At 38.7% G+C, this 134,402-nt stretch overlaps 10 protein-coding genes and 1 long non-coding RNA gene across 19 annotated transcripts in view; 4 read left to right on the forward strand and 7 right to left on the reverse strand.

The window, feature by feature from the left end:
• LOC103718137 (pyruvate decarboxylase 1-like) overlaps positions 1 to 4,085 on the forward strand; it is a 5,178-nt gene extending 1,093 nt beyond the window's left edge. Inside the window, exons 3-6 of the mRNA XM_039132421.1 lie at positions 2,034 to 2,684; positions 2,783 to 2,900; positions 2,999 to 3,187; positions 3,305 to 4,085. Of these exons, the coding sequence (XP_038988349.1) occupies positions 2,034 to 2,684; positions 2,783 to 2,900; positions 2,999 to 3,187; positions 3,305 to 3,475 (1,129 nt within the window). The 3' untranslated portion in view covers positions 3,476 to 4,085. The remainder of the gene's footprint in view (positions 1 to 2,033; positions 2,685 to 2,782; positions 2,901 to 2,998; positions 3,188 to 3,304) is intronic.
• A 3,418-nt stretch (positions 4,086 to 7,503) lies between these two features.
• On the reverse strand, positions 7,504 to 11,653 carry LOC103718111 (transcription factor bHLH51-like). The gene is made up of 2 exons (XM_039132423.1): positions 10,858 to 11,653; positions 7,504 to 8,181 (listed from the first exon to the last, which is right to left on the reverse strand). Exons 1-2 carry the CDS (start codon positions 11,122 to 11,124, stop codon positions 7,705 to 7,707), a joined length of 744 nt encoding a protein of 247 aa, XP_038988351.1. The 5' UTR covers positions 11,125 to 11,653; the 3' UTR covers positions 7,504 to 7,704.
• A 4,465-nt stretch (positions 11,654 to 16,118) lies between these two features.
• Positions 16,119 to 24,427, reverse strand: LOC103718110 (ERBB-3 BINDING PROTEIN 1). 3 transcript variants are annotated; one of them, XM_039132424.1, is made up of 10 exons: positions 24,235 to 24,427; positions 24,045 to 24,139; positions 23,803 to 23,887; positions 23,533 to 23,682; positions 23,292 to 23,445; positions 17,807 to 18,022; positions 17,532 to 17,668; positions 17,331 to 17,422; positions 16,874 to 17,065; positions 16,119 to 16,511 (listed from the first exon to the last, which is right to left on the reverse strand). In XM_039132424.1, the coding sequence occupies exons 2-10, from the start codon at positions 24,133 to 24,135 to the stop codon at positions 16,429 to 16,431; spliced, it is 1,200 nt and encodes a 399-aa protein (XP_038988352.1). In that variant the 5' UTR covers positions 24,136 to 24,139; positions 24,235 to 24,427; the 3' UTR covers positions 16,119 to 16,428. The 3 variants fall into 3 exon arrangements, with proteins under 3 accessions (XP_038988352.1, XP_026664656.1, XP_008805004.1); XM_026808855.2 differs by having other exon boundaries at positions 24,045 to 24,154; XM_008806782.3 differs by having other exon boundaries at positions 16,883 to 17,065; positions 24,045 to 24,154; positions 24,235 to 24,426.
• Positions 24,428 to 24,545: 118 nt separating this feature from the next.
• On the reverse strand, positions 24,546 to 37,168 carry LOC120112725. 2 transcript variants are annotated; one of them, XR_005514371.1, is made up of 3 exons: positions 36,619 to 36,967; positions 36,364 to 36,506; positions 24,546 to 27,463 (listed from the first exon to the last, which is right to left on the reverse strand). It is a non-coding gene; the product is annotated as an uncharacterized LOC120112725 (long non-coding RNA). The 2 variants fall into 2 exon arrangements; XR_005514372.1 differs by lacking the exon at positions 24,546 to 27,463 and adding an exon at positions 37,093 to 37,168 and having other exon boundaries at positions 36,312 to 36,506; positions 36,619 to 36,733.
• Positions 37,169 to 39,977: 2,809 nt separating this feature from the next.
• Positions 39,978 to 57,987, reverse strand: LOC103718112 (clathrin heavy chain 1-like). The gene is made up of 30 exons (XM_008806786.4): positions 57,692 to 57,987; positions 57,109 to 57,313; positions 54,073 to 54,161; positions 53,886 to 53,964; positions 53,635 to 53,762; positions 50,387 to 50,485; positions 50,172 to 50,280; positions 49,650 to 49,729; positions 49,337 to 49,564; positions 49,185 to 49,250; positions 48,145 to 48,261; positions 47,626 to 47,823; positions 47,371 to 47,487; positions 47,150 to 47,209; positions 46,876 to 46,962; positions 46,578 to 46,661; positions 46,358 to 46,492; positions 46,209 to 46,271; positions 46,030 to 46,134; positions 45,840 to 45,952; positions 45,482 to 45,734; positions 45,184 to 45,320; positions 44,816 to 45,094; positions 43,697 to 44,699; positions 43,086 to 43,571; positions 42,768 to 42,938; positions 42,504 to 42,689; positions 40,894 to 41,016; positions 40,673 to 40,783; positions 39,978 to 40,586 (listed from the first exon to the last, which is right to left on the reverse strand). The coding sequence occupies exons 1-30, from the start codon at positions 57,734 to 57,736 to the stop codon at positions 40,422 to 40,424; spliced, it is 5,121 nt and encodes a 1,706-aa protein (XP_008805008.2). The 5' UTR covers positions 57,737 to 57,987; the 3' UTR covers positions 39,978 to 40,421.
• A 17,972-nt stretch (positions 57,988 to 75,959) lies between these two features.
• Positions 75,960 to 81,971, forward strand: LOC103718138 (asparagine synthetase [glutamine-hydrolyzing]-like). The gene is made up of 14 exons (XM_008806816.4): positions 75,960 to 76,064; positions 76,169 to 76,250; positions 77,240 to 77,378; positions 78,499 to 78,594; positions 78,864 to 79,005; positions 79,132 to 79,322; positions 79,692 to 79,853; positions 79,936 to 80,016; positions 80,133 to 80,354; positions 80,505 to 80,639; positions 80,727 to 80,807; positions 81,010 to 81,096; positions 81,186 to 81,293; positions 81,397 to 81,971. The coding sequence occupies exons 1-14, from the start codon at positions 75,974 to 75,976 to the stop codon at positions 81,643 to 81,645; spliced, it is 1,866 nt and encodes a 621-aa protein (XP_008805038.3). The 5' UTR covers positions 75,960 to 75,973; the 3' UTR covers positions 81,646 to 81,971.
• Positions 81,972 to 83,196: 1,225 nt separating this feature from the next.
• Positions 83,197 to 88,861, reverse strand: LOC103718115. 3 transcript variants are annotated; one of them, XM_008806788.4, is made up of 3 exons: positions 87,343 to 88,855; positions 84,114 to 84,184; positions 83,197 to 83,598 (listed from the first exon to the last, which is right to left on the reverse strand). In XM_008806788.4, the coding sequence occupies exon 1, from the start codon at positions 88,471 to 88,473 to the stop codon at positions 87,409 to 87,411; it is 1,065 nt and encodes a 354-aa protein (XP_008805010.3). In that variant the 5' UTR covers positions 88,474 to 88,855; the 3' UTR covers positions 83,197 to 83,598; positions 84,114 to 84,184; positions 87,343 to 87,408. The 3 variants fall into 3 exon arrangements, with proteins under 3 accessions (XP_008805010.3, XP_026664657.2, XP_017700949.2); XM_026808856.2 differs by lacking the exon at positions 83,197 to 83,598 and adding an exon at positions 85,574 to 85,798 and having other exon boundaries at positions 84,137 to 84,184; positions 87,343 to 88,861; XM_017845460.3 differs by lacking the exon at positions 83,197 to 83,598 and adding an exon at positions 85,574 to 85,678 and having other exon boundaries at positions 84,137 to 84,184; positions 87,343 to 88,846.
• A 596-nt stretch (positions 88,862 to 89,457) lies between these two features.
• LOC103718113 (metal tolerance protein 1-like) lies at positions 89,458 to 95,682 on the reverse strand. Of its 3 annotated transcripts, XM_039132425.1 has the most exons (3): positions 95,499 to 95,682; positions 91,656 to 91,843; positions 89,458 to 91,357 (listed from the first exon to the last, which is right to left on the reverse strand). In XM_039132425.1, exons 2-3 carry the CDS (start codon positions 91,677 to 91,679, stop codon positions 90,125 to 90,127), a joined length of 1,257 nt encoding a protein of 418 aa, XP_038988353.1. In that variant the 5' UTR covers positions 91,680 to 91,843; positions 95,499 to 95,682; the 3' UTR covers positions 89,458 to 90,124. The 3 variants fall into 3 exon arrangements, with proteins under 3 accessions (XP_038988353.1, XP_017700948.2, XP_038988354.1); XM_017845459.3 differs by lacking the exon at positions 91,656 to 91,843; XM_039132426.1 differs by lacking the exons at positions 91,656 to 91,843; positions 95,499 to 95,682 and adding an exon at positions 95,114 to 95,427.
• A 3,592-nt stretch (positions 95,683 to 99,274) lies between these two features.
• On the forward strand, positions 99,275 to 104,274 carry LOC103718116 (UPF0051 protein in atpA 3'region-like). The gene is made up of 2 exons (XM_008806790.4): positions 99,275 to 100,867; positions 103,742 to 104,274. The coding sequence occupies exons 1-2, from the start codon at positions 99,422 to 99,424 to the stop codon at positions 103,958 to 103,960; spliced, it is 1,665 nt and encodes a 554-aa protein (XP_008805012.2). The 5' UTR covers positions 99,275 to 99,421; the 3' UTR covers positions 103,961 to 104,274.
• A 2,299-nt stretch (positions 104,275 to 106,573) lies between these two features.
• Positions 106,574 to 112,167, reverse strand: LOC103718117 (selT-like protein). The gene is made up of 4 exons (XM_026808866.2): positions 111,907 to 112,167; positions 111,740 to 111,810; positions 110,909 to 111,224; positions 106,574 to 106,921 (listed from the first exon to the last, which is right to left on the reverse strand). The coding sequence occupies exons 1-4, from the start codon at positions 112,081 to 112,083 to the stop codon at positions 106,844 to 106,846; spliced, it is 642 nt and encodes a 213-aa protein (XP_026664667.2). The 5' UTR covers positions 112,084 to 112,167; the 3' UTR covers positions 106,574 to 106,843.
• A 4,637-nt stretch (positions 112,168 to 116,804) lies between these two features.
• Positions 116,805 to 129,300, forward strand: LOC103718118 (calcium-dependent protein kinase 3-like). 2 transcript variants are annotated; one of them, XM_008806792.4, is made up of 7 exons: positions 116,805 to 118,031; positions 120,436 to 120,579; positions 120,792 to 120,944; positions 124,913 to 125,028; positions 125,144 to 125,317; positions 128,507 to 128,743; positions 128,822 to 129,300. In XM_008806792.4, exons 1-7 carry the CDS (start codon positions 117,353 to 117,355, stop codon positions 128,969 to 128,971), a joined length of 1,653 nt encoding a protein of 550 aa, XP_008805014.1. In that variant the 5' UTR covers positions 116,805 to 117,352; the 3' UTR covers positions 128,972 to 129,300. The 2 variants fall into 2 exon arrangements, with proteins under 2 accessions (XP_008805014.1, XP_008805015.1); XM_008806793.3 differs by having other exon boundaries at positions 117,353 to 118,031; positions 125,144 to 125,311.
• Positions 129,301 to 134,402: the final 5,102 nt, after the last annotated feature.

The raw sequence follows: 134,402 nt of genomic DNA on the forward strand, positions 1-134,402 counted from the left end.
CGAAAGAGGCGACCCAGTCTGCTGCTCTGTTCGCCTCCCGAAATACATGTGCTGCCTGCAGACCACCCATCTCCTGAACCAGCCTGCGAGAGTCTCTGATGAGAGGATGGCCATCACCATACCTGTCCACGCCTTGGACCCAGTCAATCACCACCGCAGAGTCCCCCTCGAGATACACCCTCTCAGCTCCGAGGGACCTCCTCGCATATAACAACCCCTCCCATGCAGCCCGAAGCTCTGCTCCTACAACAGTAATCCCCTGCGTGCGCCGACCCCCGGCTGCTACCAGCCTACCAGAAGAATCTCTGATCACGAATCCAACACCACCAGATGCACCATCCATCGACATACTACCATCGAAGTTCACTTTGAGATGACCAAGGGGTGGGGGTACCCAAGAAACATAGGCGAACCTGGGCGCTACAACAGCGGAGAGAGTGCCCCAGATGTCCCTGGCCATCTCAGTAGAGAACAACGTGGTAACTGCAGTAGCCTCCCTAGCCTGCGCTACAGCTCTATCCGCCACCATCCTCGGCGACAACCTCCTACCATCAAATATGCCGGCATTCCTGTCCAACCAAATATGATAGGCCAGGTATGCCCTGAGGATCCCCCCTCCCAAAATCTGGGGCTCCGCATAGAAACTCTCAGCAGATGGATCAAATCCTGTGTCGACTCCATCACCTGGGGTAAGGGTGCAGGTGAACTACTCCAAATCTCCCTCGCCCTAGGACACTGCAGAAGGGCATGATCGATGGTCTCCTCAATCTCCATGCACACCTGACAAAACTGGGTAACCCGTACTCCTCGCCGAGCTAGCACGCTTCTGGTCGGTAGGCACCCCCATGCCATCTTCCAGATGAAAAGCGCCACTCGCGGGTGAACCCGCATCCTCCAGATCCATCCTCCCTCAATCTGTCGGGCTGGCTCCCTACTGCACAAAACATGAAGATTCCTAGCTCGTACCCGCGTCCGGCCTGATGGCATCCATACTAGCCTGTCAGGCTCCTTCCGGGCTGGTACCGGAAGAGCCAAAACCAACTCTGCCAACTGCTCCCCAAGAACCTCCCGAATCAGCCCAGCCCTCCACTGACCCCCCAACAGGGTCCAGCAAGTCACAAACTCTGTATCCACTCAACCTCGCCGAATCCACCATGGTCGGCAAATAACTGATCGGCAACTCAGTCACCCAGCAGTCCTCCAAAACATCAATAGATCGCCCGTCCCCAATGGCCCATCTGATCTCCGGAAACACCAACATGGCTCTGGCACACATCTCCCTCCAGACCGGTGAATGGTGACTGCCAGCTCGTGTCCCAGGCAGCAATGGACCATACTTGGCCCTCATCAGCGAGAACCACATACTGTCGGGCTCTAGCATGAATCTGGCTACGTGACGTGCCGCTAGAGCCTCCCGTCTCACCACCAAAGACTGCAACCCCAAACCCCCCAATCTAGTCGACTGACACACAACCTCCCATGCTAATAAGTGAATACCTCAGGACCGCCACTGGAATGAAAGAGTTGGAGAGAAAGTAAGTGGGAATCAAAGAGAGAACTGACCGAACCAAGGTGATCCTCCCCATCATCGATAATGTGTGCATTTGCCATCCCTCCAGTCTATGTCTGATACTAAGCTCCAGAGAGGAACAATCCCTGCTACGTAGCCGCCGACCTGAGAGTGGAATCCCCAAGTATCTCAATGTGCCCTCCTGCTCACCCACCCCCAAAATCCCCAGAATAGAATTCTTCACTGCCAATGTTTCTTCTCTATTTCATTGAATCTCCGGAGTGCTTCAAAAATCGGTTCTTTATTTAAATCTCTGTTTCTATATGTTATTTTGTTTATATAAGTACGTTTTTAGTACTGGAATCATTAGAGCGAACAGAACCTATGTAGTGCTTTCTAGATAGTTTCTGAGATCACATCATCATTTAAAAATCGTTTCTTTTTCTTCCTTGGTGAATTTAAACAAGCTGCTCAATGGAATATATGTAGTTTTTAGTGTTCTGTGACTCGTTATCGTCAGCAGATTGAGCAACAAGTTAGGTCTAGAGGCGGCTGTCGAAGCCACGGCGGAGTTCCTGAACAAGGCGGTGAAACCGGTCTTGATCGGAGGCCCCAAGATCAGGGTGGCCAAGGCTTGCGAGGCCTTTGTGGAGCTGGCGGATGCTTGTGGTTACCCCATAGCTGTGCTTCCGTCAGCCAAGGGACTCGTGCCGGAGCACCACCCCCACTTCATTGGAACCTACTGGGGTGCCGTTAGCACCGCCTTCTGCGCTGAGATCGTGGAGTCGGCCGACGCTTACCTCTTTGCAGGGCCCATCTTCAATGAGTTCACCACGGTCGGCTACTCCCTCCCCCTCAAGAAGGAGAAGTCCGTTATCGTGCAGCCTGACCGTGTGGTGTTTGCCAATGGGCCTGCTTTTGGGTGTGTCCTGATGAAGGACCTCCTCCGGGAGCTCGCCAAGCGGCTCAATCGCAACACAGCTGCCTACGATAGCTACCGCCGGATCTTCGTGCCCGATGGAGTCCCGCTTGAATGCAAGCCCAAGGAGCCTTTGAAGGTGAACGTGCTCTTCAAGCACATCCAGAATATGCTTACGCGCGACACTGCTGTGATCGCGGAGACCGGCGATTCGTGGTTTAACTGCCAGAAGCTTAAACTGCCACAGGGTTGCGGGTAAGGCCTTCGTCCGAAACTCAGATGCTTTCCACATATAGCAGTTCTCTGATCATTCTGTGTTGTTTGATGGTTAAGAACTAGTTGGTATGTTTCAGATATGAGTTCCAACTGCAATATGGTTCTATTGGATGGTCTGTGGGAGCGACTCTGGGGTATGCCCAAGCAGCAAAGGATAAGCGTGTCCTTGCCTGCATTGGTGATGGAAGCTTTCAGGTATCATCTGAGTCAGATCATGCACGAAAATCTTAAAATATTGTGTGTTCTTCCGAAGAAGTACAACTCTGATGACTTGATCCTCTCGTTCAATTCAGATGACTGCTCAAGATATTTCAACGATGATGCGGTGCGAGCAGAACAGCATCATTTTCCTAATAAACAATGGGGGATACACCATCGAGGCGGCGATCCATGATGGGCCTTACAATGTCATCAAGAACTGGAACTACACTGCGCTGGCGGACGCTATCCACAATGGCGAGGGCAAATGCTGGACGACGAAGGTACGTAGGAGTCTATTTATAATGCCAGAAACTCAGTACATGGCCATGCAAAAAGGCTTTAGTTAGATGTTTACATTTGCGAAGTATTAACCAGAAGGTATTGATATCTTGATGTAGGTTCGATGCGAGGAGGAGCTTAAGGAGGCGATTCAGACAGCACTGGGGCCGAAAGAGAACTGCTTGTGCTTCATAGAGGTTATTGTGCACAAGGATGATACCAGCAAAGAGTTGCTGGAGTGGACTTCGAGGGTTACTGCTGCTAGCGGTAAGCCACGAAATCCCCAGTGATCTCGATCTAAGGACATGAGCGCAGCCACATACAATTGCCTGTGTCGTCGCTTAGACCTGGTTGAACGCTGAGTTCTGGGCCTTCTTCTCCGTCTTCTCCGTGCCGTTCATGTGGTTCTTGGCTTTGCTCATTTCCACCGAGTCCTCCTCCCCGGTGGCTGCTCTCTTGTGGTTCCTGTAGATGGCGTACAAGTATGGCACCTGCACGAGTAAAAACCATTAGGGTTAAATTTAATTAAGCAGGGCTTGTGTGACTTCGAGGCATGGTTCAACATTTTTTTTTCCTTCTTCGACAATACTTACATTCACATATTGCCAACGGTGCATATTTATATTAGTTATATATGTGCACAGCTGTGCAAGCCACCAATCACAACCACTCATTTTTATAGTGGTGCATCAAGATATATGCCTAATGAAGGAGGCCTACAGAAATGAGCGGTTATGATTGGTGGAGTCTATGGCCATATGGTGTATACAATGTAGCATAACTTTTCACTCCTTACTCTGTGCAGTAAAAAATTATTGGTTGGATCAGGTTCACTAGCTCAGCAGCAGCAGATCAATCCAACTACGGAGTAACATGTGCAAACATGCTTGTTTTGCTTCATTTTTTTTCTCCTCTTTCTTCTTCTCGCCATAATTTCAAGTGCTGCTTCAAGGTGATCGGATGGGATGAACTTCTTGGCGAGCGTCATAAAGCACTTCCCGTCAATAATTTTTGAATTGTTTTATTACAATCACTTGGCCCGGTTATGTTAGTGAACCTTTGATGGTGGACCACTACAGAGAGAAAGAGAAAAAGAGGAAGAAGAAGGGAAGGAGAAGGAAGAAGAGGTTATAGAAATGCAGGAAGAAGAGAAGAGGAGGAGAACGAAGAAGAAGAACAAGGAGACTAAGATTTTTTCATTCAACCATCAATTGCCTCATACATGAGAGGGGTGGTCTTTATATAGATCTTACATCTTGACCAAGTCAAGTTATCAATTCATCAAATCAATTAATTGACACTGACTAAACTTGGACCCTTACCAAAATTGGTACACTAAATTGACCCAATTACATAAACCCAATTGACTAGTCTAATAACAAAACAACTGACCAAATTCATTTGACTAAGACAAAAGCAAATAATGCAATAAAAGAAAATGATTCGGATTCAAATAGACCCAATCCGGGTCTGACACAATCTAGGGGCTCAGAATCATCTGAATGAAGGTCTCTGATGTCCCCATCAACCTCCAAATAGTAATTGTTTTAAAATGGACTTACGCATTATAACCAATTGGTTTTAAACCTTTCGCCGCCTCTACCGTTGAAACAAGGGTAAAAAAATACAATCCAAACTGATACCGCTTGGATCGATTTGCAATCCAATGAAAGTGAGAAAAAAGATAAAAATAATTTCTTTGCAAGGAGGAAGATAACTTTCATTCAAAACCTGGATGCCTCCTCATTACAATTCATTACTATTTATAGGCAAGTCATGGGTAACATAAAAAGACAAAGGAAAATGAAAGGTCAAGAGTTGCTTTAATACGGGTAACTCAGAAAATAAAAGGTCAAAAGTTACCTTGATTAGGTAACTCACACAATAAAAGATATCAAAATTAAAATCAAATTCTCTTAGAGAATTTAAAAGATCAAAAGACATCTGACTCTTAAAATATCTATAACTTTCCAACCATAATGCTGATTTTAATGTTCTTAGACTTGTTGGAAAAAAGAGAAAGAGACCTAGAACTTTCATTTTAATAACTTTTCCAAATTCAGCCATTTAATACCCTGTAAAATGGCATGCAAATTGTATGGCGCACCTGCATCACAAACTTGGACTCAACAACCATTCATTATAGATTCCGTGGGATCATCTCTTCTTTTTGAAGGGAGCTAAAAATTTCAACACCCCAACATGCCACGCCGTTAACTAGGCGCCTTTAGTTCCATTGCCCGTTGGTGTGGTAAAGGATGCCGTTCATCCGCGCCTCTGCGACCCAATGGGGAATCCTCTGATTGTTCTTGGTTTCATGCTTATGAATCAATGTATGTACGTATTAGATAAAACATTTCATAATTTAGATTCAGAAATTCGAAAACCAATGTTCTAAGAGCAAAGGTTTCTAATATATGTTTTTGTCTGTTTTTCATTAACTATGAGGACCTTCTTGACAGATCCAACTTTGTTCTTTACATTTCAGGGATATTTTTTCATAGTTTTGTTATACCACGAATAATTATTTAAATTGTTTGGTCACAATTTCTAGAATAACTGTAGTCTGAGTGCTTTCGTTCATCAAAAGAAAAGATGGATATAAATAGTGGCATTGTGCTGGAAATACTATTTTTATTACAATAATTATACTCGGTATAACCATGTTATTGGCTCTACTCTTAAAACATTGATGGTTCGGGAGCATAAAACTTAATCCGAGGTTTATTTGTAACTTTCTTCAAGAACTACAATAGACAATTATCCAAATTATGAAATTATTGAAAAGAAGGAAGGGTGCCAACCCACCCAAATTAATTAAAGAACAGAGGAGACAGAATATTCAAATAATTAGATATTTAAAAGCAATTTAAAAGGTAGGTATAAGTTTTTAATGACTAGATCTAATAGAGGCATTTTGGAAATTTAAATATACTACCTACAAGTTGAATTAAAAGTTCTTTTTTAAAAAAAAATACCCATCACATATTGTTGGGATTCCTTAAGTTCTTTTGGCCGCGCAGAATCAAGGACTTCTAGTTTGACTCACATAAAGCAAGTAGGTGTTTTGGAAATTTCAAGTTTTGCAGTACACATACATACTAATCACATGAACCTTTACTTCCATTGCAACACCATCTTTGTGATTTTACAGTTATTGCATTCCCATCCAAGTGATATATTTTCCTTGTTAATTGGTTACAAATGTTTCCCGAAATTCTTCCAACCAACATTTTTATAAACCCAATATTCTCTCTTCCATGTATAACCATCCTAGCCATTTTAATGAGCAGAAACATCTAGAAATTAGTAAATATTGCATCCTTCATCTCGTCAAGCCAAAGCTCTCTTACCTCAAACCCTTCTTTTTTTGGAGATTAAAACCATTATATCATCTCAAGCCATATCATAATTGATCTAGGCCATCCATGGGGAATCCTCTATAACTTAGGAGTACTAAACACACTAGCCATCATCACTCCAGATATACTATTTGGCTGGGGGAGAGGGAGTTGCCCGGTGTGCTCCGAAAAGTGTTATTTTTTGACTTTTTTGTTTGTATCCGCACTCGGCCTGTATGATACATCCGTCTTAGCCAAAAAAAAAAAAAAAAAAAATACTGGCCATCCCATTCCATTTCCACAATTCCTTTGCTGTTCTCCTCTTTTACAACTTCCAAATTCTAGCCCTGGCCTCTTCCATTCTGTTTAACTCATCATACCACCTATTAGCCTCAGCTAGCTCCTTTTGAAGCCTTTGAAGAGAAGAAAGACCCACAGATACTACCTTCCTTAGCTGTAGACCTTCAAAATGACAAGTTTTAAGGAAGAATATATTTCATAAGTTGGATTCTACCATGAGTAAATCAATATCATTGCATCTATACATAGTGAGGGATATCTGGAAATCAATACCAACACATCTATCTATATGAAAGAATACAGGTGAGCGTATGGAGTACAAACAAAGGGTTCTGCTAGATGATTAACAGTTTTACATGTGAAGCCAGAGCACTTTTCAAGTTCTAGTATCATACATTAAGTACATCGCATTCAATGAAAAGAATTGAAGTTGGCATGACAAGAAAAAGCTTAGATTTACAAATGTAACACCAAATCACATGAAGAATCAGGAAGAAAATAGATAACAAGCATTGCTTTTTCTTTCATAGATAAATGTTTTATGAAAGATAAATCGATGGCATCGTCGATTCTCTAAGGGTGGATGATTTTTTCTGATATGAGGAATCCACCATATTTCCAAAAGCAAAAACATTTTTAGCTGAGAAACATTCAATATTAAAGATAAACTGTTAAACTTCCAGAAAATTTGGCACTTTCGCTTCAAGCTCACTGTCTTCTTTGAATTATTCAGAGAAATTAAGAAAGAGGCAGTTATATATATGCACATACACATGATCTTTGGCCTAAAGCGCTTCTCATGACTCTCAGTAAGCAACTTTTCTAACAAAATATGATGACCAAGGAAACAAGCAAGCAAACGAAATGCAGGATATATCCTATAAGGATATATTGGAGGAAGGGAATCGTGGTTGCAAAAGCCTCTGCCTCTTACTTATAAAGGCATTGGAGGGAACCATGTCAACGGAGGCTACTCTGTCCAAAGCTTCTTTAATGGACTCCTTGAGAGAGTTCAAGCACACACTTCCGGTGCTATCCTTCCGACATAGCAGGAAGACATTCCGAATTCTTCCCCCCAAAGATGACGAGTCTACTCTAATCGTCCTCAGTCTCAGCCTACGGAATGCTTCAATGAGCTCTGCAAACAAGTCTGGCCGGTCGTCGCAGCAAAGAGAAGCCTTTATGTAGAGGTTATCATCATTCAAAGAAAATGTGTTCTGATAGCCAGCATCACTTTCCACGGTCACCACATTTGCTTCTGTTGGGATCATCGAAATCGTGCTAGCATCAACTGCCTTTCTCTTCAGATCTTTTACATGCTCGATCACTCGTCCTAGAAGAGATGCCTTGTCCATCTGCAATCACATAGTTTGAGATTAGATGACGCTGTCCATTTAGCAGCCTCAAAGAATTCTATGATAAACAACCATTCATTGGAAGATCTAATGGCAAGCTCCAATAGTTTCAGTATAATTTGAACTTTTTCAGAAAAAAAAAATATACAAAATAATTCAAACATTCTTTTATCTATCTAGTACATTTGGAGCCACGATTGTGGGGGTGACTTTGGAGTCTCATGTCAAACAGTAGAAGCATTGAGTTTGGATTTTATATGGTACGTATTTCATGCATAGCTGCTATATCATCCATCTTGAAAATAGATGATTGTTGCTCTTATCATATAGCACCATGTTGAGTATCCAATGTGATGCTCTCTATCTCTATTTCTGAGATGAGCAACGGTTTCTGAGGTGCATAACATGATGGTGGTTATCCAGGCATGTAAAGCTCTTCGTGGCGCAAAACTTGCACCGCGGAGGATCCCAACTCTAGAGAATTGGTATGTGAATTCTGTGGTGCCCATGGATAGTTAAATGAGTCATGTCAATATAGGAGCAAGAAGCATATATTTCCATTTACAGCGTTTTACATTGTCCCTTCATATTTACTTTGATACAGAAGGTATAATGCTTCACCCCGTCCTCCACTTGAGTGATGTAAAGTAGTAAGTCCTTGGAGGTGTTTAATTTAGATATTTTATCATCATTTTCTAAAAACAATTGATGGTATTTCAAATGTTATTTTTAAACATATATATAAATGTATTCATATACATATGTAAATAAAGTTATTTGATCGGGACGGATATGCCACACTAATGACCATAATTTTATACTTTATATGAGATAACAAGGGGCTATTGGTTAGTACAACGAAAAAAAAGTTTGGGTTGATAATTAAGTGCGAAGCACAGTCGGGACAATCACTTTGCGGAGAAAAAAAAATTTACGAATGATGGTCGTCAAAGCGATGGTAGTGATGGTGAAGATAGTGGAGGCCATATAAGTAGTGGTGATGGCTTCGTAAAAAAAAAGGCCAATCGTGAGCACGATGAAGGCGGCCAAGGCGGTGATAGTGGAAATAGAGATAGTGAAAACCTAGAGACAGTGGTGACGATGGTGGGGAGATGCTAGCGATATGGGGGCGATGACAAAAGCAATAGGACATGAATAAAGTGGCAGTAGCGGTGATGATGGTGGTACAGAGATTGTAGTGGTGACAACAATGTGGTGGAAGTGATGGTTGTGGTTGTGGCAATAATAGAATAACAATGGCGATGGTAGTAGCGATGGTCATGGCGGAGGTGGCAATGGTGGAGATGATAATAGCATTGATAGCGTCGATTTGTTTGTGGTAGAGGCAACATGGTGGCGTTGATTTGTTTGTGGTAAAGACAATGATAGGTAGCAACAATTAGGGTGGCGCCGATGAGGGTGCTAAAACATATAAATTTCTTATTAAGAGAAATAAAATTATCTTTTTTCCCTCTTTCTAAAAATTTTAAAAAATAAAAAAATAAAAATAAAAACCATAGTACCAAATATATTTTTTTATGTCAATTATTGGAGTTGCATTCTTAAAAATTAAAAATAGAAACGATGCCAAGAATCAAAAAGTCTTGAAGTCTGCTCACATGCACATAAAGTCTAATCTTATAGGTTAGATTACTTTGTCAAAAAACTCCAAATTTTGCTGTCATGTGATCTTAATGAATTAATTTTATTTCCTGTCTGCTAGGACTTATTTAAACCACGGCCTAATCAGACTTTCTGATTCGTCCCCTCATACCAAACTATACCACTTTTAATTCTGATTCTGCATTCAAAAAACTGATTCTCTCCTATCCTTTGCACAGCTAAATTATTTGCAGAAAAGAAGACTTAGTTGAATATGACCCACTTAACCAAGCATATATCATAAAAATTTCCAAGATACTGTTAGATCTACAGAACCGAACAGTAAGTGACAACTTAGTCCATTAGCAATGAATTTAATATCAACATTATTACTGTTTGCGTGAGGATCGAATCTTAGGAAAACAACAAAGGCATTTGCTTCTTTGCCAAGAAAATAAACTTGTTTCCAGAGGATAAGCTAAATCCTACTCAGACCTGACTTGACGGGATGCATCATGATTTGGACTTATCTTTCTGACCTTTAACGGGTTTAGGAGGTTTGAATAAACCAGCATCCCAAGCTGGTTTGGCCCAAAAGATTCCCTCTGCAAGCAGATCAGAATACGGACTGAACTTAGACACTCTTACTTACGCAAGACAATTCATGAACTGTGGAGTGCTCGTTTGGACCCAAAATTAGCACGCTGAGCTCAATAGACACGGTAATGGATTCATATTGGGTCATATGAGCCAGCTAACTTAGAGCAAGCTAACCTAGAAAGATCTGGCCAAGGGAAATTCCGGAACAGCAGAGTGTTTGCACATGACAGTGGCGTAACAAATTCGGTGAATCCTATTTGCGAGAGTCCATGTTAAAAGCCTTGTAATGACATTATGATAGTAATCTTGCTGGCAAAAAGCAAGGTTCTAAATGGCCTCAAACGGTAACAATTTGTTCATGCTAAGCTAGTCAGTGGCTAGTAGACACCAAAAGGTGTGTGTGTGTGTGTCTCTGTGTGTGTGTGTGTGTGTGTTTGTGTCTCAGAGAGAGAGAGAGAGAGAGAGAGAGAGTACCTTGTTGGAGTTGGGGATCATACGCCTAAGAGTAGATAGATGTGAGTTAATCCTCTCTCTGCGCCTCTTCTCAGCCTGGCTATGGATTCTTAGAGTTATGGCTCTCTCATCCTCAGACGAGGAAGGGTAGAAGGACCCCTGGCCTAGAAACGGAGGAGCCGAGCTGGAAGGCCGGGGGCGCAGCAAAGAGCCCTTGCTTGGAGTGGGGAAGGTGCTACGCTTCCCCTCCTCTGCCCAACCAGTTGGTCGACCATAGCGTGCAGCCATGGATGAAACCCAAACCAGCAACACCACCACTCTTCTCTAATCACTGACTCCAAGCTTCTTCTCTTCTTCTCATCCACTCATACCACACAGTCTAATTTTCAAAAGGAAGGGCCGAAATTTTAGACCTTGGACTTCCTGAACGTTTCTGAGACTTGCACTCGCTCCCAAGCGCCACCAGAGAGAGTTCATTTCACATCCACCCCAGTATTTGCTACGAAAGCTTTTCCCACCTAGAGAAAAAAAATAAAGAGGAGGTTTAAGTCACATCGATCCTTTGGCACCAAGTGAAACCATGATGCGATGTGGAAAAGACGGCCTCGTTTGGGAGCACTTCCAAGTTCCAATCCGTGTGCTTTAAAGCTACAAACAGTGCAACAGTTCTAAGAGACGCTGGTTTTACCGCATCCTCGCATGGCTGGTACTCAAGGGACACTCCTTGGGGGACTGTTTTTCTTGCTGAGAGCGGATTTCCTATAATGGATATATAATAGCCTTTTTTTTTTACCTTCATCATTCATTTTATTATTTTGATATATTTTATATTTGTATCTACCAACTCTGCTCGTCAGTTGGAAATATTAAGATTTTATTTCATGAAGTAGTGCTTTGAGATTGAAGTGCAGTTTATTTGTTGCATCCCTGATGATGGTCATCCAGTGATGCACACGTACTGCAGAGAATTCTGGTTGATTGGCATGAAACTTGTTACGAGAGCATTTTGTATGTGTTGGCTATAGCAATAGCATGCAGGCCTTGGTACACAAACAAATTGTAAGTACAATATGGTGCTCAAAATACCGTGCATGCAACAGAGAAATAACAGTCCGTAAATCTGACCAGGAGATTAATCTATTTTGGTGACGGATCATAGATTGCTAGTTCAAGAGTTATAGTTGGGTTTGTTGGCTTGCTCAAAATACGTCAAAAATCCCAAAACCCACTTAAATAGAACGAACTGCTCGAACAAGGCTGTTAGAGCATCTGAGCTAACTCGGATTAACAATTTACTTGATTTTTTGAGGAAAAAACTTGCTGATCCATTGCGGCAATGGCTAAACGTTTCAAGCATTTGCTATCAACAGTGATTATCAAATAACATCGTTATCTTATTATTTATTCACTTTTCTAATACTTGTGCTTCTCTTTTTCTTGATAGAGAAAACATAACTACGAGCAAGAACTAATTAGGCACCTCGCGGAGGGCAGTAGGTCGCCAGAGTGGTTGGTGGTGGACAGGGCGATGCGTCAGACTAGGAAGGTCATTTCAGCTACCATCTCGTTCTCTTCTGGATTGATCAGGGGCATATAGGGTACTCTATTCATTATTTCAGCGCTCAGATTTGCTCTTGTTTCTTGGGTGCCCCCACCTCCTGATCATCTCAAAATAAACTTTGATGGTAGTATGTCGGTGGATGGAGTGTCTGAAGGTGTTGGTTTTGTCATTCGAGATCATATCGGCAGACTAATTGCAGCTGGAGGTCGACGAACACCTGGTCTCACAGCCCTTGGGACAAAGCTTCGAGCAGCATGGGAGGGGATCTCTTATGTTAGGAGGATGTTGGCCGCAGAGTGTGTGCACCTTGAGGGTGACTCATCGATCTTGATTGATTGGATTCGAGGAGTGAACAGATACGGTGATGGCCATCCTCTCATCCGAGAGTGCTACAGACTGGTCTAGGAGTTCAGGAAGGCTCATATATCACATGTGTTAGGGAGGCGAACAGTGCTATGGACTGGGTCGCCTCTTTCATTGCCCGACACTCTGTAGAGTTTTTGTGGACATCGGTGAGGGGCATACCCCAATCTTATACTTTTTACTTTCTCTTAACTTGACAGAATATATTCACGTTAGCATTATATGATTTGCCATTTAAAAAAAAAAAAAAAAAAAAAAAAACATAACTACGAACGCTAATGTATACCACGACAGCTTGACATTCTTGGTGAACAATCTTTTAGCCGATCTCCCGTGAATCCGCAGTGGCGGAAGGAGCCAAGCACGGTGAAATATGGAATAGAATAGAACAGAACGCGAGGAGCAGAGTCCATTCATCTACAGACAGCTTGACAGAGTCCAAATTATTGACGGTACGAGCGAACAGTGGAGGGGGAAGCAATCACCATGAAATCCTCCGTTGGGACTGTCAAATTCATTGTCAGTCCAAAATTATTTAGTCCCAGTTCATTTGTTCTTCTTGAGCTTTTGAGAACAAAAACAGAAAAATAAAAGCAAACACCAAACGGGCCCCTCCTCCACGACAAATCATGCATCTCGGACGGCAAACTGAGTTAAAAAGTATGAATCCATCCACTCGAATACTGAATTCAATATATTTTTTCGTCGGATAAGCATTCCCATCATTCATCAGTGCACAACGTGCGCATTACTATTCCACTTATGAAATGTCGTCGAGATGTAAGGAAGGATACAGCAACTGGTTTGCACGATAGGCATACGAAACATCGGTGAATAGATCTCGCGAATCTCAGAACATTTCTTAACCCGACTATATAGAAATTATCACGCTAGCGGATGCGGATCCCGCTTCAATGCTTCTGCATCAAAACCAAAAACGATGAGTTCCTTTGCGGATCAGAGACATTTGACATCCCATTTAATGAACCAACTGCTGGATCAGAGACATTTGACACGGGAATTCTTCGTTGCAAGTATCCAGCACTTCAAAATTAACGTGCTAAGAATGCATTGGGACAATGGCAATGATCGGCCAGCGTGTAAACACTCCATCAGGCTAAGAAATTAACGTGCTAAGAAATGGACACTGTTTCATCTTCCTTCACGTATGCTGCAGAAGAAGGTGCACTGTTCGTGACCTCGCTTGTACTTTCACGAACACTAAGATAGGCTCATAACATAAACTCGAAGATGTTAGAAAAGTACACTTAACGTAGTTCATCAGGTTGTTCAGAGACTCCTTCCTACCTCGTGGAGAACTACTTCAGCGATAAAATCCTAATCCAACAGTAAAATCCTCTACGAGCCTAGCAGCAGCTGAGACGCCCGTGCTCTCTCTCTCTCTCTCTTCATTCTTTCTAGGGGACTCGACAATACCTTCAACCATCTCCATGAACTTCTTGCAGTCTGAGACAAAAGACAGGAAACATCAAGGCTTTAAACAAGCAATCATCTCATAATGGATCTACCACCATGTCTAGATATATGCTGAAATATATAGGATGTCACCAACTGTGCTTACACATCCTGTTAAACAACTATAGGCTGGTCCTTGGGTGATCAGCACATCATAATAAATATAGTGAAAGCACAATATCACCAACATCAAAATTGACGCAGAGTAAAATATCATAAAAAATAAATAAATCATACAGTGTATGAACCAAACTTTTTACGTAATTCTTTTTTTTTTTTTGAATTTTATATACCACCGCACAAATATGGCATTTCCCATTTTACTGCTGAGTTTGACCCAAATAACAAGAAAAGCATTTATTAACTCATCCAGAATTGAGCTCTACATTGACCGCTTTGAAAAATGAACTCCTCAGTTCCTAGTATATCAAAAGTTGTTTTGGTCAAAAAGCAAACATTTTTATCAAGACAGAAGACAGCGGAGACCTCTCTTTTCTAGCCTCCACCAATAATAATATCCAAGATTTCTCCTGAAGGGAATGAAACCTTGATGCATCCTTTCAATTTCTATCAGAGATTTCTCTAAAAGTCATATCTCTGTAACTTTAAGAACATCAACTCTAATGAGTGTATATAACCACTAGCCTGCAAATCGATTAAGTAGAACAATTAAAAAAGGGCCCAACTTAATGAGCTACAAGGACAAGCAATTGGAGAGAGTTTGCATGTTAGCATGTGTCAGTGGCCTAGCAAGATTTAGTCAGATCATGCTAATTATAACCCATACCCGAAGAACTAGTTTATAGGACAATTCTCAAAATTTTGTTCTGCTCCCATGAAAGGCACAGACAAACAAATATGTCTAGTTGCCCTTCTTTCATATGAAGGATACCTTACCAGTTACCAAGTCTTATACACTGGAATAAAAGTCCATTTTATATCGCAATGATAAAAGACCATTATCATGCAGGTGGACTAAAAGCCGAAAATCAAGCATCCCATAAAACTAGAAACATGCATGCATCAGTTGGAGTATGTCATTAATTTGCAAACATAGTTACATGTTCCTCTAACAGATATTTTCATGAATTTCAAAGTTCTGTGTATTTTATATACAATAGTTACACTAATATTGATGACAGATTACATGAAAATATTCAGGTATCAAAACAGTCAACATAGATTCAAATCGTTCATATTTTATATTTCTAAATGCCAAGATCCCATAAAAACAAAAATTACTTGGGATTCTTCTTCCATTTGTTCTTTGGTTGATCCCAAAAAAACTTGATGTAATTCTTGATGTACCACTACACCACACAGGTATTATCAAACAAACTCAAATTCCTCTCTTCGTCTCCAATAATTAATAATATTATAATTTTTTCTTAGAATTACTCTAAAATTCAAAATAGAGAGTAGAAAAAGAATGAATGATTGCGCATGAGATTTTTTTCTTACTTTTGACAGATAAAATCAACTTTCATATTCATAAACAATTCTTTTACTAATTGCTTGCGAATATATACTACTTAGGAGGCTTCGAATTTATTTAACCACCCTACTCCCTCCAAAAGTGAACTTCAATTATCTACCAACCAATTAAAAGAAAACTTTTTTTGATGGAAAATAAAATTTAAATAAAACTAAATATCATATTCAACACATTAATGGATTAACGGCTCCAAGGTTAGAAAATACATCAGATAGAACAAGCTCAACGGAGTTGTAAAGGAGATTAGAAAGCTTCAGAAAAATAGTGGCCAATAAAAATCACTCTCCTCATCAATCCCATTGTCTCATGCGAATTGATTTAATTCTCTTTCATGCCGACTTAGTTTTTTTTGGATTACCCCGCATTTCACACACAAGATACTCTAGGTTGAATGTATAAAAAAAAATGCATTTCCAAAAACCAAATCCACATAAATTCCTCCAAGCATCCTTGCATGGATGGATCATCAGATACATCTTATATTTCAATATCCATCTCTTCCATCCTAATACATCCAAATGCCCAAAGCTTTAGCAACTTAACGAATTAATTTGCCCTAATATCACCTTGCAAAAGCTATAAAGATTTTCCTCATAAGATTTCTGTGCGTTCATGCTTTGCTAAACAAAAATTGCATGAAAATCTCAACATGCTCAGGGGCCACCAGCAACAAATGCAAAAAGAGCACCAAAACTTCTCAATCTTGAGCAGGGGCACCATTTGATGTTGCATCCATTGGTTCAGTTTCGGCTGTGTCATCCCGAGCTCCGCCTTTCTTCCCTGCAAAGTGACACAAAAACAGTGAAGACAAGTCGGCAGTTGGCACCGCTGTGCTTCTCCATGTTCTTCATTAAATTGAAGTTCCCGCCAGGGACAACACTGAAGACAGGTGAGGCACAGAATTTTCCCTGGGTTGGCTGAATAGGTTAAATATTCAACTTGTCTAGTTTATCATATGTCACTACAGAAAATCCATAACTCCATCTATTTGGCGTCTGCATAACTTTTAGTGAGATGGCATAGAGCAATAAAGGCCATACACTGTAACTGCTAAATTATTCCTGGAATTCTAAATCAACTGTTTGCATAGCAATACAGAGAAACTTGTGAGGACCATGCATGGTCAAAAGGATAATATGCACTTGGAATACCTTTCTTCTTCTTTCCTCCACCCTTCTTTTTTGTCTTTGTTCCCAAAGATAGCCATGCCTTAATTTCAGGATCATTATCAATGGTTTTTGTAGGCTGCAACTGTTGCAATGGATGGGAGGTAATCCTGTCCGACCCATTTGGCATTAGCAACACAGTGAACTTAATGTGAGCAACAAGATCGCCTGAAATACAGCAAGGTAATTGGTCAACCCACTGGATGGAGACGATCTGCAAGCAGGTAATGTTCTGCAGGTATTTGCAATATGCCATAGGTGTTAACCCAGATAACAAATAGTAGTAGTTTACAGGACACTCGGAGTAGCTAAAGTTAAAAATTTTGTTTCATTATTCAGTAAATCCAGTACATTTGCTTACTGCAACAGAAAATGGAAAACAATGAAAAAATTATGCACAGATGCAACATTTCTTGAGCAAATAGTTTCTCACCGGGCTTCTCATGCAAAACAGGGTATGGTTGCAAAAGCTCATGATTTACACATTCTACTAGACCAAGCCGAGCTCGTTTCTCTTCCAAAGCCCTGATAAATGCACCCAAACAACCCCCAACCCACAAAAACAAGGAAAAAGGAATTATGATAAATAGAACCCAGGTTAAGTTTAACATAATGAATGGATGATATAATGTACCTTGCAGTAAATGGCATGATTGGAAATTTCTGGTTTATTTCACTAAAGATGAATCTTGATGACTTCATTTTCAGGTGATAGTTTTTGTCCACAGCTCTCTTATAGATAGTGGTTTGCTTCTCGTCTAAGAGTTTAGGCTGCAAAGTGAGGGCATTATCAGCTGCATCCATGATTTGGATAATAACCAGAGGATGGTACAAACACAGGAGAGAATTACTGTAGAATTCAATTAGATTTCTGGAACTTCAATGAGTCAGGTTGGAAGAACTTCTTACCTTGCCTTCACCTGTGCTGGTGACTATATCGACTGCATATACTTCGTTTTCCTCAAATTCTGCTTCATCAACTCTAGCCTCAGAGTTGCTTACACTAAGCACGACTTTGTTACCATCAATCACGAACTGTTTTAGCTGATGACTAAGAACCCCTTCAACAATTTTGCAATCATAGGTAGCGGCTACCTTCTGAATAGCTTCTGTGACATCCTTATTCTGTCACGAGAATAATCATGGAACAAATGAATTAGTAGGCTAGTGGAAGGATTGCATGAGAACAAGAAGATCTGCAAGAAAGTGGAGAAAAAGATTTAAATATCTGTTTAGGATAAGTGCTCATATTCATAGAAAATTGGACAAACAACATTAGAACAACAATATTAAAAAAAAATCACAAGTCCCGATATGCTGTTTTAGTGTTCCATTCAAGTGCCCAACTGTACAAGCAGTATTGAGTTTAAAGAAAACAAACAAGAACAGATGATACAAAAAAAAAACTTAGAAATAGGGTAGTAGACCATCTCCAGAAGACCAGAAAAAGTAAGTTGATAACACAAAAAATCAGGGTTAAGTTGCCAAGGCACCTGTTTTTTTTGTGCAAATTACTAATAAACAGTCTCTACAGCTGTACTGGTTATGGTTTGGTAGAATCTTATTTAGCAGAAACCAAGGTTGAAAATTACAGATTCATAGGGTCTAATATAGATTTAGAAATAGGATGCAATCTACAAATCATAAAAAATCAATGCCAAATACATAAACCATACATCAGGAGTTAGGCTGAACAACTGTGATCGCGCAGTATTATATTAAATGTTGGCTACAGAATGATATATAGAATTTCAAAGACAAATGTAAAAGCAAATTCCATCCACATATGCAAGTAGCCAATGATGATGTAGGCAACCGCGAAAAGAGGAAACCAACTAAAGAATGGTCTGTCTTGATAAAGTTGCCTCATTTTATAGAATCGGCTTGAAATTGCAATAAATCAGTTGCTATCAAGCCTCATTTACTAACATGGATAATAGCTAGAAAAAGATACCATGGAACCAGAGGATCAAAGTACTGGCATCAGTACCCACACCAGTACCTTACAGATATGCTATGATACATAGCAACAATATACATTTCATGGTAATCAAGGTTAAAAAATTACAAAGAACTGATAGGGTCTACATAGATTTAGAAATAGGATGCAATCTACAAATCATAAAATCGATGCCAAATATAAAACTATCAGGAGTTAGACTTAACAACTGTGATTGAATTGTGTTAAATTAAATGTTGGCTACAGAATGATGTTTGGAATTTCAAAAACAAATGGAAAAGCAAATTCTTTTCCACGTATACAAGTAGCCAATGAAGATGTAGGCAACTGCGAAAAGAGGAAACCAATAAGTAAATGGTCCGTCTTGATAAAGTTGCCTAATTTTTTAGAAACAGACTGAAATCATAATAAATCTGTCGCTATCAAGCCTCATTTAATAACATGGATAATAGCTCAAAGAAAATATTGTGGATATGGTATGATACATACTGACAGAATACATTTCATGGTGCCAGCACAACAAAATAAATGAATTACCATGTGTTTGTACAGTACAAGTACGGGAAGTATATCGGTGCAGTACATCACATAGAATCCGGAACTTAAATCCTTGATGGAACTAAAGAGCCATAGGCGTATGTTTCTATACTTACTTGAACCTTGTGCATCTTAATATTATGAAAACCATCATCTTAAATAATCAACATTTAGTAAGAAAAATTTTTAGATCTTTGTTTCTATGTTCAATTGAAATTAGTGCTTCAAGTCTAGAAACAAAGAACCATGTGGAATAGTTGAACTCTGGCAACAACAAAGGCAAACAGGGAAAAAAATATCACCACGAAAGTTAAAAGATGCACAAAATTACCAAACTGCCTATTCACTAATGCTAATTGTCATGCACCACTCATAGGATATTGCATGGGTATAGTGGGCATCTAAATTATGGAGTCAAACAGAATGAGGGTTGCATGGCAAATGATGACCATTCCACATGAAGTCCGCAAAAACAAAACTAACAGACACCTCATGCTTCAGTGGGTCATACAAATTGCTTCTAGAAGATAAAATTACAGTAGTAACAAAATATGGAGTGCTTGGTGTAATATAAATAATTAAAAATAGAAGCTGGAGATATCAACTAAAATTTTCATGCCGCTATAATCACAAACAAACAAAATGCAAGGTTCAAGCACATTAATGAAAATTATTAGCACTAAAATTTTCAAGATGCCATAAACACAAACAAACAAAATGTGGGGTTCACTACCATAAGTAATGAATCAAAGAGAGAAAACATGTGCTTCCAATTGAACATGTCTAGATTAGTTTCTTCTGCCGAAACACCTGAAACATAGGTTGGATTTTATACTATTATCGCCAAGGTCCATAGGACCAAGACCCATGCCGATAGGCCACCAGTACGGTATGATATTGTACCGTTCTGTTTTGGCATGTACAGATGAAGGAATGTCGGAGAGGGTGAAGGAGAGAGAGGGGAGAGGGAGGAAGGGGGAGACAGATGCTGGGAGAGGGAGAAAGGGGGCTTGGAAGCCCTCCTCTCCTTTGCTCGGGCCGCTGAGTGGAGCCCCTGCTTCATTTGAAACACAAGCTTGGGGTGAACAGAGAGAGAGAGGGGGGAGGGAAGGAGGAAGAGAAAGGGAGAGGGAGGCGGAGCATGAAAGATGCTAGGAGTGGGTGAGAGAGGAGGCTCAAAAGCCCTCCTCTCGTCGTCCACTCGTCTGCAAGGGGTGTTGGACAAAGCCCTTATTTCGAATTGGACAGTTCGGGACGGTACAGCAATCCTCTATTATCACATTAATTATGGTTGTCAACACCGTTGGAGGTGTACAATTTAAGCATTAAAGGGAAAGGAGAATGTGTCATGTAGCATGCAGACCATTGTGACTTTAGGATATCTATGGAATGATTGAACATTCATAACCATGTCACAAAATGTCAAGAAATTTTACTACCTCCAAGGACAAAATATCAGAAACCGGAAGCAAAATGAATAAAACTCAAATTTAATATCATAAGCCAAATAATACTCGTTGCAACCCTTGACAGAGGATAGTCATTTTCACTGGAATGCAATTTGCAAATGGTTCTTATTTAGTAATAACCAATAAAAGATAAGCATATGAAAATACTTAGAAAATCAAAGAAACCATGACATGCATACCATATGCATGTCACAATAGCAACAAATAATAAGTCGTCATCCAATGATACTTGTTCCACTCAATGAAACACTACAGGGGGGGAATCTATAAAGCAAGCTACAATTGGATGCTGGATAAAACAAGCTCCTTGCAACTTACACTGACAAGTACTGGTGATTTTTCCTTTTTCCTCTTTTTTTATTGTCAAGAAACTTTGTTTTCAAACTACCAAAAAAAGTTACAGAAAGCAGCAAAAAGAAAGCTTGAATCCCATGAAGAGAAGCAAAAAAGGTAAACAGCAACCATTCCTTAAGAAACTAATGGAGTAAAATCTATAGCCAAAGAGAAGGAAAAATAAACTTGAGGCACAAAAAAAACAAGCCAAATTAAAGTCTAATAAAAATTTAAAGTATGCATTCATAATGCAGTCTAAGTGAAAGAATGTTTTACAAATGCAAAACAATAATTTACATTCCGAATCATTGAATGGAAAAAGTTCAATACAAAGTCAAAGCAAAATTCATAAATATTCACATTAAATAAAGATAGAAGGAATGCCCTATCAGAGTAACTATGACAAAAGCATCCTTGGATGTAACTCCATAGCTTTCAAAAATTATTCCTCATTTAGGGACTAATTTCGATAAAAGGACAAGGTGGAACATTACAATCAAAACAGTGCTAGCCGATATTTTAGCAAAAAGAAAAATATATGTCAGCAACCAAAACCACATTGTGCTGAAAATCCAGAATGGGTGGCCAGTGGAATATAGTTTAACCAGCACCATCTGCCAGGGAGATATAAATTTATATTAAATCTATACAAATCAAGTCATACATACCATTGACTCCATCAAAATTACCTCCAAGGTAGGGGTGAAAGTGGATCGGATAATGGATCCATTTTCTTATTTAAATCTATCCGGATATGGATAGAAATTTGAGCATCCGACATATCCATATCCATATCTGTCAAAGAAAAATGGATATGAATATGAACAGACAACTATCTGATCCATATCCAAATAGATGATTCTACTTACAACCCTATTTAATTTTATATAGCACTCATAAACTTTTACAGAAAATGAATAATCATATTAACATGCTATTAACTTAATATATTATCCACTTAATAATATTTTCGATTCCATGATCATAAAATTTAATTATTTGAATTATATCCTAATTTATATCCATGCCCTCAATATCTAATCTGTATCCATATCCATATCTGTTTAAAACAAATATAGATATGAATTTTTGTACCTGACTAACATCTATATCCATATCAATATTCGTCAAACAAAACAAATATAGATATAGATATACTAGTATTAGAACCGATACAATTTCAGCCCTACTCTAAGGTGATGTTCTTTTGGAGTGAAGAGAAATGAGGCATCCACAAATCAAAAATCTAATGCGAGCATAAACTCGATGCACATCAACTACTAAAAAGTCATCAACTCTACTATAACCTATTTCACAAGACCCTTGTGCATGTTAGTCAAGCGTTGTTCCATTAATCAAGGGCCACCTCCTCTCTAAAATACATAGCAAGAAATAGCTTAAGGTGGCATAACAGAGAAGCATATCCTAATAACTTGAAAGGGAAATCAGCAGGCTTTCATATAGCACCCTGATGGGAGAATGCATTTTCTATTTATATTTGTTTCTTAACAACTGCCTCAAAATTATGGAGAGATAGTCATAATGCATGCCAATTAATGAACAAGAGGAGTATAGTTATAAATGCTAAGTATACGACTATGAAAGAGAGGACCCATGATTTTGTCTGAAGTTTGCCTCCTCATTAACCAGCAATCAAAGCATCACATTCATTTGTGTGCCAATGCTAGTGTCCACCATAACAATGTAATTACATATTGAGATCTATAATAATTGCATAATATCTAAATTATCTAAAGCGGAATTGGGTGCATGAAAGTTCCGAGTGCAAGTCCAGAGAAGCAGGGTTTTCTTTTTCTTTTTAAGAAAAAATGGAAGGTGTTTAAGAAGCAGATGCAAGCAGGTTGCTGGAGAGAAGCAAGCACAGAACCTAGGTAGAAGTTTCCTACGACTAAGCTCAGTACACAGCTACCCACCCATGACACATGTTACACCAACTTATATCCATACAAAACAGATGTCATCCTAAATATTCTGTGCCTTTCAATGTAGCTACAACAATCCAATTTTTTCCAACTTAATATGCATTAGCAAAAAACTGAAAAAACATTCCAATTCCAGTAAAAGAAAAGGATACCTTTTTTCCAGGCCTCACAAGCCTCAATGCTACTTCCGCTGCAGTGTTAGAAGCTGCAATTACATCTGCAGCCCTTCCCGTCACCGGCCCTTCCTGGAGGACATGAGTGTGCGCCACTACTGCAATAAACCCATCTATATGGCATCCAATATCACTGCAACACAAAGAAAAAGCAGAGATGACTCAATATGCTTCTCATTAAGTTGTTCAAATAAGTACAACTATCATGATTAATTCATACATTTTCACAATGTCATTCTCCTCCAAAACCGTCTCATCTCCTGCCAGGGGTGAGAAATGGCACACGGTGTTATTCACAGAGATGCATGTTGGGAACGCCACACCCCTCTCTATCTTCTTCTTCACATTTTTGTACATGTTTCCCGCTTGCCTAATGCCACCATCGACAACCCAACCTTCTTATAAATTTATCAACTCTACTTTGTAAACAACAAAATGACAGTAAATAGATGTTTTAGAAAAAAATAACCAGTAGATAATAGAGAATTACTCTCGGATAAAGGCATCGCCTTTCTCACAAATATCTACGATCTTCGCCTTGGGCTTGCACTCGGACAGAACCAGCTGGAGAGCCTCTGTTTCCACACCAAAAAATCATAATTTTCGTAAAACTTTAGATAACAAAGACCCCAATAATCATCCGAAACTAAAAATAAAAATAAAAAAGAGAATACTAGGGTATCGATCACGAATCGAACGGGAAGCAAAGAGGGAACGATATGAGATCCTTACTGTTGACGATCTCTGCCGCGCTCTTGTACTTGGTGACAACGTCACTGGACGTGAGATCGAGCTCCTCCTCCTTCGCTTCGTCGTCCGACATCTCTCTAAACCCAAAACCCCTAAAATTTCAAAAATCGACAAAAAATAAAAATTCTTGATACAGAGGAGAATCAGCGGAAGATAAAGAACAGATCATTACCGGAGAAATCGAATGGACAAATTTATTTTCTAAATTAGGGTTTGGTGAGAAAGAGGAGAGAAACCAAACCGCCCCCTCAAGGTCTGAGGTTACGTCAAGGGGCTATCAGGGGTGAGAGAGAGAGGATTAGGGCTTTACGAAACCCGGTCGGGGGGAGGTGGCGCCGTAAGCGATGGAGAGCGCTTTTAGGGCATCACCCACCGTTCATCCTAATTTATAGGTCTGCGCACGTGCAATGCACGTGCTACATCGGGCAAATGCATTTTGTGATGAAATTTCCTTTTTCTTTTTAAATTTTTCCTAAGCCTTGAGCACGTTTTCCATAAAGGGATTACCCAAAAATATAGTAGGTTTTTTTTTTATTTTTTTGGTACATCGGCAATTTACACTAGTCTTGCATAAGCATTACCATTAGAATCAAGAGATAAATACTCTAAAGAGGTAGAGAAACAAATACAAAGTTAAACTCCACTTTTATAATTGACAAATTTATTAGAAATACATAGTAAACTAGTACTGCAGTGTTGTCGTAACTATTGCACAAACAGGTGAGTGAGGGTGACGATTAATTATGATCATTCTCCTAAATGATTAGCTCAACGAAGCACACCTTCAAATACAAATTGGTATTGAAATATCATAATCTTATAGACAAGTATCACAAATTTGCTGGTTTTACTAAATTAACTATCTTATGTTGGAATTTTCAAGGAAATCACAAAACAAAAATGCTTGTCATGCTAAAAAAATGGAGAAACTTGGAAGCTTCTAACTTCATCAATTATAAAAGTTATAAATAACAAAACTTGGCAATGCTTTGACGGACACCATGCTGGATCAAAAAGAATAATAAGAAGACTACAAAGCTCTGGAATAAACATAACAAATGACAACATTTAGTTAGGATATCTTGAGAGGGCTAGTTAACTACTATCTGATCAATATTACGTCCTCATCATATGTGAAGAACCCAGTTGACTCAACGCAGTGAGCCATGTCTACCCAGGCTTCCGAGTGTGGAAAGCAGGCTGTGTCGAAGGTCGACAGACTGGCAGGAAATCGCATGTGAGAGAGGGAAGAGAAGACTGGAATCGTTGATTCCGCGCGCGTTCTTCTTTTCCAACGAGATTTCTCGTTGTCGATTGCGAGAAAACTAGATTGATCAGGTGGCCTCCTCCCCCCAGTTTCTTCTCCTTTATCGGTTGCCATGGCCACACGACCTTCTCCTCCATCTTCCTCTCTCTTCTCCTATTCTTCCATCTTTATCTTTCTCCGTGCATCTTCCTTTCTCTGCTTCGAGCTCGTCGTGGCCCATCTCTGTCTGATTCATGGTTGGAGTGCATCGTTGGAGTAAGGCAATAGCCCCGACCTCCTCCCACATGCTCCTCTCTGTTGTTCTTCTCTTTGCCAGCACTGCCACCTCCATTGGTGGCCGTTTCCCCACCGTCGGGCTCCTGCAACCGGCGCCCTCGCTGTGCCCAACCCTACTGGGCCATCGTGCCCTTCCCCCTCTTCCCCCATTCTAGTGAGGGTGCTCCCCTATTTTGCCGAAGAAAAAAAAAAAGTAAGGAGAGAGAGAGAGAGAGAGAAGGAGGGGGAAAAAAAAGAAACAAATTGGAGAGATCCCATCCTGGTTGAATCTCTCTCCATCTAGCCGCCTGTACGTCTCACTTGAGGATCTTATTTTTCTCTGTGTACCTACCGGGTGGATCCGTAACAGGATCCGAGACCAGTGTCGTGGCGACCGCTTGGGCCGGCCTTTTCTGCCTCTTTTCTCCGGTCAAGATACAACGTCAGATCAAGTCCATTTCGATCCCATAGAGCTTTTTATTTTGCATTTAAATTTTTAAATAATTCAATGCAAATTAATTTATCTTTTTAAATGATTTTGAAAAGTGCAGCAGATTTGCTAATGATCTTTAGGCAACCAGAAGCAAGTAACCTTAAGACAAGCCTTACTGTTGTTGATGTACCGATCAACTTCAAAAATGAAGATATAGATTATGTTTGATATGACTGTCTCCATATTTTTTTAAAAATTTAGAATCATGATTGTAAATGATTTATGTATAAATTATGGACTTTAAATTATGAAAAATTACATTTTTATTTAATAATGAAAAAACTTTGGACCATTTTTATTATTGTATTTTATGAGATAAAATTTCATACGGTGTTTTTTTATAAGCTTTGTGTTATTGCGGGCGATACCGTACAGTAGCACCAACACATCATATTCCAAATTTAGGGCGTGACAGCATGACCTATTAGTAGAGACAAAGCTGGAGTTGATAATTGGCTGAGTGGGGTGTGGACGTGTGATCTGCGGCAATACTCGTTGGTAAATGATATAGTTGAGATCCAAGGAAGTTGAAGGATGAAAGATGATCCGCTCTAGGTGGTCTATTTAATGTTTGATAGCTGAATGAAATGCTATTCTAACTATGTTCTGTTCTTGTGTGGTTTCAATAATTCAATCTTAGGAAGTTTTCTTTTTATACTCTTGTACATAATCTCTCTTGTATTGTACGTTGTGATTCTGCAGTGTGCTCTATGAGATTTATCCAGAGAATCTTCCTCCCCAGGTGGTGCAAGGGCTCAATGTGTTTGCTGAAGATGCTATTGTTTTTGCAGCTGACACATGGCATAGTGTATAGGTCTTTTTCTCATTCTATATTTACTTCTGATCGTGAGAATTACGTGAGGATGGAAATAATTTATTGCTGACGCTGCATCATTGTAGAGACTTCTACATAGTTAGCGGCACATTCCTAGTTCTTGCACTTAGCATAAATCCATTTTAAATGATGAGAGTAATGCAGTGCCCATGCATTTGGGGCCTAAGACGAAATCACTTAAAGAGACCTTTTTTTTTGAAAAATGATGAAAAACATTTAATAAGTGCAAGGGAGCAAGGATCTGGACAAATTTCACCAGAGTTTATTAGCTTAAATTCAAGATTATAAAAAAATGAAGAACCAAAGAAAAACTTAAGAAATAAATTAGCTTAAGAAAAAACCAAATATTTTCTATCAAAGCAATAAATTCAAGATTAGAATACCTTCACATGTATAAAACTTGAAAAAGTGTTGACCCAGAGAGGCCCATACAACATGATAAAATGCTTACCGCTTTACCTTGTCATTATAGTAAAGATCACAAAGTAAGTTAACCAAACTGGCTTCGCTAATTCCATTGTTTGAATGCTCGGCATATAATTAGCTTGGCTCTGCAAAATAAATCCAAGTCCATAATTAAGTTATATTTGGTGCTTGAACGTAATGCTTTCATAATTATTATGTCAAAAGTTGCAACAGAATATACCTGTTATAATATATCTATTATGAGCATTATATATCTAATAATCATATACCTGCATTGGGATATAATATATCGTACATATCAACTGCTTGACAAAACAATAATAGATAATTGATAGTGACTAAGAAAAGTAAGAAAGCTATCATTGAAAAAATTTACTTAATCAGTTAATTGTAGAGATATTCTTAAATAAACTAAGCATATACTCCTTGTTACATGATCTGTTCCTCTTGGGTTATTCCATATATGATGGATTTAATGCCTCAAATGTTAAGAGAGAAAAGAAGGCAGTTCACTTTGACCTTTTTATTTTGGTGGAGTTTAAACATTTTATCAGATCATGCATGAAAAGAGAAAAGTCCAGCTAAATAAAATGTTCAAAATAAATGGCTACAATCGGTATCCAGCAGTACAGTCTTGCCTTGCCATTTCCAAAACCAATCGAGCCTCACAATAAAAAAAGAAGCAACTTAAAATTGTCACAAAGCCTGATCAGCTCCTCAGCTAGTGGCATTAGAAGGGCAGTGCCTGAGAAATCTGCTAACGGAACAGGACTGTACAGCAACATACATCTAAAAGATAGCGTTAGATATTTTTCCAGTTGTCTTATATGTCATCATTGGTCATAAAAATGAAGGAAGAGAATAGACAGTAGGGGAGGAAAGAGGAATCTCTACAGGAGCAAAACCTTTGCTATTGAAGTTAAAAAAAAGAACCAGAAAAGATGAGTGAAAAAAATTGAAAATATGTGGCCACAAGGGAGTAGATTCAAAACCTTTAAAAATGTAATAAACCCTTATCCCAGCATACGATCCCCAATCTTGAACAACCAAAATAGAAGATTTGAAATTTGGGTTCTCACAACCTGAGCAACCATCAATGCAAGATCCCCACCCCAATCTTCCAAAGGTCTCCAAATTATATGACTTGTGGGGGAGACAAAGAACAAATAATCTGAAGAAATTAATTATAGTAAAGACATTAGAGAAACCATGAAAAAGCTGAATCTTTGAAGGGAAACAAAAAGGAATTTCAAAGCAAAGAAGGGGAGAAAGAGGCTCAGATTCACCACTTAATCCAGCATTGAGTTAGCATTCAAGTCTCTGAAACTACAAGCCTAAGCGGCTGCATAAGTTGCCTGTAGAATGGTAGCAGCAGAACTTCCAAGATTGCCTTAGCCATTTCTACTTCGCAATGCAGCAAGACCCTTGCCTAGGAATCATCACAGCCCTCTTCATATAAAACTAAAACAGGTGCCGCTTGCCCAATCTGGGGAACAAAAAATGAAGAAGAAAAGAAAAGAAAGAAAGAGAAAAAGATGCTAAGGAGGAAGAAGAAGACCTAAGGCTCAGCGATGCGGTGGAATTCTTGAATGGATGAGACCGAAAGATCCCCCACTTTGTCTACTCGAGTGACCTCTCCATCCAACAATGGTTGTACACTGGTTGTCTGCAGAACAGCAAGCCTTCCGAAGTTGCCTCGCCCATCGGTCAAGAAGGAACACAGAGAGGAGAGATGAGATGGGGGTCAATTTCAAGAACAGCTTTAAGCTGCAGAAAGGCTATGTCTGGTTCAAGAATTAAGATGACAAGTGATAGGAATAAGACAAAGATAAGGTAAAAGAAGAAGATGAGAGAAGCAGCATTACGGTAACAAAAAAAACCTTCCTAGATGCCAAAAGCCTCATATTAAAAACAACCAAATGCTTTGAAGGCACCTTTGTTTCCACATATAACAATACTATCAGGCATACAATCCCTAATCTTGAACAACCAAAATAGAAGATTTGAAAATTTAGGTTCTCAATTTCCGAGCAACCATCAATGCAAGATCCCCACCCCAATCTTCCAAAGGTCTCCGTATTGTATGGATTCTTGGGGAGCCAAAGAAAAATTTATCTGAAGAAAACTAAATATAGAGAAGGATGTTGAAAAAAAAAAAACTTAAATGCGCACGCGGCCAAAATCTCGGGCCGCGTGCGCGTTTGAGAAAAGGTAACGCGCAGCGGGCGTTACGCATTTGAAAACGGACGCGTTTGAAAACGCGTCCGCAAATGACCAAACGGCCCCTGTAAAAATTCCTATTTAAACCCCTTGATTTCATCTCTTTGGAAGCACGAAAAATTTCAGAAAAATAGTGGAAAAATTCTGGAAAAATTCTTCTCCCTCTTAGCCACTTCCAAATTTTATTTTTACATTTTATTCAGTTTATTTAGTTCTTTTCATTCCGTTCTTTGCTGGATCTGCAAGTTCGATCGGGTTCGCTTTGACTTCTTCCGAGACGTGCCGAAGAAGAAGTTGTAGGGTCGTCGTATCTCCGAGAAGGATTGCCGGGTGACCCGTACGTGGGGGCAAATACTTCTTTGGGACAGCATCTACGCGCTTCGACCTGCCTTCAATCAGGCTACTTTCTTCTACTTTTATTTTTAATTTAATATTAGTAGATTTGTAGGATTTGAAATTCTATAATATAAATTTATTAAATGCATAGATTTATTTTGTGCTAGAATAGATTTATTTTGCATTAAAATAGAATTATTTGGATGCCGAATGATATGCATGTATATTATTCCCTTTAAGATTTTCCATTAATTGAATTAATAGAATTATTGTTTATTTATATGATATATTGCTAACAATCCAAAGAAGTATTTGCTTTTGTTAGTAATATATAATTAATTAAATTTTTTATTACAATTGTGGCATATTAGATTTTAATTGCAATAATTATTTTTGCTAGCACATCATTAATAATAAATTATTCTAAAGAGGTAATAATTTGGTTAACCTCCAAGAGGTTTATTATACCTCCATTTGGACTCCTCAAGGAGTAATTTCCAGATCCCATTCAAACGGAAAATTCGAAAATTGGTTGATACATAATAATTAATCTATTGAATTGACCTATTAGATCTCAATCAATTATTTTAATAAAGAAATAAATCTTTTAATTCATTGAATTGACTTATTAGATCTCAATCAATTATTCTAATAAAGAAATAAATCTTTTAATTCATTGAATTGACATCTTAATTACATAATTGATTTGCTACAAAATTAGTAATTAATTATTCTAATAAGAAAATAAATCAATTCTAATATATATAATTTATTGAATTGATAAATTAGATTTCAATTACAATAATTGTTTTGCTAGAATTAAATTTAGTAATCAATCGTTACTAATTCGGAAAGGTCAAACGAAAAATTCAAAAATTAGTTAATTCGTTTAAATTTGCATTTAGGTTATTTTAAATATTGAATTTGTGTGATTTCTAGTGATTATATCCACTAACTAATAGTGTCTAAGAAAAGCTTGTCAAAAAGGCATACGTGCCTAAGAAAGGCTGGTACTTAAGTGAGCCTAGTGCTCCACCACTGATCTGGAGCTGATCTGGCTATTAGTTTTTTGAATATATCAATTAGACATCCAAAGTTCAATATAAATATTAGTGCAACCTTTTGACATAGATTTTTTGCCTTCAATCAGGTTTCTGTCACTATTCTGTAACCCTGATCCTATGGCCTCAAACACTAGTGACCATCTTAGTGCCAAACCTGAAAAATTTGATGGCCATAACTTTAGGAGGTGGCAGAATCAAATGCGGTTCTGGCTCACCACATTAGGGTTAATCTCAGCCATAGGTGAAAGTACGACCGAAGTTGATAATGGGTCCAACCCAACTACCTCTTCCAACACTGAACATTCTGCCTCCACTAGCACACCCTCTAGGACACCTGATGAGATAGATTATCATTGTATCCATAGAATTCTAGGTGCTCTTTCTGAGAGGCTGTATGATATCTATTACACAGCCAAGAGTGCCAAAGAACTCTGGGACACCCTAGATAGCAAATATGGTCTTGATGATGCTGGGGTAAAGAGGTTCAAGGCCTCCGATTTCAATAAGTTTAGGATGGTGGACTCAAAGCCTATGAATAACCAAATTCATGAATTTGAAACCCTGATCCACCAGCTTAGGGCTAATGGAACCAATTTGGATGAATCATTCCAGGTAGCCTGTCTGATAGATAAACTACCTACTTCCTGGTCTGATTTTGCCAAGACCCTGAGCCATACCCAAGGAGTTTTCACCCTAACCCAAGTCTTAAACTCCATTAGGATTGAAGAGCAACATAGGCTCAGAAATAATACCTCTACTGGACCCAAAAATAATGCATATAATGTAGAAGCTCCTCCTAAGAAAAATCAGAACCGACCCTTCCGTAAGAATTTCAAGAAGAAACCCTACAACCCTAGAAACCCTAACCACCACTACAATGGGAAGCCTATTCAATCCCAGGAGCAGAAGAAGAAAAAAGAGGAAGGTGGTGCTCGTTTCTGTTATGTGTGTGGTCGGACCAACCATTTGTCTCCCCAGTGCTTCTATAAGAAAACTGCACCTCTTCAATCTAAGAAGAAGGGTCCACACACATCCAGTGCTCAAGTCAACATGGTGACTTCCGGCGCTGGCTCCTCTGAGACAGCTTTCAGGTCTGTTTCCTTCACTCCTGAAGTTAACATGACTTTACAAGCACTTGATTGGTGGATTGATACCGGAGCTGGTATTCATATTTGTTCGGATCGCTCCTGGTTTTCTTCTTACCAGATCTCAAGTGGAGGAGCTGTGATCATGGCAAACAGCTCGGAGGCGCGTGTGTTAGGAGTAGGACGTGTGGACTTAAAGCTTACATCTGGAAAAGTCCTGTCCCTGCACGGCGTCCAACATGTTCCAGTTGTTAGGAGAAATCTCATTAGTGGTTCCTTGCTTGTCCAGCAAGGCTTTCGTCTTGTTTTTGAGTCCAATAAGGTTGTAATTTCTCATGGTGTAATGTTTATTGGAAAAGGATTCCTTAGTGAAGGATTGTTCAAGTTGAATGTAATAGCTCCTTTAATAAATGAAAATCATTTGATTATGAATATAGAACCCCCTTCTATTTGGCATGGTAGATTAGGTCATGTAAATTATAATTCAATTAAGCAACTTATGAACCTAAATCTAATACCAAAAAGTGATCTTAAGAACCATGAGAAATGTTAAATTTGTGTAGAAGCTAAACTCCCTAGGAAGCCTTTTAAATCCGTTAATAGGGATTCAGATCTATTAGAGTTGATCCATAGTGATGTTTGTGACTCTGGTAGAACTTCTAGAGGAGGTAACAAATATTTTGTGACCTTCATAGATGATCTATCCAAATTCTGTTATATCTATCTAATTAAAACCAAGGATGAGGTGCTCAGCAAATTTAAAATATTTAAGATCGAAGCTGAGAACCAACAAGAAAAGAAAATTAAAATTCTGAGATCAGATCGGGGAGGTGAATATACATCCAATGATATAACTCAATTTTGTGAAGATCATGGAATCATTCATGAAGTGACTGCACCCTATTCTCCCCAATCAAATGGAGTAGCAGAAAGGAAGAATAGGACTTTAATGGATATGGTGAACTCCATGCTTATAAGCTCAGGAGTGCCAGAAAATTTGTGGGGGGAAGCTCTTGTTTCAGCCTGTTATATCCTTAATAGGATTCCCTCTAAAAATAATGATCTAACACCATATGAAGTTTGGAAACATAGAAAACCTAATCTTAGCTATTTGAAAGTGTGGGGGTGCTTGGCAAAAGTTAAAATACCTGATTTTAAGAGAAAGAAAATAGGGCCTAAAACAGTGGATGCCATATTCATAGGTTATGCAGCCAATAGTAATGCCAATAGATTTCTAGTGATAAATTCAGAAGAAAGTGATATTAGTAACAACACCATCATAGAAGCCAGAGATGCAACATATTTTGAAGGCACCTTTCCACTTAAGACTAGAGTAGATAGTGGTATAGCTAGTAGCTCTAGTAAAGTAAGGACAAGTGAAGTAGAAGTAGAAGCAGATCCTAGAAGGAGTAAGAGATCCAGGGTAGAGAAAACATTTGGAGATGACTTCTATACTTTTCTTATAGAGGACTCTCCAACTACCTTTGAGGACGCAATGAAATCCTTGGATTCACCTTTTTGGAGAGAAGCTGTGGATAATGAGATGCAGTCAATTATCCAAAATCATACTTGGGAATTGACTGATCTTCCTCCTGGTTGTAAAACTATAGGGTGCAAATGGATCTTTAAGAAGAAACTTAGGCCTGATGGCTCTGTAGATAAATTTAAGGCTAGATTAGTTGCCAAGGGCTTTACTCAGAGACCTGGGGTAGATTTCTTTGATGTTTATGCACCTGTAGCTAGGATTACTACTATTAGAGTCCTTATAGCATTAGCCTCCATTCATAAATTAGTGATTCATCAGATGGATGTTAAGACAGCTTTTCTAAATGGAGACTTAAATGAAGAAATTTATATGGACCAGCCAGAGGGATTTAAAATTCCAGGCCAAGAAAATAAAGTTTGCAGACTAGTCAGATCTCTTTATGGTCTTAAACAAGCACCCAAGCAATGGCACTTGAAATTTGATGAAACCATACTGACATTTGGATTTAAAATCAATAGTACAGACGAATGTGTATACCACAAGAGAGTTGGACACAAATTTGTGATCTTGTGCCTCTATGTAGATGATATACTGATCTTTGGGACAGATCTTCAGATAATTGATGAAGTAAAACAATTTTTAAGTCATAAGTTTGATATGAAAGACTTGGGACAAGCTGACTTAATTTTAAATACCAAAATAATTAGAAGTGCAAATGGAATTGAGTTATCCCAAAGTCATTATGTTGACAAGATACTCAACAAATTTAATTATTCGGATTGTCAGCCTGTCTCTACTCCCTTTGATCCCTCTACACATCTTAAGAAGAACTTAGGAACTCCTATCCTTCAAAGCCTATATGCTCAAATCATAGGCTCACTAGGATTCCTAACTAACTACACTAGGCCAGACATAGCATATGCTGTAAATAGACTTAGTAGATATACTGTTAATCCAAATAGAGATCATTGGACAGCATTAGAGAGAATTCTTAGGTATCTTAAGGGTACCAAGTCCTATAGTTTGCACTTTAGTGGGTTTCCTGCTGTTCTAGAAGGCTATAGTGATGCCAACTGGATCAGCGATACCTTAGATGTTAAATCCACCACAGGATACGTCTTTCTCCTAGGAGGTGCTGCTGTGTCTTGGAAATCCACCAAACAAACCTTAATATCTAGGAGTACCATGGAATCTGAACTGATAGCTTTAGACACTACTAGCACTGAGGCTGAGTGGCTCAGAGATCTACTTATAGACCTTCCTATAGATGAGTCACCTTTACCACCTGTCTCCTTACATTGTGACTGTAAATCTGCAATAGATAAGTGCAACCAAGAAAATGCCAATGTAAAAATGAACAGGCACTTAAAAGTACGTCATAAATCATTGAGATATAAATTGAAAAATAATGTTATTGCCTTGAATTTTGTAAAATCAGAAAATAATTTGGCTGATCAGCTTACAAAAGGTTTATCTAGAATAGTGGTTCTAGAGTCGTCGAGGGGGATGGGGCTTAGCCCATAAAGATAGATCACCACGGTGGGAACCCAACCTTAAAAGGTTCAATGGGTAGAAACAAACCGGAGTGTGACTAAGAGGAGCACTATTTCATGTTTTCCTCATCCCTATGGCGCTAGTGCTCATAAAAGCAAGCGGTAGGATGAGTTCGTTTGTATAACTCTTAATGAGTCCGAGACCCAAGAGGCAGGAGCTTCCTTGCTAGCTTCCTTATTAGGACTCACCTATATGTGCAGTCGTGAGGCCGCGATTATGGAAAATGGGCGATTCCCTAAAAAGCACATGATAGATATCTGCGCATGGCCATAACAGCGCAACCCGCTTAGAACCCAGATCGGGCTATATTATGTGTGTTGTTGATTTAATCTGAGCCATGGACCGAGGTTCAAGGTTAAGACCACCTTGGCTCCACAGATGTAATCAATTGTCACTAAGTGAAGGTTCAAACCGAAAGGTACCTACACCTATTACATAATATAAGATATCCAGCATTTTATTTTGATTTTAAAATTATTTAAGTTTTTTTTTGTGGGGGATTGTTGAAAAAAAAAAAAACTTAAATGCGCACGCGGCCAAAATCTCGGGCCGCGTGCGCGTTTGAGAAAAGGTAACGCCCAGCGGGCGTTACGCATTTGAAAACGGACGCGTTTGAAAACGCGTCCGCAAATGACCAAACGGCCCCTGTAAAAATCCCTATTTAAACCCCTTGATTTCATCTCTTTGGAAGCACGAAAAATTTCAGAAAAATAGTGGAAAAATTCTGGAAAAATTCTTCTCCCTCTTAGCCACTTCCAAATTTTATTTTTACATTTTATTCAGTTTATTTAGTTCTTTTCATTCCGTTCTTTGCTGGATCTGCAAGTTCGATCGGGTTCGCTTTGACTTCTTCCGAGACGTGCCGAAGAAGAAGTTGTAGGGTCGTCGTATCTCCGAGAAGGATTGCCGGGTGATCCGTACGTGGGGGCAAATACTTCTTTGGGACAGCATCTACGCGCTTCGACCTGCCTTCAATCAGGCTACTTTCTTCTACTTTTATTTTTAATTTAATATTAGTAGATTTGTAGGATTTGAAATTCTATAATATAAATTTATTAAATGCATAGATTTATTTTGTGCTAGAATAGATTTATTTTGCATTAAAATAGAATTATTTGGATGCCGAATGATATGCATGTATATTATTTCCTTTAAGATTTTCCATTAATTGAATTAATAGAATTATTGTTTATTTATATGATATATTGCTAACAAAGGAATTAAAGAAATCTTGGGAAAAGAAAATGCCAAACGAAGCGGAGGAAGAGTCCCAGATTCACCACTTAATCCAGAATTGCGTTGTAAGTCTTCAAGATGACTAAGCTGCTGCATCCAGTTGCCTTCAGAACATCCGCAGAGGGTCCAAGATTGCCTTGCTGTCAGAAATAGCTGTTTTCTACTTCGCGATGCCGCAAAAAAACCCCTATATCGATGCCAGTTTCCCAGTTTGGGGAACAAAAAATGAAGAAGAAAAGCAAGAAAGAAGAAAGGAAAGAAAGAGAAAAAGAAGCTAAGAAGAAGAAAGAGAAACAGACCTTGGGCTCAGAGGTTCCGGGATTCTTGAATGGATGAGACCGAAACCGAAATATCCCCCCTCCCTTCTACAATGGCTGCATACTGGTTGCCTGCGGAACAGCAGGCCTTCCAGAGCTGCCTCGCCCATCGTTCAAGAAGAGAACAGAAGACAAGCCGAGGAGATGAGAGACGAGTTGAACAACCAAAACAGAAGATTTAAGAATTTGAATTCTCCAAACCCTAGCGACCATCGACGCAAGATCATTCAGCAGTCTCCAAATTGTATGAATTCTTGGGTTGCCAAAGAAAAAATTATTTAAAGAAAATAAGTATATCGAAGAAATTAAAATTAAAAAGCGGAGGAGGAGGACGGAGAAGAAAAGAAAGAAAGAGAAAAAGAAGCTAAGAAGAAGGAGGAGGAGAAACAGAAGGAGACCCAGGGCTCAGAGGCTCCGTGGGATTCTTGAATGGATGAGACCGAAACCGAAAGATACCTCCATAGATGCCAAGAGCCGTCCTGGTATCAAGAGAGCCGGAGAGAGAACAACGATCGGTAGCACTGCGACTCCCTTTATAGCCGCAGGTCTTACAGCCGTTACAAAGTCTCCGAGGCAAACATCTTACACGTGTTAAAGAGCACGCGCCCGTCCGTGTTGGTTTGGCCCGCGGGGCGGGGCACGCACGATAGCAACGGTGTCACAGATGCCTGCATTCGTTATTGGCACTGCCTTGTGTTTTACAGTGTAGGCTTGCTGTGCTGGGCTAGCCTGGTGCAACTAGAAACACGAGAAAGCTTGGCTGGGCTAAGGCTAAATTTATCTCCCAAAATAGAATCGGAATTTAGCCCTTTTTTTTATGAGAAGGAAAATCGAGCCACATTTAATAAAAATGTTATTTACATGGTATATTTATGGAAAAAGAAAGTAGGAACAGAAGCAAAAGGATAGAAGCGGAGATGCGGACACACAGAAAATCCAGCACAACATTGACAGTTGATGAGCCTCCAGGTTCGGCAGTGCAGAAGGGGCAATCTTTTATATACATTCAAATTACTTCTGTGCTGTTGTAAGGAAACAAGAAACAGACCACCTTTTGCTCAGAAAAAAAGAAAAAGAAAAAAAAGGAAACGAGTCACTTGGTTAGGGTTCCATATATACAGTTGAGAATCATCTGCATGCAGCATCGACCCCATTTACATCACCTGTGTCAAGTATTAACCCCCATCACGGATTCATACGATTGTAAATCTGCATTGCACTCAGGAGCGGTCCAATACATTTGGAGGCCTAAAACAGATTCAGCGAATGAGCCTTTTTTTTTAAATAATAAAAATTTTTAAGAAGACAAAATATTAAAAAAAGATATAAAAATAGATAGCCATTAAGTACATTATTTCAACAAAAATGCATGTATGCAATAAAGACAGATAAAGAGTCTTGCCTTTTTCAATTTAATATAATTATGCTTTTAAAAGGGCCCATGAAACTGATTAAATAACTGAGATAATGCTTGATAGTACTGTTTACAATGTCAAGCAAGGTAAAGGAAAGAATTTGTCCAGAAAGGAACCGCTCTCTAAGAGAATGTAGGGGCATTATGGGAAATTCACTCCATCTAATTAATAAATGTCCCATCCCACTATCTCCCCTTCAAGTGAGTACCCAAGGGGCAACTGCAAGTCTGCAACATCACAGCACGGCAGCCATTCAGCGCCCCCTCTCCCTCCTTTTCTCTCTCTACCACCCAAGAGGGGGAGAAGAAACAGAGAGGAGAAAATTAAAAGAATCTCCACCCTCCAAGAAGTCCCTCTCCAATCCCCCTATCTTCCTTCCTGATGGCCCAGCTGGATCAGAAGTAATGTGAGGGAAGGAAAACCAAGGCCGAAACCAAAAAAGAGAAGGGACTTCTTCTCCTTCTTCTTCTTCTTCTCCTTATAATTCTAACGTGAGTACATCCAGCCATATCAAAAGAAAGTAAAGAGTACATAGTAAAAGGTATCTCTCCTACATATATTCAAATGATCTTCCCAGAATGCCGGACAACAAATGAGGCAACTCAGTCTGCTACTCTGGTCGCCTCCCTAAACACGTGTAAAGCCTGAAAATCGATCAGCTCCTAAGCCAACCTACGAGTATCATGGATAAGGAGATGACCATTACTATATCTATCCACTCCCCTAACCCAATCAATCACAACAGAGGAGTCCCCCTCGAGGCATATATGCTCAGCACCAAGTATCCGTCTCGCATAGGATATCCCCTTCCAAGCTGCCCGCAGCTCCGTGCCAACAACAGAAAGTCCAGACGTATAACGGCCACCAGCTGCTATCATCCTTCCGAAATGAACTCTGATCACAAAACCAAAACCTCCGGACAACCCGTCCACCGACATACTACCATCGAAGTTCACTTTGAGATAACCAAGAGGTGGGAGTACCCAAGAAACAAGAGCGAACCTTCTCTTTCTTTCTCTCCACCCAAAACAAAACTACCGTCCCCAACTTCGCAAATTGCCCCTATGCAGGCCAGGAAACTCACCTCCCTTCCATGAAGGGGGAAGAAGACTCGTAGCCGGCTCCTGTTCCCATTTTATATGGGGCCTTTGCTTTCTTTTGGTCAGCCTCCCGAAGGCCTTCCATTGATCCGAGGCCTTACTAATACTCAAATTTTAATCAATGAATTATTTATTTCTTGGGTGGATTTTCGGTATTTCTTTTTTTTGTGTGGTGGATTCAAATGTACTCTAGTGGATTCTAGAAGCAAGTCGTGGAAAATTTCGCAAAACATCAACAGGGAGTTCGTGGATATCACTGAGTCACAATAAACTTAGAAGTACGTTCGTAGATTTCGAACTCGACAAAGACCTCCTTTTTTGTGCGGAGAAGTTCACAAAGACCGGAAAAATAAAGCGACCAATTGAATCAACTCGTACTTCATTCAGAGCATAAGCCGATCCCTTGACAATACACCAGAATTTCATCATTCAATGACATGTACCTCCCACTAAATTCGCATGGCCCAAGAAGCAATTTACCATCACTTATGGAACGAACCAGAAGTTCAGAGACATCGATTCAGTATGGCGCCTGTAATGCTTTCAAAAATAATCTATTTGCCAAAATCATCCGGTCAGCCGTTTCGGCACGGACACCAGCCACCTACAGGTCCTGAGCAGCCTCCACAGATCTCCATTCACGGAAGAGCGATCGCTAATGGTTATAAAATTGGTACCCATACTACTTTTTGTATTTTACTCTAGTAGCTTGCGCGGTTCGAATTGCTGCATCAGATAAACCATCTCAACAGCTAAATTTCATTATACTCAAACCAAGTCAATTATTTCAAAAGTTGAATTCTCTCTTGAAGGCTTGACTTCAGTGTACTGCAAATTTCTAACAGCAGACCAGCTGCTTCAAGGCTTTAATTGCAACAAGAATATAAATAACATACAAAACCAATCTATCCAATACACTGGGAAATGAAAGCAACAACACAGCAAAAGAATACAGCCGATGACGGAGGATTCAAAGAAAAACTGCCTATTGAATATATCAAGCAAACCTATGCACATGGCATGCAGCCATTGTTCACAACAAATCTAACCACACTATTTTCTGATCATGTGACATTTAGCCTCCACACAGAATCCTCAACTCGGCCTAAACAACAGCAAATGATCGCCTGCTACCAAAAGAATAATAATGGCAACTGGTGTTAGCTACATTATGATAACTAGTGGCCACTGCTGCTTCAACCAACTGCACCACCAGGAGAGAGAAAAATATCTCGAACCTTCTCCAACTGGCATCAACCTCTGAAGACTATCAGTAGCTCCCCACTGGGGGCATACCAAATGGAGGCATTGGAGGCATGCCCATCCCACCCACTGGCGGTTGTGGGGCTGAAAAAGGTCCGCCCATGCTAGGTCCTCCCATGCCTGGCATCGTTGGAGCTGGCAATGCAAGTGGCAGCAACTGTGCGTACATATTCTGCAAAATAACACACCCATTGTCAAACAAGCAAGACAAAAAAATGCCAAGAAACAAAACTGCATTTACGAAGGGATTGCAAGCACCTGCTGTGCAACCAAATCCTTCTCATCCTTCTCTTTAGATTTGACTTCACTTTGTGCTTCAATTTTGTCTTTTATGAGTTCATCTACTTTGCCACTGTACTCACGAATATACTGCACAGACACCAGATGTTTGTCATAGTGACAAATTAAGATTGTCAAAAGATAAAAAGGACGATATGAAGGTTAACTACACTAGCACAACCACTCTAGTAAAAGATCACCTGCAAGAGGTACGGGAAAGCAAAGTCAATCATGTTGTTCATCCAGGCAAGCTCAAGGGCAACATCAGGCCGAATCAAGTCATAACATATGAAGAGACATGAAGCAAAGCATTCCTTCTTTCCCTGCAACACAAAACAGGACCTCAGATACATTTCCTAATTGACAATTATAACACCCTAGAGAAAGGAAATAGTAGAGCTATCACTTATTAAACAATCAAGTAAAAGAAATGAATGATAACATGTGTTTCTTAATAACTGATGATCAGGATTCTCCTTTTAAGAAGGCAAAAAGCTTCTAAAATCGTTCAAAGTTAAAAATATCTAATTATTGCTCATCTCGCTATCGCACACTATATGCCTCGAGCAAAGAGGATACAAACGATTCAGGTTATTAAGAACCAAGATTTGCCGTACCGGTACCGGAGCCATACCAGTGCCATACTAGCATAGTATCGATACGGTACAGTATGAGATTTTTTTTTACATATCAAAGGTGGTACGCTATCTGTACCGATACCAGTATGGTACGCCCGGTACCATCCGGTACGCCATACCATGTTGAGAACGGTATATTAGATTGAGAATCAAAAACCACCATATGGCTACAAACATAAAGAATTTCCTCATTTTCACTAAAATTTATATAAAATGCAATTAGGAATTACTTTAAGCAATTATACCATCATAAGATGAAGTTACTAGCAAATTTAATAACAAATCTTAAGTTGCTTTATATGATTATATCATCTACGAGTTTGTCAAATACTACATTTTTTTATTAAAAAATCCATGAATTACATTCAAGATACACATAGATATAGTATCTCAAAGAATTCTGTGCGCAAAAAATACTTCTAATAATATACTTAATTATTGAAAAGGCTTTATCAACTTTTACAAGAAAAAAAATTCTCCTGAGTATTCAAAAAAATTATATAGCTTTTGCTAATTACATGTGCAATATAATATCAATAATCACTTCTCATACAAATGCTATCATACGTATAACTCACTAATGCTTAAATCTACAATGCTCATATATTGAGACATTTGTACTCCTTGGCCAAAATGCTATCTTGGGTTATCCTTGCATATCTGAATAGGCATGGCTTCCCATGTTTGTGCCAAGAAAATGCATAGAAATAATCACAGAATTAGTGCCCAAAGGAACATGGTGGCACCACACATCACTTCAATCAGCAGCTAGAAAAGAAACTCGGTTACATATGTCTAAAATGGTAAATTACATATGACTGGCCCATATACAAAATATTGAAAAAAAATAAAATCCTTGTGGCATAGATAACATAAAGCAGTTGAATACATTACCTTTCCAAGTTTAACAAGCAAGCAAAGAATGAGATTTTAATGTTGCATAAGGTGTTATAAAGCAAGAGAAAGAATAGTATATCACTCAATCAAGGAAAATCCTAACAAGGAATTCATATAATGAATAACAAAAAATCTGATTAGTGAGTTTTGCGCATTTAATTTAACTGGTGAAAAAAACAGCTGCCATATTTATAGTGGAGTTAACTACAAAAAAACAATAGTGCAACATAATAAACAGTAGATAGGTAAGCATTCTGCGTCCACAAGCCCATCACCTGCTCAATGAAATAAACAAGCAACTCTTCCGAGAGCTCACGGTCACCAGACTGTGAGCATGTCTCCATGGCATCTTTGTACAGGTTGTCCTTCTTGGACAGAGCAATGGACTGCTTCCACCTCCCTGCTTTCTTATAGATATATGCAGCAATCCTCCTCATCTCCAGAAGCTCATGCTTCTCAATCTAGTCAATGACATGACATTCATCAGCCAAAAACTCCACAAATGCATGCTTCAAGTCTAAAACATGCAACAATTTTACCTTCTGTGCTAGACCTATCTGATCAAAGTTGTCATGCATATCAACTGATTCCCGTAACCTGTCATAGTCCTCCTCCTCAATATAAATTCCATTCAATGCTTCATTAACAGCAGCTACATTGTTACTTTGTACTGCAACCATGTACGGTTTCACAAGATGCAAGTGACCAGCCTGAAACAAGGTAAAAGGAAGTTAAGAACAAGATTTCCTTACAATACAAATGGCTACCATCTGGCACCAACAAGACCTTTCAAACTTTTCTTCATTTCACTAAACAAACCAGAAAGGGAAGAAGATAGTGAATGTTAGTATATACACCTTCCGCATTATGTCAACTACACGTGTGTGATCCACACGAAGGGCAAGTACATTAAGGATATCGTTAATCAGGTCGGGATGTTCTTGCAGATAGAAATGCACTGCCTTGTAATAGAGCTCAACATTTGCAACCTTGACTACAACATCCTTGAACTGCATGTGATCCCATGCATCGGGAGAATGGTTCATTATAGTGGTGGCAGCATTGTCAAACTCATCATACTGTATATACAGATAGGTGAGCTCTTTCCAGTGCTGCTGCTCATCACATACACGGATAAGCTTGGGAATGTTGAGACGGGTAGAGAAAAGTCTAATATGCTCCATCAGTTTTTCTGGTCGGTATCTTGCATACAGCACTCCCAACTCTGTAAAAATACCCATGTGTGCACGTTCCAATCCAAGGCCACTCTCCATAAGTGAAATTAGCTCATTGAAGCATCCCCTGTTCTGGTAATATTCACTGACTTCTTCCAAGTCATCCACCTGAACCATTAAAATAAATAGATCATGATGATTTTTATATAGAATATAAAGCTTCTAAAATGACTGAGCAGTGATATTCTAAAATACTAGGCAGAGATATTGTTTTCTTCATGAAGGATGATTACCTGTATAATGATATTCAGACCACAAATTTGGGCCAGGCGGAATTCCTCAGCATCAACACAGGCAAAACAAACCTCCTTCCATGTCTTTGAGCTGTTTGCTTTGCGAGCAGCATCAACTGCACCTTGGAACTGCTTCAGCTTGACTAATGTACTAGCCAGCTTAGCCCAGTTGGAAATGAAGGCAAATATTATCTTAGCAGCTTCATAAAGGGCATTATCAAATAAACGATCACCAACATTTTGGAGATTAGCAACATTTGGCATAAGAATGAATTCTTCTATTTCACCTAGTCTATCTATCTTCGCATATGCATAAATAAGTTCGCCATCCACCTTTGGCTCTTTGGCCTTTTGTCTCACCATCAGCAAGTACTTCACTAAGTCATGATACACGTTACCTGCCTCAGCAGCCCTAATAACATCAAGGAATTGGGTTGCATCATCCGCACGGATGAATGATTCAATGGCATCACTTACTAACCCTTCCCTTAACTGAGCCTTAGCAACCTGGCTCCAAACAGCATCTTCTTCAACTCGATATGCAAATTCTACAGCCCGCTCTATGCTTTGGATGTTATCCAGGAGAACATTAACTGCTTGTACATTTAGGTTGAATTTCTTAAAGATGGCAAAGGCTTCCTCATATAATTGTGCTTCAACAGCTACCTCTCCAACCGCAGGGCCATCAAAGTTGTCCAACCTATTAATGTAATCCATGACCCTGGATGCATCCGCTTTAATGGCCGTTAAGATAAGCAGGTTTTGCAAATTGAAGTTCCCACTGAATGCAGAATTTTGAAGCACAATCTTTTCAAGCAGTTCAATCAGTTCATGTGGAAGATCAGCAGTCATGAAAGCTTTAACAGCTGCAGAAACTTGCTCCGGACTCTTGCTTTCAGGCAATGCAGTAGAAACAACTTGGTCAATAAGCTGTCTTCTATACTCATTATCAGGTTGAAGAACCTTCTCCCATAGATCACCATCCATCCTTTCCACCACATATCTGTTATCAACAGGATAACATCATCAACTAAATGCAGAGGAAAGATTGAAAGGGAAACAAGAGAGTCACTTTTCAGATGATTAGCTGCAGATTTTTTCTTCAAAAAAGAAAGATACCTGGCCTGCAGTTTGAAAAGAGAGTTTTTATTTGTGACATTTATCAGCTCATCATCACATTGTCCACGTCTATATGCAACAACTGCAAGGGTGGGATCCCGTTTTTCACAGTATTTACCCACGACACGTGAATCATAATATGGATTAGTCGTGAGAAAATGCTCAGGATTATTGTTGCTGTCTATAATGATCTTTCCCAGAGCATTGTGAACATGCACATCCTGGCTTCCCTCGCTCACCAGATGTTCCAAAAATTGCGTGAGTAACCGTAGACGATTCCTATTTTACACAAGGCAGCAGACAAGTAACATATTAGGCAAGAATGAAAACGTTGATTTGGAGGCATAGAAAGGGGAGATGTGGTATACCTCTTTTCACATTCAGCAACAAGAGGCTCAACTGGAAGCAGGGAACGGACAGAAAGAATGAGACCTTTTATGAAATCTTCAGGACACTCATCGTCTAGAAGTTGTCCAACCACCAAAGGAGCATTGCTTGGGTTCACCTATTATAAAATAATACAAACAATTCCAAGTTAGCTGCTGTTAAAGTCTCTGAAACTGTTCATAAAAACCCATCCCATTTTAATTGCGCATTTACTATAAAACAAGTCAGAGTCAGTCTTGCAGCAGATAAAAGTAGCTTATGTTAAAAAGAGAATCTTACTTTCTGCACATAGCCTTCAATATACCGAAGCATGTTGTTTGTATACAAGTAGTGAGTCAAATCAGGAATAAATCCAAAACGATCACAGACATTTATCAGGGGGCGTGCATCTGGTAGTTTGGATTCCATCAGGAAATTCTTTGTTTTCTGTGGGTCGTAGAAGTTAGATTCTCTTGTTACACGCTCAACTTCCTTGATTTGGCCAGTTTTGGCTGCTGCCTCGATATATTTGAAGTGTATATCTGGATCTTCACTGTTCCGGATAAAAAGAAGGGGGGGAAAAAAAGAGAAACCAAAGCATCAATAATAGTGTTATCTTTACCAGTGCCCACAAAATACTTAGTATTCAAATAAGTACCTGGAACTCAGATATGAACCCAAAAAGAAGTAAAGACCTTCATAGGACTTAAATTGCTCAAACAGTTTTATGCATGCTTCCACACCTAACTGCTCGGAATATTCTTTTGCCGCCTGCAAATATATGATTGTTATATACCTCCAACAACTGAACTCACCAAATTATTCAAACAGGGGAAAAGAAAAATTACCTGCACAATTATCTGAAGATTTCCTCTCAGATTGGCCAGCAAAAGATCCTTCATGCACTCTAATGCCCACTCTTTAGAAAGTGTCCCAAAGAATTCCACTAGTGCCTGAAAAGAAGGGTGATCTGGTATAGTATCAAAACAGTTAATCAGATCAAACAACAGAGCCCAAGATAACATACCTGGGGCTCAATGGCATGAGTATTCACAATAACACGTTTAATATCAGGCAACTCTGTATAATGCTGCAACACAAAATTGGATATGATTTAATAAATTACAACAAAAACCAAAAGAATCATTTGCACATAACTTACGAACAGCATTCAACCTGAAGGGCTCTCATATATAACCCAGCCTTCTCACACAGTTGAGCTATTCGGGGGCGATCATAATGACTGAACATTCCATTAGCTAATATAGCATCTGCAACATTTGGATACGCCACCAGGTTGATCTCTAAGACCTGCATCAAAGATAAAAGGTTAAAGAAATTATCCATACCCGGGATGAAAAATATATAGCATGCTTATTCAAAGTGAAAAGACTACCTTTGTTTGAAGGAAAGCATGCTCAGGTAGATTCTGCTTTAAAACATCCAACAGAAAAGCTGTTGCCTCTCGGATCATGTTCCTCTGCAATAAATAACACCATGAGCCAAAAAAAAAAATCTAGCAAGCAAATAGAAATCTCTGAAAGAGGATAAAAGATGAAAACATAAGATATAAAAGAGTTTCCATTGCATTTTCTTGACAACTAAACAGGGGCATGTTTCATATATACAGATACACACACACACAAACATACATACATACATACATAATCGTAGAGTAAAGAGAGTGACTGAACCTGAAGGAAGAGATCTGTGACTGTATTATAATCCACTGGACAGCCACCCTCCATTTGTGACATCATAAGAGCAAAATTAACTGCTCCCTGTCATAAAAACTTTATGTTAAACAAATAATTCAAAATGAGGGCACCGGGAATTGAATGAATTTACAAAAAAACAATCCCCAAAAGAACTCTCGAGCCATGTAACCTCTCAAGTGTCACAGTATACCTAAAGCATCCAAATTATTGAAAAATTTACATCATGCCTATTCAATAAACTAAAGCTTACCTGGGGATCTGACCGTAGAATTGTCTGCAGAAGGAAAAGATAATCTGGTGTGTATCCAACCTGTATCCAAGAACAATAACTATCATCATAACAGCCCATAATTCCAGGTATGACTCTTGTTATGTGTAAATATTTATGATGCAGTCCTGCAAGAACTGGTGGAAAAAGGAAAAAAACTGCTTTTATATTGAAGATGATGCAGAAGAATTTGCAACAATTACCTGTTTGGAGTATATGAGAATCTTGTCAAACTCCCTTCGTTCTGCAAAAGCGGCAACAACCTTTGGTGTAGCCCTCGCTTTTATATATATTTTCAGTGCGAGATCATTGTCCACAGTCTACAGAAAAAACAGGAAGTAAGGTCTCCACAGCAAAAATAACAAGTCTAACCAATGACAGAGTGATAAAACAGTAAATAACAATTTTTAATTATTAGGAAGATGCTCAACAAAGTAGCAGTAACTTTACAATCCTACCTTCACAAGATCCCCAAGTTCTTCACTGCACTCAAGCTTGTCCTCAGCCAACCAATTTTCCAATAGAGACTTTTTGTTCTGATTCACAACTAGGCGAGACAATTCCAAAGACTCGAATGCATTGAGTTTTCCTTTAGTTAGCAATGTTCCAAAATACTGCAACAAGGGTGGTGTTTGCCCAGCTTGCACAGGAACACTCTGTATAAATACACAAAAGTTTGAAAGTAAATAATATGACTCCTCAAGATTGAACGGCATCACTTACCCAAAAAAAAAGATTGAAGGGCACAAAAAACTGAAAAGAGAAAATATAACTTCTTTTTCAGCCAAGAATACAACCATAAAATAACAAGCACGGAGGCAAAAGGGACAGCTCTAAAGAAATTAAAAGATGCAGTTAAAGGAACTGCCAATTAAATACTGGAAACATAATAATTGCCAATAACAACAATACATATGATATACAAGTTGCAATTATCTCAAAAGCAAAAAATTAGAAACGAAGGAAGAGCTCAAGACCTGAAATTTTGCAACAGTCTCAGGTGTTCGCAGAATGCCTTGCGGAGAGTCTGCAGCCAGTTCGGCAGCTTCCTTGTATTTTGTTTGAGAGAATAGCTCCTGGAACCTCTGCACAACCTGGTCACACACACGAAAGGAGGGTTGGATGAGAAAGATTATGTGAATGAAACTATATGTAATACAAGAAAGGAAAGTGCATGAAATTGTTGCTGTAAGCAAAAAAAAAAAAAATTAAAACAGTCTTCCCTGACAGTCAGAAAAAAAGGGGGTACAGAACAGGAGAAGAAATGCCGTCGAAAAGAATTTTATTCCCATAAATAACATATTTCCCTTTTGTTTCAGTCATTTTTCATGAGGGAAAAATAAGAAGAAATCCTGCTTTTCCACCAAACTTGCATAATGTGGAGGGAAATCCTTCTTTTTATTCTCTAAGCATTTCCCATACATTGGAGACACTCAAATAACAAAATTTTTGTTCTTTATGAGAACCTGGTTAAGAATACCAATCCAAAGAATCAAAAAGGTGATAGATTAAAAGAGGTTCTTCTAAATAACTAAGGAAAAGATTTCTGCATATGGCAGGAGAAGCTACATTGAAAAAATATGAAATGGGGAGGGAATTTTTTTGGACAGAACCCAGAAATTAGTAATCACAATCTATTTAGCAACATATGAAATTATTCATCATCTCGATGTGAATCACTAAAACGATTGAAAACTCAAGTTGCAGAAATTAGTGATATGCAGATAAAAAGCAGCAAGCTTCCATCCATTTGTACATGCTTTGCAACCTTTCCAAAACTATACGATAATAATGTGATAAAAAACATCAAATCATGATTCGCCATACCGGCCCGAATCAGGCGATATGCAGCATACTGCACCGTAACGATTCAATACTGGTATCTGGTACGGGTGGCGTACTAACACTCGGTACACCAAAAAAATTCTGTACCATACCGTATCGATATAGTACTAGTGTGGCACCGGTCCAAAGTCCGGTACCGAAAAAGCGAACCTTGCATCAAATTATAATTTACCAAATTCTCTGCCCCTGGAAGGTTTCCTCGTTTGGCAAGATTAACAGCTAGCTCCAGATTGTTCAACTGTAAAGTTACCAAATAGTAATTGTCAGTTAAACGTTAATGCTTACATAATAATTCAACAAAGAAATTCCAGGATACAATCATACTTGACCACTGACGAAGGGCACAATAGTTGCCTCGTTAACAGTGGCAAGCAAAACCTGCCCCCGTCTATTAATAGCATAAAAACCACCATTAGACGAAGCCTCTGTTGTCAGAAATATAGGATCTGGACTAATTCGATTTCTATAGACTGCTGTTGCCGTCTCCAAATCATACACAAATAACAGACCAAGCTTCGTGATCACATATATCAAACTGTACTTGTGTGAAATCTGCCAGACAAAAAATTCACTTAATCACCATTGTGCAAAATTAGATATATCTTGAAAGTCCAACAAAATAGCCTTAATGTTCTACCTGCATTGCGACAGGGAAGTCATCGGCAAAATCAGGTGGGAAGAACAGATCTGCTTGTTTCTTTGTAAAACCTGGCTTACCTAAGAACAAGGAAAACAAATAAAGGTTTGAAAAGAGCATAGGTTGATTCTAACACTGAAAAATATTCTTTCACAGAAATCAAAGAAGTCAGACTCCAATTGAGTGGAGCACCTCAAAAGTATGGTTGCATGAAGTGGACGTTTCATGACTGCAAGTACTTAGCAAGTCAAATATAGTATAAAAGAAAAATCAGTCAAGCTCGAAAAGTATCCATTTTGGTTCCAAGAAAGAGGAAAGATTCCCACGCAGGGGCAGGGGCGGGGAAAAAGGGGTGGGGGTGGGGGTGTTGGGTTGTGATATATAAATGGAGAGCATGATTGTAGCAGTTTAATAAATGAAATATGGGAGGGTTGTACTATAAATGGAGAGCATGGTTGTAACAGTTTAATAAATGAAATATCTAAACTATAACAAAAGCACATGCAAAGATATGCATCAAACCTGGCTGGGCACCAAGTTCAATAACATGCAGCTTTGACGTAATCTGTCCAGCATTAGTGGTCTTTGAAGCAAAACAAATAAGAATGGAAGGATTTTCATTGCCAGCAACCTGTGTAAGCAACAAGCAAAAAGTCAATAATGACATCATAAGAACAAATACAAGAACGCCAAGCATCTAAGTCACAAACAAACAGCAAAACTCATTATAATATTACCTTAAATGATGCAAAGGATGCAGCATGTGCTTCAAGTGCCTGACTGCGTTGCTGATCCACGGAAAAAAGCTGCATACTTCCCTTGACCAGTTGTGGTCTCTACAACCAAGATTTTGTAAAATGAGGTGTAAATTCGTGAGTTTCTTTTGATAACTTCAACAAGCCAATGTAACTTGGTGGCAAATTTTAATACACTAAAAAAGCTTAATTAACAGGGAAAGGAGGAAAATGAGAAGAAAATGGAGAAATACACAAAAAAAGGGTTGAAGATGAAGGTGAAAAGAGCATGAAAGAAAAGAGGAGTTTCAAACTCTGGCAGGCACATCACATTGATTATCAGTACAGCCAAACCTAAAGGAGGTGGTCGATAAAAATTGATCAGTTGACTCTCCCTTTTGCAAGCTGATCTCTGGCTTCATTGCAAGACCCTTCAACATTACAACTTTATCTTGAGTGCTCGACCATCTTAGATGCTCAATCCACATCATTTTCCAAGGGTGGCTGCTCCCATCTCCAACATCGATATCTGCTCCCATTTAAACTCAGCTTTTCAAGACCATGAAGCTACCGACAGAAGGAATTGTTCATAGGCATGAACATCCACCTCTCCGGTATGATTGGAAGCCCTTTCAAGAAGTGACATTAATCACCAAGGTATAGAAACCCACTGTCAGGCATCTCACGAGTTGTCTTAAAGTTTTCCCATACAATCGTCTCAGTCATTACCTCATTCCAATTTAACATGCCAAACATGTAAGAGAACAATTTGACCACTTAGAACATGGCTTGAAATTTTGTTCATAATATTTCACCTAAAGAATATTTTTTTGACCGTAAAACAAACTTAAATACCAAAGCAGGTTCTACATGCCTTGGCCTGTGTTGGATAAAAATAAGCCGATTTCATCTGAAAGACATAATTACAAACTAGACCATGTTATCACAAGTAATATTAATTCTAACCTATTATTTCCACAATTTTTTATAAATAAGGCTGTGTTTCAGCATAAGTCCTAATTGTTTCTCCAAAATCCACTGGCGAAATTTTAAATACAATGCTAGTATAAAAACAAACCAACTTATGTAGAAAGATGCATTACATGTTTATGAATAATCATAACCGACTCATCACTCCATTTTGCAGTCCCGATTTACTAGTCATTCCAATTGGGTTCTGCCAACAATGTTGCTGCAAGCTTTTCCATAGCTATCTTGTGAAATCTGACCATGCTAGCTTGCCCTCCTCTTTAAAGACCCTTTGACATGGATTTAACTTTTGAGCACCTTTTCTTCACAAAGTGTTGTCTTGCAGGCACATATCATCTCAATCAGTTCTCCATTAACTTGTCCTCAAATAGTAAAACTCCTACATGTAATCTAGTATATCAATTCTCTTTTCTAGTTTTAAGTACTACCACTCATCCATCTCAGCATTCTCCTAAGCATTAACTGCATCTTGCTTGCTTACATCGACATTATTACATGACACTTTAAACCAAACAATAGCTAGCCTTGTCATTATGGTATAGTATTTCTATCATCATGGTATAATATTTCTGTCATCATGGTATAATATTTCTGTTATCGTGGTATTCATCATGGTCAAGGTTTTACCTCCCAATGGAACGAGGGGAGTCTCATCCTGTTCCAGTGAGAAAACATGACCGCGATAGGGTCGGGACTCCCAAACCCATCCACGTGGGGAGAGAGAAAGAATGCAGAAAGAAGAAAAAGAAAGATGAAGAAAAGGAAAAAGTGAAAGGGAAAGAAAAAGAAGAAAAACAAAAGAAAGAAAGGAAATGAGAAGAAAAAGAAAAGAAGGAACAAAGGATAGAGAAAGAAGAAGAAAAAAGGAAAAGAAAGGAAGAAAGGAAGGGATAAGAAAAGAAAGAAAAAGGAAAGGATAGAAAGGAAGGTAGAAGAAAAAGAGAGAAAAGAAGGAAAGAAAAAAGAAAAAAAGAAAGAAAGAAAGGAAAGACAAAGGGGAGAGAGCCGGAGGAAATCTACCGGAATGCATGACCAAGACTACTGTCGAGACGGGATGGGATAGCAGGGTGTTCCATTCCATGGAGAAACCAAGACACCTCCGTCCCATGGAATTTAAAACCTTGATCACGGTATAACACTCTCCTATGTGCTAACCTCATCTTGCTTACTTAGATCGACATTATTGCATAACACTTTGAACCAAACAATAGCTAGCTAGCCTTGTCGTCACGATGTAATATTTCAGTCAAGTCACCATAGGAAGCATCAGTTAACATAGCTGAAAGCACCTTTCCACTTTCTCCACCCATGTTTAGCTCTCTTAGATATATCTCCATCTATCTCTCCATTCTTCCTCTTGTTTTAATTGAAATCTCATTTTATATATATTACAATTAGAACTGCACGGCACATATGTTTCTTCATTTAGTAGAGTTTAAGACCCTTATCCTCTAAGCCAGAATACTACTTTAGCATTTAACCAGGACTACATAGACATCAGTAGTAACCCATCCATGACCAGTGTAAAGATGTGTTATTCAAGAGCAACTTTTGATAACTACAGTACACCTCCAATCATTTAGCATATTTGCAGATCAAGACAGTATCCACTAATCGGACCAATTGGATATTCCTCATGACCATCTCCAACCAATATGTTATACATTTGATCCCAACACCATCATCTATTAGTGGCTTTCTCATAGTTTTTTGTTCTCTTTATAATGTATCACCTTATCTAACATTGTTGTTCAAGTAATCAGATTGTTTTGATAAAGAGAACTCACAATATGCTCATTTAGGGCACACATCACAACCATCTGCCATACCTAAATCTGCCCGTATCAATTTCTAGGTTTTAAACCTCAATTCTTCATGGACTCCTCTTTTGAATATACTCTGCACCTTCAATTACGCTCATCTTCTTCCAACAAAAGCATAGCAGCATCGCTCTTGATGCATATAATTTGGTTTACCCATTTTGGTAACTAATTCTTGTAATCTGATCACCGTACAATACAAGACAATCAGATTTGTTCTATCAAGCTCTCATATATCTTCATACAAAATACTGTAATGGCTCGATAGTGACGGATGGAACTTACTTGAGAATATACTATATGGAAGTATCATTGAATTTCAGTAAATTAATTACAAATTAATTTACACTGTAAACCATCACTCATAAAAAATGGTCCTATTGACAAAGTGGACTTCACTGCTAGTGACATTCAACAGAAGTGCATTTTAAAACAGCATACCTCGGGGGCACCAGGTGCAATACCGATCAGAACTAGCCACTTTTCTGAGGGATCACACCGGTAATTAATGATCTGATTGTTTGTCAAATTAGCTGCTCTGTCAAACATCTTAACAGGCTCCGAATCACCTGCATTTGGCAAAAATATTGCATACTGTAACTTGGAGACATAAAAGCACAGGCATGCAATATAGGTCCTTAACGTAATATCTGGAAACATTAACACCACTTGTGTGAAAATTGGTGGCTTACCATCTATTGACCAATGATATACTGAAGTTTGAGTAACCAGCCCCAACATCTTTGGGGTGATCCATTTCCAGAAGACGACCTGTGCATATTAAAAATATTGAACTGAGCTAAATGAGTACAAAGAACAAAGAAAATTGATACAGCCAGAGTTGAAAACCATCTGTTTTAAATCATTAGCATTGTTTACCTGCTCAGGCATCTGATGAGATTTCATTTTAGTCTTCATCTCAATATTGAATATCTGAAGGTGATCCTGAGTAGTTCCTGCTATTTGAGCTACAATTTTCACAAAGAAAATCATGGTCAAACTATATGAAGCTTTGGCAACCTAAAAAAAAGGCAGATCATCTCCTTTAGCTGGAAACTGTGTAGAATAACAGATACATTTCCGATTTTCTATATCTTAGTCGCACATCCAAGGAACTCTACTTAAATGTATTGACAAGGTCTAACAAAAGGCAAAATAAATTGTTGTTGCTAGCCATAGGCCAATATAGAAATAGCAAAGACACGCCGAAAAAACAGTTGATTGTGAAATATAAGAACTATGGAGAACTATGGATCTTAATTCATTTTTATTAACAAAATGACCACAAAATATATTAAAAACATTAATTTCATTGCAGTTATAGTGGCTGAAAACACACGTGAAATTTTTACGCAGCACAATAAACATGAGTGCCAGCATAAAAGCTAGGATAAAAAATACATGTGCTAGCAAGGAGCAGAAACCTGTGCTCATAGCAAAATGATTTATTAGCATCATGCAACATCAAAAAGACATGCAGTCTAATGTAAGGAAACATTTGGAGAGTAAAATAGAAAAAAAAGATTTTGAAGGATTACAAATGACCTTACTTTTAAATAGTAAATTAATTCATTACATAGTATAAGGCTTGACTGAAGTTTGTACTTGGAAAATTGCATGTAGCTTGAACTTCTATGGGAACTTGTGAGCTAAAGTCCTCTATTTTTCAAGTAATATTGACCATCAGTATGTTAAAATTCACCTCAATTCAAGAGCGTGCTGTTTCAGATAATACCAACTTAGCACAGGCTGCACCTAAGAATCCTCAAGTGGTATGAGTCAAAAATGCAAACTGTGAAAGTAATCAGTTGAGTTTAAAATTTCCTGGCCTCATCAGGATCATTTTAAAGCAAGATGTTTCAAACATCCAGCTGAAATTTGATTTGGTGAAGTTTCTTCGACTAAAGGACAATCCTTTGTATATATCCCAGGTATATATTTTGGTTAGTGTTGCGCTGGGAATTCAAAAGACTTTTAAAGTTAGAACAATAAGGAATTGTTTTCAGGAGTTCAATTTAGTAGTTCGTACTCTCCAATATTCACTCATTTCCAAGCCCATTATCATCTGTATTATAGCATATCGGAAGATATATCACTAAATACAATGACATGCAGCAGATAATCTTAATCATTAATTATCTCTACTCGTAGTGTGTGGTGCAATGCAACAATGTTTAAATGGTGGCTATGATATGCAGGTGCTTTGCTGTTAAAATCTTATGATTCACGATTCAGATTGTACGAACCAGATCAAAATGGCACTAAAGCAATCTGGATCTCATCCTGGATCAAGATCAATTAGGAACATGGGATCTAGATCCGCATAACACACAGTCTCTTGGATAACAAAATCCAACTTGGTTATGTGATTTAATTAGTAAATCATGTGTGAATCCACAATTTGTTTGATTGTATGACTTCTAATTACTCATCACTTGCATATCTTGCTTAGTAAAGTTAGCAAACTTATCATTGGAGTTTAAGAGGCAAATTTTGTATTTTTAAAACCAAACATTAAAATCTTATCCTTTTCTTCTAAAACATTACAACTAAAATGATATTGAATTAATCAGTAATCTATAAATGTCTCGAATTGCTAGAAACAGTGTTTGTTTCATTAAACATGCTATATATGGTCTAACGTCTGGGGAAACAAGATCTATTACATGTATGGCATTTTTTTATTGCATACACATATGGCTTTTTACTCTCCATTAAAATAATCTACATTTGACCCATATTTCAATTTTTATATTTATTTTAAAATCAGGAAAATCTTATGATTTGCACCCTAATCCAACCCACTCGATGACTTACATCTCACTCTCAATCTCAACAACATTGCAGCAGTCAAGGGACCACATAGCGAATGTGTTATGCAGGCCACATATGCAGGTGCATATCCAATTAGTATTTTAGATATTTAAAAATAAACACAATACACTATATACAATAATAAGACTAGCAATATTTTATAAATAATAGCAATATTAATAACAATGACACCTAACGTTTAGTGCTAACTACTTACCACTTGATCCTCAGTAGCAATAATTATAGTATAATTAACATATTAACATTGTTAATATACATGTACCTGGTTCACTTGAAACCTGCATCCAACCAAACAATTAGCTTGAGCATGCTTCATTTGCATGGCCTCTGAAAGAGTGGCCATATATATGATCATACAATAGTAACAATACTAAACGGACCAGACATGCAGTCGTGTGATGATAAATAGGCTACGTATGCAATTGCATAATGTTAATCCCACCATATATGTATCTACAAAAAGTGCGAAACAAACCTACTTTTGGCCCATAACGGCCTGACTGCCGTATAGCAGCCACATACAAGGTATGTGGTCCAGTCAAGGGACCCCATATGCGTACATGGATGCATATGTGGCTTTATGCACCACATTTTCAGAACAGTGACATGCAATTACAATATACTGCAAGTATATCATCCGAAACCACAAAAATCAGTCCTGCACTGGAATGCTATCTGACAAGACTAAAATAATTCTGCTAGTAAATCATATGTTATCTAATGTTACGTAGCGGCATAAGTAATCAATTCTGGATTAAAACAAGGTAACAAAACATATATGAATTGTTCCATGTCTTCTTCAGTTACAATTGTGAGCATATAAATGAAAAAGAAATGGAATAAAATAAAACAGTATTGGAGAAGAAGCATTAACTTTGTGCATTATATGTATCCAAGAGAAAGGAAATCACAGAACATATAGATCAAGAAACTATATGAACCCTACCACCTCTTAAGTCCCAGCAGGAAAGCAAAAATAATCAAAAAGAATCGAAGAGGTATTATATAACTAGCAGCAATAAATGCAACCCCCATAGCAAATTTGGCAGCTTTAAATAATCAGAGGAGATCAGTCGAAACCTTTAAGAGCAAGAATCCTGCTGTTAGGATTCATCAGAGCTGAGTCCGCGGTAATAGGTCTCCTCAACGGCTGCGTCGGCATGTTCATGTCAATGATAACTACACTGTTCTGCGGAGACGTCTCCCTGACACAAATATACTTCTCCGATTCCATCGTTACATGCGTAAAAGTGATGAATTGCGGATTGACTCCAAGACTCGGAAGCTGAAATCAACAAAAAAAAAAAGTTCAAACCAAGAACCATCAGAAACAAGAAAAAACCGCGGAAAGAAACATCCATGCCTCCGACAGCTCAAGAAACAATCTTTTAGCTGAACCAGTAACCGGAATGTCCGATCACTGCGATCATCCCAAACCAGATCGCAATCTCCTCCCACAGATCAGAGCAGATCCGTGATCTATCCACCACAAAAAAAGAAAAGAATTCGAGATCGATACTATTCGAGAAACAACAAACCAGGTCGCGACAGTTCACTTCAAAACCCAAACTGTACAGCCCGAATCGGATTGGAAACAATTCAAAAAATGATAAAAAGACAGACAGAAATGGAGAAAGATGGCGGCGAAAGGGATAGGGCTCACCGTCAAGGCTTCCCGCATGGCTATAGGAGCGTTGGCCGCGGCCATGGCGCCTGGATCGGGGCCTCCCTACGATTCTTGGCTAGGGTTCCGGCAGCGCGAGAGAAGCCGGAAAAGATCTATGGAGATTCCCCTGGATCCTGGAGCGGCGGAACCCCTTCCGAGAGAGAGAGAGAGGTGGAGAGGAGGTGGAGTGGATCTGGCGGAGAAAAATATAAATAAAGATGGTGGGAGCGAAGTGGCCTTGGCTTCGGTTTACTTCCCGTTCCGTTCACCGTCGTCAAAGAGCATCGATCGCGAGCGTGGATGAGCGAGCTGGTAATGTTAAAGAAAAAACAATTAGTAATTTCCATGGTTGAGAGTGTCGATCAGGACCGTGGAAATGGGATCCGATGGATGTGTCTGATTGTGTTGGGTTTTCTCACGCGAAGTACGGAGTAGTAGTTTGTGATGGAGGCACACGGTGCTGCAAGAATTTCTTTATGGCGAAGAAAGTGGATGCGGTCACCTCAGGTGAGACTTTTTTACGCGGAGCCCCTGCAGTTGGTTGGGTGGATTTTTTTCGTTTTCTTTTTTCTTTTTTTTTCGGATTTGGTAGATCGGCATGGACTTTATAATTCAGATGGATGATGGCTTCTTCACCCTGAGGCCAGGAATGGGATTCCAATGGATGTGGGAGAAAGTCCAGGAGTAGAACAATCATGCATTCCTTGGCTATTCAGAAAATGATATTGTTATGGAAATGATTGTTGTGGTACAATTCTGCAAGAAATAAAATTCTTTATAATTCAAAAAAATAGAATTATAATTCCATTTTTGCATTCCGGACATTTCTGTTTGCGAGTTTGCACGCTAAAATTTGAAAAACATATATATTGCAAACGAGTTAGGCATTACAAGGTGTAAGAATCTATGCGGACGTATATTTAGTCCTACATCAATTATTCGCCGAAAATATCTTGAGTATTTATACAAGATCAAGAAATTCAAATAATATTTTATAGCTAACTATTTTAGATGAGATCCTAAATTGTGACAAATAATATCAGAGCAAACTTGGCCTATAGCCTATGTGGACTAGAAAACACTGTAACAGAAGTTTATAAAAGTTAACCACGGGCTGATCGTGGTGCTTGTGATTAGATTTGAATAGATTTAATAGTTTCATATCGGTTATTCGTCGAGACTACCATTTTAGGTGAGGTCTTGAGTTGTTACACAAGAAGTACAATTAAAAAAGATGAGTGTGATAATGTAGCAGCCGATGAACCCCATTGCCATGACTAGAGGAATGTTGGTGGGTGGAGATGGCAATGAAAAGCAAATATGGGAACATTTTGATTCTTGCAACAAAGAAGATGCTAAAGAGAGGTGACGGAAAGAAGGGCATAAAGAGTTTTCTTGGATTTGATAGTGGAATTATTCGCGTAAGGATGTGCATTACATTATGACCCAAAGCAGAAAGCAATTCCCACTATAAGATTTATAATGAGGGATTAACCTTCAATAGCTATTTGTCTCTCCAAGAATGCATATAAAATGATTGCATTATCCCTACATCAACAAAATAATAAATGAATATGAAATAAGCACAACACTACCGATTGCATTAGCTGAAATGCGGCAGTGATTCGTGCTTTAGAGTGCCGAGAACAAAATGACATTGCATTTGGTTACTTGTTCAATGATTAAACTGATGGCAAAGTCTATCAAGCATGAAAATCGTCCAATAACTTTAAGAATTAAATTTGTCATATTACAAAGAATGAGCCGGCTTAATGCCTCAATTATCTTTTTTTAATAACCAATATTGTGATTAATTGTTATAGATAAAAATTCAATTGGAGAAAAATAGTCATAAGTTATATTAGTATAAAAATTATCACATAGTCACATAACCTGCTCTCCTACACTTCTCTTTGGTCGATATTATCTCTACCAAAACTACCATAACCATTTATATTTATTGTTAAATTTTTAACAATTATTATCTATTATTTACATATATGGAAGCCTAAGGAAGCTGGAGTGCCAATGAAGAAAGGAAAGGCATTACCAATTCATTAACTCTAGGACGGCTTGCGAATTTTCTATTATCTTGCAAAATTTAGACAGTATTTTCTTGAATGTAAATAAATGCAAGGCATCTTATTATCATTAAAAAAACAGTATTAGTACAATCAAAGATGCGTCTTCGCATCTCCCATCTATTTTGCCTTCAAGAAAAGATTTATTTCTATTTGAAATCAAAAGAAAAGGAAAGAAAACTTGCATAATTTTCATGGAGGTTTTTGCAAGTCTAAGTTCCCACTCTTAATTTAACCATCAGCTTCTCTGACCCCTCTATTATTTATAACGAAGCATTGAAAATCATGAAACTAAAAGCTTCCGTTTCTGGTAAAAATTTCTTAATTCACATTTTGACTCTTTGGCATGTATTGCTTTCTTCCCTTTTTTTTTTTTTTTTTTTTTGAGAATTTAAAGTCCTATAAAAAATCTTGGAGATCAAGACTCGAGAAATAACAATCATAATGTAGTATAGAAATTGAAAACCTTCAAAGTGATGGAAGTGAAACTGTGAGGACACGTGTGGGCGTGCGTTTAGTTCCACACCAGTTATTCGCTCGGTAGATCTTGAATACTTATATAGAATCAAAAAATCTAAATAATATCTTTTGACTAGCTTTTTTAGATGAGGTTTTGGATCGTGACAGATGGTATCAGAGCAAACTCAACCCATAGCCTATGTGGACTAGGAGACACTGTAATACGAGTTTCATAGAGGCTAATCACGAGCCTATCGTGATATTTGTGATTAGATTTTAATGAATTTCAATCCGAGGACGTCAGTACGTCACGCAAGGGATAACGCATGGTGCCCGTCCTCTTACTCAGAGGATGGAGGAGGCCATCTCCTTCCTCTCCTACCAACCCCCTCCCTGCCTCCCTCATAAATACCGCCAACTCATTTTGCTACGTCCGGCAGCGCAGACCGAACAAAGGAGGAGTTAAAGAAGAGAGTCGAGCAAAGAATGGCTGCGGAACACAAGAGAGACGAGCTCTACGATAAGGAGAGGCAGGACTCCCTCCCTGTTGCCGGTCAGGACGAGCAAAGACGCATGTTAATCCGTTAATGACTGTTTCTAGTTTCCATTCGCTGGCTTTCTCATAGTTCTTTGTTTGCCTTCTGGCGTCCACTTTCTCCGGTTTTGTACGCGTATTCAGGGAATGGGTGGAGTACAAGGTGGCGGAGAGCCAACTGTGGGAATTAACAAGGGGGAACAGAGTGATGGAAAATAAGGGCGGGATGAGCTCTGCAAGCATCACTCTGGAGAGAATGAGCCCCAACTACAGCCTCATTTTCCCCTCAGACCCCAACTACGGCCTTCTCTATTATTAGAAAAGGTTAGACCATGAAAGCCGGCCACCAGCAAAACCAGTGACAGTATTCTAGCTAGTATTCTTTTCAGATGATACAGGTTGTGATCTCGTTTGAATTTTTCATCCACTCTGTTTTGTTGCTGCTGCTTATACGAAAGGATTCAGGTGGATGGAAAATCCAGTGTTTGTCATTGTTAAGCCTCCCTAAACCACATATATTTACGTTGCTCCGTTCCTTTAATGTCATATAATAAAGAAAAACGTGTGGCTGTCTGGTAACTCTATGATGCCTCGCTCTAAGTCCGCACTGTGATGGGTAAAGTAGGAGAAATTATATCCTACACAAGAAGAAATCATTAGATGGACCAGTAAGGCTAATCCAAATCCCAAGGCACGTATGATGAATTCTCACCCCTGCATTGATCTTGGATTGTTTAAATAAAATGGGGGTTAACATGGCGAGTGACTATTAGATTGGTCCATTTAATAATTTTCCCGATCACGAATCCTCATTTATATGGAGAAATTATGTCACAGGGATGTGCATGCAACGCAACATGGCTGCTTATTTCTATGGGCTCCATTCATAAGCACTTGTCTCACCACACCACTACAGAAACAAGCGGCTGTAATTATTGGCATATATGGCCATATGGAGCATGCAACATGATGTATAATTTCTCCGTTCATATAGATTCTATTCATCAATCACTCATCTCAGCAATTGACTCAGAGGAACAAGCATATGTGATTGGTTTGGTGCACTACTACATAGTACATGTGGTGCAAAATATAATTTTTTGTTCATCGTGCGCACTGCTAAGTCGAAATCCCGAGATTAAAAATTAATTATAGCAGTTATGATTTTTTTTTTCCCTGGCAAACCGGTTGTTGAATTGGGGAGGCCTAAGGAGACCGGACTCTACCGATAGGAAGTGAAGAGATTTGAGGAAGATGTATTGAATTTACTGTAGCTGATGCATTCCTTGATATTACTGGCACGGCACTGAAACTATGCTAATACAGTGAAATATTCAGATGGCAGTAAACTAGGGAGAAGAGTCTGAATGTCATCTTATTCATTACATCAAGACTTTACAATGTATGTATTTATAGCTAATTATCCAAGGTTCAACTGTTGATTAACTGGAAACAGTTACAACAGTTTGAAATGAACTGAATTCGGTTGGGATAAACTGAATTCAGATGCTGCTAGAAACTTATAGATCTTTCAGAAGGCTTCTGGAATAACTGGCAGCTGACACCCCCCTTCAAGCTGAAGGTAGGGAAGAGACCTGCAGCTTGGAACAGAGGAGCGAATGCCTTCTAGCAGTGAGGGATTTGGTAAAAATATCTGCAGTTTGATCAGCACTAGAGACATGAGCAATATGAAGTTCTTTGGAAAGCACCTTCTCCCTAATAAAATGATAGTCGACTTCGATATGCTTCGTTCTTGCATGAAATACAGGATTTGAAGCAAGGGCAATGGCAGAAATGTTGTCACAGTAAATCTCAGTAGGTGTATCAATTGAAATGCCAAGTTCTCGAAGTAGGCGACGTAGCCAAATTAACTCAGAAGCAGTGAGAGCCAAGGCCCTGTACTCAGCCTCAGTAGACGATCGAGCAACAGTCGGCTGTTTCTTGGCACACCAAGAAATCAAATTAGAACCCAAAAAGATACAAAAATCGGAGGTAGAACGACGATCAAATGAATCGCCAGCCCAGTCTGAATCACAAAATGCAGAGAGAACCAGAGGACCAGACTGAAAATGAAGGGAATGATGCAAGGTTCCTTTAATGTACCGAAGCACCCTCTTTAGCAGCTGAAAATGAGAGATCTTTGGAGAATGCATGAACTGGCATAGGTAATTGACAGCATAGGAAATGTCAGGACGTGTGACTGTTAAATATTGAAGAGAACCTGCCAAACTTCGATACAACTCAGGGGAATGAAACAGAACATCAGGCTGACAGAAGGCTTCAAGCTTAAGTGGCAGCGGAGAAGAAACTGGCTTGCAAGTCAGCATCCCAGCCCGGTTTAATAAAGCAGTTGCATAGGTAGCCTGACTGAGATAAACACCATTAGCAGTAAAGGATGTTGTGATGCCCAGGAAATGAGAACAGGAACCAAGATCTTTCATTTTGAATCTACTTTGCAGCTGAAGAAAAAGAGAAGACATAGCACTGGTATTGTTACCAGTAAGCAGAATGTCATCGACATAAACCAAGAGATATAGAACAACACCATCACGTTTGAAAAACAAAAGAGAAGGATCAGCTGAACTGCTCTGAAAACCCTGCTCAATGAGAAAACTAGTGAACGTAGCAAACCATTGTCGTGGGGCTTGTTTTAAACCATAGATCGCCTTCTTAAGACGACAAACATAATCCGGATACTGAGGATCAACAAAACCCTTGGGCTGTTCCATAAACACTTGATCATCCAGTTTACCATGCAAAAAGGCATTTGAAACATCCAATTGACGAATATCCCAGCCGGAAGTTAATGCAAGAGAAAGAAACACTTGAATTGTTGGAAACTTGGCCACAGGACTGAAGGTTTCTGTGAAATCAACTCCATATTCTTGTTTAAATCCTTGTGCCACAACACGAGCTTTGTATCGGGCCACAGAACCATCAGCATGCCGTTTGATCCGAAAAATCCAACGACAGCCAAGAATATGTTGGGAAGAACACCTAGGAACCAGCTCCCAGGTTTGCTGATCAATTAAAGCATTGAATTCTTGTGACATAGCAGCACGCCAACGAGGATCAGCAATAGCAGTAGTATAGCAAGAGGGCTCAGCTGGAATAGGTGCAGTGCTAAGTAAAGACAAGATGCGCCGAGGTTTAAGGGAACCAGTCTGAAAACGAGTGACCATAGGGTGACGAGCAGGCTTTGGAGAAGAAGGCAGTAAAGGAGAAGCTGATAGTGAAGTAGAAGAAGAAGACTGGGAAGCAGGAACACAAGCAGAAGATTTCTGTGAAGGTGTTGGGGAATGTAAAGTAGAAGACTGTGAAGATGATTCGGAAGAATGTGAGAATGGAATAAAAACAGAATAAGGAAGAGATGTGGACTGAGACGAGGAAAGTGAAATCTGTTGAGAAAATGGAAACACAGCCTCATGAAATTCAACATGCCGAGAAATGAAAACTTTCCCTGATTGCAAGTTAAAACATCGATATCCTTTATGTTGTGTAGAATAGCCAATGAAAACACAAGGAGTAGATCATGGAGAGAATTTATTCAAGGCTTGTGGCCGAAGCCAAGGAAAACATTGGCATCCAAATACTTTTAAAAAACTGTAGTCAGGAACACGATGAAACAAAAGTTCAAAAGGAGATTTATTCTTCAATAGTGGTGTAGGCAGACGATTGATAAGGTAAGTGGCAGTCAAAAGCGCTTCAACCCAGAATTTTGAAGGAAGAGAAGCATGAATAAGAAGACTGCGAACAACTTCCAAGAGATGACGATGCTTTCTCTCAGCCATGCCATTTTGTTCAGGAGTATATGGTGAGGACATTTGATGTACAATACCAGCTTGGGAAAAAAGACTGTGAAATCTTGCATTGTTAAACTCACCCCCTCCATCAGACCGAAACACTTTAATAGTAGATGAAAACTGATTTTCAACTAAGGATTTGAATTGCATGAAATGCTGAAAGACATCAGACTTACATCGAAGAGGATAAACCCAACAAAAACGAGTAAAATCATCAACAAAGAGCACATAGTAACGAATACCCCCTGAAGATGCAACAGGTGACGGTCCCCAAACGTCAGAATGTATGAGTTCCAGAGGCTTTGTTGATGCTGTGGTACGTGATTTGAAAGGAAGCTTATGACTCTTTGCCATGCTGCAGGTTGGACAGACAGACGAAGAAGTTGAAGAAGAAAATGGCTGAATATGAGTAGACAATGTGGAAAGCACAGAGGCAGCTGGATGTCCAAGCCGCTGATGCCAGATGGAGGAAGACGGGTTGGAAGCAAAGAATGCATTTGGAGCTGAAGAAGCTGAGACCGATGATGGAACAAAGGTGAAAGGAATTCTATAAAGTCCTTCACTGCAACGTCCCTGAAACAAAGTCTTGTTGGTGTACTTGTCCTTAATAGTACAACCATCCGAATCAAAAATAAGCACACAATGATTGTCAGCTGCTAGTTTATAGACTGATAAAAGATTATGAGAGATTTGTGGAGCATGAAGAAGATGAGATAGTTTGAAGGAATGAGATGGTGTAGGAAGGATACCAGAACCCAGATGATGAATAGGAATAGAAGCTCCATTCCCAAGTGCTACTTGTTCAGACCCACTGTAGGAAACAGGGTGATGAAGAACTGATTGGTCAGGTGTCATATGTGCCGTAGCACCACTGTCAATGATCCAATCTCCAGTTCTTGTTGATGGAGAAGAACCTCCAGATGAAGCTTGAGAAGTTGAATTTGCTAAAAAAGCCTGAGGAGGAGTTGTTGATGATACATTGGAAGAAGAATCCATGCGTGGCCAACCTGGGCTACTGTAAGTTGCATCCATCCTGTGCCAACAATTTACAGCAGAATGACCTCGTTTACTACAAATTTGACATTCCAAGAAATTTCGCTGATCTCTATTTCGACCTGGAAAAGACCCTCCGGATGTTCTTGACCTGCCTCGTCCTCGGTTGGTGAAGAAAAAACGCCCACGACCTCTGCCACGAATTGAAAATAGTGCAAAAGCAGAGTCGACAGAGGACGTTTGTTTGTCCTTGTTAGTCAAGATAATCTCTTCACTACTTAACAATGCATAGAGTTCATCCAAAGAAATAGCTGATGACCGAGTTCTAATGGCAGTAGAGAAGGAATCATAAGCAGCTGGGAGTCCATTCAAAACATATAGCACCACATCCTCTGTATCTAACTTGGATCCAGCTGCTGCAAGAGCATCTACCTTAGTCCTGATTTCATTTAAATACTGCTGCATTGATAGATCTTGCTTCCGAATATTGTGAAGCTCATTCTTTAATTGAATGACATGAGATCTAGTTGAGGAATTTAAACGACAGTCCAATGCAGCCCAAATTTGATAGCAATGCTCAAGATTAATCACATAGGGTAAGATAGAAGAGGAAATAGTTGAATTCAAAGCCACAGCTAAGAACTGATCGGTCAAAAACCAAGCATCAAATTCAGAACTAGATGAAGATTGTTGACAAGTTGATGAACCATCTAGAAATCCAAAAAATCCACTTGCTTTGAACACTCGAGTGATTTGGGATTTCCAGACAAGATAATTTTCAGTGGTAAGTTGATTGGGTATAAGGGATTGAATCCTTGAAGTCAAGAATTTAAGTTTGGGAGATATAACCTGATCTGCAGAAGACTGGAATGCTTCATCGGATCTGGTATGATTTACTGATGCAGGTGATGCCATAGAATCACTTTCAAGAGGAGGGAGTAGTACTACAATGTCATCCGACCTCAAGGACATAAAAAAAAAAAATCACACCTTAAGATCTTTTGATCTTATCAGTAGATCTTAATGAGCTAGTGGATCATGACGAGTTGATCTGGATCCCTGCTCTGATACCATGAAGAGATTTGAGGAAGATGTATTGAATTTACTGTAGCTGATGCATTCCTTGATATTACTGGCACGGCACTGAAACTATGCTAATACAGTGAAATATTCAGATGGCAGTAAACTAGGGAGAAGAGTCTGAATGTCATCTTATTCATTACATCAAGACTTTACAATGTATGTATTTATAGCTAATTATCCAAGGTTCAACTGTTGATTAACTGGAAACAGTTACAACAGTTTGAAATGAACTGAATTCAGTTGGGATAAACTGAATTCAGATGCTGCTAGAAACTTATAGATCTTTCAGAAGGCTTCTGGAATAACTGGCAGCTGACAGGAAGTGTTGTCGTAAAGAATAAGTAACAGCTATCTTCTGACCTATAATATGTGCCATGGAATTGTGACCCTGCAACGTTTTGATGCTCATGGTTGGGGTACGTAGCTCGCAAGCCCGTATTTGGAACGCAAGGACCGGAGGAGGGTAAAGGATTTCCCTTGAAGGGGGACTGATACCAGCTAAACTGGTGCCTTTCAACTGAAAAAGGAGAAACCTAAAAGGTGATCCTTATCTCATTATTGTTGTACTTAAGATCAATTCGAGCTATAAATTTTCAGATGAGAGACTCAAATGGCAGTTTTATTCTGAATAAGAGAACAAGATAATTGATCTCAAATTAAGGTGGAAATTACGTAATGCCAAAACCTTGAGCATCTCATTTGACGTTGTCAAACATTGATGCAGTGGGTAAGTGGTTTAATGGGGATGATGCGTCTAAATTTCCCCATATATATATAGAATTTACCTTTCCACTATCCCACTTCTTATAGGCATTTTTGATGTTTTGCATGAAAAAGCTTGTTATGGATGCTATCCTCCAATTTCTCATGGTATGTTTTAGCTCAAGTATCAAAAATTAATTTTGGCTTGTGAGAGATCTTCTCTTTCCCACTTTCTATATTCCCACCTTCGTCTCCAAGCTGTTAGATGGATTCCCTCGCTTGACGGGTATGGTGGTTTCAAAGCCAAAGAGATTTAATAATGGTTGATCATTAGTTTATGCCTTTAAACATTATAATAAGCGCAACCACCTACTGGATTTTTGGTAGCCTAGGTTGGCACCACTCCTCCCCCTCCCCCTAAGCGCATGCACTAACCAAGAACTTTAGTTCAACTTAGCATGGTGACGTGCTCATTGCATGTCTCAAAACAAGAAAGAAAAAAAATGATAAAGAATAATACATATCAATATTTTTACCAACTTGCTTCCTCACATCACTCGCTAATTTGCACATTGATATGGATAATTTTTGATAGACCAAAGTTTTTATTTACTTTGTTTATTATCGAAGTACACTTCTGCTTTAATCATTGCAGTAAAGAAGCACCATGTCTCCCATTAAAGACCGTTAAAAGATGATTAATATTCATTAGTAATGTGAGTATAATTTCACTGCCGCTAGCTTCGCCACAATTGCATGGTTGAGGAAAGTTGTTACAATGTAGTTATTGCACAACGAGCCATTAACCGTGCAGTTGTTGCTTAATAACTGATCCCATTCTTTAAAATAGGAAAAACCAAGGGATCCTTCATTTCTCTACTTTCTCTCTCTCTCTCTCTTTCCTATTATTTCTCTAGAATTCGATTAACTTGAGTGTCGGAAGGTCCTCATCAAAAAACTTTCAGTAAGAAGATTTTATTTCATATCAAACCTACATCTTGGAAGCAGGGACAACCACATCACCGGCATCTGTACCATCCATTAGCTCAAAGCTTTACTTTGGATCACAGCCGATCTCAATCTCACCTCGGGGTTTAACTAGCCTTTGCTAACGACAGATTCTAGCAGCAACATGCATGTTTTCCTAAACTAATAATGATTATATATTATAGTTAAAGGCCTAATAAACCTGCATTGTAAGTCCACTCTTAGATCCTTCTATCGGTTCAACATTCTAAAGCTCAAAGATGACCAGGGGATCAAATTGCATAGCTATTTAAGCTTTCTAACTCTAATTAAATCCTGGTTTGCTCAATGTGCGAACAGACTCCTGGGTGGAGATTTTGATCCGACCCATGGAAATAGTAATGGGTCTGGCTCGTCTCACTAGTTACAACTGATTCAAGAGCCCAGTTTCCCTCGGCCCCCTGATGTCCAACTAAAACTTATTGGCTTCTATGCCCTCTGGCTTCGGGTTCGGAGATCCTGGGCCAGGAACTGAGCCCATGGCCCGTGAATCAAAGAACCCAAACAAAAGCTTCACTGAAACAAGCTTCTAGTACCAAAAAGGTCAGAACAGTGAGAGGATGGGAAGAAAAGGCCATTAATAAGGTGATAGAGATGAACGAGCTGAGCTTACCTAGATTTACCTGAGCTGGATCACAACAAGGTCAGAACAAACAATGAAATGAAGCTAAAGAGCTCTTTTATATATATAGGAAAAGAAAATTGTGGTGAAGTTCTTTAATATAAGATGTTTTAAAGATACAACTTCTTTTTTTAATGAAATAACCGACATCTTTTAACTACGTGTAAACAACCACATAAATTTGAAATATAAAAATTCAGTGTATTTGTGACTTCTACTAGAATTAAGGAAAAATGAATGCACTCGATATTAAGTAACTGTAATGAATTTTTTTATGTGTGAATTTCAAGGATGAAATATATTATATCATAATATCTTCGCAACAATAAATAGCAATATATTTTCACTCATTTGCAGCATTAAAACAGAAAATACTCAAAAATGTCATCTAACAACTTTCTTGGATTCTTTTATTTTCTCTATTTTTTAAGTTGTTGGAATTTTTTTTTCTTAGTTTTTTGAACAAAACGACCAAACTTGGAGCCAGAACTTGAAACTTTACAAACCTAAACCAAAACTAAGTTTTTAAACCTGGCTCAGAACACATGTATTAAGAGCACTGAAAGTCAGATTGAGAATAAAGACAAGAAAGATAAAAAAAAACAAGAACAATAAAAATAAGATAGAATGCTCTATGCCTTGCCAGGGATTTCTCCGCGACAACAAATTTTACAATGTATTCTTTTTCTCTTGAGAAAATAATTATAATGCTTAAGAAACAAGAGGGAGAAAGTAGCGAATAGTCTAGGGAATAATAACAATTATATTGTTATGTACCATGATAAAAAGTTTAAAGCGCGAGCAATAAGTTTCCTATGTAAGCTCTTTTCGTGTTCCTTTGTCATCTTCCCCTTCCCATTTAGACTCCAATGTATTCCTCGGCTCAACTATTTATATCTGTCCCCACCATTTATCTTTGGGGGACACAACGCATCCTTTCATGTCTATAAGTCTATTTTAACATAGTATTTCCATTTCTTATGACTTGGCTGCAATTTTTTCTTTCGAATATTCAGAAGAGAGTAAATATTCTTTTCATGTATCATTATTTTATAGCACTAAACCAAACCATCCTACCACAATATCCATCCTTGTTGATGTATTCATCGTAACTATTCACTCAATTATAAGCTTAAAGCTCAAATGCGCAAACTAACAATGCAACTTTCTTTGAAAATATGTAATTAAGAATAGATTATGTGAGGATCTGGTGGCATGTTTTTAGTCACATATCGGTTATATACTAGGTAGATCTTAGATATTTATGTAGGACCAAAGAGTATAAATAATATATTCTTAGCTAGCCTTTTTTGGCGAGATTTGGAGTTGTGACAAAGTATTAGAGTAGACTCGCCCTACGGCCTATATGGCTTGGGGATACTGTAGCACGGCATCCTGCAGTTAATCATATATTTGTGATTACATTTGGTTGAATTTGAATTCTTAGACCGGCAAGGATACTAGAATTTAAACGGAGAAAATATAGGAGAATTCGTGTAGGCATGTATTTTTAGTCCCACATCAACTATGCACTGAGTCGATCTTAGGTACTTATATAAGACCAGAAAACTCAAATAATACATTTCAGGTAGCCTTCTTTTGAGTAAGGTCATGAGCTGTGACAAGTTAATATTCCAAGAATAAGTATTGGGATGGTGTGACACAAATGGTTCGACTACTAGGCTAGTTGTGTACCCCGCTCTCACATTGGAAGATTTGCCACAACTTCGCCGATCATAGGCATCAATTAGATAAGGTTGATGCAGACAACTCGTGTGTCTCATTTGAGTGAGTTTGCTTAGTCTATTGCGGGTAACATACCTTATTTTATCAGGTCATCATTGTTTGAGTTTGCTTAAGTCTATTGCAGGTAACGTACCTTATTGTGTTGGGCTGTCATTGTTGACCTGTTGCAAAAGAACTATCACCTTAGAGGCATCACATAAAACATGATTGATATATGGATCAAATTTTTATGAAGGTTTATGTGTGAACATGGATGGATTGGTCCGCTTGCTAAGTAGTCAATTTTAAGAGCCGAGTATCTCGAACAACAATAAATATATGACTCATTTGTGCACCTACTCAATTGTTTACCATGATACTCTTAACTATGAGATCACAAGATCTTGAATGATATATTCTCTCTTTTAGAAGGTCTATGAAATCCACTCAATGCTTGTATGATTTCTAAATTAACAAGCATGCTTGTTGCATGTAGATTTAAAAATTCTAAGACACCTTTTACCTTTAGCGCTCGGCGAAATCTACAAAACAAAGAATCTGCTAATGATTAAATGTATAAGTGATGCACAAAAGCAAACATCTAAGAATCTTTTTCATTATGAAAACATAACATTAATGGCCTTCTATTCTCTGAAGTCTAAGCATGGTGGCTGGTTATTCAATTCAGAGTAAATTAATTGTAATAATTGGCTGATCCAATGAAGAAGCAGGCAGAGACTTGCTGTCACTAACAATGACACTTTGTATCGATTGTTAGTGTTGCTATAAGCACTGAAGTAGCACATGCATTTGGTGGTCCAGTTTCCTGTTATTGGGTATCTCTTTATTAGGACGATACAGTAGGTAGTCTTCTTTGATTTTTTTTTTTTTTTTTTTTTGAGAAACAAACTATTCCATCACATTATTGATGCATGAAAAAAAAATGATGACCTTTTACGATCAAATCAACATCAAAGGACCCCAATAGATAGGAAAATTGGATGCCCATTTCATTCTAAAACTCAAACTAATACAAACTTCTATGTTCCTAGCAATTGCCATATCACTTTATTTCCTTTTTTAATATATAAATTTGGTGCAGGACCTCCAAGCGGTGACCTAATAACAAGAAGGAAAGCAGACATGGGATTATTGATGACATAACAATAGGGTAGGGAAGATTGGTTAAACTGAATATATAGCTGAATGCATGATGCCATGATCCTATGCCAAAAGTCATTGATGACAGTATTTCATAAATTATCATGATATTTTCAGTTCCACCAATTGTTTCACATAATGTTTCTGGATAAATTTCATTATCCGCAGACTAAGCTGATTAGAGGACATAAAAAAATGCTGAATAAGTTATACTTTAGGTTGTGGAAGATAAAGTTTTTCTTCGATGAAACAAGTTAATGAAAGAATCAGCTTCCAAGTCTAAACAAGCTACTTTCTTTTCATTTGATGGTAGAGTTGCATGCTCGGCGTACGAGTATGGATCTCCATGCATATAGAAATTTTAAGATGAGGTGGTGATAGGAGAATAAGACTATGAGGTGAGGTTAAATATTTCGAACTCAACATTGTGATGGTCTTTGTCCCCTTCGAATCTCACCTCAAAGTACATCTAGGAGGTGTGGACCCTCCTTTTTTTTTCTTTTTTTTTTTGAAGAAAAAAGAATAGGAGACATATAAGTTTATTTGCATGCTAATTTGGCAGCGTGTAATTGGCAGTGTGCATGGAGTGCTGCATATTGAAATGCTGCCAAGAGCGTGCTGATAACATGCTTTGCATTTAAGACATAGATATAGCAAAGGGTATCCAAAGTTATAGCAGCACTAGTATTAATTAGTCAAGCAAAACTAGAACAATGATTAAATGCAAATACAAATAAACAAATGTGTGATAACCTAACCCAAGTCTTTCCATTTTAGACATGTTATTTTCGGTGCTCACAGACCGAAAAATTTCAGTTTTCTCTATATTTGTTTCTTCTTTGCCTTTTTTTTTTTTATAAAAAATTTCTGCACCTTCTAACCATCCAACATCAAGCTTGTGAGCATATTGGTTAGTAATCCAACAAAGTCAATGGTATCTAGAGAAGCTTGTAATAACCTTGCATGTTGGAGGATGAAATAATGTCCAATGACAAGGAACAACTTTCCAAATGTAGCCTTGCATGATGTGTCTTTTAGGTATAAATGGGTGATTTTAGAACATGAGTATTATAAATAATAAGATTTTTTGCATATATATTTTTCTAAATATTAGAATTTGCATGAATACCCTTCCAAATTAAAATTAAAAATTTTAATAAATTTTCAATTTAAATAAATATGATTTTGGCTAATTATGTTAGTTGAATCGTTATATCAAACGTATTCATATAAAAATAGTATTTTACGAGAACATGCATATAAATATTAATTTGGATGGCATTTATGCAAATTCTAATATTTGGAAAGGTATTTATGCAAAAATCAAATTTTTTTGCATGGATATCCTTCTAAATATATGAAATTACATGAATACCCTCCAAAATTGCTATTTGCATGTATGCCCTTATAAATGTATTTTTTTTTTGTATGTTTACCCGATAAGGGTTTGTTCGTCATTTCAAGTTTAAACCACTAACTTTTTAATGACATTAGATAGCATAGGTACATACGCAAAAAAAAAGAGGGTATCATACAAAACAAGTGTTTGATGAGGGTATATATGCAAATATCAATTTTGGGAGGGTATTCATGTAAATTCTAATATTTAGGAGAATATGTGTGAAAAAAAATCTAAATAATAGTGGAAGTTTCTTATATAAATTTACCATATATCGTAAATAAATGGGTTTAATTGGATCAACATTTTCATAATTGGATCAAATTTAGATTTCTGACAAATTAGTTGGTTATAAATTTGGACCTGATTCAACACGTCACCATAAATTGGACATGCCCTTGTAAGTTTATCCTAGACTCTTGGTATAGCAGTAGTGGCAATGCGTTGAATCATTGAGCAGGTAATATATTGAAAGCTTACCATTTTTTTCTTTTCTACTTTAAATTTTTTTTTTCTCTCTCTTTCATCTTATTTGAATCTTCAATTCTTTATCCTATCTTTTCAGCTTTACTTAGCTCTATCTTTTTAAGATATACATCGATATAAAATAAATAGATTGGCATGGATTAATTTTTCCCAATCCATTAATTTATAAATCAATATACAAGAACTTGTTCGAGTATGAAAAATATCTCATTTTAATCTATCTATCATTTTTTCTTAAAAAATACCCTTCATTCTCTTTTACAGTTTGTAACTAATTCTTTTTTAAATAAATTTAACTATTTTTAAAAATTAGATTATCAAATATCATGGCTTAGAAAGTATAAATTTGGTTCTACTCACTCTCTTTTAGGGAGACATATAAAATCAAAAAAATCCCATTATTCTCTTTAAAAGCTACATATAATATAATTAGATTTTTTATATTTATTTTTCCCCACATGTATCCGTCCTTGTTTGATTACCATTGTTTAGTCGTATACGTATAGACAAAGTTATGATTTAAGATGATGATATCCGTAAAGAGTAGATTGATGAAGGAAAAGAAATAAAGAAAAGAAAGCAAATTCTGCAAGAAAGATCCACATCATTAATATTTTACAATGCCTCCAAAGTTTTGTTTCTTAGCCTATGGCGATTCGACAACGTTTTAGGACTCCCTGGGGTCCACTTCCCCCAGCCTCTTATCCGTCCACTGTTAATGTGGACCACAGGAACACAACACGTCACGGTGGGACCAATTTTGATCAACTGCAATCAATTGCTCATCAGAACACAAACGGAAGAGGAAATGCCCCAGTCCCTTTCCCATTTCCCGTGGCATAGGACCCGGCTAAGTCAGCTCCCGGGAACAGGAGAAATTTTTAGTTTGATCAGGTCCCCAAACCAACATAGATAAAGAGGAAAAAAAAAAAAACCCAAGGCAACGCGGGTCTGTGTGCCAGATTGTGATTAAATTATTTAGAACTGGTGGACTTAGGTACCGTTTGGCGGAGCTGCTGGCAGTAGAATTTTCGAAAGTAGAGTTTTTTATAAAAAGCTATTTGCTATTTGGTAACTACATTATGAAGTGTTGTGGAACTTTAATATGTGTTTGGTAAATAAATTAAGAAAGTATTTTTGGTATGACAAAATGATCATAAAAGACATTGCATAGTATTATACAACATAGCATAATAAAATTAATATATATTAATACATAAATATATAATATAGTATAATATTACTATAATGTACTATAGTATTATATTTATAGTATAATACAATAATAAAGATATAAAATATTATAATCATAATTATTATATATTAATAAATATAAAAAAGATATTTTTTGTAATTATAATATTTTATTATAGATATTTTAGTCTAAAAAGAAAAAAAAATATAAGTCAAAATAATTTTCCGACGCATGCTAAAAGTACTTCTTCGAAGAAGCTCCATTTGAGAGCTTCTTCCAAGAAGCTGTTTTAGCTTTAATCTTTTTTACCAAGCACTCGAATCTTAGTCCAACTATAAATTTTTCATAGACTGATAAATAGATAACTTCACCACCGATAGCTAGATCCGATCTAGTAGTTTGAGCCAATGATCACTCACCACATCTATACGATACATTAAAAGAGACTCCACAACAGCCCAGCACATAACACGTTGATTGGGTGCTTTTTTTTTTTAACCTTTTTAAGCGATTGCCCCTTTCGGAAGGGCTCTTTAAATAGGCGATCCATTTAGGCCACATGGAGAAGCTTATGAGTAGCCTAAAAGTGGTGGGGTTGAAGTGATACATCAACAATAATTTTGTACCATCTCTAATAGTAATTTAGAAGAAAAATCTATGTATCTTTAAATACAATTTATCCGCTCTTTGGACGTGTCGTATTTTGGATGCACCGAATTAAATTGTCGGGCCAATGTTGGAAAAAAAAAATACTGGGTATTACCATGATTTTTTTTACAACATGTGGCGAGTGACTATTGGCCGGCCAATTTCTGCTGCTGTTATGACAGTGGGCCTATTATTTTATTTTGAAGTGGCCCCCAGTCCCGGGCCGGATTCCACTGGATCTAACGACGCGATGAAGCGGCGCTGCTCGACGGAGCGGAAGGGCCAATAACGTTACTAACAATGTCTTTTTTAGTAATAATCGAGACATTAATTACTATATTATTATTAATAAATTAAAGAGATGGAGAGCAGCCAAACTTTGCGGTTTTCGCCTATAAATAGGGCACCACCCGCGGCACCCAGAAGCAGAGACCTTCATACTAGCTCAAAAGGTTTAAGCTTCTCTTCATGCTATGTTCTCTTCTCCTTCTTATTGGCCTCTGATTCTTTTTATGTTCTCTGAAGGCTTGTTTTCTTGTTTTGTTTCTTCTTCCAGTCATGTGTGGGATACTTGCTGTGTTGGGCTGCTCTGATGACTCACAGGCGAAGAGAGTTCGAGTGCTCGAGCTCTCTCGCAGGCAATGATCTGACTCCCCATACTTGATTTATCTTTCTCCCTTTCTTTCTTTCGTTCATTTGTTTCTCGTCATATTGGAGGGTTGGAGTTGTGTCGGAATTGGTTTATAATTTAAAGTGTTTATTTGTCGCTTGGTTCATTATGCTTCAAGCCATGTATGTAGTCTTTTCCAAAGAAAACAAAAAGAAATACTGCATAAGTTGCCAGATTGGCCTCCTATCATTTTTTTGCTTTGGTTTTGTCAATCAGGCAAGAGGCATGAATAAAGTTTCCACTTGGAAATTGTTTAGAGACTTGTCCATGATTCCATCATTATGTGCAAAAACATCATTAAAGGGATAGTCAAGATTCAAGACTGCACTTGCTCAAAAGCTATACTGTCAGCTTAGTATCATCAAGGGTATTATATCTTTAATTTGTGATTCTCATGGATGCTTAAGTCTATGCATTATGATTACCATTCATATTATTCTCATCAAGGGTATTTTTTTTTTCTTTTGCATTGATTGCATAGATGCTTTAACATGCTGATGTGTTCTTCTCTTGTGTAAACTAAATAATGGAATTTTTTTTTAATGAAATTTTCAATCTTTCTACTGTTTCCCTGGCCTGGAGAAAAACAACAGAAGAGAAAAGTCAATGAAACCTTCCATCACTCTGAATACGGCATATAGTTTTTCAACTCAGAGCATTTTGAAGTCCACATAATGGACAATAACAGTGAATAGAGGGAACACTTTTCTTTTTTCTTGTTTTTTTTTCTGAATTATTATCATTGAATATTTTCATAGCCAAGATTAAAACCTTCATAGTGTTTTTTTTTTTAATTAACATTCCAACTGAAAAATATATGATTTTGTGTGCAAAGAGACCTTATTGAAGATATGTCTCTATTAAATGATGTAAAGATCAAGGTTTATTTCTCTATCAAATGTTTCCATATGAATAAATGATGGAATGAACTAAAGAGGCTGATTTCATCCAAGACAGATTAAAGCATCGAGGCCCTGATTGGAGTGGCTTACACCAGCTCGGTGATTGCTTCTTGGCACACCAACGACTAGCAATCATTGATCCAGCTTCTGGAGATCAACCACTCTATAATGAAGAGAAAAATATCATCGTGACGGTATAACATTATCCGAAGCCTTTAACACAATCTTTATCACAAAGCTAAGATAATCTTTTCCTCCTTACATTCGTTACTTGATTCTTATAGCTATATAATTTATATGCCTTGCATTAAAATTTTAAATTAAAAAAATGAGATGGAATCTCTTTTCAGAGAATAAACTGCAACAAATATATAGGGAGAATAAAGCTTTCCGTAATCGATAAAAAATGAAGAGATGTGGTGCTTATGACTTTATTTTTGGGAGTTGTTATTTGAAATGTTTGTAATCATATATTCCAGACAGCTTCTACTATATAATTAAAAAAAACATAAAAGAAAAGGAAAATTAAATAAGGCCTCCTGTAATTTTTTGCATTCAAGAAGATAGAAGAGAATCTTAGAGTGTCATATAGCTCCCGTATCAAAAGTTTAAGTGAACCTTGAAAATTACTGAAGCAATTTTCCTCAAAAAATGAAAATTGGATATCTGGGAGTCGGCCCTGGACCCTGCCACCCTGGTGGTGCCCCTCAGCTGCATGACTTGGTGTATTTCGATGCTAATTGTTGTATCTATACTAGGGCTATGTAACCATGCCGCCTTACCTTAAAAAAGAAAAAAAGTGAACTTAGCGAAGAAGTTGATTTTAAAAGTATGATTATTCTCTAGTGGGACTATAAACCTCAAGCACTCTTGTATTTTGGATTTAGATTGTTAAGTTCTCTGAGAGAAATTATATTTGAGCTCTTTAACAAATCCTAGAGATTATGTATGACTATTCATGTCTGTTACATGATTCGTTTAAGAGCAAGGAATTTGTGACCTAAGAGATCCTCACTGATCTTCCTTTCATTAAAGCAAAGCTTGGTCTGCACCAATTTCATCTGAGGAAAAAGATGCTATTTGTTAATATGCATACTGTGGACCGACCCTGCCAACTCTAAGGGCACTTCGGGATGTTTTACTTTCTAATTCTCTTGGATGTATTTATACTAGAATGATGTCCAGAATAAATATGTTTTCCAAACTTATTCTATTTTTTTAAAGGAAAATGAAGTTGTGCCTGTTTCTCCTCCTTGTTGATGTGCCTATTACACCTAGTAATGGATGACTGAGGGAATTTTGTCCATGAAACAGGTAAATGGAGAGATTTACAACCATGAAGAGTTGAGGAGTCGGTTACTTGACCACAAATTCAGGACAGGGAGTGACTGTGAAGTCATTGCACATTTGGTGAGATCCTCTCATACACTATATGCTCATTGTTTGTGTTCTTCGATACCAATGGAGATCACAATTCACAAGTGGCATACTGCACAACTCCATCCTTTTGCGCTATCGAAAACAAAAAAAAGAGGAATGTGTGCATCCTTAAACTTAGCTTCACTTGTAGCACTCTGGCTTTTACTCCGGATGTGCTTGCTGTACTCATTTTCATGATCGAAAAACTTCAGCATGTAAGAGATTAATTGGGGTCCCCTATCTGCTTCTGTTTTTGACAGTATGAGGAGCATGGAGAAAATTTTGTGGATATGCTGGATGGAATTTTCTCCTTCGTGTTGCTGGACGCTCGCGACCATAGCTTCCTTGTTGCTCGTGATGCGATTGGAGTCACACCCCTCTACATTGGCTGGGGACTTGATGGTACTCAACCACATAGACACATAATTTTGTTTAATTATGATCTTACATGTGTGTCTTAGTAGGACTTAGATTTTGGTGGCCAGTGATCTCTATAGTAAGTAGTCAAGTGAATCTGTTATTTTTCAGGCTCTATTTGGATATCATCTGAGATGAAAGGGCTGAATGATGACTGTGGGCATTTTGAATTGTTTCCTCCTGGACATCTGTACTCCAGCAAAGAGGGTGGCTTTAAGAGATGGTACAATCCTCCATGGTACTCAGAATCTATTCCATCGGTCCCATATGATCCACTTGTTTTGCGAAAAGCATTTGAAGATGTAAGACTCGATCTTTCTCTTTTTGCTTTTCTTTCGATTTTCTATTTTAGCGATACCCAGCATTTGAACACTGGACCTCCTGAAGCGCAAGCCTTGAGGGGAAGACAAGACGATCGACATCACTGATATATATGCTATATAATTCTTTTTAGGTCACCTTAATGATCTTATATTGCTTTTCTCAGTACCATTAGAGTCTCCACCATTTGTCATCTCAGTATAAGGTTTCTATGATGATTGGTAATTAACAAACACCAACTAGATCAGAAAACAAACAGTCATTATTTTCATTGGCACTTCAGATGTTTTAGTTAAAACAAAATTTGATGGTTTTGCTGCATAATCATTATATTTTCTTAATTTTTACAGGCTGTCATTAAGAGGCTAATGACCGATGTTCCATTTGGAGTGCTGTTATCCGGTGGCCTTGATTCATCTTTAGTTGCTGCTGTAACAGTTCGTCACTTGGCGGGAACAAAAGCTGCGAAGCAGTGGGGATCTCAACTCCATTCCTTCTGTGTTGGTTTAGAGGTCAGCATTTCTCTTGCATGCTTTTAATTCTATTTTTTTCTTTCTAGTGAAGCAATGTAAGCATAGGAAATGTCCTTTGCAGGGCTCACCTGATTTGAAGGCTGCAAAGGAGGTTGCAGATTATTTGGGCACTGTCCACCATGAACTTCATTTCACTGTTCAGGTACTAAAGATAATAATTTTTTTTCTGTAAGTGCCTACTAAATTTTTCTGTAGATTTAGCTTGCAAATGAAAAGCTTAGGAAATACATGTAATTATTGAATATTTACGACTGCTAGGATGGCATCGATGCCATTGAGGATGTAATCTACCACATCGAGACATACGATGTGACTACGATCAGGGCAAGTACTCCCATGTTCCTTATGTCCCGCAAGATAAAGGCATTAGGAGTGAAGATGGTCATCTCTGGTGAAGGTTCAGATGAGATTTTTGGAGGATATCTGTACTTCCACAAGGCACCTAGTAAGGAAGAGTTCCACCGCGAGACATGTCAGAAGGTACATAGAGCAATAGGTCACAAAAGACTCACAAATATGTGCCTGTTAGCCTTTTCATATAAAGTAGCTGTGTTCTTTATGCTACAATGCCCTGACATAGTAGTGTCTCGTGGTTTTAATGATGGTACAATTGCCCTACTTCTTTTGCAGATTAAAGCACTCCACCAGTACGATTGCTTGAGAGCAAACAAAGCAACCTCTGCATGGGGGCTTGAAGTTCGTGTGCCGTTCTTGGATAAAGAATTTATAAATGTTGCAATGAGCATTGATCCTGAATGGAAAATGGTGTGATGAGTATCTTGACCTTGATTTCTGATAACATTCCCCAAGCATACCCCATTCTTATCTTACACTCAGACTGCTGTTTAACAGATCAAGTCTGATCTTGGCCGGTTAGAGAAGTGGGTATTGAGGAAGGCTTTTCATGACGAGGAAAACCCTTACCTGCCAAAGGTCTGTAAGCTATCAGTATCTCAGTGGCTCCCCTTGAATACATGTACTGCTCGACATGTTTTAGTTTCTTCTGAAAATGGTATTATGCCTCAAAACGTAGTAGGAGTTGAATCCTAAACTATAGGATACATGCTTGCTTATATGTTATTTAGATGCATAGATAGCTGACAGAACTAAAAACTGGAAATTTTACTTTGCGCAGAATATTCTCTATAGGCAGAAAGAACAGTTCAGCGATGGTGTTGGCTACAGTTGGATTGATGGGCTCAAGGCTCATGCAGAAGAACATGTAATATCCCATCTTTTCTCCTCAAAGACACCTGAAAAAAAGGGTTTTCCTTATTATTAAAAGCTACATTTTGTGAAAAAAAATCACAGGTGACTGATAGAATGATGCTAAATGCAAAGCGCATTTATCCACACAACACACCCACCACAAAAGAAGCCTACTACTATAGAATAATCTTTGAGAGATTCTTCCCCCAGGTGAACCTCTCAGTCTACAACATTCTATCTATCTACATAATGTTTTTCGAAGAAAATCTATATCCCTGGGGAGTGTTAATTTGATCTTGATTTGGTGTCACAGAACTCCGCAAGGCTGACCGTCCCGGGAGGTCCAAGCGTGGCTTGCAGCACAGCCAAGGCCATTGAGTGGGACTCTCAGTGGTCAAATAACCTCGATCCCTCAGGGAGGGCTGCTCTTGGTGTCCATGTTTCTGCCTATGATCCACAAGTACACACTTCTCTTTCTGCAGGAAAAGGGCCTGCCAAGATCACCAACAAGAAGCCAAGGATGGTGGAAGTAACAGCTCCAAGTCTCACCATCAAGATCTGAAGTCTTCCTAAGTTATCAATATGGCCGTGTACTAGTCATGTTTGCCTCGATTCTAGTCATCTCCTCGCAGTTTTCGTCAAGTTCATGTAATAGGAGTATTTGATCATTTGCTTGCATTGGGTTTGAAAGTAAACCTCTAGAACTCCATTTGACTTGCTAGGTGATTTCCTTTTCCTTCCATGTAGCACGAATATATAAAGAAGTTGATTTTGCTGACTACTCGAGCCTAGTGCTGATGGATTTAAGCAACAGAGGGTGGTTGACTTAACTTATGTACATCTCCTAAGATGTTTAGTGGGATCCAGTATAAAGCAAGATTGATGTCTCGATATCAGACTCTGTACTAGTACCACTCTATTATAGTTTCGATACACAATACAATATGGCAAATTTTGATGCATTGAGTGGCGATATAGTATATCAAATATGCTACGGTATCGGCCGGGACGATGAACCTTAGCCTAAAATATAGGCTGAGGACAACATTTTCGTTTCTCATGATCATCTTTAGATATTTGATGTACCCAGTGCCCAGTGGATATTCATACTCCTTGATATTGAACCTTATAGTGTAGTGTTTACTTTTTTATATATATATATATATATATATATATATATATATATATATATATATATTTGTTGAGGTAATGTGTAGTGTTTACTTGAATATGATAGAACTCATGGTATTTTTTCATATTTTTTCACTACCAAATCCAGAAAAAAAGAAAAGAATAACAGTACTTATATTTTACAGCTATTTTAAAAGAAATGCATGGTTACTTTTGTCTGAAAGTTGAAGAAAAAAAAGAAAGGAAGTTCTAGTGGGGGGTATATTTATCATATTAGACTCCGGATATGTGGATAATCCAAGTTAAATTCTATGGACCGGGAATTACAGTCTCAGTCAACTGGGATTAAAAAATACAGCCAGACCCTCATAGGGACCGCCTATCAATTTCCCTAAAAAAGAAAGCAGCCGCATGCCGTTAACTGCAATCCTGACTTTAGAACGTTGAGAAACACAAATGGGTTATCAAAAAAGATAGAAAGAAGACTGAACACTATTTCAACTTTGAACAACATGAACGACTAAGAATTTAAACTTTAAGTAAATAATGATATTTTTCAGTAGTTCACGCTTCTTCTGCCCCTTCTAATTCTCAAACTCACTGATAAAGTCAGAATGAACAAATCAGATTTATTCCTCAGAAATCGGTTGAAAGCTGCAACTAAGTGCTTGCGTTGCCAAGTTCACCTGCCAGTGTAAGCTTCATGATTTTCCAAGTTTTCTCATAACACTAAAAGTTAAACAGGATAGGCTTTGATTTTCAGGTCAGAGCACATTCACAGAATCATGACATGTTACTGCCCTGAAATTCCTTTAGGAAAAGAAAGCAATGTTCTATAGCTCGCTGAATTCTTATGGAGTTGCTCATCCTAGGTCTAAAGCCGTGCTCAGCAGAAGAAAATAAATGCACCCCCTTAATTCGGAACAGGAGAAAAAGGATAAACAACAAAATAGGCATGAAGCACAACCGTGATCAAGTCAGGTTAAGCGAAAACTGAAAATGACTTGAAAAAGAAATGGGTCTTAAATAGATGAATTTGATCCAGAACAGGCATACATCTTAGCTTTGAGGCTTTGGACATTTTTTTTGTGAAATGAATTTACTCAAAGCCCCACTACAAGCTAATGCAACCATTGATTCATGAACCACCTCCAGTTATATCTTATCGTGCAGAAAGTAGTCTGCATTTCTTCAAGATGCAGAAGACAAAGAAATTGCTCTCCAAAATCCTCCCCATGGCGATCTTCCAAAAATACTTCCCCAGTGCAATCATCCTTTTGGAGTACCTCTGGGACATGCCAAGCCATTTTTCCTGCTTGTAGTAAGATGGAAAACAGAAGAATTTTTGGCTGCTGGAACATGCGGTGATCTTGAAGATCTTGGCCTGCAATGCATGAAATAGGATGTCAGCAAGGTTTTCAACTGTGATATGCAGTAATTTTTGTATCCGACCAATACCAATAAAAGCTGAGATGCTGATGTACTATGGTCAAAGGCTGAATAATCTTTAATAATCTTTAAACTGGACCAAAATATCAGGATATCTCAGTTGATAAGAATTTATTGGCCAATACAGTAAAAGTGATAGTAATTGTCTTTTGTACATTGGTTCTATATGTAGCAATTAAAAAAAAAACATTAAAAAATAATAAGTAAGACCAGCAATCTCAGCTATATATTAATATCAAACGGGCCAATAGCTGGGATAGATAAGTTTGTAAGCCGACAACAATGTTTTGGTACTCTGTATCAGTAAGTGCCTGATACTGATAAGTATTAATATCTCACCCTATATCTCAACTGAGAAGACAACCATGAATGTGTGAGAAGTTCATGACCAACAGGCATAGCAAATCTTCATAGAATAGGATATATTAGACAAGTTTTAAGCAGACTTGCCTTCTTTTAGGGATTTGATTTTGATCATCCGTCTTTCTGGAAGCATGTCTATTTTCAGCATGAGCTCCACCCTGTATGGCATAGAAAGATTTTAGACAGTCATTGCAGAAGAAAGCATTCAAATAACTAGATGGTAACTATCATGGGAATATGTGACTGCATCACAATGAAAGCAGTGTACTTGAGTAAATTATGCTATAAAATATGCAGTGTTTTATGACAAAATGCTATCAAAATATGCAGGGCCAGGCCCAGAATATTTTTCTTGGAAGGACCAGTACAAAAATTCACTAATAAAAACACATATATTGAAATTGTGTGTGACGATGTTTGTAGAATATATATTGTTTAGTCAAATGTCTTACAAATTACGATTTGCGATCTTTCCTAAATGAATCACAGAGTGAGAGAGGAGGCGATGAATCCTGGCATATTTTCATCAGGGACCTTATTGGAAAGATTTTATTTTTTGACATTGCTTTCAATTTCGTCTTAGCTTTTGAAGCTAGATGGTGGAAATTCCCCATAATTTCATTTAAGATATTTGGGGGGAAAATTAAGATTTCAAATGCAAAGATCAGTCATGATCTCCATGAAAGGGAACATGACCAACACATAACTAACTACATTATGCTTTAATAAAAGTTTGGAAGGGAATTTTCTCTTCCTATTTCCCTCAAAAAAAATAACTCTATTAACTAACAATAAAAAGGGCGAAAGAGATAGTGTTACTAATACTATAAAATCAAACAATAAAAAATGGAGATGAGTTACAAATACTATAAAAAACAAACAATAAAACATGCATTGTTCTTAAGATCTTATGGATATGCATCATTACTGAAATTCTAAAGAGATACACTTCAAAACTAAGAGAACAACCAATGCATGTATATTGAAGTGTTTGAACCTAACAAAAAGTAAATGAAATAAAAGCCCTAGAAGAGATGGGGAAAATGAAAAAACTTGAAAGCAAGAAAGATAAGGAACATAACTTATTAACTGTTTCGTCCTACAGCTCTGCATGATTTTTTCTTTTTTCCCTTTTTGTCCCTTGTCACGACTTTGAAACTATTATCCCCCCCCCCTCCCTCTCTCTTTCTCAATAAACCCATGGTTTCAAAAATAAAAAAACAAAAATAGCAAACCATATAGAAGTTACTAAAAACTCAGATATTTTTCAAATTCCTAAACAATCTATGTTGAAATCTACAAGATCCATCTATTAGAAGATCCATATTGTATCAAATTAGGTAGGATTTTTAATGGACATGCAAGATCTCATGATATTTAGGACACCGATGACTGAAATGGAAAAGAGGAGTCAAAGATCTAATAAAATTGGAACTAATTGTTTACATATAAAAGAATAACAATTTTATCTATTAGAGTTTTAGAGCTACACAATCTTACAACAATTGGGAACCATATGTTGGGGGAAAAAGTGAGGGGTGGCACACCTAGAAGAATCTGGAGCCCAAGGGGGCCGCACTTAGGAACCTATAGAAAGCTGTCACGATCCTTGGGGGCCCATGGCCCCCCTCAGCCCCCTTGTATCCGCGCTTCTGATTGTATGATCAGAAAAATAAGTACAGGTAGCAAAATTTTGGTGAGAAAGGCCAGAATGACCAATGTCGTTGACAAAAGCAAAATATGTTCATGCACCACAATCCATGCAAGCAAATCTGCCATACAATGTAATTCATATAACAATTTCATGCAATGTTAGCATACCACTCTTTACATGTTCCATTCAAGCTTGCTAATCTCCATTATAATTACCAAATGAAGCAAATATATAAATAAGACAGAGACTTTTCAAATTACATAGTTGTGCCATTTATTCCTGGATTCCTTCAGTCCCAGCACATAAACTGCAGCAGTCAATTTTGATTAGAAATTTTCAAGGCCTTCGATCACTTAATTGGACTTCACTTGTCTCCATATTTCTATACACAAGCTCATTTATTATGTATTTTCTGTAGCAGTAGAAAAATCATTTTTTATCGTGCCAAAATCTTGTTCTTGGATCTCTCTTTAACAGTACTTGCATCAATATCTTTGCAGCTTATCTTGTATATTTTGAAATCTTAGATAATATGGTCAACTAAAAACAGATAACCACCATATTCCCATCAACCCAGGTGCACCAAAAGCCATAAACAAAGACTAAACAAAGATTACCAGACTTCATATTAGCAAATAATGCCTTCCTCAAATACATCAAAGGAGTTAGGAAATCTTATATATATATATATATATATATATATATATATATATATATATATATATATATATATATATTATACATATATATATAATATCATTTCCTTCCAAAGAGATAATGATGGAACAAGCAGAGTTTGAGAGGACTGGGTTAGTGAAGATTTGAGATACCAGGATCACATGTAAACCACACCCTCGGTTATGAAGAGGTGTTTCTTTATATAACACAGTAAATTCCTTAGCAACTTAAGAAAGCAAATAAGGCTTACAATATTGTATGGCTTAAAATGTAGTACAAACAAAAAGGTTCTAATGCTAGAAAGAAAATAGAATGGATAGAGGTGTAGAAGTAATGCTAATTTAATACAAAGTGATGGAGAACCAATTGACATGCAATGGCATGTAGAATAACTAAGGAGGCTTCAATAAGGAGAAGTACTAGAATCTATATTGAACATTCAAAAAAGAGGGTAAGAGCTAATGGATTATATAAGGAAAAGACTTGGAAACACTTGCAATAACACTAGAAATAACCTTTAATGAACGATTAGATGATGAGAACTGCGAAGTCGACCCCAAATAGCTGAAACATATGTTATAAAAATGGGTGCATGCTGATATATTCAAATGATAATACTATACTAATTATATATTGCAACTAGCTTTTTGTGATCTTTAAAGGTAGAGGCTGAATTCATTGATTGTTTCTCTGATATCCTCAGGTTCTATGAATATTATTTTATGTTACAGCATGTCTTTCCGAACAAAGAGTATTCCTTCATTACTTTGTCCATATTGTTGCCATTACCACCAAGAAATTGTTGTGTTAAACTATCTCTACATTCTCTCCTCTTAAGCCTACCCTTTATCAGGCCCTACGAACACTGCATTTAAAAGGTAGCATGCAGTGAAATGATAAATACACATTCTCTAGTATTAAGTAGATAAGCCCCTAAAGACTAACATGTTTGACATCACTACCCAAAGAGAACATAATTCTTACTTCATCCACTGATCCTGAATGCTCTTTCGGTGCCGGCTCTTTCATGTCGATGAACGGCTGCTCCTTCTACTTTTCGTCGATCAATCTCTCCACCAGACCCAGCTTCCTTTTCTTCCTGCACACATTCCACAGGTTCTTGTCGCGGACTTTCCACACCATCCCCTTCCTAAAGATGAGCTTCTCCGACTTCCAACCCGGGGAGCTCGTGTCGATCACCGTCGCATCAGTCTTCGAGTACGTCGACAAATCCGACTCCACAGGACTCCCCGTCGTCCCCCGCTTCCCCCTCGCCTTCGTCCGGCTATTCTTGGCCTCCGCCACGCTGTTGTCAGCGCTGGACGGGGAGGTCACCGGCGGAACGTGGCAAGCCGCCGCTGCTCCGGCTAAGAAGCTGCCGTCGATGCTCGCCGAGGCGGACGGGACGCAGGCCTTGGGGTTGGCCTGCTTCCGGGCGCTCTTCTTGCTCGCCCTTAGGATGCCAGTGGCCGAGCGGTCCCCCATGATGAAGAGCTCCGCCAGGGCGGAGCTCATCAGATCGAAGAGCTGCTCCTTCTCGCCAGCAAAGGTCTTGTTCCCCGCGGCGTATTGCGGCTGCTGCTGCTGCTGCTGCTTCCGCCGCCGGCGAGGGGCGGCGGGTTTCTCGGCCGGGGGCTGCGAGAGGGGCGCATCGGATGTCCAAGTCTCGGGACGAGGAGGTGAGCATGATTTGGGATTAGTATTAGGGTTAGGGTTAGGGATGGAAGAGAGGAAGTGATCGAGATCGTGGTCGGCCGCGGGGATGCAGAAGCCTTTGGAGGTGTGGAGGCGATCGAGCCAGTTGGAGCTCGATCTCGAGCACAGCATTTTCCCCTCTTTCAAATCAAATGAGAGATTGCAGGAAGAGAAGAATCGTCGGAGATCGGAGTGGCGATCGGCATGGAAACACGGAATAGAGAGAACTGGGACTCTGGGAGGGACAGGAAGGGAAAGGAAGATGTGAGGGCTAGAAGGTGAGACGCGTCCGGCGATTGAGGTGGGGCCCATTTTGTACGCTAGTTCTTTTTTTTCCTTTTTTTTGTGGTTTCGGTACATCCATTGCTCCGTTCGCCTCCTCCGCCCGCTCCTCATAATGATTAAAGTATTTGTTATCATGAGTCAAGTACCACGTTTTCTGCGAGGAATGGAACGGCAGCATGAGTTGACCGAAGGTAGTAACCGACCACCCTCGCAGGAAACTGCGGCCATCGGTTCCATACTGATACTATTTCCCCACCGCTACGGCTGCTTGCTGATAAGGGTACCTTAATTATGCCCACATGTTCACAACAATGAAGTAAAAGACTCGTGAATGAGTAGTAGTATATATGAAAAAAAAGTCCAAATCTAATAAACTTGAAAGTAGTTCAATCCTATATGAATACAAAGATTTAGATCTATGATATGCACTAATCAATGCCTTAAAGTTTTTCTTATTTGTTGACATGCGGCATAGGACCAGGCCATTTTTGCGCCGCATGATCATTCGGTAAAAAAGTGAATAAGATCTATCATAGAACTAGAATGAAATCACTTAATTTTCTTCTCTTTCTTATTTTTTAAAATGTGCAATAGCAATTTGACCTGAGATGATTTCATCTTAGGTCCATCATGGACCTGATCCACCTAAACTGATATTCGTACAAACATATATGTATGTGACATTGGGCGTTGAGTGGGGCACCTGTTTTAGTGTGTGTGTATATATACATACATCAGTTTGGTTTACAGGACAAAAATTGAAATCAAATACTGAGTTGCAACCATTTAATCTTGTAATCACAGGCAATTTTCCTATTGGTAAAATAAATTCATCCGTTAACTGTCTTTTACACTATTGGAAAAGCATGGAAGCTTAGCAGCTTTTATAACCCTTTCAAAGCATCTCCATCACTTGCCATCCAAGATTGAGAAACCAATCCACAATCAACCGACGCGTGTATACACGACCAACATAGTGCATCTCCTAGGGCTAGGGATTGCTATGCCTTAGCAAGTTCTAAATTACCACAAGCATATCGGCTTTCGTGCCAAAAACAGATTTTTCACCAATTCTTCAAGGTTTCACTGTAAACCTTGTAGAGTGTGTGCTACATCAGGTAAACCATCAAAAGTTCACTAGCATTATGAAAACTGGTAAGAGTTGCAGCAGGTAGGAAATTTTCACATCACTTCATTAGGTATCTAACAGCAGCAAAAACAATGGAAATCATGTACACTACAGGAAAAAAATGGCCTGTCTTCCATAACTTCTTTGCTTCAGCTGATTCTAATTGTCAAAGATACTGCTGTGATGCGTTGGAAGTTAAATTGTAGACCAAACTCATAAACAGTTATAATCCTCAATCAATTTGACTCTGTGGTCCATGCGCGTAGAAGACTAGTTAAACAATCCAGACAGAACTTCTAAATTTGCTTGCTATGCCTGACCCCACTGAGCAGATCTAACGCAACTGCAGTTAAAATCTGGCTATTAACATTTCAGCAAGCAATATAGGCATCAACAACCACACCAAGATGACTAACGATGCTGGACGCCAAACAGCCTAGAAGTCGATCAATATGAAATGAATGACAGTCCCAGCCAAATCAAATAGTCTGATCACATTCAGATTGGAATTACCATTTGATCCATCAAAAGAAAAGGAAAGCACAATCTGCTGTGACAAAGAAGAAATAGTTGCATCTGAAAATAACAAACAAGAAACATGTACCTCTCTCCTTACCACTGCAAAAACCTGTTCATAGTTATCACCGGAAAACAAACTTACTGTCGTTCTATCTGAATAGTCACATGGCTAATATTGAACTCCCTTTTGATATATCCTACCACCTTATCAAGCACAATATCAGCATCTGCCTCTCGAGTGATTGTCACATGGCATGCCAGGAGAACCCTCCCTACTGTGATGGCCCATATATGCAGCTCATGGATGGCCACAACACCATCCAACTCACACAAGCCCTTTTCGAGCCTGGTCGCATCAATCTCCCTCGGGGTACTCTCCATGAGGACCTCAAGTATGTTCCTTAGCATCTTGACTGTGGTTATCAACACAATGACAGAGAAAACAAGTGTGCAGACCAGATCAATAATCTTCCATTCAGGCTTGTACCATATAATGGCCCCTCCAATCATCACCCCTCCGCTCTGAATGGAGTCTCCAAGCACATGCAGATAGGCACTATGCACGTTGATGTTCCTTTGCCTCTTTTTTGTTTCTTCCAAGCAGGAACTTTGGCTCGGGGCACCTTCAGCATGCTTTAGCAGAGGTTCACATTCTTCCTTATGCTTGGAATTCCCTGAATGATGGTGATGGGTTGTAACCCTGATGCCATAGCTCTGACCATGGTCCACATCATGTTCATGGTCATGACTGTGGTCGTCATGGTGATCACCATGGCTTGAAGGACCATGGTGACCGTCGCCATGTCCACCATGACCATGATCGTGACCCAGCAAGACAGCCATGATAATGTTAACCACCAAACCAAATGCCGCGACAGCAAACATCAGGACACCTTGCACATCACCAGTGTTATGGATGAGTCTTGCAATGGCTTCATAAACTAATATCCCAGCTAAGAGCCATATAAGCTGGATGGAAACCAGTGCTCCAAGTATCTCTATTCGGAAAAAACCATACGACTGGCGCGGGGTGGCCTCCCATCCTGAAGCCCAAAGGGAGAATAAGGAGATGGCGAATGCTGCAACATCTGAGAGGAGATGGGCTGCATCAGTTAAGATTGCAAGACTGTTTGCTTTAATGCCACCAACCACTTCGACACTCATGAATATGACACAAAGAAAAACAGCTATTAGTAGCTTCCGCATTGAAGCAGATCTCTCTTTGGCATCTTTGGAGCTTGTTCCAGAATTAGACAAACCACAAGTTGTGCTGCCACATATCTTGTTACCATCCAATCCTGAAACTCCCCCAGGCACATCTGCACTTCTTATATCAATGATCTGAGATAACCGAGAATTTGGTGATTCCATCTGTGATGTCAAACAAAACAATCTATAAAAATGCGAATTGAAGAAATAATTTGATGAAATATGTGACATACTATGTTCGACTATACTAATAAATGGAACAAAGTTGCAATCAGATGTGCAAAACAGTAAGCAAGGGAAGAATAAAACATCCAGCACTGAGCCCCATCCAGAAACCGTATACCAACAGAAAAAGAATTTATAGCTAACCCAACAATTAATATTTCCAACATCTAGCAGAGAAAAGAAAGTAAGGGGGTTATGGGTACTAAATTTCACAACTCCGAGAACTGAAAGATACATTTGTGAGGGCAGCCTTCCCCATTGTTGCTGCTAGAATCTGGATTTAGGTCGGTCTTTGCCGGAGGTACGACGAGGTCAACTGAAACCGAGGTACGACGAGGTCAGCTGAAACCGAGGTACGACGAGGTCTGCTGAAACCAAGGTACACCGAGGTCGGCCAAAATCGAGGAAGAAGGCAGGATTGACCTGCAAAGAAGTCCAGTTGCTGAAAAGTTTCCAGTGGGGAACCCTCTGATACTTAAGTTAGTGGAGATCTAGAGCAATAGTGAAAAAAAGAGAGATTAAGTGTGGAAGAGTGCTCTAGAGAAAGAGGGAGCTTAAGAATGCTTATTTGAGGGTCAGTCAGTCATCCCTATATATAGATTATAGGCTGAGAGTGGTGTCAGTTACCTAATTTATCGGAAAGTGTCATAATTGCATGATAATGGCTAATCATGCATTAACCGCATGATAACAGCTTTCCACAATTGACATGCAATGATAATCGTGTTGATCGTATTTTTATTGGTGTACTGGTGTAATCGTTACCAAGACCATGATTGGAACTCATTCAATGACCTTTGGCGTTACTCCTAGACAAGACCAACTAGAATAGTGCGTAAGCCAAGACCTATCATTCACTTCAGTTAAGGCCAAGGTCAAGGAGGTCAAAAGAAACCCAAGGTTAGGATGATTGATATTCTCACCATCATTCCCCCCCACTTCTGAGTACGAACTTAATTTTAGTTCGGGTGATGGAAGTTGTACCGTCATTCAAACTGAGAATGAAGCATCTAGAAGGAGGTATTTATGCATTGGTTGATCTTCTCAAAGTGTCATCATTTTGGCGTGAATTTTTTAGCAGTATTGTGTTTTTTGAAGCTACTTAAAGTGGCAATCCGGATGAGTTGCTTGTGGCTTATCCCGAGCTGATACGTGGTTGAATCGGCTCGGATAGTTGAATCGTCAGCTTAACCTAGGCCGCATGTACATCTATAAGAGGTTGTCCTACTTTCCTTCTTCATTCTCTTCTTCTGAAAGCCTCTACAAGTGCCTCCAGCGGGTTTGAAAGAGGCCAAGGCAAGAAGCCGTGGCCGAGGCCGAGGTGAGAAACCATGGCCGAGGACAGAAAGTTGAAGTGAAGTCCAAGGTCGAGATGAGAAGACCGAGGCCGAGGTGAAGGCTAAGGCTGAGGAGAAGGTCGAGGCCCAGGTGAAGGCTACGGCAGAGGTGAAGACCAAAACCGAGGTAAAGTTTAAGGCCGAGGTACGAAGACCGAGGCAGAGGTGAAGTTCAAGGCCAAGGTGAGAAGGCCGACATGAGAAAGCTAAAGTAAAAAGGTCGAGGTAAAAAGGCAGACCTGAGAAGACTGTGGTAAGAAGGCCGACTAGAGGAGGTCGACCAGAAGAAGGCAATATTCTTTATCTTTTCTTTCATATTTTCTATTTTCTATTGTTATTCCAAAGATCTTTCTGACTTAGGCATTGGAGGGCCCAGCCGGAGCCAATTTGGCAAGCCTTTCTCTTCTTTTTGTGTACAAATCGGCATCCATCTGCGGATTGACTAGCGCCCTCCAAACCTTCTTGGTCGGGCAGGATTTTGGCATCAACACCCATATATCTGAATGCAAGGTTCTTTCTATTAGATAAATGATGGGCATACAAACTAAGTAGATAATTTGATTTCCAGCCGTCTAAATAGGCAACAACTTCCCCAATTACCAGATCTATGACAGAAATCTTGTAGTTTACATAAAGCCACATGAAGAGGAGGTTTTTGTGGCGGGTCTTGTCAGTAATGTAGACTCATGTAAATAGGTGCTGCATGCATGTGCGTGCATCTGGGTTAAGCTTGCTCTTTCAGGATGAGGAGGCTCTAAATCTATGCTAAAGCAGAATACTTCAGCTGCCAAAGTCTCCATGATCAACCAACCTCATGGTCCTCATCAAATATGAGAAACATGTTCGAGGTATCAGTCCACAATCAAACTTTACATAAAGCATGAGAAGGGATATATTTGCTAACATCTATACAACCTCACAGCAATGGCAAGCTCTAGGACAAAGTTAACCTCCTATACGACTATACTTTTGTGTTATGCAAAGAATTTGGTTGTAAAAGTAAATCATAATCAGCTAGTGGGCAAGGATCCTTGTAACAGATGCTGCAAAATGAATCCCGTATCACCCCATCCAGACATTGTATGGGAACTTCATTTTTCTGCCTCTTTCCAGACCTACTTTGCTTTCGATGAGTATCCTCCATAGAAAGGGTCACCTCTATCTCTGTGTGCGCGCGCGCAAGAGGAAAGAAGAACTGAGACCCTGAGTTTATTAATTCTATTGCCCACAATCTACATGTTGCAAGACATAGCTTTTCTCACTTTATCCTTGTATTCTCAAATATATTCTTCTATCTTCCAAGCACAAAAGAATGCAACAATGGTTCCTATTAGCCAACAAAGAGAGAGGAATATATATATTAAATAATTAACAGATACAAAAGAGTAACACCAGTTTTATTGAATGAAGAGATAAATATAATAAAAGAATGACACAAAATCAAAACATATATGTCAAGGTTCACAAGAAGTAGGGGGGCTTTCATGAAAATGAGGAAGACAAGACAATAGAAAGCCCGGGACAATAAAGGACGAAAGTTGATTGGAGCAAAAATAATTAAATATATTGCAAACTTAAAATCTGTGTGGAGTTGAAAACGCAATTAAACATATTGTAGTCCCAAAGGCATATTTTGCTACAGCGGTTGATTCATACAATAAGATGGAGAGACATGATATCAGAATAAGATAAAGCCAACATAGATAAACTAGAAATGAACTTGTGGAGCATCATTGTCACAGGCCACTGAAATTGAAACGAAATTTATCCTAGCATTTATGAGTTTGTCATTAAAATGGCAAAATTAGTGCGAGATGAGCGTAACAAGGATGAGCATATAAAAATCGTAGTACCCCCCCCCCCCCCCCAAAAAAAAAAAAAGAAAAAGGTTGAACAACAAATGATTACATGCCAGGCTGTTAAAGGGAAATTTGAAATAACATCAAAATAGATGCAAAGAGACGATGTTGTAATCATAAGTAGCAAAGGCCAGAAAAAGCCCTAGTTATACGTCCTATGCTGCTGCAGTTTCAAACCTTAGCAGAATGATGAACAATAGCATATAGTCAAATATATGATAAATTACAAGAAACTACCTATATTAGATACCTTATAACAGAGATAAATCAAAATTGAAGTACAAAAGTCAAAGCTAAGGAGATAATATACTAACAAAAACAAGAAGGATCCAATATAAGCTAGAACAGCTCATCAGAAACTGTGGTTAAAAGAGATAAAAAAATGTTCCTGACCAGTTGCACACTGAGCAGCCCATCATCACTCAACCTAACCTCAAGCAATTACATATTTTTACATTAAAAGAAACAGGAGGAAAACCTAGCCTAGATTATGAGACCTTGATAGAGATCGACATATGGCTCTTTGTCCAATTTCTGGGAAGAGCATATATTAAAGATCACAAATACTAAATTAACCTCGTTCGCCAATCAAAAGAAATTTACGCATTAGAAAACCCTAATCGTTCTCAATCAACTGAGCAGCAACCAAAACTAAAAAAAAGAAGACCTAGAAATCTAATCTACTTATCAAATTCCAGAAGAGCCCCCGCGTAAGTATATACTGTTTGGGGAAAACAAGTCCTTCTCGACCAGGATTCCAAGATCCAACCCTTTCTGTCAGATAACAGTAATCGTAACAACAACAATAACACCGCATAAAAAACCATTTATATTGAATCAATGAATCAGAAAGGAAAAGAAAATTAAGGCATGCAAGGGCACCTTGGATTGGAGAAAATTTTCCAGCGAATCAAGATGATCAGAGATGGGAACGGGGTAGATGGCGATCGGAATATTGCAATCGGAAGACCGAAGAACCCAACTCCGGCACCCACGTGTACTCGGCAACCGCTTCTTGCGAGTTGGAGAAGTTTCCAATCACCGCATGATCGAAAGCAGAACGAGTCTGGTCAAAATTCGAGAGTCGGAGTAAACGAAGGTAAGATTTATTGTGACAACAAAGTTTTGTTGAATAAAAAAAAACTTCACATCTTGCCTGGATTGGAAAGAAGAGGATACAGCTGGCGGCCGGAGGGTTCTTCTCTTTTCCTATTTGCAAATGTTAGTGAGGCTATGCGTTGCAATTTGCAAAGATAGGTATTGGGGGATTATGAAAGATTTTTTTTTTGTCTCTTTGCCCATAATTTCCAATTATTTACGGCCAAGGTGGATCTTAGGGCAGGTGTTTACTTTTCTGGGGGATTTTTTTTTTCGCTTGGGATTCCAAGTGGTTATGACGTCACCAAAGAAAAATAATAGCCGAGTGCTGGAATTAAACACCATTTAAGTGGGATCCATTAGGATATCACTACGGAATGCTGGTGCACCTTTTTAGCTCCTAAGAATCTATTATAGGGGTGCAAATGGATCAAAACGGGTCCGACCTTGAGTGACCCAATCTAATCTAATTTCTTATTTGGGTTCTAATTTTAAATCCAGATCCAATTGAATGAAAGATTAGATTGGGTCAAATCGGGTCAGCTGTTATAATTTTTGACCTAATAGGTCATTCGGGGCGGATTGCATATATATATATATAATCTAGATCCAACTCAAAAAAATTAGATTCGGTTCGGATCCGTATTGAGTCAATCCATTCATGGCTTCAGAACTTGTTTGCATCTTCTCGAGCAAACCGTGAGTCCAAATAATTTTACAGATTTAAGTTGAGTTGGTTGAGTCAGGTCGGTCTGAATTCAATAAAATCTAGATAAGATCTGAATCCAGAAAATAGAGTGGATCCAATTTTAGGACTCGATCTAGCTCCACGGTCCTTCAAATGGGTCAGATCGAGTTGAATTATGGGTCAACCGACCCATTTGCAACTTTAAGTTATTATTAAGACATTTTTCTAGAGCATCTATTCGCATCAATTAGTACTAATTTGTCCCTTTAGTTTTTGATTTGTTTTATAGAGGAGATTTTTTTGTTAATAATTATATAGTGGACATATTTGAAGAAGAACCAAATGTTCCCATGTTTTTTATAATTGTGTTCATGAAAATGTTGACGTAAGGGTTTGAGTCCAATTTATTGTATATTTATTTCAAAGAGTTAGGTGGATAAAGAAGAAAAGGGAAGATGGGGCATATGGTGTTGTCGCTGGGAAGGGAACTCGCAGTCATATGGCAATGGTGGCTCTCGTTGCCGAAAAATATTGTATATTTTTCTTAAATATATAAAATTATATATATTTTTTTATAAAATTAATATATATATATATATTCATATATATCTATAACATCTAACGTCGTTAAAAAATAAATGACTTAAAACAAAATGACTGAAGTATACATGCAAATAAGCTATGGATAGATATACAAAAAACAATTATAAGCTATACACGCAAATAGCAACTTTACGGAATATTCATGCAAGTTCTCGTATTTAAAAGGATATACATTCAAAAAAATTATTTAAAAAAAAATCAAAACTCACTTGGAGTTTGCTAAGTTTTTTTTATGATTCAGTTGAAACGACAAATTAAAAAAAATTGAGCTAATCAATTTTCTTTTTTAAGATCATGACTCGGTCAAGTTGAAATATTAGGTAATTATTTTAGTTTTACTATTCTTTATTTGATTTTGATATAATTATCATTATTGAATTTATAACATCTATATATTCTTCATAATTTTTAAAAGATTAACACATATCAAATTTAAATTAATGCTTGAATTAGTAAAATATTTTTTAGTGATTTGTAAATATTGAGTTGTTGTTTATTTTTGAGGCGAGAATTTCGTAAAAGCAACACGATTCAATGTATAAGAGTCGATATTAACATGAGATTATGTGATATGATAATATTACTTTTTTTTGCCTCTTTTTTATTAAGGATAATTGAATTATCTTTATTAAATTTTTATCATTTTTTATTTTTTTAAAGTGTATACCTTCCTAAATATATGTAATTGTATAAATATCCTTCCAAAGTTGCTATTTGTATGTGTATCCTTATAATTTTTTTTTTTTTGCGCATCTACCTATAAGGGTATTTCAATCATTTCAGATTTAAATCATTTATTTTTTAACGACATTAGATGATATGGGTATATATATATATATATATATATATATATATATATAAAGAAGGGTATACATGTAAAATAAGTATTTTATGAAGATAGATATGTAAATAGCAATTTTATGAGGGTATTCATAAAAGTTTATATATTTTAAAGGGTGTGTATGCAAAAAAATCTTATCTTAAAAGATTTTTGATATATAAGGAAGGCTCTCTTGGCATTTAAAGCTATATATATATATATCTTAAAATAAGTAAACAATCTGCAGATTGGTTAGCCAAAGGAATGGATGCTGTTGGGGGAAAAATGGATTGTCCAAAGCACGTGGATATATTGCCGGCACTTGATGGCGAGCGCGACGGCGCCCGACCTCAAGGCGCCCAACCTCAGCGCGCCCTGGCCTCAAAGCTTGCAGCCTTGATCTTGGTTAAGTTGAACCCCATCGATCCCAAGCCCAAAGGAGACCCAGTCAAAGGAAGAAGCAGACTCCTCCACTCCACCAAAAATCAAGTCCCCCTCCTCCTCATCCGGGATCCAATCCCGCGATCTCCGCCCCAGCGACTATCAACGATTAAATGCGCACGATCGCAATGGACCTCCAGCCAGCCCAAAATCTTGGGCCGTCCACGGCAACTCATTAATTCACATGATTACGTCCAATCATTACAATAACTCATTAATTCGCACAGTCACGTCACAGGTAACCCATACACCCCCGTTATAAAAAGGGGAAACTTCTTTCTTCTGGAGAGAGATCTTTCTTTTACGTAACCTCTCTGCTGGCTCCATCAAAAAATCCCCTCCGACTTAAGTATCGGAGGGCCGGCACCGGAACTTCCGGCCACCGGTTTCTTGCAGATCCTCCGGAGAAAGCTGTCCACCGCCGCACCCCCTGCTAGAACTCCTCCTCCTCGATCCGTGGTCACCTTCGGATCCAGTTTCCAGCAACAGATGCTAATATTAAGTCAAATGAGAACACCCCTCTTCATCCTCCCTTGTCATATGGTGTAGCGGCTAGGGCTCATGGATGCCGTCTTCTTGGATTGTACGTTTGTTTGGAGACTTGCCTCCCTCCGTGTACCCCCCCCCCAACCCCAAAAAAAAAAAAAAAAATCTGAGAAGACTTCCTCATTAACTTCGGTTTTATTTGTCGCAAATAGATTCCCCATCGCGTGCGGCACCGAATGCTTCCTTCGACTCTCCAAACAGGGATTCATGTCATCTTTTCTCCAGAACACGAGTTTGACACGGCTCCGGACATCCCGTTCCAAGCCGGAACTCGGAATGGGTCAGGGTTGTATCCTTCGCTCGACAGAAGGGTGCACCTTCCTTCGTGCGAATCCACCGTTGGACACGGCGATCTAGCGGTGGATTCGCGGGAAGGAAGGTGAATCCTTCTCTCGCACGAAAGATACAACCCCGATCTACTCGAAGTCGGGTCAACGCAACGAGATCAAAGCCACGTGAGCGTCGCGGAGCTCATCGCGCTCCCGATTCCATCCCGCGCTGCATCCCCTCCACACGCCCCTGCCCTTCCATTCTTCTCTCACGTCTCTTCTCAGTTCTCACCCCACCTCGTCTCTCTCTGTCTCGCTCCATCCAGCCATTAATCCATCCATGGCCGCATCTTCTTTTTCTCTGCTCTCCCCTCCGTCGATCGCCGCCCCACCAATCCGAAACCCTAATAGAAACAGAACGAATTCCTCGATTCTCGATCGAGGGCTAGGGCTAGGGCTCCTCCCCTATCGAACCCTAGCCCGCCCCAAGAAACCCTCCCTCCGTGTTCGCGCCGTCCAGACCGACCGCCGGCCTAGCCGCCCTCCCGGCGGTGGCGGCGGCGACGCCGGCGATGACGCGATCCAGCGATTCCTGAAGCGGGACTACAAGTGGGGCTTCGTCTCGGACATCGAGTCCTTCTCGATCCCCAAGGGCCTCTCGGAGGACACTGTCCGCTCCATCTCGGCCCTCAAGGGCGAGCCCGAGTGGATGCTCCGCTTCCGCCTCGACGCCCTCCGCCGCTTCCTCTCCCTCCGCGAGCCCCGCTGGTCGGACAACCGCTACGCCCCCATCGACTTCCAGTCCATGTGCTACTACTCCGAGCCCAAGCGCAAGCCCAAGCTCGACTCCCTCGAGGGGGCCGACCCCGAGCTCCTCGCCACCTTCGACCGCCTCGGCATCCCCCTCAACGAGCAGAAGCGCCTCGCCAATGTCGCCGTCGACGCCGTCATGGACTCGACCTCCATCGCCACCACCCACCGCGAGGCCCTCGCCGAGAAAGGCGTCATCTTTTGCTCCATCTCGGAGGCCATCCGCGAGTACCCCGACCTCGTCCGTCGCTACCTCGGGAGGGTCGTGCCCCCAGGGGACAACTACTACGCCGCCCTCAATTCGGCCGTCTTCAGCGACGGCTCCTTCTGCTACATCCCCAAGGACACCGTCTCCCCCATGGAGATCTCGACCTACTTCCGGATCAATGACCGGGAGACGGGCCAGTTCGAGAGGACGCTTATAATCGCCGATGAGCGGAGCTATGTGAGCTACTTGGAGGGCTGCACGGCGCCGTCGTACGATAAGAACCAGCTCCACGCCGCGGTGGTGGAGCTGTACTGCGCCGATGGGGCCGAGATCAAGTACTCCACGGTGCAGAACTGGTATGCAGGGGACGAGGAAGGGAATGGTGGGATCTACAATTTCGTGACAAAGAGGGGCCTTTGTGATGGTGATCGGTCCAAGATTTCGTGGACCCAGGTGGAAACTGGGTCTGCAATAACGTGGAAGTACCCGAGTGTGGTTCTGAAGGGGAATGATACGCTGGGCGAGTTCTACTCGGTGGCCCTGACAAAGGATTATCAGCAGGCCGACACCGGAACGAAGATGATTCATGTGGGGAAGAATTCGAGGAGTAGGATCATTTCCAAGGGTATCTCAGCAGGGAGGTCGAGGAATTGCTACCGTGGCCTTGTTCAGGTCCAGCCCCAGGCAGAAAATGCCCGGAATTTCTCACAGTGTGATTCTATGCTTATCGGGGACACAGCCGGCGCCAACACGTATCCATACATACAGGTAGGTTCCTCAGACCAGTGCTAGTGTTCATGGTAATATTGGTTTACCTTGATAGGGCTCGGCGTGTCATGGTTAGTTCCTTTTTCGCCTGCTTAACTGATACACTTTGGTGCTGAGTATATAGAAAAAGGGCAGTTATGAATGATGGATTTCTCGGTTTTAACTGCAGATCTTTTGTCTGCTTGTTTTTTGGTGCAAATAAATGCATTCTGAGTTTGTTAGAATTAAGCTCCAGGAAGTGGCTCGAAGTTGAAACTTAGAATCTCAGGAGGATGCCTTTTTTAACTCCTTTGCTTATGGACTTGCTTTAGTTTGAAGTTTGGTGGGGTATGGTCTAGGTAGCTATAAGAGGTTGCCTCATTTTGGTGCTCTACGGTTAGTAGGCCAAAATCAAACTGCAGTTACCTGAGTAGATTTGGATGTGGGAAAAGATGACATAATGAAGATGCATTCACTGGATGGGGAAGAACAAGAAAGAAAAGAAGGGAGACAGGAACATTGGATATCAGTTATTGCAGATAGCTTCTTCTAAGTTTGTTTGTCATTTCTTGGGTATGTGACAATTGGCAAAGTACATCTACCTTTGGTTCAAATATTATTTCTGAAAAAACTTGATATCAAACTTGCAAATTTATATTTGCATCTACCATGGAAAATACTCTGGTGAATGGATGAATGATTTGGATTGATTAATGATACATGAGATTAGATAGGGAGACATATGGATGATTGTTATCTCTGATAGAGGTCTGTTAGTCAGTCATGAAAAAGAGGTGGGCTAGGGGGGGGGGGGGTTGCTTTGATGGAAGTTATGCTTGATGCATCTATAATTGTTCCAGATTTCTGACAATACATGATGAGGCTAGGAGAGGGACTTAGTTCAGGATTGTGGCTGTCATGGAGGCTACTTGATCGTATGGCCAGAAGAAGAGTTTGATAAATTACATACAGAAGGCACATGCTAGTGATTCAAATTCATGAGGATACAAGGCATTGCATTGAGGTATCTTATGAAGGGTTGTGATCTTTGCAGGAGAACTGTTGAGAGGAGAGGTTGGATGAAGGGTTAGTTACTAGACTATTATGATATGATGAGACACAAGAGCTCTTCAAACTTTAATGATTGCAAACTTACAAGTGATTGGCTCTGATGCCTAGTTTCAACAGCAGTAGAAGTGTTTGAAAAATCTGAACTGCGCAAAAGTGGCATCATTTTGTCAACCAGAAGGAGATGGCTAGTTAGAAAGGGGGGAAAGGAAGAAAGGAAATTGAATGTGCAAAGCTAGACCAAAACTCACTCCAAAATGACGTCAGTTCCATTACATGCCATGAATAAATGATATCCAACTTTTCCAAACATCCTCCATATGTTGGTCATTATTCTGAAAAAAATCTCCTGTGTCACCTAGTTCCATGCTGGATGACCTTCCAGGCTCTTCCAAATCTTTCTTGAAATACAAAATACCCTGTTGAAAAGCCAATACAATGCAAATTCTTTTGACGACCCCCCCCCCCCCCCCCCCCAAAAAAAAAAAAAAAAAAAAAACTCCTTGGAAGTCATATGTACATCATGTGATTCAGAATTAAGCTAGGATATTGGTGTATCCAAGGGAACAGGCTAGATTAATGTTATTCTTTGTGCATTTGCAGTGTCTAACTTCTCTACTATGTGCACTTGCACTGTTTTTACTAGCTCTCCAGAGGAACTCTGGAGGATATGAAAACCAGTTGCATCCTTTGTCTTAGAATTAGCTTTGGAGATTGATCATTTTATTAGATGTCTCAGGATTCACATTTGATTTGATTGGGAAATATAGTCTTTGGAGTGGTGGTCTTTGTACCTTGTAATCTTGCAGTGTACCACACGACCACTAAATTCAGTGCAGATGATTAGCAAGTTGGATTGAAATTCACTTACTATAGGTTTGCTAAGGCCATGGCAACCTTTGCATGGAAAGGATATAGATATAGCGGGTGCTTTGATTGTATCTTGTCAATGTTTGAAATTTTTTGATTTGCTGAGATGCTTCAGCTTGAGGCATCAAACTCTTTGATCAAGATCAAAGTGGCTGGTTTCTGTCAGTTGCAGTACTCCAAAGTTTTGTTTGTTACAATTTGCCTGAAACAAAGCTGATTTTGTTTTGTCCTTAACAGGACAATTTCAGTTTCAGCCCACTATTTCAGTTTTCATGAAACATAAAATTCACTAAAAAATGTGGATCTGACTTATATGATGCACACTTTTAAAAGCATCCTCAACAAAAATCTGGTAGGATGAACATCCACAAACCTGCCTTTGTAAAATGGGATAAAACAGCCAACCATTTCTTATTGGTTTTCTTGTTTTTCTAATAAGTTATTACTTCCAAAGTCTGAATTAAGATGCTAGTAAGCTTTGTCCCTGTCACATTGTACGAGGTTCATGCTATGAATTAAGGCTGTTCCTTTCAATGTCCCAGTCCTGCCAGAATTCCTGTTTTACACTTTTGAAAGACATTTCATTCACAGAAATAATCTTGTGATGCCACATCCATAGACCCTATGGCAGAACAGATTTTCAAGTCAATTCTTTTAAATTTGCACTAGTTTTGATTTCGTTTGACTAATGTTCCAACGTGAGTTTCAACAAACTGATACCTTCTCTATGGTTATTTGCATCATTTAAATTAGCTAAACAATTTTGGTATTTTTGATTTCTTGTTTTCTGCAATGCTCCTTTACATTAGGAACTTTATGAGGCATTGTCCATCTGGTGTACTTCTATAACTGCCCACTGATATTTGCCAATTTACAACTCAATATATGTTAGAGATCTTATATGTACACCGTTTGCTATGCCTTGTTATATTGATCAACTGACTGTATATCAAACAGGTAAAGAACCCTACAGCCCGTGTAGAGCATGAGGCAAGCACTTCCAAGATTGGCGAAGATCAGCTATTCTATTTTCAGCAGAGGGGAATTGATCATGAAAAGGCTGTTGCAGCCATGATTGGTGGATTCTGCAGGGATGTTTTTGACAAGCTTCCTCTAGAGTTTGCCTCAGAGGTGAATGCACTCATGAATCTAAAGCTGGAGGGGTCTGTGGGATAACTGTGGATTGTCGCTGTGGGTGGACCAGTAAATTTTTGTTTGTAAAATGACTGAAGGTCAACATTTGTATAGTATGAAACGGTGAGTGAGTATTAGTTAATGGGCGTAAATTTTCCAAATCTTGTGCCGATATCACATGGAATTGATATTATGGGTCTTCATTTTCTTTCCTCTTCTTGTTTTGTCAGTGAGGAATTGGCTGTTTATTATGTGAATTACAGTTATTAAATTGCGATAGCTTATCTACAATGAGTTATATGTACTATTACCAAAAATTTTAGCACCTTGATTAGCAAGTCATATAATATCCTCTATTTTTGGTGGGCCTCCAATAATCTTACAGATTCCTTTTGCTTGTTGACTGAAGCCACTAATATGATTTAATATGCTTTGTTTTACAATATGTTTTCAGATATGCAGGTTGTGCTAGCGCATGGAGCAGAATCTGTAACTTCAGCTCTGAAAGTTCATTTTTTTCCTCTGAATAATTAACAGCAAATGATTTTATAAAGTAAATGTTGTAATCACTGGTCAAGGACTGAGAAACTGCACGCGATAATGTTAAATTGCATGGTAATGATGATTGTGATGAGGATCTCTGAGGTAAACTTTACTTGTGGAGGTAGCCTGATATCCAGACAAGATAAATAAATCTGTGGCCGAGACCGAGCATGTGAAAACCTACTTTGCTTTCAAACTAATGATCATGAAAGATTTGCAGTTGTATAGAAATTTTACCATTCAACAATCTTATGCTGATGTGCACTTGTATACTGATCAACTTTTACCTTTCAAGAATCTTATGCTCCTTCCAGGTACTAACGGCAACTAAACTGACCTTTTATTAGAGTTTTCTTGGTGGTTCATGTTCCATATCTGGAGCTAAAGCAAGGCCTGCCCTTGGCTCAGAATTTCCATCAATTGATGGATGCTTTGTATCTTGAAGTATAAACCACTGTCTAGCGGAAGCACCATGCGCGTCGGTGAGGAATCCAAACTGCAGAGAAATTGCCAAGACAAATTAGACCATACCAGATTAGGAAGCAGATAAGAGGTTGGAGGGTCTTTCGTATCATACACTAATCACATTAAGAATATGCATCGAGGAGGAAACCAAAATGAGTGGGTTGGGTTCATTAGGAAGAACAACACCTAATAGAATCGAACATGATTTATACAAAAGAGGATTCTTAATCTGAAAGCAAGATAATTAGATAACAAAGGAGGTGGTCTCCATCGGGTATTCCAGTATAGTCAATGTCTACCACCTTTAGACGCCATAATTAGCTCATTTCTGACAAGAGGTACTCCAAGAGTGCCATTGCAGCCATCCACCTCCACTAATGGCCTCCATTTGCATGTCTAGAGCTCGAAAATATTATTCCAATCAGCTACTCTAGAATTCCCGGCGTTCCAGCCTCATGGATTGATGATATTTTAGCATATTAGCCGTCAGTTTCTCCAAGACTGCTGTTGTTGCTGTCCATCTCCATGTTTACCTCATTTATTCCTTATGCTTCTGTTTAATAGGATTAAAAATGATCTTGCTCTCGTTACCCATTCATAGGATGACAAAAGAAAGGTTCAGATCAGCTTCTATGAAAGCACCAATTCTGTACCTCATGAGAACACATGGTAGATAAACTTCTATTAACTCTTAAGCTGGGCAGAAGCCTGCCATCACATAATGGCAAAAGGAGAAAGATAGGCACACGTAGTATCCCCCACCAAACACTACAAAAACTAGGACACTGAATATATATACGTTCCAACTCTGTATGTCTTCACTCTGACATTTTCTTTTGTCATGGGTAACGAGAGCAAAAACATTTTTAATCCTATTGAGCTCCGCTAGGGGAACAGGAGCATAGGGAAAACAAAATAAAACTTCAAAAAGGAAAGAATTCGAGTTGTGGAGAAAGTTATGTAGATATTTTCGACTCCTGTTCTCGTTCTAACTTACCATCTAGCAAGGAGGCATCTTTCCTCGATAAAAAAGAGAAGGGACAAAAACATACCAGTTGAGACGAACTAGGGAAGCATACGATCCTTTATCAATTCAGTCCCTTGACATAGGCTTACGATATTTTGGCTAGTCTCGTCTTGTTTATCCTGATTTATTCCCGTAAAGAATTTGTTCAAATTTTGCAATGGATATAGCTCCTCTTCCGACATGAAATCTAAGCACAGGAAGGAATGCAGCCCGAGTTAACCTGGATCCAAAAGAGAACCATATTTGGTTACGATTGAGACTCACATACGATAGCCATTCAGTGGGTGTAACTTTCTATTGATTTCTTGAACCATAACTTTGCAGGGTATTACTAGGTCATCGTAGTGATTACGTTGCATGCATGCCCAACTTGATTACAGTGTGGCAACGTGGAAGGAATTTGGACATCAACATTTTCTTGATAGCAAGAGTTCAACACAATTCAGTAAAACTATTTTGACCCAAACTAGGTCTGAGCTCGCACATACATACATGACCTCCACTCGGCTTGCCATTCATCTAATCAATTGCAACAGTGGTTAAAGGCGGGGCTTTTTTCCAGTCGGCAAAATTTTTGATGTGCCTCATTATAGGTGTGATTATTGAATACTACAATACTCTAAAGATCATGGAACTTTGCCAGCAGATTGATTACACAATTGGGAGATTCAATTTTTTTTTGTTTTAAAACAACTCAGTAATCATTCAGAGAGCCAATAGATACACAGTAAGAAGGCAGACTAACAAAGTTTTTGAGTGGTAGAAGTTGTCAACTCTTTTTCCTGAAAAAAGTCATAGGACAGTGGACCGATCAGATGGTGCAACTTTGGTGAAGTGAATCCCCAGTCTACTAGGACCAAACACTTCCAACGTTCTTCCTGAATGCATAATTAGGCAACCCTGCTGGCAATTAGTTCTCTCAACTCAACTTCACCAGGGAACCTGTGCTCCTGCAGTTTAGAGAAAACCTACAAGGTTGGGGCAAAAAAAAAAGCCGTTCATAAGTACAAAAATATGATTGTAGAAAAAAATCAAGCAGCAACAGAAGTATAAACTACCTTACAGAAAGATAATTGCAAGAATATTTTGATAGTTTCCAATGCATTTGCAGGGTGAACACTTTAATTAGAAAATCGGACAATAAAATAATAATTAATTTTACTGAACATATGCATATAGAATACATCAGGTCAAAAAAACAAGATTTAGACATGCAGTATTATCAAAAAATCATGCATGTGAGTCCAATATTTCTCAAAAATTTTCAAGTTTTCATACATAAATCCAAATTCTTTCAAAACATCAAATTCACCTCATCAACTATGAATTATGGCAGGATCCTTTCATAATACCGCATATCTACTTGCAGTGAAGTTCTTCACGATAACTTAAATGTCACCGTTTAACCCTCTTTTATGGGGTCCTTTGCTAATGTTTAACCCCCATTGGTAGGTTCTTTGTGCCGCGCCACTTGTGCGGCATGCCGCCCCTTTTGCGGCATAAACTCTTCAAGATTAATCAAGCACCAAATCTCAACCCCCGTTGGAAAGGTCCTTAGTATAGTCAGACTGAGTCCAAAAACTTCTTGAATCTAAACTCGTTCAGATTAACAAAATACATTATACAATGTGGTATCGAAATCAATCAAGTAACCTCAATTTTATCGGTTATGCATCATATAGTATTCCAAGCTATAAAATATTTAACAATAAAATACTATGCATCAATTCACCAATCATGAATAATTCAACTCAAAAAATATTAATAATTAACCGATGAATTTAGAAAAAAGGTTACATCACTTTCCTCACAAGTACATTGACAAATCCATATAATCCCGAAAAATTCCTTCTCAAGATCCTTAGGATAATTAGGATAATGACATGGGCCGACGAAGTCGAGATCGAGCTCTTCGACATCCCTAGAGGTGGCCAAAAGGATCAACTTCTCAATGTCATCATTGTATTGGGAAGGCTCTGAGAGGCAGAGGTAGAGACGAGAAACCTTTTGTTCTTGGTAGTGATCCTTAAACCACCTAGTAAGAAAAGATGAAAACAGACGATAAGATTAACATCATTGCAGCCGTTGAATGTTGGGAGGTGTTTAGCCTCGATCTCATCAAGTGGCTCTTGTCAGGCTCAATGTATGGGAATCAAAGAAGATCATAAGAACTGGTTGTAAAAGTCAACGATTCGGCTGGTAAAGTGGTGGAATTGATTGCAGAACTGAACGAAACAACCTCCATGGCAGTGCCATTTAGAGAACTAAATGACTCTTCCTCTTTGTTAGAGCTGGATACAGAACTCAAGAGCTCTGATTCATGGTGATGGTGAGGCTTCTTCTCCTTTCCAAGCTTGATAAAGATTGAGGAAGCAATGAGAAAAACTAACAAAAGGTCGGTGGCTTTCGGCAAATATGGCGAGGCCCAAGCCGCAGCCACAATGGCAGTGAACAATGATAAAATCTTGGAAAAGAAAAAGAAGTGGAGAGGACAGTGGCGGCCAGCTTCACAAAACAAAGAAAGGAACTAATAGATTAGTGAAACAAGGAAATAACTTCGTCGAAACAACATCCGTATGAGGCTCCATGCACTCGCTGGCAGTTGGTGGTTGAACGGGCATCCTCAAAGGAGTCCAAGAGACTTTGGCCAAAAGTCCGACATGGTCGTATTTGACACATTGCCAAGGATTTAATTGGTGATTAATGATATAGGAAAGAAAAAATTAAAACAAAGCAACCTCTCCTTTGAGACAAAATCTGACGCATCGCAGGCAAAATTCCGATCGAAGGTGGCCTTATAGAGAAGGGGGCAGATCGGACAGTGGAACAGAGGGAGGAGATCTCATTACCTTGTTGCTGGCAAGGGATCTGCTGTGGCGACCGAATGGTGGTGGACTACATCCGCGACGAAAGGAATAAAAATTCTAGTGATTCAATACTGGGGGCTGAGATCCATGATGGAGGTCATCAGAGGATGCTGGAGTAGCTTTAAATAGCGCAAAACCAGGGGTCCTTCAGGTTCGGAATCCTTCCATCGTTTGACTCCTACTTGGAGTCGAGATAGAAAGGTGACTTCTATCGAGAGTCTGCCTCTTCTGGTGCATGTGCACGCCAAGTCCGCCCACAGCACATGCAGAGAATATGCCTAGCATAAAAATCTTTTTTTCTATTCTGGGCTAATTATTCTTCCTAGGCCGATCAAGTGGCCCAGCCCAGCTCTCTATCAAGCCCCAAATGGGCTGAGTATTACATTACAACTGATCTGAAGCTTTTCATGCTTTCAATCTCAATAGCTCAATTTATCATGGGAAAAAAAAATCCATCAGGTAGGACAGTTTTTTTGGTCGGTTAGAATAAATTCTCACAAATCAAGAGCTTAACAGCAACTATTTCCTCTTCCTTTGCACTTTGTCATCCCAAATAAATGGATGAGAAAAATGTAATGGAACATAAGGATAAGGAAGATATACATTAGAAATGTAAAAGCATGTGCATTACATGAAAAGTACAACTACTATTTCCTCTTCCTTTGCACTTTGTCATCCCAAATAAATGGAAGGGAAAAGTTTAAAGGAACATAAGGATAAGGAAGATAAAAATAAGAAATGAAAAAGCTTGTGCATTGGATGAAAAGTATAAAGGCTCTTACAGTCCAAAAGTTAGAACAACGGGAGACAACAGTCAGCGGGTTGTGGAACTGATAATTAACACTAAAGAATAATCATTTCTTCTTTCTAGTGGAGACAACTAGAAAGCTTTCACAGAAAACCACTATCATGAATCAGATTAATATACTTAGAAGCATGACATGTACCAAGTACCAACAATATAGTTAGTATAATTTTAGTAGGAGACATCATGCTCTACCAAAAAAAAAAAAAAAAAAGGAGGAAGGTGAAGAACAAGAACAAGCCATCATGACAAACTTAGTGCTCATAAATAAATTATGAAAGAAATATCAACATCTTATCCAGAAAATGCATATATTTAACCACATATCATGTTTCTGCAGCTAGACCTTAATGGAAAATGAAATAGGTACATCCAAATAGATGTGGCAAAAAGAAGGGGAAAAGAATAATTGGATGCAAGAAGAGAGAAAAATATAGAAGAGCATTTGATTAGTTATATAACAAATAATAAGAATCAAAAATTATAAATTAAAGTAGGCATTAAAAGGTGCAGTCCCTCAAGCAAATAACTTTAATTTCTTAGGATAAAAAATAGTACACAACAATGGGAATACTAAATCATTGCCCAACATGGTTTGATAACAATGTTGATGTTTAACAGATACAGTCATGCAACCTATTTTCAATACAGTTACAAATTTGTTGGTTTTATTTTCCATAAAGAGCACTTCAAACAGTGGATATAAATTTCATTTGTGCAATGTACAATACCATCTCTTTCAGCTAATTTCCATACAGTAAAGAAGTGTAGAAATAAATCTACGAATCCAAAAGGACCATTTACAAAGTCATTAGTTGATATACTGACAGGATACCATCATGAACAATGTCAAGACATTTTCTTGGAAGGTTCATCCTGCACTGCATAACCTCTATCACTCAACCATGAATGATTCACTTTTCACTGCCTCACAAGTAGAAGAACACCAGAAACAAAGTGTTTTCTAAGAAGGTTGGTCCCTCTTGAAGCATGTGCAGTATATTTTATGCAATAATGATGCAGACATAATTTGTGAAATTTCACCAATCAAAAAGTGAAAATAACAATTGTAAATTATCCCACGTGTCATGTTAACATTTTTTTATTGAATTTTGCAACGCATAATGCTTGCTTGGTTGCTGCCAAGATGCAGTTAATGACAAGAACAGCACACTTGTTTCTTTGTCTAGACTAGACAGATTTAGAGGCAGCATCAAATGAATGTATATGACAAAATATATAAGTCAAAACTAGCCATAGAAGGTGCAAGCATAGTGTCTTACCAAGTCACCATTGCAGTAAACTTCAAATGCACCAGTGCTCTGTAGCATAGACTGTGCAAAGTTGCCGAAAAGCCAAGTTGTGGCAATAGCTCCAAACCTATTAGCACGCAAGCTAAAGTACCATGGAGGTGGTGTCATTCCCAGCCTTGGGAAAATCTGATCACCTGCCACTACAACTGCAATAGTTCCAACTTGAACAATAGGAACCACTTTGCTTAGTAGACGTTTTGGAAGGGCTGGGGGGTAATTTGACAAAATTACTTCAATCCCAGGAAAAGAAGTTTCCAGCATTTTCTTCATTGTCATTGCATTTCCCCTGACAAAATGGAATACTTTTAGTCATATAATGAAAAATTATCATATTACAGAAATCCCATTTTAATGCATTCTTGTTACATAGAATGTCAATATTTCCTGATTATATATAAGTGCATGGAAGAAAGCATGACCTTTAGATTCTTTATCGGTAGTATAAACATTTTAGTTAGATTAGAAATTAATTGTTGGATATCTAGTATATGAGGGAGGTTAGGTCACATTTCTATTCCCCCGTAAGAAAACGAAATAGGAGCTTGAAGTAGTAATCCAGTGCCATGTTGTCAAGAATAAAAATTAATGAAATCTAAGAAAGAAGACATTATCTCCTAAGATACCAAAATCATTAATTTGCAATAAAAATTACATGAGTGATTATAGGAGTTAGGAGAAAATTACAGCAGCAATTCAAATTCAAATAGAGAGAAAATAGGAAAGAAATAATGAGAAGATTACAACAATAGTTTGAATTCAAAAATTGAATTTGAATGGAGAGAACTTAAGGTATGTTATTACCTATAAGAGCAAGCGACACAGAATTTCAGTTCCACAATGGTGCCGTAACCTAATCCTCGGTGTTGATTACCCTGCCAAAATACAAGAAAGAGGCAAAATCTATGATTCGAGGGAAAAGAAATAGAAAGCGGTGAAGAGAGAAGAGGAGCGAGGACTGAGGGAGATACCTGGGCGGTGAATAAATCGGTCTTTTGGTGGATGGCGGGGGGCGGCTGGCGGTGGTGGTGGTGGATGAGAGACTGGTGCTTCGGGGGAGGAGGGGGAGGCGGGGTGAAAAGATTGAGGAGATCGGAGCAGAAGAGGAATATGGGAAACCCTAAAAGGAGAAGCTGGACGCGATCCATCCTCGCCGGCGAAAAGCTCACTCTCCGGCTGCTGCTGGGAAAACACAACAAAAAGGACTTCCGACCCTCGGACTTATCGCGCGAGATAAAAAGCTTCGTGCCGGTCTTTTTTTTTTTTTGCTTAAAACGTGCCGGTCTTCGACCACGCTTCGTTCGTGGACAGCCGACCTTTAGGTTTTGGGCTTCACGGGCGGGTTAACCCGAGAGCAATCGAAAACTGGACCGGGCCTGGATGGGTTTAGACCCGATCAGGTTGGGTTTGGGCCAAAAATGTCAACCCGAGTCGGGCTTGGCCTAAGACATTGGGCAACCCCAACCCAAGCCTGAACCCTTATAAATGTATAATATACACATATTAAAAATCCAAAATTTTAGCAGTGTCCGTTTCACTATATGCATTTGAAATTGCATATTGTACTCATATGTTGCTATTCCAAACATAGTTTGTTTTAACATTAGATGATATTCATATGGTATTGGAGGATTGATAGGTGATTTGGCTAAGCTAATCTAACCAACTTGGCTGAACTCGAACTAATACAATTTCAAAATGAAGGTCAACGATTGAGGTTGGGTTGGGTTCTTGGTGGAAGTCTTAGGATCTTCCTTGATCGACCTCCAATCCGACACGATTTGTCTGATTTCCACTCGTAATGTAAACTAAATTATTCAAATATGATAATAAATTTAAGAATTATTCTGAAAATCCAAGTCATTTCCCAAATTTTAAGCTAAACTCAATTTTGCTCCAACCTGATTGAGCTTATGACTTGTCTAAGCCATTCGTTTATCTTGGGATTGTACTATATGAAAAATACTAAAAAGTGATTAATTAGGCAGATGATGGGTAACTAAGAAGGAGATTATAGACTATTTGTTCTTCGAATGTAGGTCCACATGTTTGTTGTGGAAGGAGCTCCACCAGAGCTTGAAATATCAACCTAAGGAGGCTTGGCACTAATACTTGCCGGTCCCAATGGGGAGAGGGATGGTTTTCTTTGGCATTTTGGCGCAAACAAAGCGCAAAGAGTTTAAGCCCACCAAGAGAGAATGAGATGTGGCTCCTGCTATCACTTGGATTTTTATCCTTGACCAACGACTATGGTAAGGGTTCCTACAGTACGGATATCATGGTCCAACATATATCAGTTGCCAATGCTTCCCATGTATGTTTCTAGGTTTTTCCTTCCCTTCACTTATTTCTTCTTAAACTATTATAGCCATTGTGCCCCTTCTCAAGCTCTTTGTCCTCTTTATGTTTGGGCAACCAGAATCCTCTGTCGTGCCGCCTGTGCACCGTAAAGTGCTACGCATCCATGGATAACTGCCATTGGAAGATGAATGGCTATCAAACAATGAACGTTGTGTATGTTATGGTATGTGCTCTCATGCTGTTTTGTTTGATGGCCATCCATCTCTTGATGACAACTATTCGCGACTGTACAACACTCTACGATGCTGCACACGGATCACAGAGAATCCGTGCTCATATTTGGGTTCTTTCTTTTAATGAATTTTGATGAGCCCTTTATACTTCCATAAAAAAAAAAAAGGAAAAAGAAAGAAGAAAAGAAAAATAATTTTGGGAGAGAATACGTATGAGCATGGAACTATATATATTATCAGGTGCAACTATGTGCAAGGGATTGTAAATTTGTTGCTAGACAGTGATTATTTGCCCACCAAAAAGGGGAAAACACAATAAAAAAAAATGTAAGCACGTTAAGTGGGAGTATTTCAGCCAATATAGTAGATGTCAACAACAGTAAGATGTTATTTAACTCAAGCAACTGAGAAGGAATTGGAACTTCTTGATTATGCTTTATGGATTGTTATTTTACTTTGTAACTTTCTCCAATAATTAATTCTTGGGTATTGCCGAAAAAATACAACAATGCATGTACCAATACATCTTAGGTAAATATAATTTTGCAAGTCGTGTGAGTTTTAAGGGGTTGTTTAGATACTTTGCATCTAATGTTCATGGACATCTTTCCATTCGCCAAGTAGTGAAAAGTAAATGAAGAAAGGCAGGGATATGAAGCATTAGTGAATGGCACACCTAATGTCCATCGATCTCCAATTTTGAACAACAATAACTTCTACTCAGAGAGATGGTTTATTTATTCCTAAAATTTAAGGAATGGATAAACCCTACCATCCCAAATGAGACAATCTCCTTCTTTTCCACTTTCACGCCTTCTTATCTTCCATCCTTCTCATTCTTAGTGGATGTGTTTAACTTAACCGTAGACATCAAATGCAAAATATCCAAACACGTAGTGCATAGCAAAAACTGAAATTTGAATGATGATTCAGAATGTCTTCTTTGGCATATGCCAAAAATGATGGACTTTTTAGTGAGGTGCAGTTTAAGTCCTTTATCCAGCTATGGGATTTCCATTCTAGATGGGATTCATAAGAGAATATTTTAACCATGTTATTCATCTACCCGTCCTTTTGTCAAGCACCCCCCACCCCCATCCGCTCTATTACCTCTTCTTCACCCACCACACTGATCTTTTTCACTAGCTATATTGTCGGAGCACTCCAAAATCTGGCATCGGAGAGACCTTGTTGTCGATAAAGAGATTGAGCCTTGGAGAGACCTAATGTGTGCTCAAAATTTCTTTCTTTTAACATTGTCGATGTTAATGGTAGACATTTATTTTGACAATGAGGAAGATTATGTTGAGATATGGTTATTGCTGCAACTATTGGAGCTACCTACAAGGAGCATTGATATCACTTGATTGGGACCATGGATGGATCAACAACATCCATCATGATATCGGAACTCATGTGCGACACCACCTCTTCTCCTATACATCCTGCTACAATCTAATAAAAGTTGTTTCTTTGTCCAATGTTCATTATTGTTTGTTTCATGGTCGATCCAGTACGCCTATTCGGTATTCTAGCAAGAACCAAGAAGCTTGAGAACTGATCTCTCTCTGAGTCATGTAGGAGTTAATGGTGGCCGGCAGGATAATTTTCAAGAGCTTTAAATGTTTCTCGAGCAACAAAACATACAAGTTACCGACTAAACAAGATAATATAGATTTTGAATGAGTTTTATATTAAAAAATTGATCAATTAGAGCTGTAATGGAAGTATAATTAAGCCTTTTTGTTAGGGACTTAATCTTTATGCCTTTTGCATTCTTTTCTTGTCTTGTTACATAATCTAGGTTTAAATCTTTCTGCTAAGGGTTGAAAGAGCTACAGATAGGACATAGTCCAAATACTAATCACCATAGACAATAAGAATCTACATGGAAACCAATAAGGATTAGGTGCTAGGTAAGCAGTTCACCAGCATAACAAATTTTTCACCAGACAAGGAAAGCTCTAAACCCTAAGCATAGGCTGGTCCACTTGAGTACGAGTCAAGCGTGGGCTGGCCAAATTTGAGCCTTTGGTTTAGCTGGACCTAGGGTTAATTTTCAAGCTACCGATCGCTGCATTTGGCCCAATCCAAAGATATGGACTAGGCTTACAAGTTACATGTATAATATAATTAACTTGTAGTATTTTTTATCACTTTTGTCGAGAGCAATATTTTTTTATCACACTTGTGAAAGGATGAAGGTGATTCCAATAGCTGCTATGTTTTTGTTTTCCTCTTTTGTTACACAGAAATAGCAGATCTGGTGGGGAAAAAAAAATATTTAGCTGCCCTGTTTGTATTTTCTTGAGTCACATTCATTATATTTGAAAGAATAGAAGTAAAGACTTTTTATTTTTAATTTTTTTTAGAGATTTTATGCATACTTTCTTTGTGCTACTCCAACATCTCAACTCCAACTTTCCGTCTATTTGGCTTCTTTTACCAACTCCGTCCTGAAGAATCAAATGCTAACCTCTTCAATTTCTGCATTCTCCTCTCCACCATTGCTAGTCTTTCGCTCTCTTGCTCCTCCCCCACCACCATCCGCACCTTCTCCGACCATCCCCGTGCAAGAGTTGCCGGCTTCTCCGGGGTTGAGCATGTCCTCATGTGCCTTTTTTTCGTTGCGTTCATTTTTGAACTCATTTGTTTGTTTAGTTCTATTATTTCTAAAAACCTAAATACAAATCATGTTTCTTCATTAGAAATTTAAAAAAATAGAAATAAAAATTTTGTTTTTAAATTTTAGCAAATGCCGTTTAGGTTCCGAGTTCGAAACATACGGACGTCGATTAAATTGTGGAGACCGAATGCTCCTGCTTCGACACGAGGTCTGGAAGGGCGTATCGTTCTACTAGTAGCCTCGGTGGTGCCAGGTGTGACGTACTCACATGTGGTATTCGTGCCGGAGCTTAGAGGGGTAACCGAGCCGGGCCCACGGGTGGGGATTGTATGAGTAAAACCGGCCGGAGTACCCAACATACGATCATTTTTGCCCGCATCAAACATTCTCCTGGCGGGATAGAGGCCCAATAGAGACTGCTATGTGGGGTTGGGCTTGTTTCTTTCTCCCTCTTCTCCTTCACTTTAAGCGGAAAAAAAAAAAAACAACAACATCCTTAGGTTTTGCCTTAGATAAATAGGACACACCTCGACGAAATAATAAAGGTTTCCCATAAATCCTTAGATAAAGAAGGAAAGAAAAAGTAAAATAGGACGCACCTCGACGAAAGCGGAAACAAGTTCGACGCAACCGTCGAGCTGCAATGTGGGCTCCCCCGCGTAACACCTCCGCAGTTCCCCCCTTTCCCAGAATTATACTACACGATACACATCTCCATCCCTTGATCCCCATGCCACTTCTCCAAGCTCCCCAGTTCCCTCACCCAACCGCTCCTCTCATCATCAATACCAGATTTAAAAGCAAACCCCTCATCCCCGACCCCATCCATTGCTGGGCGCGATAGCTTCGATCGCCTCCCCTCCTTCCTTCCCTCGTCTTTGTACAGTGGGAGGGGAAAGTCGAGAAAACTCGAGTTACCAGAGTTTGCACTTCCAATGTGAATGAAGCCTTATAGGTTGCGGAGCTACCGAGGCCCCGTTCGTTCCGTTCCGTTGTTCTTTTCAGTGAGTTACCCGACAAAAGTCTCGGCCTCACCCTCCATTCCAAAGCTGACCCCGCACCTTCCCCTTTCTCTCCCTAAAGGCGTAAATCCAGCGCAGAGAATTAGCCTTCAATTCATGAAGGATTGCTCGGTTGGGGCGTCTAGGTTTTCTCTCGCCCAGGATGTGAATCTCCTAATGGCCTGCCCCTAGGGTTTACGGCCTCGGCTCCAAGAAGCGGAGGGGGTGGGGGGGCTCGCCGGATCGCCGCGACGACATGGGAAACTGCTGCCGCTCGCCGGCCGCCGTCGCCCGGGAGGACGTCAAGTCCCACTTCACCGCCGCCGCCGCCAACCACCACCACCAAGGTTCCGGCGCCGCTGCCAAGAACCACCACTACAACGCCGGCGCTGGCGGACACCCCAAGCGGCCGACTGTCCTCACCGGCGGCGCCTGCGACGCCATCCTCGCTGGCGGCGTCGAGGAGAAGTACCTCCTCGACTGCGAGCTCGGGCGGGGGGAGTTCGGGGTCACCTATCTCTGTATGGAGCGGGACACAAAGGAGCTTCTTGCCTGCAAGTCGATCTCGAAGCGGAAGCTCCGGACGGCCGTCGACGTCGAGGACGTCCGGCGGGAGGTCGCGATCATGCGCCACCTCCCCAGAAACCCCAGCATCGTGAGCTTGAGGGAGGCGTGCGAGGACGAGAATGCGGTGCATTTGGTGATGGAGTTGTGCGAGGGCGGGGAGCTTTTCGACCGCATCGTGGCGCGGGGGCATTACACCGAGCGGGCCGCCGCCACCGTCACCCGGACCATCGTCGAGGTCGTCCAGCTCTGCCACCGGCATGGGGTGATCCACCGGGACCTCAAGCCGGAGAACTTCCTTTTCTCCAACAAGAAGGAGAACTCGCCATTGAAGGCGATCGATTTTGGGTTGTCGATATTCTTCAAGCCTGGTGAGTAGGGCGGGATTTCTTTTTGCTTTCCTTTTCCGCTTGATCTGTTTGGGCTTGCCGAAATTGTGGATATTTTTCGATGAATTATGGTAATTTTCCTTCCAAAGGCCTAATTTTCGAATATGTTATCAATATGATGGAGATAATTCCTGCCTAATTAGGACGTTTACTTAGTAATGGAAGCAATTGCCGCTATAGTAATTCCTGCAATGAGATTAAATATGCTTAGCTGTGGTAATTGAACGCATACTCGAAGAGAAACAGAGATTGAAACAAGCTATGAAACCAAATTTGCTATTTTTGGTGAGTCTGGTGCATAATAAAGAGGATGAAGATGAAAGCGGAAGGAGGAAGAAGCCTGATTTGTCTGGCATTGGCTGCTTGCGAATTGTAAAGTTCACAAAGCTGAACACAATGTCTCTTTTGTGCTTTTCTTTTCCTTTTTTACCAACTTATATTGACAAGGTTCCAGTATTAAGAAGAAATTAGTTTGATAATGTGACATTGTAGTTTAACTTGAGTCAAGATATGATGTTGATGGCTTAATACTAATATTTGCTTTATTTAAATTTTTAAAAAATGATTTATTTTAATTCAAATAAGAGTCTTTTTTAAAACTACCAAAATAATTTACAGCCTTAACCATGAGTCAAGATTATTTTAATAATGTGATACTGTAGTTTAACTTGAGTCAAGATACAATGTTGATGGCTTAATGCTAATATTTGCTTTACTTTATTTTTTTAAAAATGATCTCTTTTCATTCGAATAAGAGTCTATGTTAAAACTACCAAAATAATTTATGACCATAAACCATGAGTGTTGAAGCGTTGGTCCAACTATTTGGGATCAACTTGATGAATCATGTCTCAGTAATTGCTCCTATTAAGGACCATCTCCGATGCCACTACTAGTTGTTCTTATAATCCTCTCTTACAACTCCTGCTCATATTATCTTAACTCCCACTCCCTTTTTTTAGCCCTTGGACATAAAAATGAGCAACTATTCTTATGTGGTCTCATACCTTCGGGCTACATTCACGAATAACATCAAAGTTAGTTTTTCATTATTTGATCCTTAACCATTTCAACTTACGTATATCCCCAAGCATTCTCATTTATTAATTATTATCATATTCTTCTTAGTTTTGCATCAAGTATTTTTGGCATTCTCATCTCTCTTACAATCATGTTTTGTGATAGGACTCAATCTATTGGTCAACATTTTGAGCAGCTGAGCTCGGCAACATCCTGGTGTTGTTACTATGAAGCATGTCTTTATATTCTTAAATTGCTTTGGCATGCAATAGTCACACTATACCTTAGAGGCACCTCTCCACTTCAGCCACCCTACTTAATTATATCTGGTACAACTTCATTTTGTTCCTGAATTTTTGTTTTGTAAAATAAATTTGGTATGGCAAAATGGATCATATTGTGATGCCACAAAGCTATCAATTTCGATTGGAGTCAAGATACACCTTTTCGGTACTGGATTCCGTATCGGTACCATCTTATTACAGTATCGATACGTAGTATGGTACCGAGTGTCGGTATGGTATAAGACCGCGTACTAGTTCGGTACTTGTACAGTATGGTACATCCGGTATAGTTCGCTACTGACGGGTACGACAAATCTTGATTGGAGTACTACAGAAAATTTTTCACTTAACTTTTATAACCTTTATCCTTACAAATTTTTCTTTACAATTCCAATTTAACATTGAATTTTATCCTTGTCGTATTTAACTGACACTATACCATTTGTAACAACATTCACCATGGTATAGTTGTCCTTGTTTGTAGGCAATGCCCTACTACTAACAAACATCAAGTTAGAATTCATTTCATGGGTTGAGCTTCTTTTACTATTGGTTATTGATCTAACATGAAGTATCACCTATTTTATCAAAGCTTGTGACAGGCTCTATGTACTTGATACTGAAAATAACTTTTGTTAAAGTAATTTAAAAAAGAATCTCAGTGCCCTCTATAATCTAACATTTTTTGTCTTGCAGAGTCGCATCTTGATATATGTCTGAATTTCACTCTTGCTCCCATGCCAGTTCAACAGGAAACTGGTACCTGTCAAGTGTGCAGCAGTCTTGTGCACCTTAATCATGGAGCAATACCCATTGCTTTGCCCTTTTTTTACTTGTTGTCTTTTCTGTACTGTATTTGTCGATAACTCTTTGCATGGTTATGCATTATTTCTTAAGGATGGTTTTGCAAAAGTCAAGAATCAATATTGAAATCGTTAGAGTTCATTCATGAAAACTTTGAGCACCAACTGATTTATCCTTTAAACCAGTAAATTGTCGAATATTGGGGATTTCATTTCTAATGTTCTTGATTTTAACATTGTTCTGGTGTGGCTGCTAATATTAGCCCTTCGGCATTCTAGGAGAAACGTTCTCTGAGATTGTCGGAAGTCCATACTACATGGCTCCTGAAGTTTTGAAGCGGAATTATGGGCCGGAGATAGATATATGGAGTGCAGGAGTAATTCTCTACATACTATTATGTGGAGTTCCCCCATTTTGGGCTGGTAAGGTTTTCTTTCTTTCTTTCTTTCTTTTTGGCTAATGGAATCTATCCTCCTCTATCTTGAAATCCAGTCCTTCATTCCTGCGATTCTGCTGGAAAGGCATATCCCTTCTTCCCTGCTAGAACTTTCTTAACTAGGGTTTGTTAATTTTAGATTTATTTCAATATGTAAAATTACCATTTTCTGATGAAGAATATATGTTAAAATTGCAGAAACTGAACAAGGGGTTGCACAAGCCATTCTTCGGGGGCTTATAGATTTTAAGCGTGAACCATGGCCAAATGTTTCAGAAAATGCTAAGAATCTGGTCCGGCAGATGTTGGAACCTGACCCAAAAGTTAGACTAACAGCAAAGCAAGTTCTAGGTATGTTATATCTTGTTCTTTTGCAGACTCGCGTACTGAAATTATGTTGCTTGTTTGTTGAATGAATTTAGTTAGTCCACTAGTAGTCTTCATGTTCATGGTTTACTAGTCTTGATTTGGTTTCTTTTTCCTGTTGATCATTTAATTCCTGGCAATAATTTTAAGTCTTGTTAGAAGTTTTAATGTTCAAATGCTCAACATCTGTTCACACTTGGAATTTACTTGAACCAATGGAATGTAGTGCCTTATATTTCCTTAATGACTAATTTAGGGATGACAGAATGAAGTATATGTAATATCATTGTAAAGAGGTTCAAAACTTTATGAATATTCTTTCATTATCTTAATGAATGGATTGGGCTCTGCCCAATTTCTTTCTCAAAAAAATCACGAACATTGCTCCTGGTTGCAACTTGCAAGGTTCATGATCTATCATTGTTGCTAACCTCACAGCTTTTTCCCTTAATTTTAATGAAACAGTGATAATCCAGATGTTGCTAAATAATGATCTTTATTTATCCTCTGTTCGAAGTTGGAAGTCTGCCCATCTCCCTCTTCTCCTTTCTCTTTCTTAGATCTCATTTTTTTCTCCCTATGCCAAACCAATATTGACTTAGTTTCATCCGTAATAATCATGTCCAGTCGATGATTTTGTGATATACTTTCTCGGGCAATATGGATTCTTTCGAATATTACGATATCTATTTGAATTCTGGTTGTATTTTCCTATCTTTCGGCCTCTCCTTTTTGGATCTATCTGTAATAGCAGTAATCCCAGTTTACCTTTCTTTGTTGGACCATCCCGATTTACCTTTCTTTGTTGGACTCTTAACGATTGAACCTCTTTTTTAATTCTACATTGATCATGTGACAATTGATGTCCAATTTGAACAACCAGTTTATATATGTGTATGTATAGACACACACTCAGATTAGGAGATGAATTAAATTCAGTTTTTAGGGGGATTATTTTTCAGTGTAACATAATAAGATCAACTGTTCAAGTCTTAGTTGCTGGACTATAAACAATACCTCAGAAAGCAGATGCCTATGCTTAGATGGACACCTGCTGTGCCTTGCTTAGGGCTTGACTGCCTACACGGATCCTTTACTTAAACTGATGGCATACCAAGGATCTAAGCAGCCAGCATATGCTTATGCTGCTTTCAACATCCAATGGGCTTTATTTTTGTGCAAGTTAGGGTGTTAGGTGGGCAAAGCATTGCCCTCCTGCTTTGCCCCCTCCCTTCCCACCAACCCATCCAAACCCTCCCCCGCCTCACATATGTTTAGCATTGGTGCCTGTCCGCCTCAATTGGTTGCACCTTCCAAGTTTCTGTAATCTTGATTAGTTATTCATATCCAACTTTGCATCGATTCTTCATCAGAGCTCCTTGTTTCATTAAGTGGCCTAAATTGTTAAGCATATTCTTTTGGGTATATAATTAGTTTTATCACACAGTTTGTCAGAAAACTTGTTCTCTTACTAGCTAACATGCAGGACGCTAAGACAAGTCCTCAAGCAAATGTAATAGTGTTTCCTTAATTTACCGTTTTCCTTTATCTTGTTATGATTTATTTTTTCAGTTACTTTATATGCTTATGAACATTACAGTTTTCTGAATGCCATTTGCATAGGCATCAGCCTGTATAAGTGCAGTATGGTTTTTTGGCTGCCTATGTGCCGTAAATGATTTTTAAGACTGCATACAGGGAAAATGAGAACTAAAAATGAGAGCTTTGTAAACCTTAATTACTTGGATTTCTCTGTTGAATGCTTGAGCTAGTTGGTACTGTGACCTAGATTGATCTTGTCGAAGCTTTTCTAGATCCTATTTCTCTGTAAATATTGGTTAATGATTTGATTTGGTCTGTTCCAACAGTTATGGGACTGGATTAATGTGTGGTGGGAGATGATTTCAAGTGGGGGGATGTTACAATCAGTTCTCTTTATAGTGAGCATGTAACTTTTTTAGAGTTCACTTGTACTTGCTAGAGTATATTTTAACTGGATTTAGAAATGTTGTAGCCCTTTTAGATATTTACAATTCATTTCTCGAAGATAGAATTTAGGAACTAGAAGTCTGACAATGTTTTAGTTAAATATTTCATTGGACTTTTCCATCAAGGATAAAATTCTTGTTGCAAACTTTTCAAGATGTGAATTTTTTCAACTAACAGTTTTATACTCCCATGATAAAACTGCTGGTCACTGTTCATGTAAATACATTTCATGATTATTTTATTACCTATCATATTATATAATAGATATTGGGATAGTGGAAAGGTTACTTTTTGGAGTTGTATATTGGGTTTTTATCATAGCAAGAAGAAAGAGAAGTGTTTAGGCATTCTTAGTATCCGAAAGTCATCTAGCTCTTCAAAATTTAGTGATTCTTCTGTGTCCAAAACAATTTTCAGGGACATTAATATAAAATGAAAGTGTTGAAATTTAATATTGTTTGGTCAAATGCTTCCTTTGAATTTGCATACCATGCATGTTTTTTCGTTTGAAAGGAGTAGTTTTCTTCCATTATATCAACTCATGCTTCTCTACCCAAGTGGAAAGATGAGGTCATCTACTTAAGCTGGTCATGGTTTCTTTTTATAGAAGTTTTACAGAACTTTTACTTTTCAGAACAAGGCCTAATTATTCCCTGCTCTCCTTTTTCTTTATTGGCAATTTAGTTGGATGTACTGAGCTTTTTTTACTACTTTGATCTCATTAGTCTTCTGTATTTAGTGTTTCCATTAGAATCTGTTTCATTTTATTGATAAAATTATAGTATTCTGAGGCAGTTGATTTTGTAAAAATCACGTCAATATAATGCTTTTAACTTTGTACAGCCATATGCTTGTATTGGCATTTCTACATTCATACTATTTTCTTTCCCCTTATGTACATTATGTAACCCTTCTATCAAAAATGATTTCTATAGTATGGTCTCGGCCCATCTACTTGGATGCTGATCATATTACATTGTTGTCCACCTCCTTGGAATATGTTATGGAATGTTGTTATTATTCAATTAGTAATTAAGATTTTAAAAAATGTCTTGGATCTCCATGATTTATGTTTACATGACAATGCATGCTCCCCATATCTGTTTAGATCTGGTCATTGTATAAATATCTGACCATGTACCACTTCCACTGCTACCATAAGGGTTGAATGATCAAAATGGGAATTTCATTGTTAAATCCTCTGGAATTTTGGAAAGGACTGTACGCCACTTCTTGATTTAACTTGCCAAACTTGCTTTAACCTAATATTTGACTGAGCCTAGCTAAGTTTATGTCTACTATAAATGATCTAAGTTTTCGTCTTACTAACCTGTGTTTCTGGGTTGATTGATAAAAATGTGATTAATCGGACTACTTGTTGCATACCAGTTGCTGGATAGATTGGCGCACATAGTTATTGCTATTATAATAATTGCAGAAATTCATCTTTAGTTGTCTTTCCTCTTGCATTCTTGATTTTGTTCTTGTATAAGCTCGGTCTTTTTTCCTTGAACATTAGTAGTTTTATATTTTCTTACCCCATTATTAGAGGTTTTAGTTAATAAAAATCCTTGTGCTAGGTGTCTTTAGATTTACAATCATTATCCCATCTAGTTATGTCAGCAGGTATGTCAGATCATGCAAAACTACCTAAGGATGGAGGAAAAATAGTCATTAGAGAAATATAGATAGGACAGAGACTAGAGAAGAGGGACACACTGGGACTATGAGGCCACATGGTTATATATAGGATGTGCACCTTTTACCTTTTATTACATAGGGTGTTAGGATATAGTAGGCATATGACCAAGCATCCAGCTGCAATATAAAAAGAAGTTTACTTTCCATACAAGGCAGGCTTATCGGATGAAGATGTAATCAACTATTAGAGACCACCTTCTCTTTTACTTTTCATACCACTAATTAGATTGAACCATTGTCATATGTTCTTTTCTTTCTTGCAGAACATCCATGGCTTCAAAATGCTAAAAAAGCTCCGAATGTTCCTCTTGGAGATGCTGTCAAGTCGAGGCTCAAACAGTTTTCAAGGATGAATAGATTTAAAAGGAGAGCTTTAAGGGTTAGTTGGCGTTTTGACTGTTGGCCCTAATAATTTATGCCTTTTCCGCTCCTTGTCTTTTGTTTTTAGATTGATTTAAACATCTCTATATCATTAATGGATTTTTGTTGATTAGGTCATTGCAGATCATTTGTCTATTGAAGAAGTTGAAGACATAAAAGATATGTTTAAGATGATGGACACTGATAATGATGGCGTCGTTTCATATGAGGAACTGAAAAATGGACTTGCAAAATTTGGTTCCCATCTTGTGGAGTCTGAAGTGCAGACGCTTATTGAAGCTGTAAGGGTACTTTACTTGCATTTGTTGCTAAATTTTAATTTAGCTATGTCTATCAAATGCAAATGAAAGGAAAAAACTTGATGTTTTTAAATTACTCTCTCTCTCTCTCTCTCTCGGCATGGATTGGGGGGAAGGTCCATCAAGAAGGGAGGCCTTCTCTTTTCTGTTTAGTAGAATTATCTATATCTGAACTACGTTGATTTTGTTATATTATTTCTGCATATTAAGGTAGCATGTATTTTAAGGTTTAAGTGAAATGGAGCAGACCAGGCATTAAAAAAGTTTGTGTTCTATGAAATATTTGTGCCTAGTTATTGCAAAATAGTAGCTTCATGAATGGCAGGTGGCGTACTTTGGAGCAAACACTTAGGATGTTATAGGAGATGGATAAGGTGACCGTTCTCCATCAAGCTGATGTAGGCCAAGTTCTTATATGGAGGCACCACAAATCTTTCTTATGGTTACTAACTAACTGTAGCGACACCCAAAACATTCTGCAAGTTTCCAAACAACAACCAACTTGGTGATTTGCATGCATTCAATTGGAACTAATATTATAAACATTCACATATTGGACATTGCACTAGATGGTCAAATGTGAATGGGCCAATTGCTTGTATCCTTCCAACGCACTGTCTTTCTCATAACAAACTTGAGGGGTCGTTCTTTCAGTGAATGTAATAGCTTCTGTTGTTTTGAAGTATGCATTCAATTCCACTGCTTTCCAGTCAATAGATCAACAACTTATCCAGTGTTCAACCTGTTTTCAATTCCAGTGATTTATTAGGAAATGACATTATTGGATTCAGATTAATGATCAACTAACAACTTTGGAACCTTGGATTTTTTCAACTCTAGATGGCACTACCAGTTTAATTCAAATTGATCAGACACAAATTAAAATGTCTAATTTCATTGATATATTCCTCCATTAGGCCGGCAACTGATTGGGGTCATGATCTTCTCTTAATTTTGTCATTCCACAAATTCATTAAGACGATTTCACTTAACCTATTTAAATCATTTGGGAAACCAAATTATTCACTAAGCTGGGCAATTGTAAAGGATCATCTACTTCCATAGCATGAAGAGATATCCCTAGCAAATTCATTGCCAATACAATAAACTCCCTTCTCCATCCAATTGCTTTCATCACATGTCAAGGCAATGCTAGTGATCTTCTGCTCTTTTCCTTAGTTAGGAAAATTAATAGCCCTTACTAGGTTGGTTTAGTTGGGAAACTTGTTCATTTTCACTTTTCCCCCCAAATGCCTAATGTACAATATAGATATGAGGTAGCATTCAAGAGACTTTTTGCTGCACCTCTAGAAGAATTTGGGTTCAGGAATTGTGTCAGTAAATCTAGGGACTAAAATATTTTCTGGGGACAATCAACTGAAGACGTTAGACTAGTTGGTCATTTCTGGCTGGTATAAAGTGAATCTGATTGAAATGTATCGACATGGAACCTTGCATTTCTTGTTTCTACTAGATTATTTGACCCTAAACTTGCTCCACCATGGCCCTACCTTATAGCCCACCAATATCTTCTACATGGCTGGGTCACCAGTTACCCACCATAATCATTTAGAGGCCTAGCTACGTTTAAATGCACACCTGGAAGTCTGGAACTGGGAATGAACTGGAGAATCTTGTCAAAAAGTATAAGGCATTGCAGAGATATATTGTCAGGCAGTGAGGAGAGTTCTGGCGAGATGGACGTAGGAACTTAGTAGTCCTTGCCCTTGTAATTATACTTTATATACAGTATTATTTTTCTCTTGCAGCATGACTTTGTCGAGACCATTTAGCTGAACTGCAAAAGTGATGTGAATTATATCCTCTGAGCAATTTCACTCGCTGACACCGAGATAATTCTTGGTAAAGGTTTTGGAAAAAAAAATCCCTGCAAAACCTAATTATATTGTCTCATTTTTCCCATAATTCAAAATATACTAATTTTTCTATGTAGGAGACTTTTGTTATATGGATACCATGCTTCTAGACTGCATCAGGTGGGTCAGCAAGATCATCTTTCATCACCAACTGTTATAGCTGCTTTTTCCTTCCAGGAATTTTGGAATTTAAATTATTAAATTATTCATTAGTTTGTGTCCTATACTTTTTAATAATTTTATGTAAAAATTTATATTGCTTTGATTGATGTACAAATCAAAAGGACTAATTCATGAATTTATTTTAAAGCTTCTGTGTCAGAGGGGTGGTTGCTGAACCATGCCTCATAGTTCCAACAACAATGAAAACTACCAAAAAAAAACAGTAGTGATACTACTAGAAAGTACAGTTTTAATATTTTCCATACATAATCCTTCGTATAGATGTTGCGGCGGACGGACACTAAGATGGATTGCCATTCTAAATAACATGAACCTTCTGTCTGTTTCTCTCAGATTATCTTCTTATGATTGATTCTTCATCCATTTCATTCCAAATCAGTCCGAAATCCCTGGGACATGTATTGAATTGTTTCGACAGATTCATGATATTTTGACATGATTTGTGCAGAGTAACACTTCCTGTAATCATATGGTCATATGAGATTTTTTAAGATTACTGAAAATTTTTCTATTGCATCATAGTCAGCCAGCATTTGAAGGTTGTTTATTTAAAAATCATGATTTTATTCTTTCCCAAGTTTGAAATTTTTGTGGTTTAAAAGACAATGTTTTTAGAAGGCGTTTGGTTGTTGTAAAGAGAAGTTTCAAAAATGGAAAAAAAAATGTAAGATGACAATGGGAGATTTGAATTTGGAAAACTCTACACAAAGTAGAAATTCTCAAAATCATGATTTTATGACTTTAAGAGTTAAGAAAGAATAGTGATTTAATTTGCGCGATTAAACACCTGAAAATCATGACTTGTAATTTCAAAAATCATGTGGAGTTATGATATATCATGATTTACCTGCTTCCAAGCATACCCTCAATATCTGCGCTATAGACAATGCTATTAGTTATTGTACTTCATAGTGTATTGATAATGCTATCTTCCTGGGTTTGGTGGATTCTTTTTGCTCGCATATAAAAAATGCTTCTTGCTCGGAAGAGAATAGGGAACTGCAGATTCTGATCACTAATCGGCTGATGTTTTATGGATGCCTATCCTCTTCTGTATCTAAAATATGCTTAGAAACAGAGAGCCACAGCTTCTGACTGATCGAGTTTGTGTGAATAGGCAGATACCAATGGAAAAGGAAAGCTAGACTATGGGGAGTTTGTTGCAGTGTCTCTTCATTTACAGAGAATGGCAAATGACGAGCATCTCCACAGAGCCTTCTCATACTTTGATAAGGATGGGAATGGCTACATTGAGCCAGAAGAGCTTCAGGAGGCCTTGGTGGAGGATGGAGCTGGAGCTGCTGACAGCACGGATGTGGCAAATGATATCTTACTAGAAGTTGACACTGACAAGGTAATTCTTGACTAGTTGCTGAAACCACTATCTTCTTTCTCCATCGCTCACAAGCTTCAATTGCTTGTACGTTTGTAGGACGGAAGAATAAGCTACGATGAATTTGTGGCAATGATGAAAACCGGAACAGATTGGAGGAAGGCATCACGACATTACTCAAGAGGAAGATTCAACAGTCTCAGTGTCAGGCTAATGAAGGATGGTTCTCTAAACCTGGGTGGTGAGTGAAATGACAGCCAGAGGTCTTGTTTGTTTGTCATTGAAAGCTGATGCTCTCCAACCTTTTTTCTTTTTTTCCACATTATTTTGGGGGGGATTAGTTAGGTGGCGGCCCTTGATTGGCTTACCCTGTAATTAGTTCTTCAGCTAGCATGGTGAGCATTTGCGTTGCTGTGTTTGTTTGCATGTGAAGATGCCGCCGTCTGATACACATGCTGGATTGCAATATTGGGTTTGTTGTAATTTTAAGATGCACAATATTGGTTTTTAATAGCCATTGTTCATTTATATAGAAGTTATGAACTGATTTGCTGTAAGCAGATCACTTTATGGGATAAGCATCAGCTGACATGGCATGCCTTTCCTTAATATTGGTTGGATTTAGAAAAATAATATTTAAGTGTCTTTCATAAGATGTATCAGATGGCATGCCAAGGATGGCTCAATGCTGCATCAGCTGTCCTATCGGAGTTCCCTTGCTGCAGAGTAGTAATATCAGACTGTCGGTGTGGCTGAGGTTGTCTTCCTATGCCAAGGTCTGCGTGATGTTAGTTCACAATTTGGTTTATCTTGGATTTGTAGTGAGCATCGAGTAATCAAAGAGTTAAAGATCAGTTTAGTGCAGGAAATTGAGCTAATGTTTGTAATTGCAGTGCAAGCTAGGTGATTTGCAAACGCCTTGGACAAGTTGGAGCTGCTGGTCAGATCCCTTGCAAAGAAAGGGATATGCTGATGAAGACTGAGTAGCTAGCAGTTGCTAAAATCACTGTTTGGATGGATTGAGCCTTACTGGAAAGATTAGTATATGCAGGGGAAGTACTTGGTTTAATATTCTCTCGTATGTGATGTTCAAATGTGGTCGGAATTGTAACATAAATACTGCTATATTAGAAATATTGAGTTGGTAAAGCATTGGATTGTAGTTGAGGGAATTGGGAGCAAGCATCGGTGCAGGAAGGTAGATATTTTAAAAACATTTTAAGTAGGTGCAGACGATTTTAGATTTTTGAAGCGGATGTAGAAGGTTCCTGCAATTGAGCATCAGATGCATGACAAAATCTCTTTAAATCTAGAGTGGTTGTTCTAGTGTAGCAGCAATAAATAATGGACGCGAGTCTTTCGAAAGTGATATTCACTTGCAAGGATTGAGTACATTAGATATCTTCTGCATTAAACCACATTTCAATCATTTGGTTTGTATCCTTTTTCATTCAATCGAATGTTCAGAATAACGCATATTAACTAATGTCATGAACTGTAAATTTTCAGGAACAACAATAGGATGGTATCTGCCAATTTCCCCTGAGGGAGTGTTCTAAAGATTTTTTCGCATTCAATGCCATGCCAAATCTATATTGTGAAAGTCGTAAGACACTTACAGCGCCCTCCAAAATCAAATGGGAGAGCCCACATCGGTGACTGGGTGGCAAAAATCCATGCGGTTTATTCCGTGCTTCTCCACTCTTCATCCACAGCGCCAGGATGGTCTCCACCGACCCCCATTATGCACCTTAAAGGAACAACACTCCCTGGTGTCATGACTACGGGATGATAAAAAGTTGATGGCTACGGGATCAAGTGCATGATTGGATCGTGAGTCTCCAAGACCCAAGGTACTTCCATGCTCGGCTTTTCTAGGCAAGATTTGGTTGGAGGTTGTGAGAATCAACTAAAGAAGCTCTTTGGAGCACTTACAGCCTTCAGACAGAGATTAATGGGGATGTGAGATTCATAAGACTGATTCAGCATAGATGGGATATATGTTCATGCCATGATAAAAGAAGCAAAAGGCTACTTGAATGATAAGTATGTACTGGAGTCGGATAATGACCTTATTGGATTTTATGAGCAGGCCTTTCTTATTTGGAGATGCCTTCTTCTAGACCCAATCCTCCAGCCGAGTCAGGTCGATCCAGGAGAAGGAAATGAACTCGGTATGCTTTGAGTAAACCAGAGATAAAGTAGCTAGCCACACGGTGTAGGCCCCTTAAAAGCTGAAGACAAATTGGCTACGAGATTCTGTCAGCTGGTTGGCACTTCTGGTCTCCTTGGCAATTCTTCCGGGAGAGGTTCCATGCATGTTTGAAATCAAAGGGTGGGCTTTTCCCACCGCAATTCTCGAAGAACATAATTTGTCAACTATAAATTGAAGTGGTTCAAGTTGCAGTTGAGCTTCGGGTCGGTCTACATGCATTGACAAGAATGATGAAGCAGAAATGTAATTTAGACAGTTCGTTCTAGAGTTAAGCTCAAAGGTCTATCAACGTAACACCGAAATTGTCATTAAGTTTCTCTTTTATCAGGGTGACGAGAAAGGAATTATAGCTCCTAAAAGATTATGCAACCCCGACCTTGGTATGAACATCTATAGGGAATTTTTAGGGGATACATTATAGCACTTAAACAAAAACAAAAAAGCTTTAGAAACTCAAAAACAAAAACGCCATGTTGCTTAGGCCCTGTTTGTTTTTTATAATATAAATATAGAATTCAATGCAAAAAATATATTGGGTTATTTTGTTTTTTTAACAACTTCCATTTTTTTGTTTTTTTAACAACTTCCATTATTTTTGAAAAAAAGTAGAAGTAAAAAATTTTTATTTCTATTTTGTTTTCAAAATATGGATTTTCACCCCTCTCTTCCCAACCTCTCGTCCTCCACCCAACCTCACTCTTGGCCTTGTCGCCTTGTCTGACCACACCGGCTTTCTGGGCCTCAACAACCGCCTCACCTCTCAGCTCCAACAACATTACTTGCCTCGTCCCTCTACTGCTCCCTTAGCCACCTCTCTACCCGATGTCGAGTTCTCCCTTATTCCCAATCACATTGTTGACTCCATCCCTTCCCTCTCTTTCTCGTCTCTAGCCATGTTGTCGGCCTATCCCTCCTCCCTCTTCTTTGCCCCTAGATATGTTGCGGGCCTTTGTTATTAAAAAAAATGAACCAAACATATTTTTTGTTATAGAAATTTGATAAAAATAAAAATAGAATTTTTTATTCTAATTTTTTAAAAAAGAAAATGGCAACGATACCAAACATATCTTAGCTTTTTCTTTTTTTTTCTTCTATGAAGTGTTGTTTCTTAGGTGATTTCCCTATATTTAATGATAAAGTATAGTTAAGTATATCTTAGTTAACCAATTCTATCTCTTTCCAAGCTTTGTTGGTTGAGTAATTTGTATAGTTAATAAATTCAAATTCTTTGTTTCTAAAAGTGTATTTGTATGTTCCCATATATTAAAAAGTTGAAAGTATCACTAAAATATATTTACAGGCTGGGAAAACCCTTTGCTGAGCTTTCTTACAACAAAGAGGATGAAATGAATTATGAGTGATGCCAAGATAAATCAGCTCCAAAATATGATTCCTGAATCTTCCTCTTAGTCAAGTTGTGATGGTACTACATGAAATGGTGGTGGCGGCAGCGGCAGGGACTAATTGTTCTGTCGCTGATTAAATTTATCAAAAGTTTTTTTATGTTTATTGTTGTAACAATGCAAAACCTCATATTTCTTGACTTTATATAAGTATTCAAGATCTATCCAATATATGACTGATACGAGACTAAATATTCAAATCTAAGTAAAGCTAACCATAAATATTATGATCATCTCATGATCGGTCCTAATAAGCTCGTGCTGTAGTGTTTTCTATTTCATATATACCATGAGCAAAATCCATTCTGATACTATTTATAATAATCTAAAATTTTATTAAAAAATATTATTTATATTTTTTGATACAGTAAAAATATTCTAGATCTATTCTGGTTTATATAAGACAACGTACCACGGGCCCTTACAATTATGATGCGTATATGTTTGGCTGAAAAAGAAAAGCTCCTCTCCAAGGCTTCTTTTTTGTGCCACTAGCTTCTTTCACTTCAATGCCAATTGGATGTGGAAGTGACAGCGGAGAGTGGGATTTTTTATGAGGTCGCAATGGTCAGAAGAAAAGTCGCCGGCGGCTGGCTCCTCAAAGCCCACAAGCGGAACAAGAGGTTCCAATAATTCGTCGGAGACTCCTTCGAGAGAACTCGGTCAAGGAACCAGCAAGCTCTCCGTGCTTCTGCTCATCATTGTCGGCCAATAACGGAGGCATTTCTTCCCTGCGGTTACACTGAGGGCTCGTTTGCTTCATTGGAAGCTTTTTTTTTCTTCTAAAAATATAATTTTTAGGAAAAAAAATTTTACAAAGAAAATGCTTGAGAATATACTATTGGCATGTTTTGTTAAACATGGAAAAATAACAGTATTTACAGAGTGCTTATGTTTGGTTGACCATCCACTTTTCTAAAAAAGTTATGCGTAATTTCTATTATACCTTTAATAAAAATTAGGTCTTCTCTTTAATGCTGAAGGGACTTTTTGGAAAAAAATAAAAATCGAGTGATTCCCATCTTATGGGAAAGTAACTTTCTCATTTTCTCATGGAAAAGACTTTTACATGAAATGTGGAAATCATATTTCCATGTGAATACAACTTTCCCATCTTTTTTCTTTAAAAACTCTAACCAAACAAAAGGCATCTCATTACTTTCCCGTTGACCACACTTTTTCTCCTTCTTTTTCTGCAAACCAAACGAGCCCTGAGCGGCATAAATTGTGCCAAAGCATTCGCTTATTGCACGCAGGACTGCAAGTCATCGAACATTTTAGCCATCAGTATAAAGTCCCATTTTTATTTTTTTGAACTCCTAATTAGTTGGATCCTAGTGTTCTTCGTCATGATAAAAGTATTTCACTCATTGTTTATTATTGTCACGAAGTGGGTTGTGCTTTGAGTGTGCTGTGATCGGTGGGCCACAAGATGTCAAAGGCAAGAGCATTGCAAGACCATGGAGGTCATCATGTCGTTCCCATTGTTGCACCTTGCAACTTTATGTTGAATGGACCGATCTCGGCGGGTCATTATGTTGGTTCTATCACTGTATGATGTGTAGGCAAATGACCATCTGCTAGGAAGGAAGCTATACTGTTACAATCCAGGATCTCATTAAAAAAAGCTAGCAAGAAGATGCTATTTATATTCTTTAGATCTAGTTAATGTATAGTCAATATGGAAACTGACATGAATTCTCACATGATCTTTCTATTTAAGTCCTGGCATCCTCGCCGATCTAAAAGTCTAAATCCAACTATCTACGGCATGCCAAAGCATAGGCTTGTTTACAAACAGAAGTACATGGAAGGGGCTTTATCTCTCATGATTATAGTCATCGAAAAATTAGGTCATTGAACATTTTAGTCATTATCCGTGCAAAGTCCCATTTTTTATTTTTTGAGCTTCAAATTAATTGGATCCCAGTGTTTTTCATCATAACAAAAGCATTTCGCTCGATCGTTTGTGATTGTCACGAGAGTAGCGTGCGCGATGTGGCCTTTCTTTACGAGTGGGTTGTGCTTTTGAGTGCATTATATTTGGGGGCCGCGTGATGTA

The sequence above is a fragment of the Phoenix dactylifera genome, chromosome 12 (genome assembly GCF_009389715.1).
Source record: "Phoenix dactylifera cultivar Barhee BC4 chromosome 12, palm_55x_up_171113_PBpolish2nd_filt_p, whole genome shotgun sequence".
Lineage (NCBI taxonomy): Eukaryota > Viridiplantae > Streptophyta > Magnoliopsida > Arecales > Arecaceae > Phoenix > Phoenix dactylifera.

What these genes read in the sequence shown, in the direction of transcription:
- LOC103718112 (XM_008806786.4), bottom strand. Translation starts at nt 57,736, where the DNA reads ATGGCCGCGGCCAACGCTCCTATAGCCATGCGGGAAGCCTTGACG. An exon ending in TATATATGAGAGCCCTTCAG is followed by an intron (nt 46,272 to 46,357) that starts GTTGAATGCTGT and finishes TTTGTGTTGCAG; the next exon opens with CATTATACAGAGTTGCCTGA. An exon ending in AGATAGGTCTAGCACAGAAG is followed by an intron (nt 42,690 to 42,767) that starts GTAAAATTGTTG and finishes GTCATTGACTAG; the next exon opens with ATTGAGAAGCATGAGCTTCT.
- LOC103718117 (XM_026808866.2), bottom strand. Translation starts at nt 112,083, where the DNA reads ATGGATCGCGTCCAGCTTCTCCTTTTAGGGTTTCCCATATTCCTCTTC. An exon ending in CCGATTTATTCACCGCCCAG is followed by an intron (nt 111,811 to 111,906) that starts GTATCTCCCTCA and finishes GTATTTTGGCAG; the next exon opens with GGTAATCAACACCGAGGATT. An exon ending in TGTGTCGCTTGCTCTTATAG is followed by an intron (nt 111,225 to 111,739) that starts GTAATAACATAC and finishes CCATTTTGTCAG; the next exon opens with GGGAAATGCAATGACAATGA.
- LOC103718110 (XM_039132424.1), bottom strand. Translation starts at nt 24,135, where the DNA reads ATGTCGGACGACGAAGCGAAGGAGGAGGAGCTCGATCTCACGTCCAGT. An exon ending in TTGTGAGGCCTGGAAAAAAG is followed by an intron (nt 18,023 to 23,291) that starts GTATCCTTTTCT and finishes TTCTCGTGACAG; the next exon opens with AATAAGGATGTCACAGAAGC. An exon ending in TGTTTTGCATGAGAAGCCCG is followed by an intron (nt 17,066 to 17,330) that starts GTGAGAAACTAT and finishes GCTGTATTTCAG; the next exon opens with GCGATCTTGTTGCTCACATT.
- LOC103718111 (XM_039132423.1), bottom strand. Translation starts at nt 11,124, where the DNA reads ATGGCTGCACGCTATGGTCGACCAACTGGTTGGGCAGAGGAGGGGAAG. An exon ending in TGATCCCCAACTCCAACAAG is followed by an intron (nt 8,182 to 10,857) that starts GTACTCTCTCTC and finishes ATGTGATTGCAG; the next exon opens with ATGGACAAGGCATCTCTTCT.
- LOC103718138 (XM_008806816.4), top strand. Translation starts at nt 75,974, where the DNA reads ATGGAGAGCAGCCAAACTTTGCGGTTTTCGCCTATAAATAGGGCACCA. An exon ending in CATTGGCTGGGGACTTGATG is followed by an intron (nt 79,006 to 79,131) that starts GTACTCAACCAC and finishes GTTATTTTTCAG; the next exon opens with GCTCTATTTGGATATCATCT. An exon ending in TGCGAAAAGCATTTGAAGAT is followed by an intron (nt 79,323 to 79,691) that starts GTAAGACTCGAT and finishes TAATTTTTACAG; the next exon opens with GCTGTCATTAAGAGGCTAAT.
- LOC103718116 (XM_008806790.4), top strand. Translation starts at nt 99,422, where the DNA reads ATGGCCGCATCTTCTTTTTCTCTGCTCTCCCCTCCGTCGATCGCCGCC. An exon ending in ACACGTATCCATACATACAG is followed by an intron (nt 100,868 to 103,741) that starts GTAGGTTCCTCA and finishes TATATCAAACAG; the next exon opens with GTAAAGAACCCTACAGCCCG.
- LOC103718115 (XM_008806788.4), bottom strand. Translation starts at nt 88,473, where the DNA reads ATGATAACAAATACTTTAATCATTATGAGGAGCGGGCGGAGGAGGCGA.
- LOC103718118 (XM_008806792.4), top strand. Translation starts at nt 117,353, where the DNA reads ATGGGAAACTGCTGCCGCTCGCCGGCCGCCGTCGCCCGGGAGGACGTC. An exon ending in GTCGATATTCTTCAAGCCTG is followed by an intron (nt 118,032 to 120,435) that starts GTGAGTAGGGCG and finishes TCGGCATTCTAG; the next exon opens with GAGAAACGTTCTCTGAGATT. An exon ending in AACAGCAAAGCAAGTTCTAG is followed by an intron (nt 120,945 to 124,912) that starts GTATGTTATATC and finishes TCTTTCTTGCAG; the next exon opens with AACATCCATGGCTTCAAAAT.
- LOC103718113 (XM_039132425.1), bottom strand. Translation starts at nt 91,679, where the DNA reads ATGGGGAAGGCTGCCCTCACAAAT. An exon ending in GGAAGGCTGCCCTCACAAAT is followed by an intron (nt 91,358 to 91,655) that starts GTATCTTTCAGT and finishes TTGACATCACAG; the next exon opens with ATGGAATCACCAAATTCTCG.